Below are 125,687 nucleotides of genomic sequence, written 5' to 3' on the forward strand. Positions count from 1 at the left end.
TTTAGACAAGAAGTTTCAATCGAAAAATTGGGGATAACAGTTGGTGAGAAAATTAAAGCATTAGAAATCATGCAGAAGATAGTCTACTCAACCGATGAACAAGTTGAAGCAAGACCTAAACTTTTAACTGCCTTTTGTTTGGACTCAATTGTAAACATTGATTTAATTAAAAAGTATTGTCAAAAAGATGCATGGGAAGCTATTAAGAGCATATATAAAGAGAAGAAAAAGAACCCTATCTTCATATGCAACATATGCACACATGATGCAGATTCAAAGGAAGTCAGTGGCACTGGCGGATCTAGAAATTTTCATAAGTGGGGACCCACTGACTGCGCTAAGAGGGGGCCCGCTCCAGTCACGCTTCAGTGATTCCCTATATAAGCAACCAATTCTTTCCCAAAAAGGGGGGGGGGGGGGCGGCCCTCCTGGCCCCCTCTAAATCCGCCTCTGAGTGTAATATGTAGTTCCTATTTGGAGTGGGAACATTTATCTTGTGCTAGATTAAAACAACTGCCAAAGGCAAAGAATTTGTTTTGTAACAATTGCAAATGTTAAATCATGTGTCCTTTCAAAATTCGTACCAAACAACTTTTAATATTGTCTTTTTTAAGATATAAGTGTTACATAACACTATTTTTATCGCATGGCAGGATATTTAAACCATAGATTTTACACAGATTTGGGCATCTTCAATATTTTATTTTTGATTGTACTGTATTTTTAATGCTTGATATTGTGATCAAATGATTTTAAATCATTATTAAGCTTTTTTATTCTCTACTAATCACATCAATGCACAGTTTTATTCAGTGCCGGCTAAATAGCAAATTTGCTATTTTGCCGGTGCCGGTCAAATAGCAAATTTGCTATTTAGCCGGTGCCGGTCAAATAGCCACTGCCAAATTGAAAATTGGTACCAATCAAATATTGTTTTAAAGATTTATGTCTCTGGGCAATACTGGTTAGGTCTCATGTTTAAAATCCTTCCCAGAATTTTATGAAACTTATAGCATACAGGCTTATATCAGCATTGTTTTTATACGACCGCAAAAATTTAAAATTTTTTGGTCGTATATTGGTTTCACGTTGGCGTCGTCGTCTGCGTCGTCGTCGTCCGAATACTTTTAGTTTTCGCACTCTAACTTTAGTAAAAGTGAATAGAAATCTATGAAATTTTAACACAAGGTTTATGACCACAAAATGAAGGTTGGTATTGATTTTGGGAGTTTTGGTTCCAACAGTTTAGGAATAAGGGGCCAAAAAAGGGCTCAAATAAGCATTATTCTTGGTTTTCGTACAATAACTTTAGTATAAGTAAATAGAAATCAATGAAATTTAAACACAAGGTTTATGATCACAAAAGGAAGGTTGGGATTGATTTTGGGAGTTGAGGTCCCAACAGTTTAGGAATTAGGGGCCAAAAAGGGGTCCAAATAAGCATTATTCTTGGTTTTCACACCATAACTTTAGTATAAGTAAATAGAAATCTATGAAATTTAAACACAACGTTTATGACCATAAAAGGAAGGTTGAGTTTGATTTTAGGAGTTTTGGTCCCAACAGTTTAGGAATAAGGGACCCAAAGGGTCCAAAATTGAACTTTGTTTGATTTCATCAAAAATTGAATAATTGGGGTTCTTTGATATGCCAAATCTTACTGTGTATGTAGATTCCTAAGTTTTGGTCCCGTTTTCAAATTGGTCTACATTAAGGTCCAAAGGGTCCAAAATTAAACTTAGTTTGATTTTAACAAAAATTGAATCCTTGGGGTTATTTGATATGCTGAATCTAAAAATGTACTTAGATTTTTGATTATTGGCCCAGTTTTCAAATTGGTCTACATTAAAGTCCAAAGGGTCCAAAATTAAACTAATTTTGATTTTAACAAAAATTGAATTCTTTGGCTTTTTTTTTCAAGTTGGTTCAAATCAGGATCCAAAATTATTATATTAAGTATTGTGCAATAGCAAGAAATTTTCAATTGCACAGTATTCAGCAATAGCAAGAAATCTTCAATTGTACAGTACTGTGCAATAGCAAGAAATTTTCAATTGCACAGTATTGTGCAATAGCAAGAAATCTTTAATTGCACAGTATTGTGCAATAGCAAATATTTTCAATTGCACAGTATTGCGCAATAGCAAGAGATATCTAATTGCACAATAGTGTGCAATAGCAAGAAATTTTCAATTGGAGTTATCTTTCTTTGTTAAGATTAGTAGTTGAATCAACTTAAATTATTGTTTTATACAATATACAATGCATATTCACTTTTACTACCAACTGATAAATTAAAACAATCTTTACCATTCAGTGATAACAAGCACTTTATTTTACATTTTAATATTTTATGATGTATTTAAATGAGTAGTTATTGTTGCAAACTCCATTAGAAATTTGGATTGAGATCAGTTTTGGAAAAAGGCATAGGGGGATGTGAAAAAAAGGGGGGGGGTTAAATTTTTCTCATTTCAGATTTCATAAATAAAAAGAAAATTTCTTCAAACATTTTTTTGAGAGGATTAATATTCAACAGCATAGTGAATTGCTCAAAGGCAAATAAAATATTTTAAGTTCATTAGACCACATTCATTCTATGTCAGAAACCTATGCTGTGTCAACTATTTAATCACAATCCAAATTAAGAGCTGAATCCAGCTTGAATGTTGTGTCCATACTTGCCCCAACCGTTCAGGGTTCAACCTCTGCGGTCGTATAAAGCTGTGCCCTGCGGAGCATCTGGTTGACACTTTGAAATTTAAGTGCTGATCAAATATTTTTGATGAGGTATTCCCCATTGGAAATCAAATTTCATTTGCTTTGAAGCCTTCATTTCTCTAAGATATTTTCAATTGTTTAAAAAATCAAATATTGTACATTTTTTAGCCTATATGTCCTTGGATAGATAAAATATGTGCAACACAGACATTGGAACTCTTTTTTTCTTTATTCATTTACTATTTTGTTCATAAATCAGGCAGCTAGTTTTCTTTTATGAATTATTTTACTTAGTTATTTTAGTACGGTAGCTATTATAGCTTGCTATGAGGTGTGTTTTATCTCATTGTTGAAGACCTTACAGTGACCTATAGTTTCTAACTTCTATCAGCAACTACAAGTACTCTTAGATCAGAAGTCTGTGTCTTTTGTCTTTATGTAAGTTGTTTTTATATTTCTTACAAATCTAATTACCAGTTTTCAAGCCCTTTCCAGAATTTTTTACAGATTGTTCTAATTTTGGGATGTAACATTACTGTAGCAGGTTTAGTTGAGCTCAAAAACATATTAACCATGCCTCATTCTTGAGAAGCCTGTACATAAGTGGTTGTATCTTGTCACTGCCTGTCTTTTTTATTTAATTTTATTATTCTGTCATCATCAAGTCATTGGTTTTCCAATTTAGTCATGCCAGCACCTTTTATAGCTGACTATATGGTAAAGGTTTTGCTTATTTGAAGGCTATAAAGTGCATTATGGTTGCTTACACCTACCGGTATGTCATTTCGACTCTGGTGGAGAGTTGTCTCAATGTTAATCAACAACAAATGGAAGTGTTTAACAACCTTGACTGGCTATACAGCCCTCGCACAGTCGGCTCGGTGATCATCTAACTGTAAACCCTCATCAAAGATAGCGGGTAAAGGAGAGCTGGCCAAGCACGTCCGTTCAGCTGTAATAACTGAGACGTGCCTCAATGAATGTAATGGATTGCTGAATGTTAATTATAACACACCTCCTCACTTTTATACTGTAGTACATCATTGCCCCTATGTTTGTTACAAAATAATCAAAGGGTTTGCAATAATCATCCTTCCAGTTTCAAACAAGATAATCATGTCAAATGACATAAATTGCATCTAATTCCAAGAAGAAAACCAGACAAATAAAATATTATATTTAATATCACAGATCAAACAAAGTAATTATTAATATAGCACTAAATTACACATTTAAAACATTCATTAACAAACAAAATATGGTTTTCTGGAACATGTTTCACATTGTATTTTGTCTAATATACTGATTCAGACTGTTTAGGTCTTATATTCCTATACATTGAATATAGCTCCTAACTCTGCTTTCATTTGCACTTTGTTTCACAATTAGGGAGCTTAGTCGATCAAAATTAAAAATAGAAAGTATTGCAATATTTTTCAAAATGCTTAAAAATGCTTCTTAAACTGGATATTCTAATTATACCAGTTTCAGGTAAATATCTGAGTTACTTCAAATTCATGATTAATGCTGGTCTTTCAGCCTTAATTAAGCAGAGCAATAAATAACATTTTATAAACTACAACTTGATTGTTCCTATAAAAGAGAAAACATCGCTTGTACTTTTCACCAATAACGAATGCTAATTTAAAGATACTGTGATCAAATTTTTTTTTACATAATTTTCAATGAACAAGAAATTTCTATACATAATAATAAAAGAAGAACTGTGTCTAAACATTAAAATTTCTTTCAGTACCAATACAACTTGCATATCAAAATTCATTTAAATCTTGTAAAACATAATTATTGTCCACATATATGCCATCATATACTGATTCAGTTACTGCACAACTAAAATGTATGTGCATTCCTACAGACTCCACACCCGAGGGCAAATTCTTCTCCAGTAGGGGGATGTTTAACATGTAAGGGACACTCATCTCCATCCATAAGTTTACCTCTAGGCCCTGAAATGAAATTAAAAATTCTTTATTTCCATCAACATTTTAGGATGTTTGCAGATGTTCTACAAATAACACATGTTTCAGACAAAAATTCTCTACTGTAAAGTTTTTCTAAATTTGAAGAATCTGTGTTTTGCAAAATGTGGTCATATGCAGTAATGACAAACTTGGATATTAAGTGTTTTTATTTATCAAAACAACTGCTGCACAGTGAGTTTTGTATTGTGCGTATTGAAAAAGTTGGAAGAATAAAATGAAATTTGGTAGAAAGCATTATAACAAAATGGCAGTATAATGACCCTTCAGATAAATTTGCTGACTGTGACTTTGAGATGAAGAACAGCAATAAAAGTGCTTTTCATTTGCTTTTCTGTGGTTTTTTTTTTTTTTGCTGTGCATGTACTGATTTTATGCCATGGATGGATAACCCAGATTTTTAGTTTTTCTATCATATCCCAAATGGACATAAAGTTTGCCATGAATTTCACCGTTAAAGTTCTGTTAGAGTGAGTGGACCATATTCGCTGCATAATTCGTTCATTTCCACTTACATCCGAATATTTGAAATTTTTTATGTAGGTTTCAGAGATTTTAGTATATGAAAAAAATATTTGATAAAGGAATTAGTTAGTTGATTTAAAAATGAACGCAAACTAAGGAGGAAATATAAGTTGTTCGTGTACCATGGGGGACACATTTTCACCACTATGTATGATATGACCATCCTTATTATCCTGGTATATTATAAAAATAAATGTATGTAATTTCATGAATAAGCTTCAGGCATCATTCCCATAAGATTTTTCTCACAAATATTTACTTTGAGACTGCACATGATTGCCATATAAATCTTGCAGACACAGCCAAACATTGTTTAAAACACCTGCATATTTCTTTATATGTGCCAATAACCTTGAAAATGGGGCAAAGAGGAATATCAACTGTTCGAAATATTACAAGTAACCTTTATCATCTATTTAGGCAAGTACTGGGTAAAGGCACACAAATTTTACAGAAAAAATAGCAAAATGGCGAAAAATGTGTCAATGGCAAATATGCACCACCCACTCTTCTCTGGAAAAACAATTTTAAAAGTGTTTAAAATCAGCCTAGAGCTAACAATCACAAATGCAAGCAATGATATAAAGTGTGTAGTAATTGATGTATAAAATAAAGGATTTAAAACTTCATGTCAACACCTTTCCTTTCATGGGGGATATCACCCATAAATAAGGAAAGTTGGCAGGTCTGGAAGTCATATAATTTCTTTCTCTTTACAGAGAAAAACTCATATATCTCTTAAAACGTGATATGAATAAACAGCTGCGCCATGAGTGCATGATACGCCCGTCGTCTTGTGTGAAAGTTTTATGCAACAATCATAAATAGTTTCTGAGAAAGTTTTAAGCAATAACCATATATTGTTTTTGAGATACAGCAGGACATCTGACCCCCCCCCCCCCCCCTCTTTTTTTTTTTACAAAAAATCTAACTTTCACTAAAATAAATTTTGAATCAACACCAAAAAGTATACAGATCTTTAGATTAATATAACAAAGAAGTGTGTAAAGTTTTAAGCAATAATCATAAATTGTTTTTGAGATTCGGCGCGACATGTAAAATAAACAGCTGCGCCATGAGCGCATGATAAGCCCGACGTCTTGTGTTGAAGTTTTATGCAATAATCATAAATAGTTTCTGAGGAAGTTTTAAGCAATAACCATTTATTGTTTTTGAGACACGGCAGGACATGTGAACACCCCCCCCCCCCCCCACCCTGTTTTTTTTTACAAATATCAATAAAATAAAATTTTTAATCAAACCAAAAAGTATACAGATCTTTAAATTAGTATAACAAAGAAGTTTGTACAGTTTCAAGCAATAATCATAAATTGTTTTTGAGATACAGCGCGACATGTAAATTAAAGGGCTGCGCTATAGCGCATGATACGCCTGTTGCTCTTTTAACTTGTGTTTTATGCTTTAAATGAATTGATATGATCAACTAGAAATATATATACAAATCAAAAGGGATGTTACATTAATATATTCACCAAAGTTTCATGAAATCCCCCTTTTTTAAGTTTAAAAATTCATTACTTAAGAAAATGTAAAATCTAAAATTTATAAAAATGGAAAGGGAGCTTATGTCAATAGATATAAACAATTTATCAAAGTTGCATAAAATTTTGTGAAAGTGTTAGTTATTGTCCAAAAATTGGAAAATCCCCCCTTTTTTAAGCATAAAAATTCATAACACGGAAATGTAAAATCTGAAATTTATAAAAATTAAAAGGGAGCTTACATCAATAGATATAAACAATTCACCAAAGTTTCATGGACATTGGTGAAAGCCTTTTTGAGTAATTGTCTGAAGTGTTGAAAATCCCCCTTTTTTTATGAATAAAGCCCCATAAATCCAAAACTTAAAATCTGAAATTTATAAAAATTGAAAGGGAGCTTACATCAATAGATATAAACAATTCACCAAAGTTTCATGGACATTGGTGGAAGCCTTTTTGAGTTATTGTCCGAAGTGTTGAAAATCCCCCTTTTTTTATGAATAAAGCCCCATAAATCCAAAACTCATAATCTGAAATTGATAAAAATTAAAAGGGAGCTTACATCAATAGATATAAACAATTCACCAAAGTTTCATGGACATTGGTGAAAGCCTTTTTGAGTTATTGTCCGAAGTGTTGAAAATCCCCCCTTTTTTATGAATAAAGCCCCATAAATCCAAAACTAAAAATCTGAAATTTATAAAAATTGAAAGGGAGCTTACATCAATAGATATAAACAATTCACCAAAGTTTCATGGACATTGGTGAAAACCTTTTTGAGTTATTGTCATTAGTGTTGAAAATCCCCCTTTTTTTTTTATGAATAAAGCCCCATAAATCAAAAACTTAAAATCTGAAATTTATAAAAATTAAAAGGGAGCTTACGTCAATAGATATAAACAATTCACCAAAGTTTTATGGACATTGGTGAAAGCCTTTTTGAGTTATTGTCCGAAGTGTTGAAAATCCCCCCTTTTTTATGAATAAAGCCCCATAAATCCAAAACTTAAAATCTGAAATTTATAAAAATTAAAAGGGAGCTTACGTCAATAGATATAAACAATTCACTTAAGTTTCATGGAAATTGGTGAAAGTGTTTTTGAGTTATTGTCCGAAGTGTGGACGACGGACGGACAACGGTATACCATAATACATACCGTCTAAAAGACGACGGGCGTATAAAAACCCTCCCCTTTTTTACAAAAAACTCAATTACTCAAAAATAAAATTTTGAGTCATCACCAAAAAGTATACAGATCTTTAGATTAATATAACAAAGAAGTGTGTAAAGTTTTAAGCAATAATCATAAATCGTTTTTGAGATATGGCACGACATGTAAAAACCCCTCCCCCTTTTTTACAAAATACTCAATAACTCAAAATGAAATTTTGAATCATCACCAAAAAGTATACGGATCTTTCAATTAATATAACAAAGAAGTGTGTAAAGTTTTAAGCAATAATCATAAATCGTTTTTGAGATACGGCTCGACATGTAAAAAAAACCCTCCCCCTTTTTTACAAAATACTCAAAAACTCAAAAATGAAATATTGAATCATCACCAAAAAGTATACAGATATTAAGATTAATATAACTAAGAAGTGTGTAAAGTTTTAAGCAATAATCATAAATCGTTTTTGAGATGCGGCGCGACATGTAAAAAAACCCTCCCCCTTTTTTACAAAATACTCAAAAACTCAAAAATGAAATTTTGAATCATCACCAAAAAGTATACAGATATTAAGATTAATATAACTAAGAAGTGTGTAAAGTTTTAAGCAATAATCAAGAAACATTTTTGAGATACGGTGCGACATGTGAAAAAAAAACACACCCCTGTTTTAGTTACAAAGTGCCGTAACTCAAAAAGTTTAAATCTTTTTTTCACCAAAAAGTATACAGATCATTTGACCATCATAAGAAACAACTATATTAAGTTTCATGAAATTTGGATAAGTCGTTCTCAAGTTACGGTGCGACATGTTTACCCCGGACAGACGGACGGACACCGGACATTTGTATACCATAATACGTCCCGTCAAAATTTTGACGGGCGTATAAAAACCCTCCCCCTTTTTTTACAAAATACTCAATAACTCACAAATAAAATTTTGAATCATTACCAAAAAGTATACAGATCTTAAGATTAATATAACTAAGAAGTGCGTAAAGTTTGAAGCAATAGTCAAAAATTGTTTTTGATTTATGGTGCAACATGTGAAAAAAAAACCACCCCTGTTTTAGTTACAAAGTGCCGTAACAAAAAAAGTTTTAATCTTATTTTCACCAAAAAGTATACAGATCATTAGACCATCATAAGAAACAACTATAATAAGTTTCATGAAATTTGGATAAGTCGTTCTCAAGTTACAGTGCGACATGTTTACGCCAGACAGACAGACAGACGGACACAGGACATTTGGATAACATAATACGTCCCTATAAATTTTGACGGGCGTATAAAAATTATCACAATAATAGATCAAAGGAAAAATTGAGAAATAGCAATAAATGCTTTCATTGCATACTTACCAGCTGGGCATCTTGGAAGTTCTAGTTTAGGTATGTTTGTGATACGTTGGAAGTCGTCATGACAGGCATTACAGAAATGTGTTGTACCAAAACAGAAGAATACAGCCACGGAACAGCAGTAACGACATTTGTATTCCAGGAAATCTGTTCCATGCTTTGGACAGACCTGAAAAAAAAGATTGTAATTTATTAATACATGTATTGGTGCAACTTTTATTGGTGGAATACCAATTTATGTGGTTTTCATGGATGGCTTTATCCATAAATTTTAGTGTCCAAAGAATTAAAACAACTGTTGTCCAAATCAAGACATGGAAATATCTCCATGCAGGTTTGACTTCTTAGATACAGGCATGTAATCAAGAGCAGCAAACACACTATGAATTTCATTTACAACTTCAGATTTATCCATTCAATCTTTTAAAAAATACACCTTTGACTTTTGTCATGAAGAATTAGTATTTATTTATGAAATTTAGACTTCTGATGCTGGTAAAACAAGTGAAACTGCGAGCTACTGCTCACTGATGATACCCCCGCCGCAAGTGGATAATTTTAATAGTGTAAAAATATGCAAGTGTTCGGTAAACAGGAAGTTGCTGAGTTATGAATCTGAAAACGCATTACATGGTATAGCTGACTTGTATAAATCCTGAAACCAAATTTCAGAAATCGTTGTATAGTAATTCCTGAAAAAAATGTGACGAAAATTTTCAACTTGGCTATCATATGTAAAATCATACAAGTGTTTGGTAAACAGGAAGTTGTTGAGTGATGAATCTGAAAACACATCACACAGTATTGCAGACTTATATAAAGCCTGAAACCAAATTTCAGAAATCCTTGTATTGTAGTTCCTGAGAAAAATGTGACAAAAATTTTCAACTTGGTTATCATGTGTAAAATAATACAAGTGTTCGGTAAACAGGAAGTTGTCAAGTGATGAATCTGAAAACGCATCACACGGTATAGCTGACTTATATCAAGCCTGAAACCAAATATCAGAAATCCTGGTAGTGCAGTTCCTGAGAAAAATGTGACAAAATATTTTCAACTTGGCTATCAGGTGTAAAAATGATACAAGTGTTCGGTAAACAGGAAGTTGTCGAGTGATGAATCTGAAAACACATCACACAGTATAGCTGACTTATATCAAGCCTGAAATCAAATTTCAGAAATCCTGGTAGTGTAGTTCCTGAGAAAAATGTGACGAAAAATATTCACGGAACAGACGGACTGACTGACAGACTGACAGACTGATGGACTGACGGAAGGACAGACAGAAGTAAAACAGTATACCCCCCTTTTTTTCAAAGCGGGGGTATAATTAATGTGAGGGTACCCAAATTGCACCTATTTTGACAGTTTTTTAACCTACGTTTATTTATGCTTCAGACAAAAGTTTTCATTGTGTGTTTATTTTGTAGATTTATCATTATTTACTATATGGTTTCATGGATTTAATTCTCAATCCATATAGAATCATAGATTGGTCTGAACTGACCTCCAAACCATTAATGATTCTGTAATGAGGAGTAACCAAATTGCATCCATGCTTAAATTCGCATCATCAAAAGTCTAATAACAGAGCTTTTGTTTAATTTCTTCAAATATTTTGAACAATTGGATATTAGTCCATGCTTACTCTTCATATTTTAAGAAACGGATACTTGTAACATATTGTATTTGCTAATTATAAAAAGATCACGTTTTGATGACGTTGCATGGCGACTTTTCTGTACATTTTGATTTTTCAGTAAACAGCCCATCTGTTGATAAATACTGTGAACGTTTTGTGTTCATCTAAATATTTGTACCTTTGTTGAAAGATGTGCATAGTATCAAATCATACAAAAACAAATTGTTTAGTCTCTAGAAAATCTTGTAAGATTTCCGTTGCTATTTTTGCTAAATATGTGCAATTTGAGTACCCTCAAGTTATAAGATGAAATTTACTTGGGTACCAGTAGGTAAAAAAAATAATATCTATGGATATTAATTATCTTCCCAAAAGAGGCATGGTTTGTGAATTAGCTGTATAAATAATTGCAAACTATAAGTTAAATAAACTAACCTGAGCCCTAGAGACATCAGAACATCCCCCACACACTAACTCCTGTGGATCATACTCCTCTACAGCTCCTGCTTGTTCTTCACATCTAGCCTCTCCACCATAGTATGCCTATAATTATCAAACATCATTTCAGTTTATACAAATGAGTAAACTACATGCATGCACAGCTAATAAGTATTTTTTACAAATGCCATAATTCTTTCAAGGGTCAAATTTAAAATATGTTAATATATCATTATGCAACTACATACCAAATTTCCTGACAAATACCAGCATGTAATATAAAAATGTCTTGAAAACTTTACATTATAAAATTACAGAGGGACAGAACCTGGCAAAAATCAAATTATATGATCTGACCACTTAGCGACAGAGGTATAAAATCTAGAAGGATTGATAGTATATAGAAAACTGGCAACCAATTCAATACTAATTCTACTAAGAATCAGATGTAATAACATATCAATTTCTTCTGTCTCTATACAGTATATTTTCTCTGATAGTCATTTGCTTTTTCTTATTTTCATTTTGATTTTTGCTTTTGTGGCAATATAGATATATTGCAAAAAACAAACAAACAAAAGAAAATAGAAAAAACAAGAGTGCACACGCTGAAATGTCTCGCCTTCTATACTAATCATTGATATTATGTTGATAGTCCTAAGTATAAAGCTAAGCTTTATTACAACTGTCACATAAACTTAACATTAACCAAGATAACTAAACAAAGACCAATGAACCTTGAAAAAGAGGTCCAGGTCAGATGAACCATGCCAGGCAGACAGGTACAGCTAACAATGCTTCTATACAACATATATAGTTGACACATTACTTATAGTTTAAGAAAAATAGACCAAAACACAAAAACTTAACACTGTGCAATGAACCGTGAAAATGAGGTCACGGTTAAATAAAACCTGCTCAACTGACATAAAGATCATAAAATATTTCCATACACCAAATATAGTTGACCTATGGCATATAGCATTAGATAAAAAGACCAAAACTCAAAAACTTAACTTTGACCACTGAACCATGAAAATGAGGTCAAGGTCACATGACATCTGCGCGCTAGACATGTACACTTAACAATCATTCCACACAACAAATATAGTAGACCTATTGCATATGGTATGAGAAAAACAGACCAAAACACAAAAATTTAACTATAACCACTGAACCATGAAAATGAGGTCAAGGTCAGATGACACCTGCCAGTTGGACATGTACACCTTACAGTCCTTCCATACACCGAATATACTAGCCCTATTGCTTATAGTATCTGAGATATGGACTTGACCACCAAAACTTAACCTTGTTCACTGATCCATGAAATGAGGTTGAGGTCAAGTGAAAACTGTCTGAAAGACACGAGGACCTTGCAAGGTACGCACATATCAAATATAGTTATTCTATTACTTATAATAAGAGAGAATTCAACATTACAAAAAATTTGAACTTTTTTTTCAAGTGGTCACTGAACCATGAAAATGAGGTCAAGGACATTGGACATGTGACTGACGGAAACTTCGTAACATGAAGCATCTATATACAAAGTAGGAAGCATCCAGGTCTTCCACCTTCTAAAATATAAAGCTTTTAAGAAGTGAGCTAACGCCGCCGCCGTAGCCGCCGGATCACTATCCCTATGTCGAGCTTTCTGCAACAAAAGTTGCAGGCTTGACAACAAAATGACAATCAGGAAAAAATGCTATAAAGAGACAGAAGAAATTGGTATTGTGTAATGGCTGCTTTATTAAATTTTCTGTCATTATGACCCACTGAAGTATTCAGGTAAGCAACTACTATAAAGCCTTAATCCAGATACTACAGTAAAAGTTACTTCTGTACAATGAAGAATGTATGAGTTATAAGGATCTAATACTTACTTTGTTACACTTATAACAGACATAGTATGCATATCTATCCATAGCAAATCCTGCAGGATCTTGATAGAATCTTGCCCCTAGTGTGGTAATAGCCTCTGCCTTGTGTAGACCTTCATATTCAAGTCTCATCATGGCCTTCCTTCTGACATCCTCAAATAATTCCTGGATTGGCTTCAGTAAATCTCTTAACACAGGATGGTCAATTGTTGCCTGAAATTGTAATGAAAGATATTTTACATTTAAAGTAGTTTTGTTTATTATCCTATTGCATCAGTATCCATCAAAATAAAATTCTGCCTTCATTTGATTCTCACTTTGAAACTTTTCAAAATAAAAATCAGTTTAAAAGGTAAAATAAATATTTAAGAAAATTAAGCCTTCAAGATATACGTGTACTAGTACATGCTTGGTGCCTATATGCATAACATTTTTTGCATGTATTGAACGGATATATTCTTTTTGAAATTTGTATTTTTTGTTTAGATTTTTCAAAGAGAAACTTTTCAATTATAGATTCATATTGATTGTCATAGCGCACATCTACAAAGATTTTAATATTTACACAAAAAACAATCAATATCCAGCCATAAAAATCCAACTTGTGAGAATTTAACAAATTGAAAATAAATCTTTCAATGCATCCGTCATTAAAAATCAAAACTTGACATTTAATCCTTGTATACTTAAGTTTAAAATCATTTACTGTAAATTCATTTAATTTCACAGGTACCATATTTCATAAGTTGTAAAAATTGTTACATTTGTGGATATTTGATATCATGGTTTGCCAAATGTTTGTAAACAAGCCTATAGACAAGACAATTCATTCTTCATTCAACATGTAACTTTGTGGTTTCCCTATTCAAACAAAAACAACAAAATTGGTTTCTTCCAAATGATAATTAATCCACAGTAAGTTAAAACTGTCAAGAACATATTTTGAAAGAGAAAAAAAAAAACTAAGGCAAAGCTACCACAAATCTAATTTAAAGTTACAAATATTGATTTACACATTCCATTCAATTGAAATATTGCAAAAAATTTATTAAGTCAGACTAAGCCACTTCAAAAAAAGTTCCAATGTCCCATTGCACATCTTTTGTATGTACACGGGCTATAACTAAAAAAAGTACCCTATTTTTGTTCTTTAAAACAATTTATAAATAATTAATTATCTTGATAAAGAAAATAAATTAAATTTCAAAAAGACATTCAAGGGCATTACTTAAAGTATACTATAAGTTAGATAAAAATCTGGCAAGAGTTGTACCCATGAGAGAGCCAACGAGGCCATTTTCCATAAATTTAATATTTCCAAAGGGCATAACTCTTTTTAAAAAGTTGATTGCCCGGTATTTCTATATGTCCTTGCAATGCATTTACAAGGGACTAAAATATATAAGCTACTCTAACTTTCAAATTTATACATTACTTTAATTGGAATACATACCTTACAAATTGGACAAAGTGAGAAACCAAATGTTATCCTTGGTCCAACCCATCTCTTACTTAGCACATTTCTCACACAGTGCGAGTGGAAAACATGGTGACATTTCAACTGAAAAAGTAAATATATTATCTGTCAGATAAAATACTGAGAATAACTGTATTTTAACTTTCAATGACAATAATTCTATTATTGCTATAACATTTCAAATGACAGTCACAGGATTTGATGATTTCCAATTTTTTATTCTATGCAATCTACTTTTACTCAAATCAATGATTGAAGAATAGATCATTAGACAGACTTCCAAGATTACTATATTCTACCCACTTTAGAAAGCAGGGGGTTTATCATACTAAAGCCATATCACAGTTACTGAAAGTAATTTGTTTGATAATATTAAAATCATGTCTTCTTTGACTCACATATATATATATATATATATATATATATCAGCTCCTCTTAGGCTCTACTTCTTAATAGATTTAATACAGTAATATCATGAATGCAAACTTCATAACAAATTTGTGCAAAGATTTTCAATATTGAAAGAAAATGATCAAGAAAAATTCTTGTTTCGAAAATGTTTTAGATATCAATATCAATACCTGTATAGCTGGAGCAGCTTCAAGAGCTTCAGTGAAGCAGATCATGCACATGTCGTCTGCATCCTGTTTGAGAGAATCTTGTTTACCACACCTATGTAAACATGGCAGGCATGGATCTTCATCTTTAATACCTCTACATGGATGACCGCATTTCAATGTTTTTATGCATGCTGTCTTAGCATATTCCTATAACCAATAGAATAACATTACAGTAATTTAACAAGAATGTGTCCAATGTACACAGATGCCACACTTGCACTTTCATTTTCTATGTTTAGTGGACTGTGAAATAGGGGTCAAAACTTTAATATGACATTAAAATTAAAAAGATCATATTTTAGAGAACATGTGTACTAAATTTCAAGTTGATTGGACTTCAACTTCATCAAAAAATACCTCGACCAAAAACTTTAACCTGAAGCGGGACAATGGATGAACAGACCGAAAAAACATAATGCCCATAAATTAGGCATAACAAGAATGTGTTCAGAGTACATAGATGCCCCACTTGCACTATCATTTTCCATGTTCAATGGACCATGAAATTGGGGTCAAAACTTTAATTTGGTATTTAAATTAGAAAGATCATATCATGGGGAACATGTGTAATAAGTTTTAAGTTGATTGGACTTCAACTTCATCAAAAACTACCTTGAGCAAAAACTTTAACCTGAAGCAGGATGAACAGACGCACGGACGAATGAACGAACGAACAAATGGACAGACAGACGGACAAACAAACCAGAAAACATAATGACCCTCTACTATCGTATCGTAGGTGGGGCATAAAAAGTGTTATGTATAAACCTCAATTATTTGGTATACCGGTACATTGGAATCATTATAAGATATAAATCTAACAATACTGTTAGAGAAAAGAATTACTCACAGAAAACCCATAAGCTGTTTGTATTCAATATGGACTGCAAATTTTTTTGAAAGTAAGTCCCAAAATCTCATATATATGGAGTTTAGCTGCATTCCTATTGTGCGGTTCTTGATCACATATATAGAGTAAAATTTGCATGTTCCTCAGAAAATGGAAGTTAATTTTGTTCAATTTTTTGAACTTATTACAAAATTTTAAATATTTTTAAATCATATTATACCTGACACTCTGGATCTACACAGACATTTCCTATAGCTAGTAAACCTGTATTACTGGTTGTGCCGCAGAATCTACACACACCAAGACCTGATTTGGCTGTTGACTGTTTACCTGTCAGAAATTTTACAACTTATTACTTTATTTAGATGGTTCTAAAAAAATCTATTTAGAAACATATTTCTTACTAATAACCAGCATATTTTGACCTAAATGGATTTAAATAAGACTAGTTTTCTTTTTGTATCAGAACACTTATCTCTCCCATTTAAAAGAATCAAAATGGACTGTGGATTCTTTTTTTTTTTGGGGGGGGGTACCAATTTTTGGTGGATTAAAGGGAAAATTCACGATTTTTTACTTATGGTTTAAATATGTTCATTATGACATAATATATATATTCACAAAGTTTTATCGCTATATGTGCAGTAATAAAGGAGAAATTCAATATTTAATGAAAAAATATTAACTACTTCCTGTAGGTCGTGACGTTTTCTCCTGGTTTTTGCATGCCGGGATTTAAAAAACAATCATTAAAAGTCTTGGTTTTTAATCATATTTTAACGTAATCGTAAGCGCGCCGATGACTTATGCTTTATCTAATAACCATCCGATAATAAGAAGATAAAACGCACATACGTTCAATTGTACATATTCATGAGATAAATTTTCTATGTTAAACGTATATATTCGAATTATTTTTGTAGACAACACAAAAAGTTATAAATTGATTTTTAATTAATGTATTTTCGGACTGATAAGGTGAACAAAGTAAAGTACAATAATCTGTAAAGACAATATGTTGGTGTACTCTTATTGACCTTTTACTATCTCTGCTATGACTTGGTTGATACGATGTGTGTATTCACGGTTCTGTAGCAATACTCGTAGATGGCTTGTTGAAAGGTAAATTGTTATTTGCACTTCGGTATTTAACCACGCCTCTCGGGCACACCTTGCCAGGTGTGACTTTCTATTCGGATCAGTGAATTATAAGACAAGGGGAGCATCCAAAACACATATTTAAAATATATATTCAAGTTGGTGACAAATAAAAATTGATCGCCGTGGAATTATTTAATTATGTTTGGTGCTATTATTTATTTGAATTCAAATAAGTTAATTTACTAAGAAATACACAATTTTTGGTTAAAGACGGGAAACTTAATTCATATGTCCGATTGAAATGATTTACACCTTTTGTCCTTGATTGATGTCTAATAAAAAGGAGAACTTAGAAATTATAAATAGCTTTACCAAAGTATTTTTATTTGTCTTTATTAGGCAAATAAATGAATGAGAACACTTAGATTTAAACTTTTTAAAAGCCACGTACAAATTAATAACTGGAACTCACTGAAGATAACTCTACCGAAGCGGAATATAATATGAACGAATAAAGAAAAAATACTTTTGTACTTGAGAAGTCTTAAAACATTGACAGCAAATTTAAGGTCTTCTTGGAATGGAATCGAAAAATTACGAATAGATATTCTTTATCAAGTGTGAAAAACGTCAACCAAATTTAATCATTATCGGGGACGTCCTTATTAAAGTAGTCTTCGTCTCACAACGTATAATACTTAATAACTATTTGACCAAAGATGTTTAAAAACAAAAGACAACGAATTTAATGTCATCTTTCCCTATTTTTGAATGTAATTATAAGTCTGTTCAAATGGCAAGAATACCCCTAAAGCGGACAAATATCTGACAAGCAGTTTATTCTTTAAATTTGCTGTCATTGAATATCAAGAAAGAAAATAAATCCCGAAAATGATTTGAAACTTTAATACTCAATAGCTTTCCTAGAAAATATTCACATCCCTCGGGGATTATTAGTGTACGTCCAGTTGCATATGTCGGAACAGTTGTGGTGATGACGAATTTCTTTCTTTATTCGAGAACAATCTAATTGATATATAAATCTGTGATTTTACTATGTTCATAACTTCGATGAACCAAAGCAAGTTATAGATCGACCTGTATTTAAATCAAATTGGTCCTCTTCTTCTTCTTCTTCTTTTGGTATACAATAGTCTATCGAATTGGATGATTACATACTGTTGGTATACGTGGACTAGTCTATTTACAACACTTTTACCCCAATTTGCACAAAATGTATGTTTCTTTCTTATGTTCAATGTATACATGTATATATTTTAAATTGCGCTGTAGTTCCGTAACTTTCTATCCGGGCGTATAAACGAATCGTCGACAAGTGCGCACATTTTTTTAATCAACATTTCTGGAATGATCCAACTATGTCCTTTACTATTGACAACGAGTAAATATTACATTGTCCCAGAGACATATAATACAATTATATGTCTCTGATTTTCCCCAAATTAACCCTTGGAAAAAATACGTATATTTGTATATCTTCAATTTTTTTTTTTTTTTTTTTTGGTTATCATTTTTTTTTTTTTTTATAAATAATATTCTTTACACCAGAAATTTTATTTATAAACAAGCGTATGAGTTAAGTAATGACTAGTATATTATATCACTTTCGGACACGCAAGACAGAGATGTATATTATACATGCACCTGATAGTTCAAAATGGAAAGTTATAAGTTATCGGCCGTGTACACTGATCAATACCTACAGAAGTGAAACGATGCATGAACTTGCAGGCCCGACAGGAAATCGCTTGAATACCTGGTCGTGTCACCTTACACCCCTCACAATACCTTTGGGAGTAATACCTTAAGCCATGCGGGTGATCAGTGGAGCGAAGATCCTAATTTATTTGAATAAAGTATATTACTTTAAAGAATTATGAACGAATTAGATTTTCGAAAACAATTTTCACGGAACTCTTATTTATGATTTGAACTTTGACTTTTTCACTAATTCCAATATTAACAGTTTAAAAATAACAGACTATATGGTTATTAAAAATATAAGAACATTTTCCGAATCAAGTTAGTTAGTCAGATAAAACAACCGTACGATTGACAAGATATCGACACGTAATTACGACAACATCGGTTACTGTAGTTTTGTTTCTTTATGGTTTATAGACATATCATGATTTTTATTTGGACAAGATAACAAAATGGCGGAACGCAAAGAACTGATACTCAAAATTTAAAATCGATGGTGATCTCTTATCTAGCGGAATAAAACTTTAATATTTATAAATTTGAGCATTTTTATACAGAATGGACATAATATGAATTTTTGATTTTTTTGCGAAGTTTCCCTTTAAGGAAAAAAATATAATTTCATGGATATTTGATTTCATGCATACCTGCCAAGTTTTGAAAGTGCCCATGGGGGTTTTAGTGCGCGACAACAATTTCAAAGGTTACAATTCTTTGCGACGACTATTTTGCGTGTGCTGTTTTGTGGTCTAGAAAAAGTGACATATTTGTAAGATGAGCTTACATGCCTTTTTCATAGTTTATTTTCATGATTCTAGTTATTATATATCAGTAGAAAAGATGAACGTGTAGCTGCAAGACCAGGAATTAATTTCATGTGTAAGGATATTAAATAATTGTTGACTTTTCCAATTTAAAATTATGCACAAAGAAAGACCTTTATCCGGTTCGGAACAACACCTAGGGGTATCCCCTCAATGTAAGGACATTAAAAACCACTTTTTAAGTAAAAATGAGCACATATTCATATTATTTGAAGAAACTTTTCCCAAAGAATTATACATCTTATGATCTATCTGGTATAATATGGTTAACACATGTCCAATAATTTTGGTATGTTCTTGGCCCAATATATCATGTATATCTTCTTTATTTTTCAAAATAATTGGACCCTACATTTAGAAAAGTAGTTCTAAATATAATGTCAGAATTTCCCATTTTTAAGTTAAATAAAAATCTAAATTTTTAATTTTCACAGAAGTAAAATGACCCCTTGACTAAGGGAAGTCCTTCATTTAAGGGATTCCTCATGTGTTTTTTTTTTTTTTTTTCCATGTGAAAAATAAAGAATAGTACATTAAATGATTTGGTATTTTAATTAAATACATAAATAACATTTGTTACAGCAAGTGTATGTAATATCAATAAATTAGTGAATAAACTACTATTTATTATCTTTATGGTAGTACTGCATCATTGAAGTATGTCAATCAGCCATGCTTTTATTCTTATTCTGTGTAAGAACCTCCTTGCAGGTAAAAAAACATTTGCCATGTTCACGATTTAAAAAAACAGAGGAATTTAACACAAGTTCAAAATCTAGGATGTTAGAATTATCTTGAGAGAAAACGTTTTTGATTGGCTGATTAATTTGATCATGAGAAACATAGAATTTGATTGGCTGAACACGAATGTCTTCCTTGGACACAGTTCAAAATCTGGAACCATCATATTTTTCGTGTAGATTTTCACAAAATCGTGTTTTAGAGGGTTTTTCACGATCACGATCGTGCAATCGTGTCAAAGGGTCAAAATCGTGTAATGCACGCCTAAATCGTGAAAGTTGGCAGGTATGTTCATGGTTTTGGCAAAGTCTTCATACAAGGCTTAAAAATAAAAATTTCAACCCAACACACCACATCTTGCCTTGGAAAAATTAATAAACGGTATATACAACAAAACTATAAAAACAGTTGATACAAAATGCATGTAAAAATGCTGTGACAACTTAAACTGCATAAAGCTCATTAAATCTTACCCTCTCTGAATTCAACCATAGCTTTGAGTGTCCTGGAATCAGCTAAAGCCATCAACCAGAATAACTTAGTCCTACCACATCCTTCATGGAGGTCAACTTTAATGGCTTCTTCTTCTTCCTTAAATACCTGTAAAGTAACAGAATATGTGGTACTTTCTTATAAATTCTACCCTTATACTTATAGTAAAGATAAATATGATCAGTCTTTTGATTCTTGTTTATTCAACAGCAATCAAACAGTTCATGTATCATAGGCGGGTCCAGTGGGAAAAATTTGGTTGATTATATAGGGAATACTGAAGCATGACTGGAGCGGGCCCCCCTTATAAAATGTTCTGAATCCGCCACTGTGTATGTTAACCACTTCAAAATTCTTTTAGATAATTTTCTTCTCTTTAATAGATACAACCGTGCAAGGGCTGTCAAGCCAGTCAAGGTCATTCAAAACTCCTATCTTCTTTTATAGATATTATAATGTAATAATTTTAAACTTATCAGTATTACCGCAACTGATACACATTTCGACAATTAATGTCTTTTCAGTGATATTGATGCCAAAGTAGTTTGAAAAAAAAATAATGATAAAACTTTCATAAACTAATATAACTGCAAAAAGAATGTGTAGCTAAGTGCCTTAATCTGGTATCCATTACTGGTACTAACCTGTCTTTGATGATTTCTGTTTTTCCTTGGTAAATGTAAATATCTATCACAGTCAGCACACAAATTACCACATTCTGTACATAGTATGATGGCTTGTGTCTCTCCGTCATCATGATTGTCACAGGTTGGCTGAAATAAAATGAAAGGAGTAGGTTCATTAAGACCTTTTTTTGGCCCAAAAATATAGCAGTTTTACAAAATTGTTAAAATGTAAACCTTTAGTTATTTATTGGACAGTAGAATGCTTCTGCTACATAAATATGGGCTGTTTTTGACAATACAATGCACATATATCCTGTACTAGCACCATTCAGTGAAGTCATGCTAAATTACTGAAATCCTCATAATTCTAGCATTTAAGTTAAATTTTAGATGGTTTTCGTGTAAAACGAAAGTGGCCGCATTCGTGTTCATCCTTAATATTGAAATATAAGTTGTATTTTATGATAATACATAACAAATATATAGGTTGAGGATGAACACGGATGCGGCCACTTTCATTTTTACCAAAAACCATCTGAAAAGTGACATTTTTCGGCATATTAGGTAGATTTTTCATATTTGAGCTTGAATCGGATCGTGTTTAATGACTAAATCTGTTAAAATCTTTCACATAAACTAGTTAATTCAGATAAAATAGACACTTAAGTGTTTAAAAAGTGGTCAAAATCTTTCGTCGGATGAACCTGAAATTTAAGACCAAAATCGGTCCTTACCGGACCTACTCCTTTGGCAATAATAATAACATTTCCCAAAATGCAGCAATGAAACCTGTATCAGTTTTATTTTTGAGAGCAGTAATTAGCAGATGTGGAATTCTGATTCCCTTTAAAATATTAAAATGTCAGAAACAGCAAGATATGTTATAAATAATTCAAGAGTAAAGGCAAAAAAAACAACAATAAAAACAGATAAGAAGGTACATGATATGCTTTAATGTTCTGCAAAAAAATTTTATTCAAAGGGCCATAACTCTACACAAGAAATTGTTATGATCAATTCATTTAGAAAAAGTATCAAAATTTAAAGAACTACTTACCCTAGGCTGACCATGTTGACCATTAGGGCTACTAACCCACTGACCAGAGGTCAAACGTTCTACATGGTCTTGGTCCAGTACACAGAGAGATGACAAGGACAACCACATCTGTAAAACAATCAGATTGAGTTACTATTTGAATTAGGAATCTCAAGGTATGTAATGTAAATTGATTTATTTTACATGGAATTAAAATTTTACTTTTTCTATGGCCGTATCTGTTCAAAATGTTTTATTTACCTATTTTTTCTTATCCTAAATTCTAATCTTTTGTAAATTTACAGGTAGAAATTTTTCATAACTTCATCTCAAACCAGGAATTCACAAAATTAAACCACCAAAATTACTGACTTTACAGAAATGTGTCAAATTTTTAATAAAACAAAGGAAGTTTTAAACAACATGTACTTAATAATATAACAAGATAAGAAGAAAAAGACCAAATATATCTTTTCATTATTTTAATTAAATATTCATTGAATACTTGTAAAATATCCTATACAACTTACAGTAGGTGTTTTAACACATGCTTGAGGAGCTCTGACATTTTCATCCAACTTAGTCAATGCTAATATAGCTTCAGCTACTGCTGCCTTGGTAACTGTTGCCCAGGTTTCTGACAATAATCCCTGAAATAATACAATAAATCATTTTATAATGAAGTACACACAGCTGATATTTTGATTTTAGAGAAAAGAAGCGATTCATTTTTTTTCATTTTTTTTCATTTTTATTTTGGAATTTCGATTTGTTTTGGCATTAAGCATCACTGAATAGACATTTATAGTTGAAATACACATCTGGTGCAGTAAAATCAAAACCTTTAATGTTATTTGCATATCAAGACATTAATAACCAGAAATCTAAGATAACCCTACTACATCATTAATTCCCCCACATGAAAGGAGTAGGTCCGGTAAGGACCGATTTTGGCCTCAAATTTCAGGTTCTTCTGACGACAGATTTTGACCACTTTTTAAACGCTTTTAAAAGTGTCTATTTCAATTGAACCGATTAATTTATGTGAAAGATTTTAATTGATTTAGTCATCAAAAACGATCCAATTCAAGCTCAAATATGAAAAATCTACCAAATATGCAGAAAAATGTCACTTTTCAGATGTTTTTTGTCAAAATTGAAAGTGGCCGCATCCGTGGTCATCCTAAACCATTATATATGTTATGTTTTATCATAAAATACAACTAACATTTCAATATAAGGGATGAACACGAATGCGGCCACTTTTGTTTTACACGAAAACCATCTAAAATTTAACTAAAATGCTAGAATTGTGAAGATTTCAGTAATTTAGCATGACTTAATGGTGCTAGTATCCGAAATATGTGCATTGTATTGTCAAAAACAGCCCATATTTATGTAGCAGAAGCATTCTACTGTCCAATAAATAACTAAAAGTTTACATTTTAACAATTTTGTAAAACTGCTATATTTTGGGGCCAAATAGGGGTCTTACTGGACCTACTCCTTTTGTAATAAACTCCAGTTAAAACTTTCACATAAAATTTGAATTAAGTTCAAATGAATCCTTTCAAAAATTGCAGATTTTCACTATTACTAAGTATGTCACAAGTACCACATTATTACAAACAATTAGTCTACCCTTGGAAAATAAAACAGTGAATAATGATCTTACAGAAGCCATATCCTGTATAAGACTGATAATCTTATTTGCCATGGCGGAATCCATCTTCCCTCTCATCCACCATCTTGATCCAGTAGAACTATAAAACATAATTTTATGAATTTCATGTTTTGTAGAGTGGGCTGCTCATTTTCACCACATCTTTCCATGTTTTCTACAGTTTATGTTCAGGTCTAAATGTTTTTGAAGTATACTGATATTTCTATATGAAGATAACTTCAAATGCAAAATATACTTAAGCTTGAAAACCTGTTTGTTTTAAGAAAATCATCTGAAAAGTTAAATTAAAGGGTGTTTGAAATTTCCCGTATTTTGTCAATGGGGGACACATATTCGCCGTTTTTACACATCTATTTAAAACCAAATAACCGCAGCTTTTAACAATTTTTATCAAATCAATTGAATTATAGATGAATAGCAGACTTTCAAAGGTATAAAGAATTCAAAATTAGGGCATTCAGTCAAATATTTACTTAGAAATACTTCTTTGAAATCGTGTTTTTTATTCAGGAAATTGTCCGAAAATCGTTGTCCGTTTTTCGGTCATTTTCGGTAGGAGCCACAATTTTGTCTCAATCTAAAAAAATATTATATTTGTTATAAAAATATAATTTACGGGTACATTTCTTCCATTTCAGCCATCCTTTGAAGTTTTTACACCTCAAAATCCTTAAACAGCGAAATTGTGTCCCCGGCGAAAATGAGCACCCCACTCTACATGGCTTCATTCTGAAGTTGTTTTCTCCATAAAATATACTTGCTTTTCATTTTGTGTTTGCTGATCTGATTTTGTGTCATTGCATATACCCCCATATTATTTGTTTATCTATTTAATATGTATTTCGGTGTGAATTCATTATGTCTATTTGTTATAAATTCCATGGCTTAACAATCCCTTATTCTCAAGGTAAATCCCTTATTCTCAAGGTAAAACTATCATATTTGATGAACAAACTAACCATGAGATAGAAATTACTCTAAAATTTCTCTGATTTGCAGAATTAAAACTGTTAAATTGAAGAGCTCCAATGCAAAATGTGAAATTTGATATCATGAAGTTGTAAGTAAAAAGTTCATGGGAGATTCTATGATGTCCTGAAATGGTGGACAAAACAAAAATAAGATGTAATTTACCTTGCAGATTTACTATCTAGTTGACATTCAGACAAGGTCATACTAGTCACCCCTTTCTGTGGACCACTGGCTTTGATCTTGGTCTGGACAGTCAAAGCTTTACCGATACAAGCCAGTAAAACATCTAGGATTCCTGGTTTGTTGACATCATAGACCTCGTTCTCATCTTCCCTACTAGCCAGACTAACAATACTATACTCTGATGGGGGAAGGTTAGGGACAGACAGAATACTGGCTAAGGTAAGTGGTTTGGCTTCTGGCAAGACTCTACGCAAGACTGATATAACCTGAAATATTGAAGATATTTTGTTATCTGCCACAGTTTTTTTACATAATCCATTTAATGAAGTCTGTACTGGTAGTGATTCATTAAACTATCTCATTTGAAATCATTGAAAAGTTTTTATTAATTCTAATAATGCTACTGGGTGATTATCACAAAATTAAGAACTCACATTCTGAATTTGATACATATTTTTTTTCTTCAATGGCATTAATTAACCATGCATTTTTGTCCATTCTTCAAAAATCCCAATAATTTCTGAATTTACAGCATACTTCTTAGTCTTTTGACCCTAATTTGGTAACCCTCTTTCAGTTTTGTTTTGTTTTTTTATTTGATTATATGAAATTTACATATTTTACCTGTGTCATGTGTCATAAGATATCTCATAAAAGCTGCTTTCCCATTCCTTTTACTATTTATTTTGACCTTGAATATCAAATCTTGAAGTCCAATACACAGTTCAGAATGTTTGTTTTTATGATAAAGCTGTCAATATTATCAGAGTATGGTTATGATACCATGTCTGATATTGAAAGGGGAGTGTGCTGTTATTATTTGTTGATATTACTTTTCAGTTACCGGTTAAAACAACATTTAACTTTTTTTTATTTCAATATACGAAATACAAATACAAATTTTGTTTTCACTTACTTGTCTCTGTATCCTAGGAGTTCCGGTGTGTAACAAGCTGAACAGATCCTGTAACAGGGGATACTGTTGTGCCAGATAGGTTCTTCCTACTCCTGAACCACTTAAAGCTAATACCATGGATAACAGCTCAAAACAATAGGCATCCTGGTCACTGTCAAATGAAACATTTAATTAAGTTATGCACATACATTTAAATCTCAAATATAAACATAAACTTCTTAGTACGTTCATATCTATAAAAGTATTTGGGTTTATGGTTTGGGGTGAAAAAATATAACTGCTTATATAAAACCTTTTTACATACAAAACTGTTTATGAGAATATATTTTATTCAATAAGAATTCCAATAATATCCAAGGATTGATCAAATTTTTACCAATTCATAGCTTTAACATGCTTTTATATAAATTAAACCTTAACTTAGAAAGAAGTCAATTTTATCATGGAGATAAGAACTATTGATTTAACATGTTTTAATTTACCAGATTCCTCTCCATAATAGTGAGATATGTGTAATAAATAATTAGAAAACTGTTTTAACACTGTTACACTAACATACCTGTTTTCAGAAAGTGTAGGAGTTTTACCAGTCAGTGAGCTCTCCCATTCTTCTCTTATCTTTGAGGTCTCCTTTCTTATTCCTTGTACTATGTGTGAGCAAACCTTTCGAGTAAAAGAAGATCATGTTTATAAAAGATAAGATATTTGAATTTTGAATAAATATCTGCTTTAACAATTATTAATAGAAAGTTAAAACTATATTAAACAATAAAATTAACTTTCACTGTTGCAGCTGATTCAGCCATTTATAGTATTTTGTTGTGAGAGGTTAAGATAGCTATAAAACCCTTTTCTACATAAGAACATGTCTGTACCAAGTAAGGAATATGACAGTTGTTATCAATTCAGTTGATGTGTTTGAGCTTTTGATTTTGCCATTTGGTTTCTGTTTTGAATTTTCCACAGATATCAGTATTTGTGTTGTTTTACTTCATACTGTTGTCATCAGTTTGTTGAATATTTTAATATTGGTTTTTTTTCTGATTTAGAAAAGTGTTTTTGTTTGAAGTACTCATTGAGATCATTATCATACCTGTTTCTGTAGGTGTGACAGTTTACTTCTAGAGAACAGTATTCCCACCATGTGTTCTTTGAGGTCATGGTCACCATCCATACTGTCTGCAGGTTCTAATGATTTCTTCCTTTCTTCACTGTCAGCTTCTTTGTCAACTATTAGTTTTCCAAATACCTAAAAATATAATAATAGATATTTAACTGTTTCTGTGATATAATGTGTGTTTTTTTTTTATCAATTTATCAATTTGGTGCACTCTGAAATGTTATTGATGTGTATTCTTCTAGAAAAAAATGTAGAGTTTTACAGTGTACATCTGTAACCCCCCAAAAAATATCAATACAGTAACAATCCACACCATGTATATTGTAAATATTAAATTCTAAACAGTTTACACTGAAATAGTCCTAAGTTTTATGGGGAATTTTTGTGACACTTGGTTTCATTTTAACATTATTTAAAACCACTATTGAAAAAGCCTTCAGAAAGGTCTTAAGCATTATGAATATATCTATTTGTTGAGTACAGCACATCTTTTACAATTTTTTTTTCTTTGTTTCGTTGTTTGCATTAATTTTGTTTTCAAATCAAAGAATTCTTGTACTTTGATACAAAAATTTCACTTGGTAAAACTGTCTTCTATAAGGAATGATATAAATACCTGTGATGTCAGCATTCTGAAAACCCTAAGTGTCTCAGTCTCACAGTTCTCCTGTTGTAAATCTAATGCACTCTTCTTTACAGAGAGGTAAATATTCTCCCCTTCCATCTCACCAAGGACCTTCACCTGACGGACCCTCAAATTATGGTCTGGACCTTTCAATTCAAGGTGGACACATCTACATTTAGGTTCTGGTATGTGACAACTGAGCCACCCTGTAAATCTTGTGTCCACATCAACCTAAAACATTGTAATGAACGTTTCATTTATGTTGAAACAGATAAATACTTTTGTTTTCAATTAACACAAAAAGCACACATGACTTTTGAACATCTTTTAATTGCAAAGCATATTTTGTTTCAAAAAAATCTTCCCATCTGGTTTTTATAAGAAAACAGAAGTTTAGTGCTTTCATTATTGTTGAAGGGAATGCAGATTTTTGATTTTTATTTTTTTATCAGCACACATAAATTTTCTGTGCAAATATCAATAAAAAAACAAACTTTACCTGTTCTAGTTTTGTTAAATCATCTGCACTAGGTCCTGCATTAATTGTTATTGATGCTACTTTATTCTGGAAAAGAAAATAAGCTGTCTCTTTCAGATATATATATATAATTTAATTTTTAATTGTAACGCGTCTTTTGATTGGCTAAAGTTATTTTGTTATCAGCCCATAGACATAATTTATTCATGTGACCGTGACGTCATCAACATTTTTTCATGATTTTCTACGGTTAAAAATGGAATTAGGAATTAAATTATAAGAAATGACTGAAATTATTTCTGTCTAAAAACTGTGCACCACATTTTTTATGTTATTTCTTCATAGACAGAAAAAATATTACAGTCATTCCTTAAATATATTCATAAAACCATAAGATTAAAGAGTGTTGGCTAAGAAATAAGATTTATCATTCCAACACAAATCCATAATATTTACAGTTTTTAATAAATGTCTTAGTCAGTTACAAAGTATTTTACATTACCTGGCAATGGAGTATAATCAAAATGTAAAATTAATCATAAAATGATATAAATTTAATATCAAAATACTGATATCTGTAATTATATAACTAGTGCAAGTATGTGACTTTAACTAAACAACTGGATGATGAAATGCATACTCATTTGGAGCATCTGAAATCCTCTTGGGCTTTAGTGGGGTAAGTGTTGCTCTGTATGTAATTTTCCATATAGCAAACTATTGCTGCATTTTCGTCATTTTTCATTTGTTGCCATGGCATTGTCAGTTTGTTTTTAAATTATGACTTCAATATCCCTTTGGCATCTTTTGGCCATTATATTTGAAGTGATTTATACAAAATTAAAGGACATCTTTATGTGCCATAATATTCCAATAATACTTTCATTGTATATCTCTGTAATTAAATCCACTATAACAGAGTGAGTTCAGTGATGATTTTGTTCATTTGTTTGTAGGTATGTATGTTAGCTCTGTGTTTCTGATAATTCTCTTTAACCAGTATTAACTTTCAATGATGCTTTCAGAAAATTGTTAAAATTTACTAAAGGTATTGTACCATTGTATATTTTTTATCTAAATGATTTTGAGGTGTCCTAAAGCAAAATAAGTTTCAAGTTGATTGGACTTCAACTTCATCAAAAACTACCTCGACCAAAAACTTAAACCTGAAGCGGGATTGACAGACCAAAGAACGGACGGATGAACGAACGGACGCACAGACCAGAAAACATAATGCCCCTCTACTATCATAGGTGGGGCATAAAAATACTTTGCATAATTTCTATAAATAGGGAGAAAAGATACAAACTTGTGAGCTCTATGATATCACAGATTTCAAATTGCCTTCCACTCAAACCTTCAACAAACATATGGTGGTTGTCTGACTTTAAATTAAAAAAAAATATCTGTATCCTTTGCTTTGTGTCATAAATTTCTATACCATATCCATTTTCCATTCGTACTTACTGCTAAATCTCTGGTGTTGTCTATGTGAATATAGATTACTTTTGGGAAGGCCTTCATAAAACATGTGATGGTAACTGATTTAGTTTTATTCCTGTCCTCGTCTCCACTCTCCCAGAATGTTTCAGTTGAGTTATCTAAATAAAAACAAGGAAACATTAAGAAAACAAGAATGTGTTCCTAGTACACGAATGCCCCATCCACACTATCATTTTCTTTGTTCAGTGGACCCTGAAATTTGGGTAAAAACTCTAATTTGGCATTAAAATTAGAAAGATCATATCATAGGGAACATGGACAGACGGAAGAACGAATGGACGAACCGACCAACCAACCAACTAATGAATGGACGAACCGACCAACAAACCAACTAATGAATGGACGAACCGACCAACCAACCAACTAATGAATGGACTGATGGATGGACAACCAGACGCACACACCAGGAAACATAATGCCCATAAATGGGGCATAATAAATGGGGAATGTGTCCATGCTCCACAGGTGATGCCCCCACTTGTATATCATATAAAGTTATAAAGGGACATTACTGAAGAACAGCAAAAGTGATGCTACCAAAATGTGTTACTGATCTGAGTTTTGTAGTAATAAATATTATGTATAAGTTTCAAAACATTTGGTTGAGGTTAACTTAAGTTGGAGAACAGAAACTACCATTTTTCAATTTGTAAAGGGGCATAACTCTAGAACAGTAAAAGTGACACCATCAAAAATCAAACTTGATCTGTATACAGGTGTCGAATTTAAGCTTTTTGTGTACTGGCCAGTCGGACCAGTGGACTGTTAATCTACTGGCCCAGCTCCAAATCTATTGGTCCTGCATAAATGACATTCATTTGACAAACACTAATATAAATGATAGATGTTTAATTTTATTTTCATGCTTTATTTTACATAAAAAGAGAGAGTCTTGATTCTGATTTTGATAAAGGCTTTTATAATCTCAATGATTTTCTTTATCAAAATTAGGATCAAGGACAGAAAAATGTCAACATTGTCTTCCACACAATCCTCACAATGACCATAGGGTGCCTGACTGGGTCTGGAATGCTGTCCAGAAATGTTCGCAATCTTTTACTCAGGATTTTTTAGGACGTTTTCCTTTGTCAATTTCATAACTTAATTCTGATCTTCCTTAAGTTTTGAATGTCACTTATTTAATTTTTTTATGCGGTGGATTAACTCCTTCCAAATTGTTACAGAAATAGTAATTAATTTCACAGGTAATTTTTGGTGTAAACAATCTGAGATTACGATGCAATTAGTGATTTTTATCATCAAATTTCCACTGGTCCACCGGACCACCAGCTAACAAAATCTACCGGTCCTACACAAATTCTACTGGTCTCTTTCCACCGTACCAGTGTTAATTTCGACCATTAGAGGAGAAGATGTTTGAAAAATTGTTAACGACGACAGACGACGACGACGGACGCCAATTGATGAGAATTTTAGGAAAGGTGAGCTAAAAACTGCAAAATTTCCTTAAAATTACCAATTTAGGGGCAGCAACCTAGCAACATGTCGTCTGATCCATCTGAATATTTCAGGGCAGATAGATTTTGACCTGATAAACAATTCAACCACAGTCAGATTTGATCTTAATGCTTTGGTTTTTGACATTTTACCCCTATGTTCTACTTTTAGCCGTGGCAGCCATTTTGTTTGGATGGCTTGGTCACCCGACACATTTTTTAAACTAGATACCCAAAAGATGATTGTGGCCAAGTTTGGATTAATTTGGCCCAGTAGTTTCAGAGGAGAAGATTTTTGTAAAAGATTACTAAGATTTACGAAAAATGGTTAAAAATTGACTATAAAGGGCAATAACTCCTAAAGGTATCAACTGACCATTTAGGTCATGTTGACTTATTTGTAAATCTAACTTTGCTGAACATTTTTTCTGTTTACAGTTTATCTCTATCTATAATAATATTCAAGATAATAACCAAAACAGCAAAATTTCCTTAAAATTACCAATTCAGGGGCATCAACCCAACAATGGGTTGTCCAACTCATCTGAAAATTTCAGGGCAGATAGATCTTGACCTGATAAACAAATTAACCCCATGTCAGATTTGCTCTAAATGCTTTGGTTTTTGAGTTATAAGCCAAAAACTGCATTTTACCCCTATGTTCTATTTTTAGCCATGGCGGCCATTTTGGTTGGTTGGCCAGGTCACCGGACACAATTTTCAAACAAAATACCCCAATGATGGTTGTGGCCAAGTTTAGTTCAATTTGGCCCAGTAGTTTCAGAGGAGAAGATTTTTGTAAAAGATAACAAAGATTTATGAACTAGAGGCTCTAAAGAGCCTGTGTCGCTCACCTTGGTCTATGTGCATATTTAACAAAGGACACAAATGGATTCATGACAAAATTGTATTTTGGTGATGGTGATGTGTTTGAAGTTCTTACTTTACTGAACATTCTTGCTTCTTACAATTATATCTATAATGAACTTTGCCCATTAGTAACAGAGAAAAATATTTGGTAAAAATTTACATAAACTTACCAAATTAATGAAAATTGTTAAAAATTGACTATAAAGGGCAATAACTCTTTAAGGGGTCAATTGACCATTTAGGTCATGTGGACTTATTTGTAGATCTTACTTTGATGAACATTATCGTTGTTTACAGTTTATCGCTATCTATAATAGTATTCAAGATAATAACCAAAAACAGCAAAATTTCTTTAAAAATTACCAATTGGAGGGCAGCAACCCAACAACAGGTTGTCCAATTCATTTGAATATTTCAAGGCAGATATATATTGACTTGATTAACAATTAAACTCCTTGTCAGATTTCCTCTAAATGATTTGGTTTCAGAGTTGTAAGTAAAAAACTACATTTTACCCCTGTTCTATTTTTAGCCGTGGTGGCCATCTTGGTTGGATGGCCAGGTCATCGGACACATTTTTCAAACAAGGTACCTCAAAGATGATTGTGGCCAAGTTTGAATTAATTTGGCCCAGTAGTTTCAGAGGAGAAGATTTTTGTAAAAGATAACTAAGATTTACGAAAAATGGTTAAAAATTGACTATAAAGGGCAATAACTCCTAAAGGGGTCAACTACCATTTCCGTCATGTTGACTTATTTGTAAATCTTACTTTGCTGAACATTATTGCTGTTTACAGTTTATCTCTATCTATAATAATATTCAAGATAATAACCAAAAACGGCAAAATTTCCTCAAAATTACCAATTCAGGGGCAGCAACCCAACAACAGGTTGACCGATTCATCTGAAAATTTCAGGGCAGATAGATCTTCACCTGATAAACATTTTTACCCCCATCAGATTTGCTCTAAATGCTTTGGTTTTTGAGTTATAAGCCAAAAACTGCATTTTACCCCTATGTTCTATTTTTAGCCGTGGCGGCCATCTTGGTTGGTTGACCGGGTCACGCCACACATTTTTTAAACTAGATACCCCAAAGATGATTGTGGCCAAGTTTGGATTAATTTGGCCCAATAGTTTCAGAGGAGAAGATTTTTGTAAAAGATTACTTAGATTTATGAACTAGAGGCTCTAAAGAGCCTGTGTCGCTCACCTTGGTATATGTGAATATTAAACAAAGGAAGCAGATGGATTCATGACAAAATTGTGTTTAGGTGATGGTGATGTGTTTGTACATCTTACTTTACTGAACATTCTTGCTCCTTACAATTATCTCTATCTATAATGATCTTGGCCCAGTAGTTTCAGTGGAAAATGTTAGTAAAAATTTACAAATTTTATGAAAATTGTTAACTAGAGGCTCTAAAGAGCCTGTGTCGCTCACCTTGGTCTATGTGCATATTAAACAAAGGAGTCACAAATGGATTCATGACAAAATTGTATTTTGGTGATGGTGATGTGTTTGAAGTTCTTACTTTACTGAACATTCTTGCTTCTTACAATTATATCTATAATGAACTTTGCCCATTAGTAACAGAGAAAAATATTTGGTAAAAATTTACATAAATTTACCAAATTAATGAAAATTGTTAAAAATTGACTATAAAGGGCAATAACTCCTTAAGGGGTCAATTGACCATTTAGGTCATGTGGACTTATTTGTAGATCTTACTTTGATGAACATTATCGCTGTTTACAGTTTATCGCTATCTATAATAGTATTCAAGATAATAACCAAAAACAGCAAAATTTCTTTAAAAATTACCAATTGGAGGGCAGCAACCCAACAACCGGTTGTCCAATTCATTTGAATATTTCAGGGCAGATATATATTGACTTGATTAACAATTTAACTCCTTGTCAGATTTCCTCTAAATGATTTGGTTTCAGAGTTATAAGCAAAAAACTACATTTTACCCCTGTTCTATTTTTAGCCGTGGTGGCCATCTTGGTTGGATGGCCAGGTCATCGGACACATTTTTCAAACAAGGTACCTCAAAGATAATTGTGGTTAAGTTTGAATTAATTTGGCCTGGTAGTTTCAGAGGAGAAGATTTTTGTAAAAGATAACTAAGATTTACGAAAAATGGTTAAAAATTGACTATAAAGGGCAATAACTCCTAAAGGGGTCAACTGACCATTTCGGTCATGTTGACTTATTTGTAGATCTTACTTTGATGAACATTATCGCTGTTTACAGTTTATCGCTATCTATAATAGTATTCAAGATAATAACCAAAAACAGCAAAATTTCTTTAAAAATTACCAATTGGAGGGCAGCAACCCAACAACCGGTTGTCCAATTCATTTGAATATTTCAGGGCAGATATATATTGACTTGATTAACAATTTAACTCCTTGTCAGATTTCCTCTAAATGATTTGGTTTCAGAGTTATAAGCAAAAAACTACATTTTACCCCTGTTCTATTTTTAGCCGTGGTGGCCATCTTGGTTGGATGGCCATGTCATCGGACACATTTTTCAAACAAGGTACCTCAAAGATAATTGTGGTTAAGTTTGAATTAATTTGGCCTAGTAGTTTCAGAGGAGAAGATTTTTGTAAAAGATAACTAAGATTTACGAAAAATGGTTAAAAATTGACTATAAAGGGCAATAACTCCTAAAGGGGTCAACTGACCATTTCGGTCATGTTGACTTATTTGTAAATCTAACTTTGCTGAACATTATTGCTGTTTACAGTTTATCTCTATCTATAATAATATTCAAGATAATAACCAAAAACGGCAAAATTTCCTCAAAATTACCAATTCAGGGGCAGCAACCCAACAACAGGTTGACCGATTCATCTGAAAATTTCAGGGCAGATAGATCTTGACCTGATAAACATATTTACCCCTTGTCAGATTTCCTCTAAATGCTTTGGTTTTTGAGTTATAAGCCAAAAACTGCATTTTACCCCTATGTTCTATTTTTAGCTGTGGCGGCCATCTTGGTTGGTTGACCGGGTCACGCCACACATTTTTTAAACTAGATACCCCAAAGATGATTGTGGCCAAGTTTGGATTAATTTGGCCCAGTAGTTTCAGAGGAGAAGATTTTTGTAAAAGATAACTTAGATTTATGAAAAATGGTTAAAAATTGACTATAAAGGGCAATAACTCCTAAAGGGGTCAACTGACCATTTCGGTCATGTTGACTTATTTGTAAATCTAACTTTGCCGAACATTATTGCTGTTTACAGTTTATCTCTATCTATAATAATATTCAAGATAATAACCAAAAACAGCAAAATTTCCTCAAAATGACCAATTCAGGGGCAGGAACCCAACAACGGGTTGACCGATTCATCTGAAAATTTCAGGGCAGATAGATCTTGACCTGATAAACATATTAACCCCTGTCAGATTTCCTCTAAATGCTTTGGTTTTTGAGTTATAAGCCAAAAACTGCATTTTACCCCTATGTTCTATTTTTAGCCGTGGCGGCCATCTTGGTTGGTTGACCGGGTCACGCCACACATTTTTTAAACTAGATACCCCAATGATGATTGTGGCCAAGTTTGGTTCAATTTGGCCCAGTAGTTTCAGAGGAGAAGATTTTTGTAAAAGTTAACGACGACGGACGACGACGGACGACAGACGACGGACGACGACGACGACGACGGACGCCGGACGCAAAGTGATGGGAAAAGCTCACTTGGCCCTTCGGGCCAGGTGAGCTAAAAATTGACTATAAAGGACAATAACTCCTTAGGGGGTCAACTGACCATTTTTGTCATGTTTGACTTATCTTTAGGTCTTACTTTGCTGTACATTATTGCTGTTTACAGTTTATCTCTATCTATAATAATATTCAAGATAATAACAAAAAACGTCAAAATTTTCTTAAAATTACCAATTATGGGGCAGCAACCCAACAACCGGTTGTCGGATCCATCTGAAAATTTCAGGGCAGATAGATCTTGACATGATAAACAATTTCACTCCGTCAGATTTGCTCTAAATGCTTTGATTTTTGAGTTATAAGCCAAAAACTGCATTTTACCCCTATGTCCTATATTTAGCCATGGCAGCCATCTTGGTTGGATGGCCGGTGTCATATGGTATTTTGAACCCCCTAAAAATTGAACCCGGGGTCAAAATACCATGCGGTAAAATGACCCCGGGGTCATTATACCGCATGGTATTTTGACCCCGGGGTCATTTTTCACATATGGTATTTTGAACCCCCCTGCGGTATATTGAACCCCCCTGTTTTTGATAAATAATATTGCAGATAATCTAATTTAAAATTTATTGGCTATTAATTTTTTTAATTTGAGGTCTATGGTAGGGGGTTCAATATACCGCAGGGGGGTCAAAATACCATGGCTAAGTAAAATTTTCAAAATATCTTTTCCAGCATATTTAATACATACAAACTACTCATTGGAGTATTATAACCATCTTAAGGAGTTAGAATAGCTAGAATGTTTGAAATTTAAGGTCTATAGTAGGGGGTTTCAATATACTGCAGGGGGGTCAAAATACCATGGCTAAGTACAATTTTCAAAATATCTTTTCCAGCATATTTAATACATACAAACTACTCATTGGAGTATTATAACCATGTTAAGGAGTTAGAATAGCTAGAATTTTTGAAATTTAAGGTCTATAGTAGGGGGTTCAATATACCGCAGGGGGGTCAAAATACCATGGCTAAGAAAAATTTTCAAAATATCTTTTCCAGCATATTTAATACATACAAACTACTCGTTGGAGTATTATAACCATGTTAAGGAGTTAGAATAGCTAGAATTTTTGAAATTTAAGGTCTATAGTAGGGGGTTCAATATACCGCAGGGGGGTCAAAATACCATGGCTAAGTAAAATTTTCAAAATATCTTTTCCAGCATATTTAATACATACAAACTACTCATTGGAGTATTATAACTATGTTAAAGAGCTAGAATAGCTAGAATTTTTGAAATTGAAGGTCTATAGTAGGGGGTTCAATATACCGCAGGGGGCTCAAAATACCATAGCTAAATAAAATTTTCAAAATATATTTTCCAGCATATTTAATACATACAAACTACTTATTGGAGTATTATAACTATCTTCAGGAGTTAGAATAGATTGAATTTTTGAAATTCAAGGTCTATAGTAGGGGTTTCAATATACCACAGGGGGGTCAAAATATCTTTTCCAGCATATTTAACACATACAAACTACTCATTGGAGTATTATAACCATGTTAAGGAGTTAGAAAAGCTAGAATTTTTGAAATTCAAGGTCTATAGTAGGGGGTTCAATATACCGCAGGGGGGTCAATATACCATGGCTAAGTAAAATTTTTAAAATATATTTTCCAGCATATTTAATACATACAAACTACTTATTGGAGTATTATAACTATCTTTAGAAGTTAGAATAGATTGAATTTTTGAAATTCAAGGTCTATAGTAGGGGTTTCAATATACCGCAGGGGGGTCAAAATACCATGGCAAGGTAAAATTTTCAAAATATCTTTTCCAGCATATTTAATACATACAAACTACTCATTGGAGTATTATAACCATGTTAAGGAGTTAGAAAAGCTAGAATTTTTGAAATTCAAGGTCTATAGTAGGGGGTTCAATATGCAGCAGGGGGGTCAAAATACCATGGCTAAGTAAAATTTTTAAAATATATTTTCCAGCATATTTAATACATACAAACTACTTATTGGAGTATTATAACTATCTTTAGGAGTTAGAATAGATTGAATTTTTGAAATTCAAGGTCTATTGTAGGGGGTTCAATATACCGCAGGGGGGTCAAAATACCATGGCTAAGTAAAATTTTTCAAAATATCTTTTCCAGCATATTTAATACATACAAACTACTCATTGGAGTATTATAACCATCTTAAGGAGTTAGAATAGATAGAATGTTTGAAATTTAAGGTCTATAGTAGGGGGTTCAATATACTGCAGGGGGGTCATATACCATGTCTAAGTAAAATTTTCAAAATATCTTTTCCAGCATATTTAATACATACAAACTACTCATTGGAGTATTATAACCATGTTAAGGAGTTAGAATAGCTAGAATTTTTGAAATTTAAGGTCTATAGTAGGGGGTTCAATATACCGCAGGGGGGTCAAAATACCATGGCTAAGAAAAATTTTCAAAATATCTTTTCCAGCATATTTAATACATACAAACTACTCATTGGAGTATTATAACCATGTTAAGGAGTTAGAATAGCTAGAATTTTTGAAATTGAAGGTCTATAGTAGGGGGTTCAATATACCGCAGGGGGGTCAAATACCATGGCTAAGTAAAATTTTCAAAATATCTTTTCCAGCATATTTAATACATACAAACTACTCATTGGAGTATTATAACTATGTTAAAGAGCTAGAATAGCTATAATTTTTGAAATTCAAGGTCTATAGTAGGGGGTTCAATATACCGCAGGGGGTCAAAAGACCATAGCTAAGTAAAATTTTCAAAATATATTTTCCAGCATATTTAATACATACAAACTACTTATTGGAGTATTATAACTATCTTCAGGAGTTAGAATAGATTGAATTTTTGAAATTCAAGGTCTATAGTAGGGGTTTCAATATACCGCAGGGGGGTCAAAATACCATGGCAAGGTAAAATTTTCAAAATATCTTTTCCAGCATATTTAATACATACAAACTACTCATTGGAGTATTATAACCATGTTAAGGATTTAGAAAAGCTAGAATTTTTGAAATTCAAGGTCTATAGTAGGGGGTTCAATATACCGCAGGGGGGTCAATATACCATGGCTAAGTAAAATTTTTAAAATATATTTTCCAGATATTTAATACATACAAACTACTTATTGGTGTATTATAACTATCTTTAGGAGTTAGAATAGATTGAATTTTTGAAATTCAAGGTCTATTGTAGGGGGTTCAATATACTGCAGGGGGGTCAAAATACCATGGCTAAGTAAAATTTTCAAAATATCTTTTCCAGCATATTTAATACATACAAACTACTCATTGGAGTATTATAACAATGTTAAGGAGTTAGAAAAGCTAGAATTTTTGAAATTTAAGGTCTATAGTAGGGGGTTCAATATACCGCAGGGGGGTCAAAATACCATGGCTAAGAAAAATTTTCAAAATATCTTTTCCAGCATATTTAATACATACAAACTACTCATTGGAGTATTATAACCATGTTAAGGAGTTAGAATAGCTAGAATTTTTGAAATTGAAGGTCTATAGTAGGGGGTTCAATATACCGCAGGGGGGTCAAAATACCATGGCTAAGTAAAATTTTCAAAATATCTTTTCCAGCATATTTAATACATACAAACTACTCATTGGAGTATTATAACTATGTTAAAGAGCTAGAATAGCTATAATTTTTGAAATTCAAGGTCTATAGTAGAGGGTTCAATATACCGCAGGGGGGTCAAAATACCATGGCTAAGTAAAATTTTCAAAATATCTTTTCCAGCATATTTAATACATACAAACTACTCATTGGAGTATTATAACAATGTTAAGGAGTTAGAAAAGCTAGAATTTTTGAAATTTAAGGTCTATAGTAGGGGGTTCAATATGCAGCAGGGGGGTCAAAATACCGTGGCAAAGTAAAATTTTCAAAATATCTTTTCCAGCATATTTAATGCATACAAACTACTTATTGGAGTACATGTATTATAACCATGTTAAGGATTTAGAAAAGCTAGAATTTTTGAAATTCAAGGTCTATAGTAGGGGGTTCAATATACCGCAGGGGGGTCAATATACCATGGCTAAGTAAAATTTTTAAAATATATTTTCCAGATATTTAATACATACAAACTACTTATTGGTGTATTATAACTATCTTTAGGAGTTAGAATAGATTGAATTTTTGGAATTCAAGGTCTATTGTAGGGGGTTCAATATACCGCAGGGGGGTCAAAATACCATGGCTAAGTAAAATTTTCAAAATATCTTTTCCAGCATATTTAATACATACAAACTACTCATTGGAGTATTATAACAATGTTAAGGAGTTAGAAAAGCTAGAATTTTTGAAATTTAAGGTCTATAGTAGGGGGTTCAATATGCAGCAGGGGGGTCAAAATACCGTGGCAAAGTAAAATTTTCAAAATATCTTTTCCAGCATATTTAATGCATACAAACTACTTATTGGAGTATTATAACTATGTTAAAGAGCTAGAATAGCTAGAATTTTTGAAATTCAAGGTCTATAGTAGGGGGTTCAATATACCGCAGGGGGGTCAAAATACCATGGCTAAGTAAAAATTTTAAAATATATTTTCCAGCATATTTAATACATACAAACTACTCATTGGAGTATTATAACTATGTTACAGAGCTAGAATAGCTAGAATTCTTGAAATTCAAGGTCTATAGTAGGGGGTTCAATATACCGCAGGGGGGTCAAAATACCATGGCTAAGTAAAATTTTTAAAATATATTTTCCAGCATATTTGATAGATACAAACTACTTATTAGAGTATTATAACTATCTTCAGGAGTTAGAATAGATTGAATTTTTGAAATTCAAGGTCTTTTGTAGGGGGTTCAATATACCACAGGGGGGTCAAAATACCATGGCTAAGTAAAATTTTTAAAATATATTTTCCAGCATATTTGATACATACAAACTACTTATTGGAGTATTATAACTAACTTCAGGAGTTAGAATAGATTGAATTTTTGAAATTCAAGGTCTATTGTAGGGGGTTCAATATACCGCAGGGGGGTCAAAATACCATGGCTAAGTAAAATTTTCAAAATATCTTTTCCAGCATATTAAATACATACACACTACTCATTGGAGTATTATTACAATGTTAAGCTAGAATTTTTGAAATTGAAGGTCTATAGTAGGGGGTTCAATATACAGCAGGGGGGTCAAAATACAGTGGCAAAGTAAAATTTTCAAAATATCTTTTCCAGCATATTTAATGCATACAAACTACTTATTGGAGTATTATAACTATGTTAAAGAGCTAGAATAGCTAGAATTTTTGAAATTCAAGGTCTATAGTAGGGGGTTCAATATACATTTTTTGAAAATTTTACTTAGCCATGGTATTTTGACCCCACTGCAGTATATTGAACCCCCTACCATAGACCTTGAATTTCAAAAATTCAAGCTATTCTAATTCCTTAACATAGTAATCATACTCCAATAAGTAGTTAGCATGTATTTAACATACTGGAAAAGATATTTTGAAAAATTTTACTTAGCCATGGTATTTTGACCCCCCTGCAGTATATTGAACCCCCTACTATAGACCTTGAATTTCAAAATTTCAAGCTATTCTTATTCCTTAACATAGTAATCATACTCCAATAAGTAGTTTGCATGTATTTAACATACTGGAAAAGATATTTTGAAAATTTTACTTAGCCATGGTATTTTGACCCCCCTGCGGTATATTGAACCCCCTACTATAGACCTTGAATTTCAAAAATTCAATCTATTCTAATTCCTCAACATAGTAATCATACTCCAATAAGTAGTTTGCATGTATTTAACATACTGGAAAAGATATTTTGAAAATTTTACTTAGCCATGGTATTTTGACCCCCCTGCGGTATATTGAACCCCCTACTTTAGACCTTAAATTTCAAAAATTCAATCTATTCTAATTCCTCAACATAGTAATCATACTCCAATAAGTAGTTTGCATGTATTTAATATACTGGAAAAGATATTTTGAAAATTTTACTAAGCCATGGTATTTTGACCCCCTTGCTGTATATTGAACCCCCTACTATAGACCTTGAATTTCAAAATTTTAGCTTTTCTAACTCCTTAACATAGTAATCATACTCCAATAAGTAGTTTGCATGTATTTAACATACTGGAAAAGATATTTTGAAAATTTTACTTAGCCATGGTATTTTGACCCCCCTGCGGTATATTGAACCCCCTTCTATAGACCTTGAATTTCAAGAATTCTATTATTCTAACTCCTTAACATAGTTATAATACTCCAATAAGTAGTTTGTATGTATTTAACATGATAGAAAAGAAATTTTGAAATTTTACTTAGCCATGGTATTTTGACCCCCTGCGGTATATTGAACCCCCTACTATAGACCTTGAATTTCAAAAATTCAATCTATTCTAGCTCCTTAACATAGTTATAATACTCCAATAAGTAGCTTGTATGTATTAAACATGCTGGAAAAGAAATTTTGAAATTTTACTTAGCCATGGTATTTTGACCCCCCTGCAGTATATTGAACCCCTACTATAGACCTTGAATTTCAAAATTTTAGCTGTTATGTCTCCTTTACATAGTAATCATACTCCAATTAGTAGTTTGCATGTATTTAACATACTGGAAAAGATATTTTGAAAATTTTACTTAGCCATGGTATTTTGACCCCCCTGCAATATATTGAACCCCCTACTATAGACCTTGAATTTCAAAAATTCAATCTATTCTAGCTCCTAAGTAACATAGTTATAATACTCCAATAAGTAGTTTGTATGTATTAAACATGCTGGAAAAGAAATTTTGAAAATTTTACTTAGCCATGGTATTTTGACCACCCTGTGGTATATTGAACCCCCTACTATAGACCTTGAATTTCAAAATTTCTAGCTTTTCTAACTCCTTAACATAGTAATAATACTCCATTAAGTAGTTTGTATGTATTAAACATGTTGGAAAAGAAATTTTGAAAATTTTACTTAGCCATGGTATTTTGACCCCCTACCATGGTATATTGAACCCCCTACTATAGACCTTGAATTTCAAAATTTTAGCTGTTATGTTTCCTTTACATAGTTATTATACTCCAAATAGTAGTTTCAATGTATTAAACATGCTGGAAAAGATGTTTAGAAAATTTCACTTTGCCATGTTATTTTGACCCCCCTACCATGGTATAATGAACCCCCTTCTATACATCTATAGACCTTTAATGCTAAAATATCTAGCTACTGTAACTTCTTTACATATTTATTATACTCCAATAAGTAGTTTGTATTTATCTTAGTAGCTTGAAAAGATGTTTTGAAAATTTTACTTTTTAGATTAACTGAGCCATGGAAATTTGACCCCCTCCCCCTTTTTTACCATGGAGAATTAAAACTTATGTCTATCATTCTATATAAATATTTCAAATTTCAAAGAATTAAAGTGTCCAAGCTACATGGTCTAGTTAATGCTTTAAGAAGTTTTTTTTATTGAAATTTTGTTAGTTAAGACTTCAGAGCACTTACTTAAATACCCAGCAAATATTTTTCTTTTAACCAATCATTGAAAATTGACCTCCCCTTCTTGTATTAATGATTTTTAATATTTGATTAGCGTTTATATAATGTTAAATGTTTTATTAATCATCTAGAATGAAAAAAACAGGGGGGTTCAATTTACCATGGGGGTTCAATTTTCCATACAGGGGGGGTTCAATTTACCATGGGGGGGTTCAATATACCATAGCGGTATTTTGACCCCGGGGTCATTTTACCATGGGGTTCAAAATACCATATGACACCGGGTCACCGGACACATTTTTTAAACTACATACCCCAAAGATGATTGTGGCCAAGTTTGGATTAATTTAGCCCAGTAGTTTCAGAGGAGAAGATTTTTGTAAAAGATCACTAAGATTTACGAAAAATGGTTAAAAATTGACTATAAAGGGCAATAACTCCTTAAGGGGTCAACTGACCATTTCGGTCATGTTGACTTATCTGTAAATCTAACTTTGCTGAACATTATTGCTGTTTACAGTTTATCTCTATCTATAATAATATTCAAGATAATAACCAAAAACAGCAAAATTTCCATAAAATTACCAATTCAGGGGCAGCAACCCATCAACGGGTTGTCCGATTCATCTGAAAATTTCTGGGCAGATAGATCTTGACCTGATAAACAATTTTACCCCATGTCAGATTTGCTCTAAATGCTTTGATTTTTGAGTTATAAGCCAAAAACTGCATTTTACCCCTATGTCCTATATTTAGCCGTGGCAGCCATCTTGGTTGGATGGCCGGGTCACCGGACACATTTTTTGAACTACATACCCCAAAGATGATTGTGGCCAAGTTTGGATTAATTTAGCCCAGTAGTTTCAGAGGAGAAGATTTTTGTAAAAGATTACTAAGATTTACGAAAAATGGTTAAAAATTGACTATAAAGGGCAATAACTCCTTAAGGGGTCAACTGACCATTTCGGTCATGTTGACTTATTTGTAAATCTTACTTTGCTGAACATTATTGCTGTTTACAGTTTATCTCTATCTATAATAATATTCAAGATAATAACCAAAAACAGCAAAATTTCCATAAAATTACCAATTCAGGGGCAGCAACCCATCAACAGGTTGTCCGATTCATCTGAAAATTTCTGGGCAGATAGATCTTGACCTGATAAACAATTTTAGCCCATGTCAGATTTGCTCTAAATGCTTTGGTTTTTGAGTTATAAGCCAAAAACTGCATTTTACCCCTATGTTCTATTTTTAGCCATGGCGGCCATCTTGGTTGGTTGGCAGGGTCACCGGACACATTTTTTAAACTAGATACCCCAATGATGATTGTGGCCAAGTTTGATTAAATTTGGCTTAGTAGTTTCAGAGGAGAAGATTTTTGTAAAAGTTAACGACGACGGACGCAGGACGACGACGGACGCAGGACGACGGACGCCGGACGCAAAGTGATGGGAAAAGCTCACTTGGCCCTTCGGGCCAGGTGAGCTAAAAATGGTTAAAAATTGACTATAAAGGGCAATAACTCCTAAAGGGGTCAACTGACCATTTCGGTCATGTTGACTTACTTGTAAATCTAACTTTGCCAAACATTATTGCTGTTTACAGTTTATCTCTATCTATAATAATATTCAAGATAATAACCAAAAACAGCAAAATTTCCTCAAAATGACCAATTCAGGGGCAGCAACCCAACAACGGGTTGACCGATTCATCTGAAAATTTCAGGGCAGATAGATCTTGACCTGATAAACATATTTACCCCGTGTCAGATTTGCTCTAAATGCTTTGGTTTTTGAGTTATAAGCCAAAAACTGCATTTTACCCCTATGTTCTATTTTTAGCTGTGGCGGCCATCTTGGTTGGTTGACCGTGTCACACCACACATTTTTTAAACTAGATACCCCAATGATGATTTTGGTCAAGTTTGGTTAAATTTGGCCCAGTAGTTTCAGAGGAGAAGATTTTTGTAAAAGTTAACGACGACGGACGACGGACGACGACGGACGACGACGACGGACGCCGGACGCAAAGTGATGGGAATAGCTCACTTGGCCCTTCGGGCCAGGTGAGCTAAAAATGGTTAAAAATTGACTATAAAGGGCAATAACTCCTAAAGGGGTCAACTGACCATTTCAGTCATGTTGACTTATTTTTAGGTCTTACTTTGCTGAACATTTTTGCTGTTTACAGTGTATCTCTACCTATAATAATATTCATGATAACCAAAAACAGCAAAATTTCCTTAAAATTTCCAATTCAGGGGCAGCAACCCAACAACGGGTTGTCCGATTCATCTGAAAATTTCAGGGCAGATAGATCTTGACCTGATAATCAATTTTAACCCATGTCGGATTTGCTCTAAATGCTTCGGTTTTTGAGTTATTAGCCAAAAACTGCATTTGACCCCTATGTTTTATTTTTAGCAATGGCTACCATGTTTGTTAATAGATCAAAACTTCGGATACAATTTATAAACTAGATACCCTAAGGAACATTCAGTTAAAGTTTGGAAGTATTTGGCCTAGTAGTTTCAGAGGAGAAGATTCTTGAAATAGTTTACGACGACAGACGAAGGACGACGACGGACGCCAAGTGATGGCATAAGCTCACTTTGGCCCTTCGGGCCACGTGAGCTAAAAAGGGGCACTATATAAAAGCTTACCTGTAAGGCTGGATATCATTGCCTGTCTACTAGAAACCTTGATATCTGCTGAAGGTGTCAAATCTTTCAGATTACATATGGTGTAAGTAGCCTATAAAATAAAAATATATAATTGTAAAATCAAGATATTGATTTGGTGATAGATTGATTGATGTTAAACACCACTTTCAGTACTATTGTGTTATTTTGTTACAGCCATTTTTATTGGTGGAGGAAGCAAGAGTACTCAGAGAGAACCATCTGCCTCCAGGAGGAATACTGACAATCTTAGTCAATTAAGATTAGAGTTATGCACCTACAACAAGCTAGATTTTAACTCACAACCTTGATGTAGCCAGGCTAGTGATACAGTAGTTAAACTGATAAGATCACTTGATCACTGAGGCCCCAAAACAAGAATATTTATAGCATGTTTTATAAAGCTTATAGAAAGATTTCTAATTTTATTCAGATTATTCAAAGCCTATGATGGTAACCTAGTCACTTAGAATATATTATAATTAAAGAAGTGTTGAATTTGTGTTGTGGAGTGAGAAAAAAAATATATCTATTTGTACATTTCTGAATATACAACATATATCATAGGTCATTATTTTTTAAACCTTTTTTAGATATCAATGAAATTTGAAAAAAATATAGGAAACAAATTTGATTGGTCGTCAATAACTGACATATTAAAAAAAAGACAAACAGAATAAACTCTTGCTAATGCTAAAAACAATGCATTGTTTGGTTGTTTTTTGTATTTGTTTTGGGTAACTGTCAAACTTATATATACGACATGCATCATCTTTGATACATTATTAGTAAATTTGTATTTTATACAGGTTCAACACATTATGATTTTATTTGTCATTTGACCATGATCTCCCATGTTAAAGACATACCATTACCACTCAGGTATATAAGTACAGATATATATGTCATCTGACCATGGCCTCCCATGTTAAAGACATTCCATTGCCACTCAGGTATATAAGTACAGATATATAAGTGTAAGCATGCCAACACCACAAAGGTAAATATCTATTATCAAACCCTGGTTCTATAAAATCTCCTTTCCCAATTTTTGAAATCCAATATAATAAAAAGCACCACTAAGTATTTCACTTGTTTAATTACATTTTTAAAATCTTATATTATTTGTCATTTCAGAGTTTAATATCAATAAAGAAACTTTTTTTTTAAATGATGAAACTACTATACATAATATTCTATAAGCTGTATTGCTTCTGAATGAAGTATTATTATTGTATTTTAATAGGAAGAAGAGCTAGGTGCATTATTATGTTGCTGAGTATATATCAGCTTAAATTTACTAGACAAAAAAGAATAAGTATGATAAGAACTTTAATCTTAAAGTTTTAATATTCTAGATCTACATCTGTTAAATATTTCATTTTGCTTAATAAGTGTATCCACTAATGCAAATCCATGATCCACACATCCCAAAAAATTGCTAATTATATTATATATATTTTTCAATTTAATTCATACCAAAATATGTAAAGAAATGTAGCACTTCGAGGCTAAAAATTCCATATTCATGCAAATCTTTACAAATTTTTCTAATATCAAAGATAGACCCAAAATTGCACTGGACTGTTCTGTACAAGAAAAACATTAAGATTAAATATTACTGATATATCCACAATTCCATACAATTGTATATATGCCTTTCACTTACTGGCAAGAGGTACTCATCAGAAGTAAGAGTAAGAATACTATATTTTGACAAAAAAATTGACTGTAATTTAGCCTATAGATTACATTTATTTTAGTTGGGGCCAGGTCTGGGAGTGCTGGGTGCACCCCGTATCAATCCACAACCAGAGCAAAATAATGATACATTCATGAAAACATTAATATGAAATTAAAATACAAAGCATTAGTATTGTCAGTATAGTTATGAGTTGCATTTAGTTTTCAAATATCAGAAACTTTCATTAATATACCTAAATCTAAAACTTTATAACTGCTCATTTAATTTTCAGTTGAAAGAGCAATATTAATGTGACCTATAGTTGCTTGAATTGGCTTCATTTGGACTCTGTTAGATAGCTCTCTCATTGGAAATCACACAACATTAATATTGATGGGACATAACCTCATTTTATACAAGAAATAAACTGCAAGGGAAATAATCTATCACAACTGTTTTTCAAACCTGAACAAGAAAACTTTTAAATAACAGTCTAAATTTGTGTTCTGCAATGGAATCCATCAGAGCACTAACCATCAATTTATTATCATAAGTCTCCACCATGGAAAAAGTAACAAATTACAAAACTTCTGTGAAATTGATGTAAGCCAGACAATGACAAAAAACTTACAGATACCCTGTTGAATATTTACATAAATCACACTTAAAGATTAAATATTACACACAGAAAAACTTACCACCCAAGATACAATTCTACTTTTAGCAATCTAAGTTTGAATAAATAAAAGATGCAAGTACATGTACAAGAAGATCAAAATACTTACACGTATCTTAGTCTGTTTAAATTATAATGCAAACTTTCAAATTAGTACTGTAATGCGTTCAATGATGAAGAACAAAAATACTTTCTATGTGATTTGAAAAATGCAGAGTAAACTAAGTAAAAAAACATAACAGTTGCAGGATCTATCCTAACTAATGTAAAATGCATGTACTAGGGGAGTGATTGATACAGGCTTCTTTGGACTCAATATCAAGGACTTATGCCCTATTCATGTTTTAATTCTAATTCTTCGCAGAATAAATCTAGTAGAGAACCAATTCAAAAGAATATTCATTTTTTTGTTCTCTCTATATACAAACAATACCACAGTGTGTTTAATTAGGCTGAAAATACCCCCCCAAAAAAAATTTGTTTGGTTGTGGCTGTTTAATTTTTGCTGAGTATATTCAATAATACCTGTAAGGCTGTTAATAAACTTTACAAGAATGAATCAAAATAATTGCATGCAAGATTAAAAGTAAAAAATATATTCAAAGTCAAAACCAACTACCTAAATCACACAACTAACAAATGAAAATAAAAACAACATCAAAATAGGGGTAATCAAATTCATTTAGCTTTAAAAAGGGAAAAAACACCTAACAATTATAAAATCACTTATCACCAGCAAATAATAAATGATCTTACCTGTGCTGAGTCAGCAGTTTCTTCACTCTCCTCCTCAGATTTACTGAGTATTCTACTGATGTTACTGAAAACATGGCTTTCATGTAGGAACTGATGATCTGAGGGTCGGAAGTTCAAACAGAAACAATGGACAGCCATTTGCTGAAATGATAAAGAAAGCTGCATTTTATTCCCTGTATAATTATAATCAGCTGCTAAAAACTATATTAAATCTTATTTCTTTTAAGAAATGCAATAAGCCATTTAATTTGTGCAGATTAAAATTTTTTCAAATAATCAAATCTGTGCTTCTGAGGTTGTTTGCAAACATAAGACCCTGAACAGTTTAAATACAATATATGTACACAAACAAATTGATATACTAGTTTATTTTATAACAATAAAAGAGATGCTATATGGAACACTTCTTTTCCAAATATTACACACAAGAAAGCATACATTTAAAACATACCTGTATAGGTGATCCCCATGGTAACTGCATCATGACATCAGCTGTCGTCTGCAGCAATGTATGGAACACTTCTAACAATGGTTCAACTGCCTGGCCTGCTACAGTCACATCTTGTAATGGATGTTCACATACTGGTGCATCCTGGGAAATTCCAAATGAAATAATGAAAACACAGCATTTTACTTGGATGGTCATTTTCAATTCTTAATAAAACATGCATTCGTTTGTTTGGCTGTTTGACAGATAAATCTTAAAATAACCAAATACTAAAGAATTAAACATTATAATTATTCATTTGGATATTAACTTGTATAAGTACAACAATCAGTTATGCCATCTTCTTCGTTATTTCAAAATTTATCTTCCCAAAGAAAACAATTTGCACCTTTCTTGGCTTCTTTCTTCATTATCTCTTTTTCTTAGCTGAAGACTGGTAACATACTAGATAATAACATTTTCATTATACCTTTCTACTTGTAAACAATATGATGTTATGTATCATAATATAATTCCTTTTTTTTTACAAAACCAACAACCCCTACCTCTTGGTCTTTCTTGGGTTCTTTTTTCTTTTTCTCTTTCTCTTTCCCTTTTTCTGGTTCTTCTTCCTCTTCCTCTTCTTCCTCAGAGGGAGGTGTTAGTGAGGCCACGAAAAACCACATCAAATCATGTAAACATACAATCTGTGTCACACTTCTCAGTAACCAGTTCAATGCCTGAAAATATGTAATGGACACAATAGAAACTGAACTCAATTTCTTTGGACCTGATATCATAGGCTCTTTTTCAAGCTACATGGTAAAAATCCAGCTTTTCATGAATATGAATCATGAATCTTTAAATTCACATTGTAATCAAGTTCTAGAGATTTTTATATCATTGCAACAAGATAGATGTCACAAAAATAAACAAGAATGTGTCCATAGTACACGGATGCCCCACTCGCACTATCATTTTCTATGTTCAGTGGACCATGAAATTGGGATCAAAACTATAATTTGGCATTAAAATTAGAAAGATCGTATCATGGGGAACATGTGTACTAAGTTTGAAGTTGATTGGACTTCAACTTCATCAAAAACTACCTTGACCAAAAACTTTAACCTGAAGCGAACGGACGCACAGACGGACGAACGAACGGACGCACAGACCAGAAAACATAATGCCCCTCTACTATCGTAGGTGGGGCTTAAAAACTAGAATTTTAAATTTAATAGATATCATTGTTTGAACAAAGCATTTCCTGAAAAAAGAAATATTTTAACTCACTTTGTGGTAATTGTTCAACTATCGCAATACTTAATGCATGCATTACAACTTTTTGCTATTTGTCCGCCATTACTGGGCATTACAAAGGTTCCCTTAAATTTTTGACATCATAATAAAAATTAGTTTTCCTTTGATCTTACTGACTAATAATTTCCTTTCTCAGCCAATAGCTATAGAGTGATATGAAAAATTATCACTAGAAACCTCAAGCGAGAAAATTAATCTGTTGAGATGATCAATGATAATCTATAAATAACTGACGTCACAATGGAAAAGATATTGTTGTGTCACTTCAATATTTCAAGCAGCGCATATTCTCTCTTGTCAACTTGGCAGATTCAAAAATAGTTATTAGGTGCATAATTTCTGAATCCAGAATCCACAGTAACTTGAATGCTTATGCTTTTGACTTTCTTTATGTTTGGATATGTTTCCATTTGTTGTTTTTTTGTAATAAAGAATTAGAAAAGTTCTTTACCTGCATGCCAAACACTCTACAAGCTGCCTTCCTCAGTGCTTGTCTCATGGCTAGCTGTAGTCCATCAAGGTCATGTCTCTGGACTATGAAGGACATTACAGGTCTCTGTAATGTTCTGTCCCCATCATTTTCAGATCCACCCTTGTCTACAGACTTTATGAGTGCAGACATGGCTGCTGAGGGGTGCTTTAACAGGGACATCCCTCCATCTACAAAAGAGAAGTATGTTGAATAATAAACATAAAAAAACTTCAAGCTGTGTGTGCTTGCAGCAATTAGGCTTTGCATCTTAAGATACATGTTGTAAAATCCATCTTTCTATTTGTTTAAAAAATATTTTTTTTATGTCATTCATGTAGCAGAACAAGATATACCAGCATTAATTTCAATGCTCTGAGTATATCTGTTTTTCATCTTTGGGACACTGAACCATTTATTAGTTCATTAAGACTGTTGAAATTATGCATAATATGTTCCACAAAATTGTGCTTTATTGGAGTAGAAAATGTTTGCTAAAAGATGTATTCAGTGAGTATTACTATACCTGTGACACCGCCACTGTTATTCCTTCGTCGACCAGAAAACTTATTTCTATCATTATTATCATCATTATCAGATACATATTCTGATATACTTCTTTGGAAGGCTGTCTTCTTAGGAGCTTGGTCCTGTTCTGATTCTGGACTGGTACCGGCACTCCTGGGCGTCAGTTTGTTGTCAGAAGCATTACTGTTGTTTTCAATATTAAAGTCCTGGTACAAAAATTTAGTTATTAATATATGCATTTAATTAAACTCCATCATAAAAGTTATAAAATGATTTGATGTATTAAAATTTTCTTTCAAAATCAGTAAACACTATCTATAACTTGCATGTTGTTGACCTTTTCTTTGAACATGGTTTTAACATCCCACTTGCGCTGTGCAGTTCCTATTAAAAAAAACTATGAAAAAGGTCTTGACATTAAGGTCACTGCAGAAAGAAAAGATATTGCCAATTTCAGAGTTTTACAAGACAATAATAAATTAGAAGTACATTTACGAATATTTTCATAAGATTAAGGAGGCTCGAGGGTATAAAAATTTCAGAAAAAAATCAAACATTTGTTTTTCATTACAAATTTTATTTATTTCCTTTTGTAGTTGTTACTTTATCATATGGTACAAAAATCATTCAAAACAATCAATTCGTGTTGGCCCTAGATGACTTTAAAAATGTATACATCATTGAAAAAGTTCCAAATTATCTCCCTTTGGTGGGAAAATGCCATTTTTTGGCTCTAAAATTGAAATTTCTTTTTCAACTCATCGGTGACCTATCTTTTTTAATATAATTTCCATATAAGCTGTACTTAAACTAAATTATTGTAAAATTTTAGCGATTTCTGTAATAAATTTCTTTTTTTTATTTCGATATTACTTTTATTTCTCCTATTACTTCAACAGAAAAAAAACACCTTTACAAAAATGTATGCTTCTTTCGAAGGCAGATTGTGAGCGCAAATGCACGGTGACCCCACTTTTTTATTTTATTTTTCTATTAACTATAAGATAAAGTTCATTTATAGAAAAATATAGAGAAATCCTATATAAATGATTTAGACCCGCGAACCCCCTTAAGGATTTTCTTTTAAAAGAAAGGATAAGTAAGTAAAGGCATTCAAATATATAAAACATATATTTATCTTTTGTTTTAAATTTGAAGTATCATTACTTTTAAAAGTTTTCAGAAAAAAACATACATTAAAAGATACTCTACAACCATACCTTAGGACTAAGTGGTGATATATGTGACAGAGCTGGTCTCATATCCTGTCCCAGTGACCCTGACCTAGCTAATGGACTGTGTCTAGGTTCTGTAGGTAGTCTAGGTCTGGTGAATGACACATTTTTAGTTGCTATACTCATAGAACCAGATCTTAAAAATACTCTCTCATCAGCATCAATGTAGAAATCATCAGCGAAAGCCGAGTCAGAGTTCTGTGCCCCTTGTCGTACAAGAAATGTGAAGGGAACCGGTGGAAATGGATTCAGTTCTTGTCCATACTCTTCATTCACACTAGGAAGCAGTAAATCAGAGTTGTGTTGGTTATTATGTTTTTTATGTGACTGTACTGGTAATGTGAAACCTGATGCACTAGCTAGATCTAATAAAAACATGGCATTAGCTTTCAATACCACATGTGGATCCTGAGGACTCAGAATTGCTTGAGCTCTAGACTGTGCATTTTTCTTCTTTAATTTCTTAGCTTTGTCCTTTTCTTTCTGTTGTTGTTTTTTATCCTTCAGATATTTGTCTCTACATGTTTCACATATCAAATACCATCCACTTCCTCCATAACCCCCTTCCCCACAGTTTCCAGCCCATCCACCACAGAAGTTTCCACTACTGTTGTATCCCTTGCCTCCTGCATGTCGGCCACATCCAGGGTGGGCCTGTCGCATATGGTATGTCACAGGATGTGGGAAAGTCCCACCACATAATTCACACCAGGTGTCGCCTTTATATGCAGCTCCGCCCCCTCCTCCACCACCAAAGATTCCAACCATTGCTTCTCCAATAGCATTTCCTCTCATTACTTGTTTGTGCTCTTTCTTTTTCTTATTTTTCTTTTCCTTCTCCTTCTCTTTGTCTTTCTTTTCTCCTTTCTTAGCTTTCAATGTCACAGCAGCACTTGGGTAGACCAAATCTTGTAAAATTACTCGTAATATTCCACATGACAATTCTTCCCAGAAATACACCAAATGTTGTAGAGTAAGGGGAAGGGCTGATGACTTATCCTTGTCCTTGTCAAGGTCATCTTGTCCAAAATGGCTGACACTTCCTTCGGACTTATGTCTTTCTACTGGTTTCTTGTTATATTTCAATTCTTTGGCCAATACAGGTGAGTCAGCCTTGTCACTTTTGTCTGATTTGTCTGACTTATCTGACTTCTCAGAATCACTCCTTAAAAACTGGGGTTCTAAATTAAAACGAACTCTTGCCTCATTGATATTAATATTTTCTCTTGTTTTATTAAGATCTTTGCTTGAATCAGTAGCATGCCTGACTCGAATATTTTTCTCCTGTTTTTTCTTAGTGGCAAATTTTGACATTTCTTTCTTCAAATCAGGATGAAATTTCAAGAACGAGGCACACGCCATAGCGTCATGGACAATACCTTCATGCCAAAGGAAGGCAGCAAATACAGCTCTCAAACATTCTGCTACAGATGGGGATAAGGCCTCTTTCACTGGCTCTTTAGGTTTTTCAAGGATGGTTGAAGTGGAGGAAGATCTATTTCTGGCTACAGGAGCTACATCTTGGATAGAAGGTGAATTTGGACGTTTTGACCGTAGTTGTCTTCTATCTTTTCGCCCTGGTTTAGGAGACATCCTAAAAATATATCATGGTATAAATAACTTTTGATTATTTCTGTATTCAATTTGGATTCATTTATATTTTGTTGATTGAGGAAAATGGTATTTTTGTTGATTTTGAATTTTGTGGTTTGTCAAAGCCTACATACAAACCAAAAGAAAATGTGTACTTCCTTGAAAAGGACAAGGTACGATAAGGCCTGTTTTTGGCCCCCCTTTTTCTCATTTTTCAAATTCGCAAGTGGGTGAGGTGAGGGGGGGTAACTTTCTGTTTTTATTCAAATATTGTAATTATAATTCATTTTGTGGGTGATTTTACAACAAATTTAAATTTTTTAGTGCCTGCGCCAACGTGACCCAGGATTTTTTTATTCCAATGTCATGAGAACTGTTTTTGCTGTCTAAATCACCATAATTTTTCCCAGGTCACGTAGGCGCACGCTATTGAATTTTAAGAAACAATAGCCAAAAATCGTTATTTTTCCTTCTTTCAACGTTTTTGATGCCCTTTTACCCCCTTACCTCACTCACTTTCTAAAATTAATGGTTTTGAAGTTCATCCAAACAAACTTCAAACCTAAGGGAATATTTTTTAATGTGATAAGTAGCTTTCCAAAACAAAATTAAGAAAATGAGAAAATAGGGGGGCCAAAAACGGGCCTTATCGTACCTTATCCTTTAAATTTGTGGTTTACCCATGAAATCCACACCAACTGATTCAAAAGAATAATAATAAATCCACAGTATAACAAGAATGTCATTCCCCTTAAAAAAAATCCTAAAGCCTCATTTTGAAAGTCAACAAGCAGCTTAATAAGGTAATGAAAATTTCAAATCCATTGTCCATTTATTCAGAACCATATTGAAATCATTATCATACTCTGTTCTAATTTAATCAAAATCATACTGAATGTATGGTTAATATGGAACTAATCTTTTTGATCATATAGAAAAGTGGATAAAAATTCTACCTTGGTGATTCATCTTTAGCTGATCCAGTTCCTATGTTGAAGTATTTATCAGCAGCAGTCTGGTCTGACCCTAGTACAGGAGATGACCTTGGGGAATTGTGATACAGCAAAGGACTGCTCCCTCTCCTAGGACTTCCTCTCTGTGGACTGAAATCAAGAAGAAAGACATTTTAAAGACAAGTAATGAATCAAGTTGAATCAGATACAACTATGTATAATGTGTTATCAGATAAAACAATTTGATTGAAAAGTTTATCATGTTGTATAATTATATTGAAATTAAAAGTATTAATTCTAAATAAATCAATTCAGCAAGAAACAAGTCTTTTTTATTTTTAAAGGAAATTGCACAGTAGTTTTCAAAAAAGTTTAATAGCATACCTTATGGTTCTAACAGGAGAAGTGTGCCTAGGACTTCCAAAACTTTCTCTTCTTTGTGGTACAGGACTTCCCATACTATCCTTCCTCCCAGAGAGTGTCGGAGGACTTCCAAAACTGTCTCTTCTAGCAGGTACTGAACCATGGCTGGTACTCAGTAGACTCTCCCTCAGAGGAGATGATCTGCCATCTCTTGCAGCATCTGACAATCTCCCCTTCATTTGAGGAGAGCCAGGAGGTGATTGGGAGAAACGATCAAACGATGGTTCCTTCTTTAAATTCTTTTTCCTTATAGGTATAGGACTATTTGGGGGTGTTGTAAAAAGTTCCTCTTTCAGTGAAGCTTGTGACGAAGATTCAGACACCACAGTCTTAGAATCTGATTTAGAAAGTCTGGGACTGAGGCTCCTAATCGGGGAGCCTGTTCTTGGGGAATCTGATTTTGAATGTTTAGGACTGACGCTCCTAATAGGTGAGCCTGTTCTTGGAGAATCTGAAATAAGAAGATATAAACATTTTTCATGAATTTATGACAATAGCAATGGGTTTCTCTCCATATTAATGCATCTTTGACCCTCAAAATTGAAATACCCTTGAGCAAAATTTTCTTATTTTTCACGCCTGAAATGTACCTGATGAAAGTTATTCCAGAACAACTGAAGTGTTAATTAACCCATTCCTCCATAATGACGCTTTTTGACGCCACCCCCTTTACTTCATAATGACGCCTTTTGACGCCTGTGCAGTACCTCAGTTGAAACGCTTTGATTACAAAATGTCTGCATCAGACTTAAAAAAGTTTGTATCCAATATGAAAAGAATATTCATGAGAATATCTGACTTGAATTTCATTGATGAAATATTCGTTTTTCACAATGCATTATAACTTTAAACCTGATGATTTTTTTTATTGAAAAAATCCTATGCAAATCAAGTATGTGAGAAAAAAAAATCCATGGAGGAAAGGGTTAATTGTAATACGGGTGCTGGATTTTCTAGCTGTGTTGAAGACCAATTTGTGGCCTTTGGCTGTTTTCTTCTCTTTGGTCAGGTTGTTGTTTCTTTGAAACATTCCCCATTTCTATTCTCAATTTCCAATAACGATTTCTTTTCATTTTTCTTGTTACGTTAAAAATAAGACTACATGAAGATGCATTTGACTAAGTTTAGAGGTGAAATTTTCCCCATTGAATACAGCTAATTCTTTAAAGTCATAAGAAACCTCAAATTAAAAAAAAACAAGTGAAACTGCGAGCTACTGCTCACTGATGATACCCCCGCCGCAAGTGGATAATATTAATAGTGTAAAAATATGCAAGTGTTCGGTAAACAGGAAGTTGTTGAGTGATGAATCTGAAAACGCATCACACGGTATAGCTGACTTATATAAATCCTGAAACCAAATTTCAGAAATCCTTGTATTGTAGTTCCTGAGAAAAATGTGACGAAATTTTTAACTTGGTTATCATGTGTAAAATCATACAAGTGTTCGGTAAACAGGAAGTAGTCGAGTGATGAATCTGAAAACGCATCACACGGTATAGCTGACTTATATAAATCCTGAAACCAAATTTCAGAAATCCTTGTATTGTAGTTCCTGAGAAAAATGTGACGAAAATTTTCAACTTGGCTATCATGTGTAAAATCATACAAGTGTTCGGTAAACAGGAAGTTGTCGAGTGATGAATCTGAAAACGCATCACACGGTATAGCTGACTTATATAAATCCTGAAACCAAATTTCAGAAATCCTTGTATTGTAGTTCCTGAGAAAAATGTGACGAAAAATTTTCAACTTGGCTATCATGTGTAAAATCAGACAAGTGTTCGGTAAACAGGAAGTTGTCAAGTGATGAATCTGAAAACGCATCACATGGTGTGGCTGACATATATAAATGCTTTTTTAAAGCGGGGGTATAATAATGCATATGTTTTTTTATAACTCAATGGATAGTTTTCATTATAAAACTTATGTACATATACTTTTTTCTGAAGAAAATTCTTTAATTTACTCATATTTAGAAGAAGTTCACTTTATTTCAATTGCTTCCTTCTGAAGCAATTCCCCCGACATATTTTCTGTATGCAAAGTGACCTCAGTGTGACCCATCTCTTAAAAATCCGATGATCGCAATACGCATGGATGTCCTTAAAATAAACTATTATTTGAATTTACATGTTAAACACATGCTCAATTTCCATCCTTTTTAGTTGATTTTTTGTTGATTGTTGACAAACAGATGACAATTGTTAAACTTCGGCTTCAAAACACGAACTTTAATTACCTGCTATATTTTCACAATAACACTGACCGATTGAAAAAAAAATTGACGATTATACGAAATTTACACGAAAAAAATGATAAATTTGTGCACAGAAGACTAAGTTTATGATGTTTGTATGCATTGGTTAAAGAATTGTAAGAACATTATTTTGCACCGGTCACTCGTTTCTTATGACTTTAAATCAAAATGCTTTTAATGTAGTAGTCTTGACCAGCTTAACAAATTTTTTGAATACCTCACATTTTTAAATTAAATAATTGGAAATAAACTACAATTATTAATGACAAGCTAATAAAAGCTCATTACCTGCCACATCAGGTGCTAAGTGAGGACTAGAACTTCTTGATCCAGATTTTTTAGGGGTCCCTGGAGGGGATGGTACTGGTGTTGGACCATTTCCATTGGCTCTACTCTCACCTGGAAAGATATAAATTGGTAAATATTTATCTGGATTTCTATATTTGTGAAAGTAATCTTAGGCTATGAAATCTATTAACAAAGCATCATAAATCAAGTTTAATACAGTTAATTCTGATATTTTAGTTGTGTTTTTATCAAGGTGAAAATTAAAACAGGATAGGTTTATTTTTTTTTCAATTTTGACTATTACTAGTTAGCAGCATTACCTGAAATATCAATAACTATCTTTTTTATTTTTGTCCATTCCAAAACACTTTTTTGGGAATTTACAGTAAAACAGATACATAAATACTGAGTTAAATAACAAAACTTCCAATGGTAAAGAAAACCAGAAAGTGTATAAAGATTCCTAAAAGATATTTTCTGATCTTATAAATTAACCATTACATATACATGTATACTATATTGTGAATATATTACTAAAATTGAAATCAAAAAGTTTGAATAGATAGCATGAAATAAGAGAATAAAAATCTAGAAAACAAATTTAACATGCCCACTTCTCTACAGTGTTTTAAATCAAAGTTACTGCTGCTTTGAATAATTAAATAAGTGACACTTTATTAACTCCCTGAATGTGACACTTAATTAACTCCCCTGAATGTGACACTTTATTAGCTCCCCTGAATGTATGTTCTGAGGCATTCAGCTCCTATAATGATGAGCTTGCGAGTCAGATTAAGGTTGAGTATAGTGAATGGGCTATGTCACAGAATTTTGTACTTTGGCCCATTGAACTATTACTGAAAATCCTAAAAATTAAAGCATTTATCTCTTATATTGTCTAAATCATTACTCTTTAAATTATTTTAAAGGAGGTGACAATATGATTATTTCACACCATCAAAACAGAAATGTATGTATCAACAACATAATTAAAAAAAAAATAATTATGGATTTGAAATTTGAGATTTGATATGCTTTTAAAACATATTTAAGATTCCATGTGCATACATGTGATGGACTGTAAAATTCAGATCAGGAGATTTGGAAATTTTGGTCAGGAGATTGGACCTCAGATCAGGAGGTTTTTTATCGACATATTTTTCGTCGTAAAACTAACCGTATGATGTTTTTTTTTCTTCAATCTTCCTTGTGAATGGCATTAGTTAAAGTCTGCATATATTAAGGAATAATTGAGAAGAATCTTTTTTTCTTTTATTTTACGATGAGAATATTTTTTTCTTTTGTTTTACATTGTTGATTGCTGATGAGAATCTTTTTTTCTTTTGTTTTACATTGTTGATTGCTGATGAGAATCTTTTTTTATTTGTTTTTCATTGGCATTGGCTTGAGATATAAGAGAGATTTATGCTATACATTTATTACATAATAAATAAATAATAAATTAACAAACATTGTTGATCTTTGTCAAATATTTCTGTTGTTTTGAAACTGGTGTCTTTGAAGACGGAGATAACTGTCGTTTTGGCATTTTGAACACATAATGGTGTACAAAATAATGAATTTGCTTATATAATTTTTCAGTCAGCTTGTGTAGCAAACAGCTCACATTGAGCTGAAACCATTCCTTTTTCCAGTATTTTCATCTCGAGATTTTCATATACAATAAGTGTTTTTCTTGGCATCAAAAAACTTCCGATAAATTTTTGGACAACAACATTCCATTTTCCATCAATGCCGGTATTTATCGGTATTTGCCTTTAATCATCCTTGGCGTGTGCCATAAACAGAAGCCACATCGAGTAATTGATATATACAAACACCTTATGATTGTTCAATCAAACTATTATCACTTGTTAATTAGCCTTTAGCGAGAAATAAAATCTCCACATGTTGCGTAATCAGGTAATGTCAGTTACACCGGATACGTTCGATAAACCTCCTGTTTTTACGACTTAAAAAATCTCGGGTTTTTACGATCTCAATGATAAATTTTGTAAACAAAATAGTAAAAATGGCGACTGAAAATTATCATTCATGAAATTTTTTCTACACGGGATTTTTTTCTCTTCGACGGGAGGACGGGAGGGGACCCCTGAAAACGGGAGTTTTGTACTCCCGTCGGGAGGTTCACATGTATGCATGTGCTTTCTATACAAATGCATGCCTTTTTTGAAAGAATGTAATCAGTAATATTTCAGAAAATAAAAGAGATAAATGCATAATTTTTTTGGAATAATCAGTTATAGTTCAACAAGTCAAAGTTGTATGCAAATTTTCACCCAAATCTCTGACATAGCCCGTTTACTTGTACCTTGATCTTAACTCTTTTCATGGGGTAAATATATCATGAATCTAAGAAATTGGCAGGTCAATAAATTGACTTCCATCATCAATTATCCATTCATTCAAAAATCTGTGATTATTAGTAAATGATCTATTTCAACTAATCTTTTATTCTTATTTTTTCTTTCTTTAGTTTTGCCTTTTTTTGCCGATTTAGGTGAATATTCACTACTAGCTATGGTAGCTAAATCAGTAAGTGAAACTTATTTGTGCTGTGCTATGGACAAAGAACAATAAAAATAAAAATAGTTTAACAAAAATATAAGCTACAACACACAATATTCAACTAAATATCCATAAAATGACATCCTACAAAACAACATTTATGTTACCATGACAACATCAATAAGCACTATCAGCCTTGTTACCTATAATGGCCGCCAGCCTTTTTATAGATGTACTCCTAATAACATCTAATTCTTCATGCCTAAACCATGTGGACACTTGCTTATAATTTTTACTTGAAGGTGAACACGACTTCACTGAGCAGCAAAACAAAAATTAAAAACAGGCAAAATCATTAATTATTGGTCAAAGCACCATGCTAACTTAAACAAAGCATAGTTTAAAATAACTGGTTTACACAAAAAAAATTGCAACTGAAAATGAACAGGATACGTAAAAATCTAAACTCAAATATCATGTTTAATTTTGTACCTGTGCTCAAAACTGAAGCTGTACGTTATTTAAATGTTGAACCACTGCACATTAAAGCCAATTACACAGACTGAATATCATGCTGTAGAGTGTGGAGAGCAAATCATGTTTTAAAGCCAAAATATGTGCTTATAAATTATCCTGCATAAAGTAACTAGACAACATTATAGGACTCATTCCACAAGAACCACTCACCAACTAGGTGACTTAGTTTCATAATATCCTTGCAGCTACATACTAAAGTTTTATTAAGATTATATAACACCATGCTAAGCCATTATGATATATTAATCCTTGATTAAACAGTTAACATGGTCTGGGGTTGTTAATTTCATTTTGTCTTTGAATCATTTAAGTTACATTTCAATCAAAGTAATAAATTAAACTGCTGTTTGTTGGTCATGATGTCCCAGAAAAGAGAAAATTTCATAAGAAATTTCTGAAAATGCTTCCCTGACCTGACATGTAAAATTGTACTATATAAAAATTCAGTTTAAATGTTATTCAATTCAATAGTAGTTTTCAGGTAGCATTGCTCAAAAATATTTAATTCCAAATGCAGTTGACCTTGTTATTAACGTAAATATACATGAAAATAAAGGTAAACAAAATATTCTACCATCCATTTGAGCATAATCAATTTTGTTTTGATCTACTAGTTATTAGTATTTTCCTAAGTCAACATAAAGATAGTCATCTCAAAATCTTCCATAATGTCAAGGACAAATCATTCAAACCTGACTAAATTCTAGCTCTTAAACAATTGCATTATGCTCATATACATTAACATTATGCATATACAATAATATTATTCATATACATATGCATACATGTATATTATGCTCATATGCAGTACATGTACATTACACTCATATACATTTACATTAGGTTCTTACACATGTACATTACACTCATATACATTTACATTAGGCTCTTACCCGGGGGGTTACTTCCTATATTTTAGAGGTATGAGTGTGCCGCAAAACAGGGTCACTTTTTCATGCCCTGCAGGTTAGGACAGGGTCCCTTTTTCATGTCCTGCTGGTTAGAACAGGGTCGCTTTTTCATGCCCTGCTGGTGAGAACAGGGTCTTTTTTTAAATAAAGTATTTATCTAGAACAGGATCGCTTATTTAACTGTTTAAGATATAGTCTAGAACCCGGGTCTAGAACTGCATCTATTTTACACGGTCTAGAACAGGGTATACATTTTCTGAGCGTGTATAGAACAATATTTTTGTTTAGAACAGGGTATGTTTTTCAACGTTTTCTTGTTAGAACAGGGTATGATTTGGCAAGTGCTGTCGGCACAGTTATATCCGAAAGTATAGTCAGTAACCCCCCGGGGCTCTTACACATAAGCATTACTTATCTTACAAGCTTTAAACTAAAACCTTCAAACTAAACACTATACAAACCTAAAGCCTTGACTAAATCCTTCACTGATACACCCTGTAACTCTGGTGGAATTCCTGGGTCACGTCTGGATGATTTAGGTGACCCTGATATAGGTGACCTTGTCGTTGACATTGGTGACTTTGATCGTACTGAAGTGTCCATCTTGGCAAACGAAGCAGAGCTAGGGGTGAAGGGTGATTCTGATCCAAATGAAGGATGTGATGTGGTATGCGTCATGTCTGATGATTGGAAGGAGCTGTCGAAACTGGCTCTTCCTGCATACCCTTCACTGATTGGTCTCTGTCCAAATGTAGGGGCTGGGGATGGAGTACTTCCTATAGATGAAAAGAAACATAGTGATATTACATTTAATTCTATTAGCTAACAGACTTACAAGAATAATGGATCAGACAAATATATAATAAGATTCTGTCAATTTTGGTTGGATTTATATATAATTTTAAGCCAAATTAGCTTGTGAAGCTATTTTTTTTATTGATTAATGCATTTTGATTTTGGTGATCAAGAATTGCATCAATAATTGCACAACAATTCAAGGACCCCTAGTTTTACTGGCTTTCTTAAGCAATTCAACTGACTCAACTCTCATTGTGCAGTAAAATTCCATCAATCATACAAACTCAAACAAAACAAAATTCAGAAAATTTGGGCTGTTTATTTTGAAAGCAAAAATATCTAAAGATTTTGTAATTTATTTTACACCATAATTACCATGCTTGTGTCTAATTTTTTTTAACAATAATCATAGCTTTTTTTCACCTTTTATCGTACATGCTAGCCCTCTTGTTTGTATCCAAGTGTTGTATTTTATAATGTAAAGCTTATTTTTCCTACTAAATTTTACCTTGGAATCCAAAGGAAAATACATTTGTTGGTAGACTGGCACTTCTTCCAAATCCTCCAGATGGTGCTAAAAAAGAAATAAAAAGAATACTTTAATCTATATCAATGTAAATATAATAACTAGGATGACACAATGCCGACTCAATAGTTTCCATATCTTTTCTGCATAGCATGAACTCATTTTCAATTTAACATTTTGTCTTCATTTCCAGCCTCAAACTCAACATTACGGTGTCAAGTATTGAAAGGATTTTTGTGTAAAATATGGTATAATTTTTCAGCTTTTATTTTCCTAAATTGATGTCAGCCTTTGATTTAAGTTCATGAAAAAAAGTTATCAAATCTATAAAAATCTATTTAATAAAATAACAATTATTGTACAAAATCCAAATCAGATGAACATAGAAATAAAGCATATGAAAAATATGTCATATAAATTCAGTTCATATTTCAAGGCAAACAGGCACTTAAAAAAGAATGAATATTTTTGAGGTGCTGCTGAAATACTGTTTCCTTGCGATTAAAAAACAATAAATGTAAAAAATAAATACCTGGACCTAACAAAGAGCCAAATACAGAGTTAACAGATGGAATCTGAGTTGATGCTCCAAAATTAAACCCTCCTGTGGCCCCATTAGGAGGGGAACTAAAGGAAAAGGGTTCATTCTCTACAGGAGTGATGCCTTCTTTAACATCACTTTCATGCTGGAGATAGACTATCCCTTCTTTGCCCTGAACCAAGGTCCAGAACTCTCCTTTCTTTGTCTGACAGAAATTCTCAGCACTCTCTGGATCAAGTTTTATCCAATAACCATCTTGATTAGTTTTCTACAAAACAAAACACAAGGGTCATATATATTTATGTCGAAGAATAAAATTGCTTGTTCATAACTTTCAAAACAAGTGAAACTGCGAGCTACTGCTCACTGATGATACCCCTGCAGCAAGTGGATAATATTAATAGTGTAAAAATATGCAAGTGTTCAGTAAACAGGAAGTTGTTGAGTGATGAATCTGAAAACACATCATATGGTATAGCTGACTTATATAAACCTTAAAACCAAATTTCAGAAATCCTGGTATTGTAGTTCCTGAGAAAAATGCGATGAAAAATATTCATGGGACGGACGAACAGAGGTAAAACAGTATAACCCACCACCCCCCCCCCTCTTTTTTAAAGCGGCCTTTTTTAAAGCGGGGGTATAATAAAACAGACAAGTTTTGTTTTAACCAGCAACTGATAACATCAGTCTCAAATTATTATTCATAAAAAAAAGGTATCTCCCTTGAATTATAAAGATCAAGATTTAATTATTTATAAATTGTGAAGAAGGAATATTGAATGGATAAATTTTGCTGAGACTTACAATATCAACAGGGTTTACTTTAGTCATTGTAATTCAACTTTTTTTGTCCAAAAAATTATGAATCATAAAATCCTAGGTCCCCGAGACCCTGAGAAATTCAGAATTTTGTAACAGGTGCCATTTAATTTCCATTACAAAAATTTCTCTGTAAAACAAAAGTTTCTGTTTACTACTTACATCTGCAATGGCTAAAACTTTATCTTCTAATGTAAACATTCCAACAGGTGTAGATTTCAGTCCTGCTCCACATCGAATGTTGTGTCCAAAGGAGCCACATTTTATAACTTGATAAACACCAGGACCTATAGTAAAAATTTAAGACAAGATTTAATCTTGCATGTTTGACTGAATGATTGGATTAATAAATGCATTTATTTATGGACCGTTTTCTAGGTTCTTTAATCAATAAAACTGACTCACAGGATGTATCTAAATCCATATATCATATAAACAAATGCAACCATAATTTCAACAATAATGCTATTTTTAATGTGAAAATTACCTTTGCTATAAAATGACAATGATTGTGTGTAGCCTTTTAAAAAATGACAGGAGAACATTGCTAACTTATTGCTGACATGGAGCAAAAACAACTATTAAATTGATGATACAGTCACATTTAGGCAGTTGTAGAAACTAAAGCTACAAGAACTATTTTTTTTATAACTTTGAAACTTTTTGTTCAATACCCCCCCCCCCCCCCCCCACCCCATTCCCTTCTCCTTTGTGTTATCTTTTACTTACCTCTTCTATGTTTAGTAGCCTCAGCTTTGAGATTTCTCCTGATAGTTTCCTTGATCATTTCCTTTGCTATAGACTTTGGTTCCTCCACTGGTACCAGTAGAGTTTTGCCGAGATGTTGGTTATACTGTAGAACCCAGCCTTCAATGTGACCATTTGTACAGTGCTCTCTGATAGACTCCTGGCTAAGTCTCAGCCATACACCATCATCATTGTGGATCTAAATTAGTTAACATTATAAATAATTTAGTCCTTCCAATTAAGTTATTAAATTTTTACAATACTAACAATGTTAAAGTTACAAAGATAAATGTGGTAGACTGTATTTTATAGGTTTTACAGTAATTGTGTATATTTTTATATTTAGTTTATTGTGTTGTATTCTGTATATTATATGATTTATATTGATTAATTGAAGCTATAGTATACTAATTACAGATTGTAATTAGTTGATTAGTCTATATATATGCTTTGTTCATTTTATTTACGTATTTGACAGTTGGACTTATTGACATACGACATTTTCTACTGGTTTGGGTAACTTTGGTTTCACTGTAGTTTACTTCAAAGGTTTTCTTTTTATGCTTCAGTGGACCGCACACTTTCTTTATTTCTATTGGTCATTATATTTTGGCGCTATATTTCTTTTGTTTTTTTATGCTGGTCATCACTTTTCTATATACTGGTGGACATATTGATATATGCTTGATATCATTCTAAGTTTGGACTTGTATTCTTTCTTAGTTTTCTTTATTCTGTATTCAGGTCAGTTATATTTCTCTATTACTAATTATACGTTAATAGTCCAGACATTTATTATTTTACCTAGAATGACTGTTTAGAATGAAAAGGCCGATGTGTAAATGTTGAATGCGAGATGAATGCTTTAAAACGATATAAAATAGATAAAGTACAGTAAAGTATTATCTGTTTGATTAAATTGCTTAAGAGACGTTATTTACATATTTTCATAAATAAAGTACTTTTAACTAATTTGGTAAATTATGAATCTAATACACATTGTATGAGAATTCGAGTGTTCCGGAATGAATGTGTTAAATACTTTTAAAGGTAAAGATATAAACATAATAACAGTTACGTGTATTGATTGATTATTTTAGCTAAGAGTACAAATCGTAAATAGGTGGTTTTTTATTACAGTAAAACATGGATTACAATTTGTTTATTTGTTATACAGGTATATTTTAAGTAATCCTGGGATGATGTGAATTAATTTCCATATAGATAAATCAGGAGGCCTTTGCACCTCATGCGAGGTAAGCTAAGTGTTACTTTTGTAATGTTCGTATTTTTGTTTGTTGCTATTTTGTGCTTACGGCATTCATACAGCATGCAGCTGTTGCTTTTAGTTTTGTTAATTTGCTTATGTTAAAGTTTGTGTTAACCGCTTTAGTTATTTTTCGTATATTAGACTTGTTTATTTAATACGAGTCGTTAAGTGCATATGTACTAGACTTTGTCAGTTACGCTCAACAATATAAGCGTATTGTTGTAAATACATGCAGAACAGTTTTAATTATATTTCAAATAGTAAAACATTTGTTTATCATAATACATGGATAGAAACCTATGTACCAGATTATTTATTTGATAAACGGTCAGAATCTTACTATTGTATTTATTTTGTAGGGTATCTTTTTATATATTTGTTATTATCCTGAAGTTAGTCCAGAAATAAAAGGAACCACCTTCAACAAACGTATTGTGTTTTAATAAGCCCTAGAAAGTGCTACTACATAAACAAGTTCAGAGTCTTTCAAATTCAATGCTTAAAGTTTTTCCATATGCTACTGATACACAAGCATTTACCCTTAAACATAATCCATTTCATTTTTACTCAAAAGTTAGACATCAGAAACATTTATTTCAATTATTTAATGTGTGTCTGCTGTTGTACTGGTGTATAGGTTCTAAGCTGTCTTGTAAAATATCTAAATACGGATTTGAATGTCATGTCACATCATTTTCACTTGTGTCCTTTAAACGAATTCAATTTACTATGATGTCATGACACAAAAAATTCCAAACTTGTCCGTATCACTTACCTCATCAACAAATGCAATTATTCCTTCAGGGGGAATAACTCCTATCTGTTCACTTTGCAGTGATGGGTTAGTTCTAGCTCTCAACCCAGAACTATATTTCTGTACAAACTTTCTCAACTGAAAATAATGAATATTATATCATAAAAGGAGAGAGTGCAGTGAGCCATCATTACCTGTAACCACAAAAATACAAGAGGATTTAAAATGCATTTGGATACAATGTCTAATTCAACAAATGTGGTATGTTGTACTGTCCAACAGTTCTGGCAATTCCTGTGATCCTTTTAATGTATTATTAGCTATCTTGATAATGTTTGCAAGTATGAGTAATACCAAAAATGATTTTGTTTTGTAAAGGTTATAGGAAACCTGTCACAGCATCATATACCTTAAATCTCTCTTTTATTAATACTGAAAGTAAATTAATTACTTTTGATGCATTACTCTTATATACATACTTTGTTAGTGTGATGTGGTTTCTTCTCAGTCTGACTGGGTGGGGTAATGCCCTGTGGTGGATCTTTTACGTCTACTTTGTACACCTCGCCTTGAAATAGTAATAAAAAAAAGTTTATAAATGTCATCCTCTGAAATATCTGTACATATCATCATTGTCATTTCTATTCAAGAAAAATATAAATGAAGAAAGAATAATTATTACAAGTTCTGCCTGTAATACGTTTTTATGGCTCTAATAGTTTCCCCATACATTAAGAAGTTAGCCGTTCATTGGTAATAGCTAAAGTGCTTCACTAAAAAGTAAACTAGATGTATTGACCAGACTATTTTGAAAAATATATTGAAAAATAAAAATTTTAAGTGAAGTAATTTATTATGAGTTTGCTAGAATATGACGGAATATTTTCCCTATGTTAACCATGTCTGTTGTACAAGATTAACAGAAAAATCCAAAATATCTATGTTCAAAATTAACAAAAAGTCAAAAATTCACTAAAAATGTCCACAACTTCAACAGTTGCCAAATATGAGTAAATGTCTTGCAATAAATTGGCTGAGAGCCTATCATGCTGAGGGCCTATCATGCTCTTTCTTACCGGTATCAAACCCATCAATGGTGACATGTATACTGTACAGTCCAACACTTCCTGGAGTCCAGTTTACTAAATATGTCCCATCATTATTACTTCTAACTAACATATTTTCACTTGGACGTGGCACAGCTGGGGCTGCCACCCGTAATTCTTCAAAGGAATAGTTTTCATATGGCTGAAAAAAATTATTTGAGGTAAAATTAAGCATGATTAATATAAAGGAAAATAAAGTTACTTTCTTCTTAACTGCAGGTGATATAAAAAGAACGGATTGTCACTTTATATCAAGGTTATACTAAATTTCCCATTTATATATTTCTCATTTAACGAATGCACACAATATGTCTGAGGGGCCTCGGTGGCCGAGTAGTCTAAGTAGTTACTACTGTAATCACTAGCCAGTCAACACTGAGGTTGTGAGTTCGAACCCTGCTCGTGCAGGTGCACTCGACTCCAATCTTAATTGACTAGGATTGTCAGTTTTCCTATCGAAGGTCGGTGGTTTTCTCCGGGCACTCCAGCTTCCTCCACCAATAAAAACTGACCGCCACGAAATAGCCTAAATGCGGTGCTTAAAAGTGGCGTTAAAACACCAAAAATCAATATGTCTGAATTTACATTATTTACATACTATAATCTTACCTTCATCATACAGATAGCATGAAATATATCCTTTTTGTCTTTAATTGTAGGTTCATAGGGCACATCTAAACAAGGAGGAGGGTGACCTCCAAAGGTCATATTACTGTTGTCAGGACGACTCAGGCGTCTCATTTTTTTACTGTCATCTCCCATAATTCCTTGATCGACAGGTATAGCTTTGACCTCAACCTTTAGATTACTGACTTGCACAAGATTTCCATACTGGTCTTTGGTGTTCACTGTGAGAAGAGCTGGCCAGCTACATCGAAGGTCTTCCTTATTATAGACAAGTTCACATTGGCTTGGGTCTAGATATGAGTCTGGTTGAAGCCATCTGGAAAAAAAATGACTATCAGTTATTTTCCTATATAGCTAAGATGGTCATAAGTCTGATTATTTTATGAGGAGAATGACTTAGATATAAGATTAAATACCAAGAAATTAATTTTTAACACGCCCACAAAATTTACAATATCACATTGGAGTGGGCTAAGTACTAACAAGAAATGTATGACATCAAGAAGAATGTTAGTTTGAAGGTGTTTAACTTAAATGCAATTTTTTTATAACTTTTACTTATAGAGAAATCTGTGTAGTAGGTGTATTCCAGTTATTCAAATATAAATAACTATTAGATTGAACCTAGACACCTTCAAAGTAAACGCAATGTCTATCTGATAGTACATGCACAACTGGTTCCTGAATAGTTTAAATACAAAGTCAGCTCATTACTTACCTGGCTATTCGCCCACCACTGGTTCCTGGATTACAGGCAATAAAATCCTTCAGGAAAGATCTTTCATTGGACTGCCAACAGAATGGTAGATTGCCTTCTAGTGCCTGCATGATTGATGGTGGGTGTGACAAGGCAAATCCTTTACCTAACAACTTTGAATGTTCATTGAATACCTGTAAGGGAAGAAAAAGTGACATATCCATCTTTAATCATGAAACACCATCTTCGGCTATATATATATATGTGTTTACTCATCCCATTTTGTGTCTATATTGTATTCAATTTGATTTAAGATTTCGTAAACTTAGTATTTGTTTTTTGTTTATCTACAGAACTTTCTAGTTTGTGTTTGTCGTCTTTTACATTTTTCTAACTATAAACATTGTCTCAAGGAACAGTAATAGTTATCTAGAAAGAATGCAGTTCAATAAAATTGAGAATGGAAATGGGGAATGTGCCAAAGAGACAACAACCCGACCATAGAAAAAAACAACAGCAGAAGGTCACCAACAGGTCTTCAATGTAGCGAGAAATTCCCGCACCCGGAGTCGTCCTTCAACTGGCCCCTAAACAAATATATACTAGTTCAGTGATAATGAACGCCATACTAATTTCCAAATTGTACACAAGAAACTAAAATTAAAATAATACAAGACTAAAAAAGGCCAGAGGCTCCTGACTTGGGACAGGCGCAAAAATGCGGCGGGGTTATAGTCTATCTGAACACAACTTATCATTTAATATACAAAGTAATGCTTAATCTCTTCGTAAACCTCACTCCTTAAAATCATACATAAATGATTTCAATTACTTAGATCAATTGGCATATTTTATCTTCTTAATAATTTCCACCCTGATTAATTACTGATTAAATGAACAGAAATTCTTGAAATAGATGTACCAGTAGAAAGGGCATTTTATCATTTTCACTATGGTTATGGCCAATAGAGACACTTGTTTTCAAAGTAATGCATCATGACAAGTCATATCAGGTGCAATTTAATACTTATTACAAACAAGAATGTGTCCTCAGTACACAAATGCCCCACTCGCACTTTCATTTTCTATGTTCAGCGGACCGTGACATTGGGATAAAAACTCTAATTTGGCATTAAAACTAGAAAGATCATATCATAGGGAACATGTGTACTAAGTTTGAAGTTGATTGGACTTCAACTTCATCAAAAACTACCTTGACCAAAAACTTTAACCTGAAGCGGGACAGACGGACGAACTGACGAACGGACGCACAGACCAGAAAACATAATGCCCCTCTACTATCGTAGGTGGGGCATAAAAAAACAGACAAACAGATAGACATACCATCAATGAACCTTCTTCTATGTATTCCATGTCTTCTTCTAACTCCTCAACTGTTACTATGAATAGACAAATAATTGTACAAAGATCAAACTATATATATATAGATTCTATCAAACCACTTCCTTGATAACGATATTTATTTACTCTATGTAGGCAATTTTTTAAAACTTTAAATTTGGAATCTGTTTCTCTATTGATTTAAGGAAAAATGCAATGAATGTGCAATGATCCAAGCATGATCCAAGCAAATATGGTAGGAAATTAATCAAGTTGAATTTAAGGTGGTACCCAACACTTTCACTAAAATTAATTTGGCTCGTTTAATTTTCATAAAACTTTGACAAATTATTTACTTTGACCCTTTTACAAAAATATCAAAAAATCAAAAAATTTGAATCTAGCGTTTTATCAGAAAATTACACTGGTTATATAGCAGTTTGACAAACACTATTTTTGATCATTGTGAAGCTTTATATTGCCTTCACAAGGCAACATATTTAAAATGTTTAGCTGATATTACAGAGTTATCTCCCTGAAGTGTTAGGTACCCCCTTAATTGTGCAGTTCATCACAAATTAACAAAAATGGCCAGGATGCAAATGCCTTCAAAATAAAGATATGGTAATATTCATGCAAATCAAATAATTTAAAACAGTGATTTGTATCTAGTTATTAAAAATTCATGTGTTAAGTATAAGATCCTGAGTTATATTTGAAATTTCAGAATATGTTCTACATTATCTGAAAAAAAAAACTTATTGCACATAAAATGGTATTTAAATTTTCAGGTTCAGGTTTCTTTATATTAAAACTGTGACCATTCTTATTCAAATTATCCTTTACAATATATTTACCTGGAGGTAACAAGATGTCTTTTTTTATCAAAGATCCTGCACACATTCCACCAAGATAAGAAAGTTCTCTTTCCAACTGAGCAATTATCTGAAAATATAAGAAATTGTCTTCTTTAATAGCAAGTCTACGGTTCTTTAAACCGAGATCTGTCACTAGCACATTTGTAAGAAGCAAAATAAATCTACTACTATTGATGTACAGAAATGAGCAGCTAATTTTTTTTTTCAAACTAAAACAAAAATCATTAAAAAAACATTTTTTCTAAGATACAAACTTCTCGGACAATGTCATGGTATAAGATTGAATGATTTTACTTCCTGGTTACTGTGTCTTACCTCTTCTGGTCTTGTTTTCCATTCATAACCAACAACAACACACTTAAATCCAAAGAAACAAGCTTTCTCATCTTTAACATAGTCTGATGCTGTCTCTAGTGAAAACACAACTTTGTTACCTGAAAAATACATGTTTTCTTGACTATAGTAACACAAAAAGCTTGTATTTAACCTGAAAATTCTGATATGTATGCAGCAAACTGCTATTAAAACTGCAATGTTATAAAATTCTTTGATTCATAACCTTAAAATTTATTTTCATTCTAAGATATAACTATCATTGTCCAAAATAAAGTGTCAATGCCATACACATGAACATTCATATTTCTACTGGTTTAGATTTTTCAGGTGTCAACTCTCTCAGGCAGCACTGAAATTAGTTGATTTTTGCCTATTCTTTTAAGGGACTCTTTGGTCATTTAGCTCCATAAGTAAATAAATCTTTGGCATTCAAATGTTTGGATTTAAGACATCTGATTTCAATGTAAGGGTAATAATCAACAAATTTTACCTGGCAGAATAAGTGCCTGTTTAGGCCAATTATCAGCTCCAGAAAACTTTTTAAATACAGAACAGTATTTCCTATTGGTTTTAGTTTCTTCATTTCTATTAGCAGGTGGTGATGAAACCTCCTCAGGACCTAGCCTGGTAGGAATCAACAGCTGTAAGACATCCTCAGTCTGTGCTGTTCCACACCCAGGATCAAACTCCACTGCCATCCATTTCACTTGTTCAGGAAAGGTCACCTTGAAAAAGTTATATAATTTATTATTGTTATCTCGAATAAATAAATAAAAAAGCAGTGAAAAGGAAATCGTTTTAATAAAAACTACACTGTTTTAAAAATAGATTATTTCTTGTTTTTTTTATATAGATTAGACTGTTAGTTTTCCCCTTTGAATGGTACACTTGTAATTTTTGGGGCCCTTTTAAGCTTGCTGTTCGGTGTGAGCCAAGGCTCCATGTTGAAGGCAGTACCTTGACCTATAATGGTTTACTTTTATAAATTGTTACTTGGATGGAGAGTTGTCTCATTGGCACTCATACCACATCTTCCTATATCTATGTACATAAAATTGTTTCTCTGACCATTATGAAAAGCAACAACCACTCAATGTATATTTAGTTTTGAAGATTTGATAGAAGAAATTTTGCATTTTTTTGCCATATTTGGGCCACTAAATGTACCAATGGTGAAAAACTTTAAATAGATTCATTAAAATTTAAAGTATAAAATATTTTGAGATATCATCATAACAAGACCATTCTGGTCATATGAAATACCCTTCCTGGATTTCTTACAAGTAACACTGGTACATATTGAACTTAATGGTTAGATGAAGTTTCTTAAATGTTTATATACTTTTGACCCTTTACCTTATAGTGTGACACTGTAGCTGGTTTGTATGGGTGTTCACTCTCAACAATAGCATAATGTTGTGATGTTGTCCCACCATTTATTTCTGTGGCAGGTTCATCCATTTCTGGGGCAGGAGATATGTGGTTGTTCAGTGAGGCTACAGCTGGTAATATTTCCTGAATCATTCCAAGGACCTGCACTGATCCCTTCAAAAAAAAAATTTAAAAAAAATTAAAGGTTTTCAATATCTAAAACATTTTTCACCAGGTTTGATTTGAAAAAAATTCTTTTCTATTTTTTCTAAAAATATTTAATAGTATTTATGGGTGTATTGACATAAAAGGTTCAATGCAATGCCCTGGGAAAGAAAAAGAGATGTTTGGTAAGTTGTACTTTTTGTGGATTGGTGAAAAAATTTATATCTGTGAACTCTTTTTTTCATCTTTAATGTGTTTCGAATAATTTTTTTAGGTGTAAACATTTCAAATTTTTATTCATAATTTAATTATTGTGAATTTTCTATAAACCACACATTGTCATTATATAAACATACCCTTGGGTCTTGTGAAGCAACAGGTCCTATGTGTGCCAGAATCATTGGTATCAGGGAAGAGAAAAGATGTGAATTGCCAAGAATCCTGGTAACAATTTCTGGTGGTAGACTATTGGCTCTGTGTAACATATCTGTAGCCATTCTACAAATAGCCCCTACAATATCTATGGCATTCTTCCTAGCTTGTAGCTCTGCTAAGGTCTTGTTACTTTGTTGTTGATTTTCACCATCTTGAGGAGCACTGCATATGAAAATGATTATTTAAGGAAAGTTGGTAAGATAACCATTTCAAACTATGGATGCAGAAAAACTAATATTCTTCCATTGATGATTATGGTTACATAGATGGCTTTTATGAAATCTTTCTCTATAATGCATTGGTGTTACATGGGCATTTACAAAGGGAATTGTAACAATTCAAGGGTCCTGAAATGGTTATATTTGCCAGTCATGTCCTAAGATGGAAGCTTTATGTCCTAAATGAGTAATTGGGATTTAGGCAAATCTTATTTTTTAACAGAAATAATTTCTGCATTTCATTGACTCAATGTTTGAAATCATTTTTCTTGATCACCATTTTGCACTTGTGATCACTTGTTTTTATTTATAATCCCTTTCCTGTAAAAAAGAAACTGGCACTCCAGTAGTTTGATATTTCTGTTATACTGTAAACCAACTTATTTTCGCGGATACTTTATTTCGCGGTTTACCCTTTCTAGACCACTTTGCGGCTATTTAATTTTGCGATTAATTGACTTCCTTGATGAAGTTTAATAAGTAATGATCCAAGTTTCACATATTCGCGATGATTTATATTCGCATTATTTTTCTACTCGCGAAAGTCTGGAAATTATATCGCTTGCGAAAATATATCGTTTACAGTATTCAAACACATTGAAAGTAATAAAAAAGACAGTGATTTCCGGTCAATTTGATAAACAAATGAAACCAAGAAATTCCAGAATTATTCATTCTTTAATATTATTGAAACTTTTCAACTGAAATTGTGTGAAAAAAATTGTGGATCCTTGGATCTGTTCCAGTGAATAAATACAATAACTATTTAATTCAATACACCTTATCGCTATTTGTCCGCCATTACTGGATATCACACAGGTTCCAGTTAAATTTTGACGTCACAATACAAAATATCTGACGCCACAATGGAAAAGTGATTGTTGTATGCGTCAAAAGTTCAAGCGGCCGGGTCAGCCGGGATTAGTGATAACGTGTATTCACAGTAGTATAATAAAGACATACATTATTAATACTGATCTTACAAATAAGACAGAAAGTGTCAAATATATCAGAATGAGTCTTACAAGGCAAAGTAAGATCAAAGGTTGATAGCTTAACCAATAAAATTAAGTCTTAACAACATTGTCAAATTTGCTTTACATGTAAAGCTATAGTACATTATATATACCTGTAGTACAAAATTTGTGGTATTTGTCCCCTCATATGGTTAGTACCATTACTACTCAGAGAACATGCTGAGAAAGTGAAGACGGTACCATCTGGACATTTAACCTTGTTCATACCTCCATCACCATTTAATGTTTTTGGACCATGATTTTTCAACCTCAGTGTGTACTTTAATCCTTCCTGAGGACATAACATAATAAAAAAATCAAAACAATACAGTGAAAACTATTTTATTTGAACATTCAGTTTTGTATAGAGATGTTTCGTGTGCTTTTTAATAGTTATTTCTCAAAGAACATAAAGAAGTAGATATCCATTATAGGAATATATGGTAATTTGGACATTTATCAGGGATCAAAGGATCCATTCTTTATTGTTCTATTGTGTGCATGTATCTCTATGACTTAAGTTACCTCTGTATTTTGAGTTAGAGTATCAGACTAAAAAATCCCCCCTTCACCTGTTTATATACTACATATACATCTAAATTCTTATGGTCTTGCAAAAAATTCTGTATATTTAAAAAAAAAATCACTAACCTTAATAGATACTGGTCTATCAAACTTGATTTCAGCTATATCATTGACACAATCTTCAGGACCATAACAACCTTTTACTAACTCTAAACTATTCCATCTCTGTGCTGGAGAAGTCTCACTCTGTCCTCCAGATATCTGTCATATATATTTAGTTTCTGTTTTACAAATATCTTGCATATTCATTCTATAAGGTTTTGATCATCAATTATATTAGTATAAAAATTATTCAAGATAATTAATTTTCATAGATTTTGGGCTCATTCAAAGTAAATCATGTTGTTTAAATCAAGTTTAATTCTTTTATTCACATAACTTTATCCATATTATAATATCAATGGCAAACTTACATCATCTAAGAGTTCCAGTTCATACTGGTATTGTCCAGCTCCCCCATAGATACACACTCCAGCAATAACAATCCCAGACTTGTCCACAGAGAAAGCTATAGCATCAGGACTACCGTTCCCTGTGTTCCAACTAGCACTCTGACTGGTTCTGGTAAAACGGTTTGGTGTTACTAGTAGTGGTGTGGGTGTACTGGATAAATCCATCTACAAAATATTTGCAATTACATACTGTAAATTCATAAATTATAGCAATGTTTTCATCATAACAAAAATGCCACATGATATGCTTCACACAAAAGACTCCTTTTATTTCAAATTGCAATGGCATGATTTGTATGCAGAATTTCCTTAAGATGGTACCCAACACCTTGACTAAAATTTATTTGGCTTGTTTAATTTTCATAAAATTTTGACAAAATATTTACTTTGACCCTTTGAAAAAAATATAAAAATTTCAAAAAAATTGAACCAACCAATTTATTAGAAAAATTACACTGGTTATATAGCGGTTTGACAAACACTGATTTTGATCATTGAGAAGCTTAATATTCCCTTAACAACGACAACATAATTAAAACGTTTAGCTGATTTTACAGAGTTATCTCCCTGTAGTGTTAGGTACCACCTTAAATCCCAATAATTAATCACCTATGAAAATGAGATCAAACCTTTAACTAAATCCACTCTAACTGCATAGTAGACAGTATATTCCAAATAAAATGTATATGTGTAACACATAAATTCCAACACTGCAACATAGACATTTTATGACATTTGTCAACTCAAGACAATTGAATTCTGATATATAAAGTGCAAGGCTTGCCGAGCATTTTAAATTATTAAGATTTAACTGTTGAGAGTTGAGAAATATGTAATAAAAAAAAAGAGTCATACTGGTGGAATCTGTTTCTCTAATGATTTTTATCCTCACTTTTCAAAGATTTGCAGAACGTCATGTTCTTTATATGTGACGACATCAGGCATAGTCGCCTTTTTGCATAACGGCACAAAAATCAGAAGAAACCAAGAAAAATTTTACATCATAATTAAATTTCAACTTATCATTTGCCGAGACGATTTCTTACTAGTGAGGAGAAACTTTTTCTCACACCGATCAATAAATGTGAAAATAGCTCACAAATTAAGAGAAGTAAGTTGAAGTAGATTTCTTCAATTATCCATCTTTTTTTCTACTTTGGTTGAATTTAATTCCTCTTGATATATCTTTTGTACCAAACAACTCAAAATATTAAAAGTTTATTTGTTAATGCGCACCAATGTTTTTTCTCAGCAGAAAAAAATGGTACATTTGGAATTTTAAACATACTAAATAATAATTTGAATAACATTGACCTATAACCTTACCTCTAAACCAATGGAAGTAGCTGACAGTTCACTGATAATAGTAGACAGTAAAGCACATGTATTATCCACCAATACTGAAGGGTAGGAGGGTTTATCCCTGTCCAGCTCTTGTCTCACAGGTAACGTTATAACTGTCAATAGTTTATCTAACACTTCACGAAATGATACCTGGTTACCACCTAATCCAGCCATCTGAAATGAAAACAAAATTTTTGGAATTTCTAAATTGACAAACTTGCATTGTTAATTATTTTTTTTAAACATGATTGTTCAGATTTTTTTATTTGCCTCTTTCATAGATTAAATAGTCTACTGATCTGAAATGTAAATATCATTATAATTTTCCTTTCTAATATTGTCAAAAGTCCATAGGCTTTACCAAATTTTTTGGAAATTTGACATTTTTTATTTCATGAATTGTTTGCAATCAGGAATTTTGTTAAGGGGTGCAGTAAATGTGTAATAGTATTTTTTTCAACTTTAAGTTTAGTGAAAATCTTTTTCAAACTAAATTTCTATTGCATTTCATATTTCATTTTTCATATTTTTACACAACCACATACATGAGCCTATAAATATAATGGTATTTCAAAATATTTTCCAATCAAATGATGTTGTAAATATTTGGCTTTGGACATTCATGATGAAAGTAAATCAAGAGAAGCGCTTTGGAAGCATAAAATTCATAACATGTTGTTTTCTTTTTTGTTGTTGTATTGTTATCATTCATTTTCATACTTGTTGACATTTTTGGACACAAACCTCCATTCTGTATGTCATATGTGAAACCAGTAAAGGAAATCTATGTTGATCGTGGATTCTCGCCATACTGTTTGTATTGTCATCCATGACAACCGACTGCCGTCTAAGAATCTCCTCCGTCATCGGTTCACTGTTGATTGGCATTATGTTGGTGAGTCGGATGGTTGGATGGCACATAGCTTCCATTACAGCAGCAAGCAATCTACCATAACCATTTATGTTCAGCATTTCCTACAATAATGGTAATATAAACTATTATAGTTTTACTTGTAACTGCAATTGTTAAGATATGATTTTACTTTTGGAATTTTTTTATCAATAAGTTATAGAATTGAGGTTAAAAAGATGTCTATTTAAAATGTTAAAGTGTCATTTTCATTAAAAAAAAAAAGAACCAGTATTTAAATGATGACATTGTACCAAAGAATGAACTTAAAAAACATAAATTAGTTGAACAAATTCTACAATCAACTATGATTATCACGATACTGCATTTTTTTTTATTATTTCATAAACATTTGAGTTAAAAGAAGTAAACTGCTTTTTATTTCTGATATAAATATGAGTTAAAAGGAAACATATTGTTATCATCAGTGGAATAACTACTGATCATTGGGACAGGAACACAAACAGTTGATGGGGATGAAAACTAGGTCTTCCCCACAAAGACAGATAAATGAGCTTGGTATAATATCATACATAATATTATTATGCTTCATTACAATTATATGTAAACTACACCAGGGATATAAAAACCTTTTGGTCTGAATTATATTAAACACAAATTGAGATTAAACAATTTCAAAGCTATTTTTAAAGGAATATTGAAAATTATGAACCACTTGTCACAATATTATAATTTAAATTACATTTTGCAGTATGCGTTTGAGGAAAAAAAATTCATTTAACATAACAACATTTTGTGCCCTTACAAAGTCTATCTCAACCATTTGTTTTTGGTTTGTTTTTTGTTCGTATATCTATTTTCCGGAGGAGTCAAATATTCATGGTTGGTGTAGTATGTTGTATTGTGCAGTATTTTTGGTGGCCATGTTATATCGTCATACATTATTACATGTCTTGGAAATATACTCATATGGAATTATTATTGTAAATGAATGAGCTATCAACAGTAGTGTTTAATGCTATTATTAATTTCTGTTATGAACCTAAATATTTCAGAGGTAGTTTAATATAATTAATGTTTATTGAAATCCACTGCCCCTCGACAGACAATGAATTGATGATTACATGCTCAATATATAGGCTATTATTTTTGAGGCTCAAGGAAAAATAATACAACTAGGTATAGACTAGGATAAGAGATACATGAGTGCTATTACATGGATGTTCTTTATCAACCAATGTATTAAATTAAATGTCATGACAGCAATTCCTTAAATTTTTTAACTTTCATCATATCTAAATTAGATACCAGAACTCTACTTTTACAATCTCTGTAAAGGTTTTTCTTTAAATCATTCAATAAATATGTATGTGTGTGGTACACACATTAATGACACATAATTTGATATTTCTTAATTTCTGATACAATTGTAATACTTTTTGAATTGAACAAACTTTTCAAGTTCCATTTTTCTGTATTTGAGAATTACTGCTTAGTTTTAAACTAAACTACATATAATTCTATTTGTTCCTAAAAAAATATCAACTAATGAATTCTGGAAACAATACAAAAGCAAACTATTTCTAGACTATAACCAATATCACTATTTGGCTCTTTTCATTTTTGCCTTTAATATGTATAAATGACAGCCTCAAAAGTAAAACAAAAAGTTAAATTCCTATTTTGTGGATCATTTTAAAAATAAACCTAAAAGTTTATTCAGTTGCTAATAACTGGCTACAGTATTTAAATGAAGCATAGCACAGAAAGTTAAGCATGGCATTAAGAATTTAAGCATGGCATCCCTCCCAAAATATGTCATGATCCCAAAACATCCATTTAATATCACTTTAACAATATATGTCAATTAAATAATAATAATGCTGAAACAGTTTAATGATATAACTAAGAACATATACCATATGTTTGAAGTGCCCCTGGAAAAGAAGATATTGACAATAAATTCACAAGTAAAATAATTTCAGTATTTACATTTAAATAAATAGTTGTTGCCTAAACTATCTTACAGCCGATGTCAATGAGTGTGTAGGTAAAAGTAATTTCTTTGGCTAGCTTGCTTGCTAGCTGAACCGTGAAGTCATTGTTAGGTTATGTATACTATAAAATTGAGAATGGAAATGGGGAATGTGTCAAAGAGACAACAACCCGACCAAATAAAAAACAACAGCAGAGGGTCACCAACAGGTCTTCAATGTAGCGAGAAATTCCCGCACCCGGAGGCGTCCTTCAGCTGGCCCCCAAACAAATATATACTAGTCCAGTGATAATGAACGCCATACTAATTTCCAAATTGTACACAAGAAACTAAAATTAAAATAATACCCTTCTTTCGAAGTAACCTAGTCCTACAGACAGATAGATTGGTTATCTGTCGGACTAGTCTACTCTTAAAGGAGGGTAGTTTACGGTTCAGCTAGCAAGCAAGCTAACCAAAGAAATTACCTTTGCCTACACATTCATTTAGATCGGATGTAACTGCATTGTAAAATTGCTAGAGACAATTTTTGTCATTTTGACTGAAATACAGGTTCAGAGATCTTACTTTACTTACAGGCATCTAAATTGCTCCATACATTTTTTTTAAAGATAATTCTTAAATATCTGCATCCAAAATTTGAAGGTATGTATCATTACCACAAATAGCTCTTAAAATCAAAATGAAGAACTGAGCATTGTAAAATTTTTGTGATTGAAGCCTGGTCATGGCTCCCGTATTTTACTCCTATTACATTTTTTTTCATTGTCCTTGATATAGAGTACAGTATTGAAATACTGATGAAACGCATCAATCCACAAGACCCTTTTTGTGTAAAAATGTACGATTGTTATTTTCAAATAGTATTGTAGAATCTAATCACACTAAACCAACAAATTTTCAAAACTTTTGGTTACCTTCTCTTACACAAATTAAACACTTTAGTCATAATATGTTTGGCTTGGGTTACCTTCTTTGTTAGATGTAAAACTTCAGTCATAATATGTACAACATATTTAACTTTTGCATTTTAGGTTATAAATTGTACTTACAGGGTCCAACATTCCAAGGAGATCACACAAACATAACCACTTCAGATTTCCCGTGGGATAAAATGCATGGAAACAGGCTCTGAATGTGATGTGGCATTCATTGAGTACTTCCTCTTCTAACTGATGGAACAAGGAATGACTGCCTGGCTCAGAGAGGTACACTCTGACCTTCGTTGAAGGTTGAACTTCCTCCGCTAAAATTGTTCTAAGTAAGTCTTGTGTTTTGCCGATACATTCTGCTAATTTCTCTGATTCGGTCACTGTTCTATGTGAAGTTGCTGAAGAAAGGGAAGTTACAAATTTAAATGAAAATAAAAACAGATTTTTATCAACACATATTAGTTAATTGATAGTTGTTGTTAAACATTCAGTATTATCAACATATAAAACAGACTATCATTATACTTAATCAGACTCAGGGTATTTAAAAAAGAGAATATCATCTGATATGGTCAATATCACCTATATCAACTAGATACACCAATATAACCACAAGAGCTGAGCTCGAGGGATTATATTGACTGAGATTTTTGTTGCTGTAAACATGTTCACTTTAAAGTAGTCAATAATATGATTTATTCTTTGAGAATCACATAGATTTGAACAATCTCAAAATTGTCATATTTTGTAACCTGATATTTTCAAGCTAAATGACCCTTTATATTTTATTACAAGAGAAATGTTTACAGCAGCAAAATAACTTTAAAATAATCAAAATTTGTTCAGCAGTTTGTAGACTTACTTCCATCAGGGTAGATTTGTCCTACATAAGTTCTAATCAATCGTAGACAGGCCTTGTTGACGTAGACTAATTGTTTGATGTCTGATAAAGCAGCGTTGTAATTATCTCCCTTTATGCCGTCTGCTTCAATAATGGAAGAATTAAATGTAGTCCACGACCATTGGATCAATGAGAGAAGAGCTTCGAAACATTCCTGAAAATAAAGTTGAAGAAACTTCATATAATCATTTGATACATTTAATGAACTGAATGTATTATGATTCCTAAAAATTAATTTGGAGATATGTTAGACTTAAAAACTAAAAAAAAATCATTTTCATTTTTTTATTTTCATGATAGAGAATACATAAAATTCAAGGTTAAAATAAAAGAAATATAAAAGCATTCCAATGCCCCATTATGCACATATCGTATTCATCTGTTAAATTAGTTGAATAGCATTAATAAATGACTTTTTTTTCAAAAAGTTCTGATTTGTAGATATAAATTCCTTTATTCATAGCCCCATTACCCTTATGTTAAATTCTGCAATTTCAAGCATTTTTGTCACAAGTTTAATTAAAGTGGCAGTCATTTCATATCAAAACTATGCCTTATCCTGACTATGCTGAAAAATCAAGCATACCTTTAAAATTTAATTACATTGGCAATCGCACCCCCATCATCATATATTTTTTATGCGTTATCATTTTCATTTTGCCGTAAATGGAAATTTTATACAAGATGGACAAGTGGATAGATCATTGGACTAATAGATGGACATATAACTTAATGCCTAATGGATGAGTATCTCACACTATGATAAATATACACTGGTAATAACACCAACTTACAGGGGTTACTGAGCAAGAGAAGTCCTGACCAAGGATATGTGCTGGTTCAACATAATCTACTTTTCTGACAACACCACTGTTCTCTCTAGATGGTAATCTGTAAAGATGTAAGCATTTTTAATTATAAATGGTCTAATCTGTTAGATAAGAAAGGACATGGGGTAACTTTCCATGACAAAATATCTGGATGTGCACAGTAAAAAGCACAAAATAGAAAAGGAACAGTGCTTTTATTGCTGTTCTTCATCTCAAAATCACAGTGAGGCCTTGTGCATTGCATATCATAAATCCATAGCCCTATGCATATCACAATTTCAATTTGTAAAAATATGACACCCCTTATGTATTGGTGGCATATGTACATACTAGCCACAAATTAGTATCAATATCTCTAATGGGACTTTTACTGTCAAAAGTTTGTTGAAACGGTCTATTGTATTCTTCCTCCTTAGGGTCAATGTTGATGGCAGGAGGTGAAACTATATTTTGGACATGGGTCAATGACATTTATTGTTATCTGTCCTTTTGATGAAAGCAAAATTACTCAAAGCATGTTGGTTGTTGGAGGATTATGTAAAATGTTAACTTACAATTGAACAGGCAAAACATGACAATTGATAAACTGTAAAGGACTTCTTTGCACAAATTCTTTCTCTTTTTTTTTGTATTGATAATTGTCTTTATTTGTATCAAACGAAATTTTACCGTGGTCCATAATTCAGCTCTATTATAATATTTTTTGCCGTTGTTCCCTGAAAGTTACTATACAATACTTGTCTTTCCAGTGTTCACAAATATTAATGCAATACTTCAACCTTACCTGTATAATAATTGTGGTATTTGTCCAGCATTCACATCTGTTCCATTGTTGGACTTTTTAGAACTCTTAAATTTAAATACAACTCTGAAAATAAATCAAGGAATATCCAATTCAAAATAAATCTTTATCCTCATATTTACCTTACAAAGTTAACCTTTAAATGCTAACTTTCTTCTTCTTTTTGCATGTTAAAATGTCAGCAACTTCACCAAATAAAGGTCTGAGTACATTAACACATAATTATCACTATTTTAAAGAAGCATTCACTTATTAAAAATTTATTTTAACCTGGTAACTAAAGGTAATTTAAATCCTGTTAGTATTAGGAGCTACTTAAAACACAAACTGCAGTTAAAACTTTTAAAAAATCTGCAATAAAAAGACCAGAAATAAGAAAATATGAATAAGGTCATGTCAAATTATTTTTTTTGGAAAATGGTTAGTTTTTCTATCCTCATGCATAGATGACCTTAACAACATTTGGCACAACCTTTTGGCTTCTTTAATTTCAATAATCTTCCATAATCATTTTGATTTGAGATTCTATTCTTGAATTTGAGAACAACTAATAATGAATTCCATATTGTCAATATGACAATAGAAAAATACAACACAAGTGACAAGTCATTTATTAAAACAAACAAAACTTACTATAAGTTGATCTTTAAAAATACTATAATTTTATTGTAAAGGATCTAAGCATTATATTTACTTCTATTTGTAATTTTAATTCTGTGGCAAATAAGTCTCATAACTTACTGGTCATCAGTGGAAATAACTGGCTGACCATTGGATCCACAGTCACTGCTTGGACCAGAAATTCTGGCCCAGGCCACATACCAACATTGGGCCTGTATCTGGATAGGTTCATCAAACATCATTGCATATTTTTCCCTAAAAAAATAAAAAATAACTGAAATGTTTGCACATCATTCTAAAAGCAAGTGACTGATATAAATTTGTCACTGCATGAAATGCATTTTTTTTTAATTGAAGGTGATCAAAATCAAGTGATGTACCTCTTGTAAGAAGTATTGTTAATTCAAAAATGCAAATTAAAATTACACTAAATATGCAATATACAAGTTTCTTATTAAAATTAAAACCAGGTGCTCCGCAGGGCACAGCTTTATACGACCGCAGAGGTCGAACCCAGAACAGTTGGGGCAAGTATGGACACAACATTCAAGCTTGATACAGCTCTGAATTTGTATTGTGATCAAATTTTTGACATAATAGGAGTTTTGACACAAAACAAATGTCAAGATCTTAGAAATCTATTGCGCAATATTGTGCAATTAAAGATTTCTTCTTCAAACTTTTCAAAAATTTGATATTTGAGAAATTTGGAAAAAAAAATTGAAAGCTTCTACCCCCCCTCCCCTTTTTTGCAATTAGTACAAAACCTGATATTTCTTTATAAATAATTTACAAGTAGTGTAAGGGAGTTAATTCTGACAATACCCAACATTGTATGTTAAATGTTTTTGAATTACCTCCTTTACACTGCTTTTAAATTGTCTTAATTGTCCATTGACCAGAAAAAAAACTATTTTTTCCCCTTTTTTGCCCCTAATTCCAAAACATTTTGACCCACAACCCGCCAAAGTCCATACTTACCATTCCTTCATGGTATGGAAACTTATGGTATAATTTCAGAGAGATTCATCCACTTAAACACAAGTTATTGTTTGAAAACTACAAAAATGCTTATTTTGGGCCCCCCTTTTTGGTCCCTTATTCCTAAACTATTGGGACCATAACCCCCAAAATCAATTCCAACCTTCCTTTAGTGGTATTTAACCTTCTGGTAAAAATTTATAGAGATCCATTCACTAAAACTAAAGTTATTGTACGGAAACTAATGTGTCTTCGGACGATGCAGACAACAACATCATGATAGCATTATACGACGCAAAAAATTAAATGCTCCTTTTAAATTTTTACCTGATATTAAAAATGTGCAAGCGGTAGATTTTTTAAATTATGAAAGCTACTCCTAGCATCAAATGATGTTTATCAACCAATAGAAATGTGTAATCTATAGACCTACTGATATCTGACAAGAATACCCTACCTGGCTCCACACTCATATACCACTTCATCAGATTCTCCAAGCATTTCTCCATCTGTCTCATTGTCCCCTCCATCTGGGCCCAGTTCAAACAACTAGAAAATAAACATTCTTTTGCTAGAATCATACATAATGCAAAATAAACTTGTTTATTTGCTTTCATTTTGGTTATGTAAACTGAATCATCTGTTTTAAGATTGTCAATAAAAACAAGAGTGAATGTATTATTGTACTAAGCAGACCTCCAACTTTCATTCATAATATTGGAAAAAAAAAATGAAAAGAGAATTTGTGAAAAGACATTCTAACTCTGAGCTGACCAGTCTTTGCTCTTTTCTAAAATACTGTGTGCTTATCAGAAAAGCAGTAAATGTTAATTTTGTAATGTTGGCTAGACTCTACAAGGGTTAAACCCACAACCTCCATTACATAAGGCACAGGGTTGGCAAAGTATTACCGCCCGGGAAAACCCAGGTGGGAAAACCCGGGTTTTCCCGGGCTGGGCAATACTCCCTGAAATGGGTATTACTGGGCAATACTGGGCAATATGATGTTTTAAGCTTATTTCAACACAAAAGAGTAAAGACTTGTGGTAGTTTCATTGTGTTATAGCTAAATATATACATTTTGTACAGATAACCATTGAGAGTCATTGCTAGAAGATTGAAAATTCATTCACTAATTCTAAATTATTAAGGCAAGCACTCAAGAAAATCAGATACAGATATAACTTTTAGAAAATTACAAATCAAACTTCTAAAATGTATATTTTCAGATCATAACTTGCCTTCACAACAATAAAAGTCATAAATGTGATGTCATGTATATTCTTCTTACCTTGATTCTGCCATAGTATTCACCACGTCCTCCAAAAAGACCAAATCCTCCCAACAAGACATCAGTATCACACATAAATCTGACAGCCTCCATTGAATGACCTGAGTATCCCCACCCTCCTCCATGACCTGCAAGAAAAAATTAAACTGAATGTATCCATGAAATATAAATAAATAACATAGAAAGGAGTTTTATAGTGGTAATATATTGCTAATTTTTTTTTAACAATTCCATAAAGAATGAAAATAAAACAGAGAACCAACAATACAAAGACCAAAATAAATTTGTTGATCTGTTTTGAATTTAAATTTTGTTTGAACAATGTCATTAAACTAAGTTTCATATCTTAAAAGACTAAATTTGGTGTGTATACACTAATTCTACCAGGCTTCGTTAACATGATGATGAACATTTTTAACAACCTTGACTGGCTATACAACCCTTGCACAGTCGGGGGTTAACATATACAACTACTGATGGACATAGAATCAGACACAAATACTAATAAATGGGGACGGTGTCAAACATTGCATTTAATGTTTTAAATAAACATAACTCAAGAATGATAAAAAGGATGCTACCCAAACTCAAACTTTTTTTTATAACTAGCATCTTGTACAATTTTTTATAGCATTTGGTTGAGGAAACCAATTTCGGGACATGGATATTGACAGACTGACATACAGATGGACAAGGATGAAACTAAATACCCTCTCCGCTATGACAGGGGCATAATAAAATGTTCTAGAATGAACTTATAATTATACTTACTAGCAAATCTATTGACAACAGCATAGTCCTCTTTGGAGTAAACTTTAGCTGTAGACTGTTTCTCCTTAGCCTCTTCTTTCACTGTTAGATTTAATTGCTGGGCTAGATTCAGAGTGTCTAAACAACCTGTTGGTAAAAGTTACTACACATTACACATATAGTTGAGCAAATGAATCATGTACTTTTTGGATAGTGTGTAATATTTGATAATATCAAGTCTTCAAAATGAGTTTGTGTGTTGTAGCATGCTAACTTGTAACCTTGCACATATCTTATCTAATTTAGTGCAATAAGCGGATTTATACTGCAACTAGTTATGTTTATTTCCTAAATATAGGTACATAACTATATCTTATATAATGTCAATTTCATCATGGAACCATTTCTCCACAATCGGAGGTCCATTAAGGGATGAAAATAAGTTTGACATTTGTTTTACAATTAAAAAAGCTATCATTTCATTAATTTTAGTTGCAGTATAAAAATAATATTAGGTCAATATCATAAAAATATAAACTTTTTTGTACTCGGCGCAATACTTGAGAAGGGCTCTGTAGAACCTCTCCTTTCCCCACTTTCTCAGCCTCATACGAAAAAGTTTATATTTTCCTGACATTGACCTAATATTGTATATCAATTCATAATACATCAAATAAAAATAAAACTTTATCAATTGAGTGCTTCTGAAGCTATTTTCTGGTATACCTTCATCAGAAAGACTTGCCCAAACATTTGAAAGCCAAGGATGCACAAGGCTAAAACACATAAAGAGATATATGACAGGGGCATAACAATAACCAAAGTCATCTCAAGTCGACTTTGCCTGATAAAGTTAGAACATTACTTCTTTTAAAACTTCTCAACAGAGATGTTACAAAAAGTTTGTTACCACAAATCATGTCAGTATCAAAGCACTTACTACATGTATTTATCAAAGTTGTACAAAAGTCGAACATGTAAGAATGTTGTTGTTGTTTACAGTTAACACATGTTTAGTTATTTATAGTAAGGTCGGTTTGAATGGGGTTCAAAGTTTCATGCACGAATGAATTCAGGTAGTTTAAAGTCATTCGAGCCATTGCAGTTAAAGTGACCAGTAGCACTTTTCCAAATAAATAATATAATAATTTTATATTATTTACTTTCAGATTTGTTGACCTTTAGTATGCGGTAACCAGCACCAGCTGAGAATGATCGGTGTATTTACACAAAAACATTGATTTCTTTGTACATATACGAATAATAAATGTGCACTTGTCTCTGCAAGTGGCGTCTCCCATGTGAGAGTTTGTGGTTATTTGATAAATATTTTATATTCGTTTGAGTTTACGAATTAAAATTTAAATGTACCTTTCAAATCAATGACTTAAAGAAAACCACTAAACATCTTTCAACCATAAGCTAATATACTTTTGACAACTTCTTAGAATAATACATGAGTGTTTGCTCATATACAGCCAGATTTTGTTTTATTTATTTCCTTTTTTTCATATTTTTCAATTAGAAAAACGAAAGAAATTTAAATAGTGTAAACATATTATTAGGCAATGAGATTATTCAGTACATTTTTCAGATACAATTGTTAAAACTTAACAACTGGAATGAAATGTGCAAAGTTATAAAGTTAAAATTACAATAAATCCAATTCATACCTAAAACATGCAATGCACAATGTGACCTTGTAGCTTTATGACCCATTTTAACAGGAACAGCTAATTCTGGTTTAAATAAACCACATTGTTGGTGACCTTGTGAGGTCAAAGGTCGTGCTTCTGTCACCAAACTGTTAAAACAGCTTACTTCCCTGTTTTCTGGACTGTAACTATAATGAAAATAAAATTTATACATATTTCAAACTTTTAATATATGTGAATCATCAGAATATAATATGAGTTGCACTATGTTGAGGCAAATGTGTTATTCTTGCAAGTCTCATACATGTGTGATACATATAAGTATTGAACAGTATAATTTTATTTGCTTATGTCATGTATGTGCTTTCAATATCCTGCTATAATGTATGTATGTTTGTCTTAATATGTGTGTTTTGTTTGCATGTTATTTGCTTGTGTGTAATTTTTTATAATGTCGATTTTAAAAGCTCACTAGAGCTTGTGTTACTTTTTTTACTATGTATCGACAATAAATAAAATTTTGATTTGATTTGATTTGATCAGTAAAAAAAGAAGTCAATCCCACTTTGAAAGCAAATAAGCACTGTTAAAGTTGTTTTTTTACTATCAAAGTTGAAATTTTGTTTAAACTGTTAGTCACTGTAACAATCTGAAATGAACCAAAAATGTTTGATTTTGTGATATGCATCTGTTGTTCAAAAATATTATATATTTTTAATTATCCATTTATAAATTGTAATAAGATTGTCAAATCTACTTGACTTTTACTATCCAATCTTTACTAATGTGCATCTATAAATAACTTGCCTCCATAAAACATCATACACAGGATCTAGACATACAGCTTGTTTAGAAAGATCTATCTGGTCAATGCCTCCAAAACTGAAATAAAATGAGTGAGACTTTTTAGCCAAACAATTTTTAGATTGATATACAAGATACAAAGGAGTTGGCTCACTGCTCATTATTTTGGCCCTAAAAATCTGGGTTTTTTTTCACTGCGAAAATGATGTAAAAATTTACTTTTGCTAAAATGTCCAATATTTTTGCAGGTTACAAATCTTTTCAACAATTGCATCATAAGTGATATATTTGTGACGACATAGAGATGAATTTTGTAAAATCTTGACTTTTGGCAGAATTCTGCAAAATTTATGACAGTTTCCTTTCAAATTAGCTGTGACGCAACCCTTCGAAACCTTTTTCCTTCAAAATTAGTAGTGAACCTTATAGTTCTAACCTTTTGAAGTCAATATTGACTGTACCCAAAAACCAGACATAAGACTTACCTTCTACAGCTGCCATCCACTTTGTTGATCATCAGACATTTCATAACTGCTCTATTCTCTTCTCCAGTTGGTATCAGACCTGGCGAAGTAATAATCAAATGAAATATTATAATTTAAACTTTTTTAACAAATTAATAAATTAACTAAAACCAAAGTAAAACAGCTTTCAATATTCAGCAAACAGGAATTTGATCAATGTAAAATAATATTTATTCCAAAATTCCAATAGCCTTGAGTAAATAAAAGTGAACTATTGAGTTCAAAGCGAACATTTATATTATACTCTCCAAAAGTAAAAGGATCTTGGGAAATCTGGTGTTTTACATCAGCCAAGCTTATAAGGCCAATTAAAATTAATTGATAGATTTTCATCCCCGCCCGCCCCTCTGAAATCGTCTTGCCCCAATTTTTTTTATTTTGAAAAATTTACGATTTCCGGATTTGTTCATCTCCCTTTCCGGTAACCGTCAAAAATTTTGTTTCCTTTCAGACTTCCTGTTTCAATTTTCGGTTTTTGTATTACTTTGAGTAATGAAAAAAGATTCTGCAGCTCTACGATGACAAAATCATCTACCGAGAATAGAGATTGATTTCAAGAAGGGCATGAAATAATCGGGTTACAAGTTATACGCTGTGTCCAAGATGGCAAATCGCGGTATGACACAAATTTCTGTGATTAAGAAAACGGTGGATTTTTTTATTGATAAAATGACTTTGTGGCAGGAATTGTGGACTATGAATTATACCAAAAGAGCTTGAATCGTGGAACACATTCGTACAAAACCATAACTGTATAATTAAAATGACGCAAGCACGAACTTGTTAGATTTATGACAGTACAATTGAGTTCAAAAAGTCGGCAAACATACACTTAGATTTACCCATGGCTTTTTTAATGACAAACAGCACAAACACCTTCTTTCCCAATACCCTTAATAGAGCTATTAAACATCTTCTCTTTTTTGGTTAAGTTCATGTTTTACATATTAATCATAAAAGCACCAACCCTTTCGTTTTCAAAACAGTTTCATTTTATTCTGAACTCGTAATTCTTTAGTTGCATATTTGTTTAATTTTATGGAGACAAAAAAATGGTCGCTTAAAAAGACACTAAATGTGGTGAAGATAGTCTAACTGAGGGGAGCATTCTTCTTTTATGTTTTTGCTGTTTAGGTTTCTAAAGCAGCTATTACATGTAGAACAGTGGTTGCCAATTAGAGATTTTTATTCATGTTAAGATTTGAAATATTATGTACCCATTCCTTATATGTATATACATAATATAAACTTATTATTACTCTTGCATATTTGAAGAACACGTCACAAGAGGGTTTCATAAGAAATAAAAAATTAAATCCTTCCACCCGACCCATTTTTTTCAAAAATTTGGATGAAAATCTACTAATTAATTTTAGTTGGCCTAACTATCATGTAATTATTACTAAGTATACATTTTAGACGTTTACATACTTTGGTTTTCTGCCAAACCAACTTATTTAGTATGAAGTAAATACAAATTTGTAGAGAGAAGACAAAATTATCTATTATTGTTTCAATTCTTACCAATACTAGTTTGATTGGCAAAGACTTTGGAAGCAGCCAGTATATGAGCATTAATCAGGGACTCATCAATTCTCATAAATGTCTGGTCACCACTTGCTCCAATCCATGTAGCTCTTCTACCATATCTAGCTCCTGTAGGACATACAAAATTATTTTTTAAGTCACTTTAACATTAGAGTTTTATACTTAAGCATTTTTTTTTATCCTATAATACTGCACAATATAAATTTCACAATCAATGTACTGTGAGGGAAAATGCAAATAATTTAAATTTTTATGCCAAATTTAGTCTAAGTTCAACATCCTTTGCAATCGACTTTTAAAGGGAAAATTCACGATTTTTTACTTATGGTTTAAATATGTTCATTATGACATAATATATATATTCACAAAGTTTTATCGCTATATGTGCAGTAATAAAGGAGAAATTCAATAATTAATGAAAAAATTTCAACTACTTCCTGTAGGTCGTGACGTTTTCTCCTGATTTTTGCATGCCGGGATTTAAAATACAATCATTAAAAGTCTTGGTTTTTAATCATATTTTAACGTAATCGTAAGCGCGCCGATGACTTATGCTTTATCTAATAACCATCCGATAATAAGAAGATAAAACGCACAGACGTTCAATTGTACTCATTCGTGAGATAAATTATCTATGTTAAACGTATATATTCGAATTATTTTTGTAGACAACACAAAAAGTTATAAATTTATTTTTAATAAATGCATTTTCGGACTGATAAGGTGAACAAATTAAAGTACAATAATCTGTAAAGACAATATGTTGGTGTACTATTATTGACCTTTTACTATCTCTGCTATGGCTAGGTTTATACGATGTGTGTATTCACGGTTCTGTGGCAATACTCGTAGATGGCTTGTTGAAAGGTAAATTGTTATTTGCACTTCGGTATTTAACCACGCCTCTAGGGCACACCTTGCCAGGTGTGACTGTCTAATCGGATCAGTGGTAGCATTTAATACACACATTAAAAATACATATTCAAGTTGGTGACAAATAAAAATTGGTCGCCGTGGAATTATTTAATTATATTTGGTGCTATTATTTATTTGAATTCAAATAAGTTAATTTACTAAGAAATACACAATTTTCGGTTAAAGACGGGAAACTTAATTCATATGTCAGAATGAAATGATATACAAGTCTTGTCCTTGATTTATGTCTCATAAAAAAGGGGGACTTAGAAATTAGAAATAGCTTTACTAAATCATTTTTATTTGTCTTTATTAGGCGAAAAAATGTACGAGAACACTTACATTTAGACTTTTGAAAGCCATGTATTAATTAATATATGAAACTATCTGAAGATAACTCTACCGAAGCGGAATATAATATGTACGAATAAAGAAAAAAATATTTTTGTAATGGAATCGAAAAATTACGAATAGATATTCTTTTCAAGTGTGATAAACGTCAACCAAATTTATTCATAATGGGGAACGTCCTTATTAAAAATCTGAGACAACTATAATAATCGTCGTCTCCCAACGTATATATATACTTAAATAACTATTTGATCAACGATGTTTAAAAAATTAAAAGACAACGAATTTAATGTTATCTTTCCCTATTTTTGAATGTTATTATAAGTCTGTTCAACTTGCAAGAATACCCCTAAAGCGGACAAATATCCGACAAGCAGTTTATTCTTTAAATTGCTGTCTTTGAATATCAAGAAAGAAAATAAATCCCGAAATTGATACTCAATAGTTTTCCTAGAAAATATTCACATTCCTTGGGGATTATTAGTGTACGTCCAGTTGCATATATTTTACATGAATGTTGGAACAATTGTGATGATGACGAATTTCGTCCTTTATTCGAGAACAATTTAATTGATATATAAATCTGTGAGTTTACTATGTTCTTAACTTCGATGAACCAAACCAAGTTATAAATTGACCTGTATTTAAATCAAATTGTTTCTTTTTTTTCTTCTTCTTCTTTTGGTATACAATAGTCTATCGAATTCGTTGATTACATACTGTTGGCATACATGGACTAGTCTATTTACAAAACTTTTACCACAATTTACACAAAATGTATGTTTCTTTCTTATGTTCAATGTATACATGTATACATATTTTAAATTGCGCTATTGACTATAGTTCCGTAACTTTCTACCAGGCGTAATTATACACGAATCGTCGACAAGTGCGCACATTTTTTTAGATAAATAATTCTGGTATGTTCCAATCTGTCCTAAACTATTGACAACGAGTATATGTTACATTTTCCCAAATTAACCCTTGGAAAAATATGTAAATAGATTTGTATTTCTTCAATTATTTTTTTTTGTATTATTTTTTTTTTTATAAATAATATTCTTTACACCAGAAATGTTATTTATAAACAAGCGTATGAGTTCAGTAATGACTAGTATATTATATCACTTTCGGACACGCAAGACAAAAATGTATATTATACATGCACCTGATAGTTCAAAATGGAAAGTTATAAGTAACGGTCGTGTACACTGATCAATACCTACAGAAGTGAAACGATGCATGAACTTGCAAGCCCGCCGGACAGGAAATCGATTGAATACCTGGACGTGTCACCTTACACCCCTTCCAATACCTTTGGAAGTAATACCTTTAGCCATGCTGGTGATCAGATAAGGGAAGATCCAAATTTATTTAAATAAAGTTTATTACTTGAAAGAATTATGAACGAATTAGATTTTCGAAAACAATTTCCACGGAACACTTATTTATCATTTTATGATTTGAACTTTGACTTTTTAACTAATTACAATATTATCAGTTTAAAAATAACAGACTATATGGTTATTTAAAAATACAAGACCATTTTCCGTATCAAGTTAGTCAGTCAGATAAACCAACCGTACGATTGACAAGATATCGACACGCAATTACGACTACATCGTTTACTGTAGTTTTGTTCCTTTGTGGTTTATTGACATATCGGGATTTTTCATCGGAGAAGATGACAAGATGGCGGAGAGTAGAGAACTGATACTCAAAATTTAAAATCGATGATGATTTCTTATTTAGCGGAATAAAACTTTAATATCTATAAATTTGAGCATTTTTATACAGAATGGACATAATATCAATTTTTGATTTTTTTGCGAAGTTTCCCTTTAATAGAACTTTAAGTCATTCAAAAGTTGTCTTTTGGGCCTCTGTAGTTATATCTGATTGACAAACTTTCAATTATAGCAAAATACAAATTTGTAAAGGTTTGATTGCCATTTGTACAAAATAAACTCTTTGAGTCGTGTCTTTTTTATTTTTATTCAGTTCCTTCATCTTTTCATCTTGCCTTTTTTTAGTCAATTAGGTTATCAAATAAAAATGCCAAATAAGGGGCCTTGCCCTTGCCACATGTGATGATTTTCTGGTAATAAAATCAAGACTTACCAATGCCTGGTATGGGGCCTGGTAATGCATACCATGACGTTTTTTTATTCTTAACCCCTCCGGCTTCATCATGACCTATTCTTCCTAATGCTCCTGACTAAAATAGAAAACGTATTACATTCATAATGATGAAAGAGGAATGTCATGACTGTCATGTATCTAACATCTTGGTTAATATTAAAATTCATATGATCTGAAAATTCTGAAGAAAAAATCCTATTACATATGTAGTGACAGTATAAAATATCATCATTTTTTTCAAAGATTTTTCAGTAGTCTATCAATCATGCCAAATATATCTACAGAAAAGTATTTGAAATTAGGACTTCAATCTTACAATACAAAATTTATTCTTTAAATCTTCTTTTCAAGTATTTGAACTAATCCATACATACCTTATGGTTACCAAATGTATAGACTTGACCATTGGACAAAAGAGCAACTGTATGCTGTGCTCCTGCTGCTACTTGTGTCGCTCCCATAGGTAGCTCTACCTTAACTGGTGCCCCTCTGTCAAATATAACAAATGATACTAAATTGTGTCAATTTTTCTTTGTGTTTCATGTATTTACAAATATACAGTACACTATTATCAATATTTGAGTAATGTAGACACTGATTGATGAAATTAACTAATATAAAATTGTCAATTTTGCAACTGCTCAAACATTCATACATTACAAGCTTTCAATTGATCACAAGCAAGTATTTTCTTTATCTATTTCAGGATTGTGTTAGGAAATGGTATTTTTTTTATATTTGCTAGCGTTATATTGTAATAATTCCCAACATAACAAATTATTAAAGATTAAATATTTCAAGGTCACCATTTAAGTAATTTAAATATTGCAAGCATATAGTTCTTTCCATCAAATGCAAATTACAGTTATGTCTAATAACACATAAATATGTTAAAAAGAGATCCAAGACTCAAAGGCAATAAACTGCAAACATCTTTGCCAAACAAATAAAAATCATTAAATCATGTATTTTTTTTTTAACAGAGACATGCCCTTATAATGTTGATATATAAGTGCCTTTGCGTTTTTCTATATCTTGAATCATTTTTTTTCTACATTCAGTCATATGGTATTATTTTCCTTATATGTAGCATTTAATGTACCTAATAGTTGTATCTCCTTGTCCAAGCTGACCATGGTTATTATTACCAAACACATAAACCTCTCCATTCTGTAACAGTGCAACTGTAAATAAATAACAAAAATGTGTAAGGGTTCCACAGATTACTTCTGGATACTATCTTATGATTATAAACAAGCTTCTGTCTTAAACTATCCCAAGTTTGGTACTAACCAAGGATAGTTTAAGAAAGTTATTATAATTTTAAAATATTTCCTGGCAGAAAAACTAAGTCCATTAAAAGTAAAAAACAGAAAAAATGGAATTTTATTTTTACAAAATGTACATCTGGATACTATCTTATGATCATAAACAAGCTTCTGTTCAAGTTTAGTAGAAATCCAGGATAGTTTAAGAAAGTTATTAAAATTTTAAAAACTTTAACCACAAAGTGAATATTTGTGGACGCCGCCGCTGCCGACGAAGTAATGTAGGATTGCTTAGTCTCGCTTTTTTAACATAAGTCGAAGGCTCGACAAAAATGCTATGTCTGTGATAGAAAGATTTTTCAATTTATTTCAACAAAAAAAAGAAAATTTATTGAGTGTGCCCAGAACCTTCTCAATGAATTAACAGTAATCATAATAAACGAAAATGACATTTTTGTTCAGAGCCACTGATATTCACAAATATAAATGTAAAATCTAACCTCTCAACTCGAAATTATTAGGATTACTTGTAATGTATGTTCAAAAAGCAGGATTACTGAGTACATGTAAATATATTGAAAAATGTAAATGATTACAGCTTATTACAAATGCAGATATGTTTTAATTATCCATGGATCAAGGAAAAAGAAAAGGACATTGTAAGAATACCTGTATGATGTTGTCCACATGATATCTGTGTAACAGTAATCTCCCCTGTACCAATACAGATTTCTTGTGGAGGCAGACTGACAACTTTGTTATAGTCCCCTTCAGGGTCATTTCCTTGTGGTTCAGCTGCTATAGATAAAATTTAAACATTGTTATATGGATACAAGTAGCCATGGATATGTGTCAATAAGACTTCAAACTAAAAGATACAAATAATAGAAATGACACCTAGAAGTGAACTAACAGCCATCAATTATGTTTTCTTATTCTAGCTTATTTCAAACTTTTATAGCAGACTATACAGTATTGGTTTTTTTTCTCATTGTTAAAGGCCATACAGTGGCCTATAGTTGTTTGATACTACCACTTCATTTTAACTCTGGTGAATAGTTGTTTCATTGGAAATCACATCATATCTCCTTATTTTTATACATATCAAAGTAAAAAATTTAAATAAAAATTACTGTTTATTTAATGAATGGCTATTATCTATTTTGAATTTATTGAACCATAAAACTAATTTTTGACTCTTCACATTGAATAATCCGCGAAGCGGATTATGTAAAATGTGAAGAGTTAAAAATTAGTTTTATGGTTCAATAAAATCAAAATAAATTATTGCCATTCATTATAAATAAATTTCTATCAAAACTAAGGCTCAAAGAACTTTTTATATTATTTATATTAACAATAACAACGTACACACATGTTGGCGTATGAATACACAACGTCAAAGTGGGCGTGTCGCCATCAAAATTGACAACATTGAAAATAAAACTAATAATTTTAACCAATCAGAAGACAGTAAAAACACAAAATTTATTTATTCTAATGTGTACTATTGCCTAACCAGTTGTAAATAACTTTTAAATCTATCCACAGACAATTTATTGAATATGCTATGAATCATGATCTGCAAAAGCAAAAATTGGTGATAAAACAGTCTGTAATAAGAAAATGTCCCCAGTACATGGATGCCCCAATCACACCCTCATTTTCTATGTTCAGTGGACTATGGAATTAGGGTAAAAACTCTATTATTTGACATTAAAATTAGAAAGATAATATCATTGGGAACATGTGTAATAAGTTTCAAGTTGATTGGACTTCAACTTCATCAAAAACTACCTTCACCAAAAACTTTAACCAAAACTTTAACTTGAAGCAGGACAGACGCACAACAAACGGACGAACGAATTGACGCACAGACAAGAAAACATAATGCCCCTCTACTATCGTAGGTGGGGCATAAAAAAGTCTAAAGCTCATAACTCTTTCGAAATGTACTGGTTATTTTTTTACCTGATTCACATGTGATACTAATAATCATATTAGATAGGTTACCTTTAGGTTGATTTTTGGCAGCATCTTTCTTCTTGGGTTCTTTTTTCGAAAGGAGTCGTTTAAAGAACTGAGCCAAAGGACTGTCTGGCAGATCTGGTACATGGTTCACTGTATGTCAAGAAAATCATAAAACAATTAGTCAAGAAAAGGACCATACAATGCATGATCAAATCTACATTACATCAAATTACATGACTAAAGATCCAAAATCTATACCCATTTAAAGATTAACAAACTATAGAAAAGTTTACTGGAATGAATTCAATCTAAATTGCATTTATACAAACTTTGTCAAAAACAAAATTATACAGTTGATAATAGCATGGTCATCTTTTCATGTGTTATCATAATGGCCTAACCTGAGAATTAAAGCAGATTTTTTAACCTATAAATAGCTGAGGTTTGCCAAAACACACACATTGTTTATCCCAAAACTAACAAATCAAGAATAATGTAAAAAAAAAAACTGTAAGTTTTTGCTAAGTTATAATAACAATATAAAGATGATTATTTCCCCCTTTCTACATCTAAGACTTATATCAATTACCTATAAAACCCTTACGTTTTTCATTTCCACCAAGTAACTGTTCTACATCGAAAGGTAGATAATCTTTATGACGAGCCAACAATTCTAGTTGTTTCCCATGATCCTCCATTTCTAGCACCTGTTCTCCTGCACAGGTTCTACAGATACCACATTCTGAACACCCTGATTCACCGGCACCACACCCACAAAGCCTGAAACATTAATTTGTGTAATGGTCATTACAAATAGTAATACTTTTTTTTTAATAGTTCTAACTAAGTTTATGTGTATAATAATAGTAACACAATACTGTGGATTCATTTGTTTTCCTGGGTACCAATTTTCTTTGATTTAGGAAAACTAAGATGTTTGTGGATATCTAATTTCATGGTTTTGTCGAAATCTGCATACAAGCCTACATAAATGTATTATTTTGATGAACGAAAATTGGTATCAAACAAATAATACTGTAGTTTCATTCAATTTCATATGTATCAATTTTTGAATTTGTGGATTGATAGAAATAATTATATCTTTGCCGACACTTGAATTTGTGGTTTTGTTAAAGTCTGTGATTAAGTCTAAAGAAAATTTGTACTTCTATGATCATTTAGCTTTGTGGTTCACTTTTACCAATGAAATCCAAGGAATATGGTATCAAATGGATTATAATCAATACTAAATTAATATTAGACATATATCTTGTCTATATTTAACATGTGTAAGACAGTTCTAAATCTAATCTGCTGTTTCAAGATTGTTGAAAGTCAAGAGACAATAAGTGATAGTCAGCTTATATTTGATTGGAGTGTCATACACATAAATGAAAGATTCTTTCTTGAACAAAAGTTATATAACAAAGAGTTATACAGAATTTTATACAAAAGTTTATTCAATTAATCCTCACTACTTATCCAAAATCTTAATTGGTCATAAAAACTGATGATGTCCACAAACTAAGTGATATTTTGTATTCTTAAGTGCACTGGTACTTACATTGCAGATTGTCTTTCCTTATCTCCACTGTTGCAGCAGTTCAGACTGTAACCAGTACACTCTCCACATACAGTACACACCATGCACTGGTCCCTCTTCCATTTATGTTTACCTAAAAAAGAAGACAATTGCATAAACAGTTTCTATAATTCTGAATGCATTTAAACCTGTTCTAACAACAAGAGTCTTCCGAGGGCCTTTTAGCATCACGGTAATGTGATGCTATAATCTTAAATGTGAGGCTATCTGAAGTGGTTTTCCTATAGATTATATTATGGATGTGATGCTAAAATTTTTAGAAACAAGATGGTATTTCAATTTTCACTGTTTACCAGGATGCTAAACGAAATATCTGGGGAGAACATTGAACAACTATGGTAAATTTATAAACCACACATTGATAAAATTTGTCTCTTATTTTTTTCCACCATATTAATTCGGATCATTGACCTTTCTATTAAATTATTAGAGAAAACGATTCTTCCACTTTGATTGCAATAAGAACAACTGTTATAGTCCAATGAGGTAGCAAATTTGACCCAAAAAAAAGAAAATTCACAAATATTGGTGCAATAATGCTATCATATATTACTTCTATTAAGGTCAATTTGGCTTTTGAAGCAATCAGCCATGTTATATGTTTGACCTTCTAAATTGTTGGTCTAAAGTATGTTTGATAAAGGTTTCCTAAACATTATAATATCACTTATTTTTTTCAATTCCTGAAAATGAAACGTTTTTTTTTTTATATTTACATACCATCAGGACATATGCCATCTTCTACCTCTGTTTCTTCTTCTTCCTCTGCCATGGTTACATTATTAGCTACAAAATATAAATTTTTTATTTGTCAATTCATATATAATTAATTAGTTTATCTACAGTGATCATAAGCCTGTCATTCTAAGATTGTGAATTTCAACATTGCTTGGATGGTGTCGTATTCTAACTCCAATCTTTAATGGACATGCAGTGGCGGATCCAGAGGGGGGGTTCCGGGGGTTGGAACCCTCCTTTTTTTGGCCGATCAAAACATTTGAATGAGGACATATAGTTGGAACCCCCCCCCCCCCTTTTTATCCTGGGTTGGGACCCCCCCCCCCCCCCTTTTTAAAATGGCCCCTGACATGGATCGTCAGGTTTTTTTTTACTTTGGAAGATTGTGTTTTTTACATGGTACTCAGGCTTTGCAATAAAACCAAGGACAATTATAACCTTTAGTGGCATTTGATACCAAGGAGTAGAAAGTTAATTAACATGGCTTTGATCATTCATTTATACATTTATATATGTAGTGTGCAATAAGTGTAATATTTCTGTTTGTGTATTTTGTTTCAAATATTAAATATTTTATTTCATTTTCCTGAATATAAACATTGAGATTATAAGTGTGAATTTGAAACCACTAAAAATGTATTGTTCTTGCTAATTATTATTTTTAAAATATAACTTCCATGGAGACCAACAAATAGAGTCAAGAAATAACTAGACCTGCTTCTGTCTTTGGTGACACAGGTAAATATCTATGACTTGGGAGTTGGTTAGAAATATGCAACAGAAATGTGTTAAAGACAGGGTGATGAAGAAAAGGTGGACCGAAATAAACCAGTATAGCCAAAACCTTTGGAATTGGGTATAATAGCAATTTACCGATGATTGTTGTTAGATTTACCTTCTTTAACAGCTCCTCCTGGTAAGAAGTCTCTACCACACTGGCCTTTATTGTTGATACCAAATGTATACACCTGTCCTCTATCTGTCAGTACTACTGCATGGGCCTTTCCTAAAGCTATTTGTGTAGCTACTGTGTCTTTCAAATCTGTTACTTGACCTTTAATAAATATTTATATAAAGTCATTATCTTTGATTGAAAGAAAATTGAAAAATAAAAGACTTAAATAAATCTTAACCAAATGTATTCCATTTGTTTAAATGCACATTCATATCAAAACATTTTGAAAGGTAAAACATATTAATATTTAATTCCTTCCAGTTTTTTCTATTCCATATATAAGGTAACAGTTACATAGTTATATTTACTAATGGTTCAATTTTGCAAGGTTAGTTTTCTCAAATTGTTTAGTTTTAATAAAGTAATTTCAGCAATCACAATGATTATTGTACAAATGAAATAAACAATGAATAATTAGATTATGTGATAACTCATGATCAATGTTATAAGGCATTTTTTTTATATTTATATTTTGTAGAGAGTCTTATATTTTATGTTCTTTATCATAACGACCCTGCATATCCGAGGTAACCACTATAGAGACTCTACTGACCTACAGCTTAAACAGGCGTTGGTTCACTTTTGTTTTTAATATATATATTTTGTTTTGAGGAGATTTTTGTTTGAAGGAATAGGTTAAAGACCTACACATAAAACATAAATGCATGTTTGTATTTTACAATGTACAATATTCCTCCCCTTGTAAATAAATTATGTCCTCAAAATTACCTGTGGCATGGTCGCAATGTGTTGTATCTTTTCCAAAAATATAGACTTCTCCTTCTTTGGTCAATATACCACTACTCCCATTATTACATGCTGTATATACCACATGCTTTGACATGGACTCCATCCGGATTATCTTCTTTGGTTTAACAGCTTTAGGTTGTCTCCTAGCCTTAGCTGTAAAAAGATAACAGCGATAGTTTAATGAATGTAAATAAATCAGAACTGAATATAGATATAGGAAGATGTGGTGTGAGTGCCAATGAGACAACTCTCCATACAAATAACAATTTAAAAAGTAAACCATTATAGGTTAAAGTACGGCCTTCAACACGGAGCCTTGGCTCACACCGAACAACAAGCTATAAAGGGCCCCAAAATTACTAGTGTAAAACCATTCCAAAGGGAAAACCAACGGTCTAATCTATATAAACAAAACGAGAAACGAGAAACACGTATGTATTATGAATGTTTCTTTTTTATCTACTAGTAGGAAAATTCCTATTTTGTTTCCTTAATTTTTCAAAATTCAAATACTTGACTAAATACATTTTATTGTTCTTTTAATAGAAGAAAATAATTAAGGAAGTTAGCTACTCAGTTTCAAAATAACAACCTGTTTATAACACAAGTATATATTGATAGGGGTTTAATAAAGGAACCAAAAGAGCAAAGTAAAATATAGGTCTATGTGCTTGTTTTTGAGATATTAGCCTTTGAACTTTATGCAGGAAAATGTTCTCTCTTGATTTTTCATAGCTTTATCATTGACAAGTTTAAGTTCTCAAAAACTATTATAAAATAACAAAGATTTTATAAGACTGTTACAGATGGCTTATAATTATACATGTAAAAGATTTATGTAAAAGATTAATAAAAAGAAAAATGGGGGTCAATGAGCAAAAATGTTTCAGATGGATTAAACCAGAGGATTCAGAAAATCTGACAAAAATTTCAAAACTTGACAAGCAAACATCCTTAAAAGATGAAATGAGATACACTAGAAATAATAATGACACCACCACAAAAATTGATATCAAACAAAAAAGATGAATTATCAGTTGCATTAAAATCATAAATATCGAAACATTTAACTAAATAATAAATATTTTTCCAATGCCTTACAAGAGCTAGCATCTCCATCTTCTCCTCTTTTAGGAGTACCAACAAAGAACAAACTGCCATCTTCTGACACTAATAATGCGTGTTGACCCTCATGACCAGTAGAAATCTGTACAATCTTTGGTGACTTGGTAATAGGAAGTTCTCCCCATTTCCCTTGGGAAGGTCCTCCCTGCTTGATTCCTAAAGCTTGAGATCTTCCTGTGTATAGTACCTAAAATATTGATTCATCATACATTTAATAGCATTATAAGAATGACATTTATCAAAATCTACATAAATTTACAAATTTTCAAGAATGTCATATTGGTACTTGTTTGACTGTCCCTCTGGTATCTTACCCCTCTTTGGTCTTTAAGAAAAGCTTCAATACTCAATTATGGTAAACATTTTTCATTAAAAGTCGTTTGTCCTGTTTCTGATTTGTAAAGATTAGTTTCTACATTTTCTTCAACTGAGCTCCATAAAATAGATCTGTTATCTGTTAACCAATTTATCATTGTAATAATAAACCTTAAATTTTCTAAAATTAAAAAAGCATTACTTTTTCATAAATCATGCTGTTATTTTCTCACTTAAATCATTTTATTGCACCTGTAAAATGCATTTCAATATCAAATCAGTTCATATACCTTGTTTCCAGATGTTCTGACCAAGGCGAATTCTTTTCCTGATACAATAAACACAGAATCTTCATCAAAACCTGTATCTGAAAAAATCAAAACGTAAATGAGGGAGACAGATTTATAAAAGTTTTTCCAAACTTGTTTCCGAATTCCATATTTGAACTTTATGTAACATTGTAATATATATCTTGTAATTTTTCATTAATAAATACTGTTTAAACTAAATGTATATGTAAGTCCTGTAAATTTAGGATTCTTTGACATAATCATTACTTCTATATTTGGGATTAAGGGGAGATAAGTTTTTCAAAGTAACAGAGTAATAACATTCTTTAAGACATGCACATACTATTCAGAGAACAAAGGGAGTTAAACTGATGATGGTTTAATTTAGGAATACATTTTGTCATCTCTCAAAAAAGGACAGCTAACAAATTGAAAAGAACTTTTTTTTCAGTCTATTGTAAAAAGCATGCCTTTTTTCCCTAAAGAATGAAGCAGTCTTTAAAGAGGCACTAGCTACGAGATATATAAAAAATCTAAAGTTTGATTTTTTTCTGTTCAATCAATAATGAAAGTGAAATAGTGAAATAACAATTCGCTTTTTGCAGCCAAAAAGGTTCAATTTTGTCAAATTACGCTAAGAAACATTGATAATTAGTTATTCACTTGCAAGTGAATGAGTCGACCTCTTTAAATCTGTATTCATGTGAATTTCAATTTAACCCCTAGCTAGAAATTGACAACGCATACATTGTAAGTGTACTGGTTATTTAAAGAAAAAGAATGTCAACAATGAAAGTGAAACTACGGTAAATCATTTGCTTACTAATTCGATGCACACAAAATCATTCTTATACGGTTAAAACAATGAGAAATATCTATTTTTAATCTATAAAATAAAATCAAACAGACCTATAAAAATCCAATTGCACGTGTTGGTTTAATCTCTTCATATCTTTATTTATGTTTACATCGCTTATATGGTCATCTGATGTCAAATCGATAGTTAATTAGATGGCGTCTGGACTAAAATACACACGAAAGAACCTATATATTATCTACCCCATGCTCTGTAAACTGTTTATTTTAGACTTTTGATAGTTTGGATAAATGTTTTACATTGTTATAAATCAAATATGAGAATTTGAGTCAAATCGGTGACCATGAATTTGACAGCTAGTGCCCTTTAAATGACAATTTCACATAGTATAATAAATAAACTTACTGATTGATCTTTTCTCTGTTTCAGGGTCATATTGAGCTGAACCAAAAACATCCATACATTTCCTGGTCAATTTGAGCGGTAACTCACTTACTACTGACATTGGAGAAACTGATGGATTATACAATCTTACTACAAAACTATCCTGTGGGAAAAGCAAATATTTGTTACTAAATGTTCTGTGTTTTCATTCATGAATTAAGTATGTGAGATGTAAAAATTGAAAGGTTATACTAAATGTTATGACTTTTATTCAAGGCAGTTTCACATGAAATTTTTTAAATTTATCAATATTAATTTGATATTGAATAATAATAACTTATGAATATGGATTAGGTATAAATATTAGTTTGAAAAATGATAAGAGCACCATCTACAATATCAATAACAAAAGTCTGGAAATTTGATTTTTGGCTCTTATTTCTTGCTTATTGTAATCTATAGTTCACACCCCTGCTGGCAGGGCCAATTTTGGAGAATAAAACCGTGGACAATACAAGCCTTTTAGTGGTATTTTGAATTCTATGATTTTTTTTTATAGAATTGAAAATAGTTTCCTCTTTTTTTTTAATTACTTACTTATTTGATGCTCTTGGGGAAAGGATTGTATAAAAACAATCCATGTGTTGTTTGTATGTATTAATTATTTATTTTGAGGAGTTGTTGGTGGTGAAAGTGGTGTGTTGTACTATCCTGTATTTTGTGGTATTTCTATTATCGCTTTTTTGTAATCTTCTTATTAGAGAAGTGTAAATACAAACTTACATCTTTAGCTGAAGCTATCTGACCTATGTAATCTCCATCACTGAACAAGGCACAAGGACCATGACCTTTACCTAGGGAGAAAAAATGGTATTAATTTTAAATATTGTTAATTTTTTTTTTTGATATATGTGAATGTCTTTTACAGTTTGTAATGTTTAATAGTCTTTCTTTCTTTTTTTTCAACAGATAAAAATAAGAACTTGATCTTTGCTCCTTTTCTATATATCCCTGGCTTCTTTAGGTTTTGCATTATTCTATAATTTATTAATTAAATATTTTTCGTGCCCCTGAAAAATATTTTTAATCAGTTTCTTCTAACAAGACATGCTGCTGATTCATTCTGTCTATTCTGTAACAACTGCATGTTATATATAATATAGGAAAATTTTGATTCCCAAAATAATGTAAGATTGGAAAATTTTCTATTTTTCAAAAATTGAAAGTTGTCTTATGAATTTCCTAAGGATCTATGGTAGTTTTTAAACTGAAAATTGTAAATATAAATTTAAGATCAGTCATATTGAACAACCTTCACAAACGGTAAAATGGTGTGTCTTCTGACTTACATGTACAACCAGGTGCTCCGCAGAGCGCAGCTTTATACCACTGCAGAGGTCAAAACCCTGACTAGTTGAGGCAAGTATGGACAAAATATTCAAGCTTGATACAGCTCTGAATTTGGACGACGACATCACACTATTATACAAACGCAAAAAAAATTTTGCGGTCGTATAAAAAAAAACATGTTGGATCAAACAGTCTACAGTGAAGGATAAAATGATAATTTCTTCATCGAACAAGATTTTTTTTTTTAGAGTTTTTTACCATGCATTTTATATACTTGAAAGTGTTTAAATTGAATGAAGACCTTCAGAAAAAATAACTATTTCTTTCTATTTCAATGTTTATCTATTGAATTTCTCTGCCTTTTCATAAACAATTCTAAAATATATGCATATATCTAACCATCCAAGTGAAATGAATCTTTCAGTTCAAATGTTTTACTGTCAACAACAGCAAGACAAGGATGTGTGTTGTCATCTGTTCTACAAAACAGCTGATCCTGAAATGAAAGTAAATCAATTTCTGTATAAATAACATTGCAATGTCCTGTTCAAATTTGTAGTTTGCTTTTTAACAGTATATGATGATGAAAAGTTATTAAAACCCTGCTAAAATAATAATAAAATCTTCTTTCATATCTTAAAAATATATTTCAACAGGTTTATACCTTCTCCTATAGAATATGGTTATACTATTTCAAATGTGCATTTTGAATCCTTTTGCTTTATCTGTCTTATCCTGCAGAATTCTTTTCCTCTGTTTAGACCTTTGCTGAGTTCTTTGAGATTTTATTTTCATGATTTTTAACCTTTCTTTGTGTATCTATATTAGGAACGTGCATTTTACATGTTCATAATTATTCAAATTGACATTTTTTTTAATCATGAAAATCGCAGTTGGTTAACATTTTTCTTTTGTAAAAAAATCAAGTGAATCTTTCTAGAGCTTACTTTGAGCACTTTAACTCATTGACCTATTACCCACATCATATTCAGTTCATAACTGATTTAGAAGAGAAAAAAACACTTATAAATTTGAATACTCTTTACTTACACCAGCACATGTCAACCATGAATTAGCACTGTTTGGAAAATCTTTACTGTATTGGTAAACATGACTCTGAAATAGAAATATGTCATATACTGCAAATTCTGTATTTTCAACCACCAACATCCATTGAAATGGAACAGCCATCATGTTAATAGTCTTCACTTTTCTGTTGGGCTTGTGCTTTCATAGCCATTTTAAATAGGAAACAGCTAAATTCATTATAGATGAAGCCTTTTTTTTCAAATGTTTGCCAAAATAATGTGTAAAGAGTAATACTAATTACTCAATTTTTCCTCTAGAAAATAAACCGCTATCTTTATACAAAAAGTGGACCAAATCCCATTAAAAAAGACATTCTTGAGTGTAATTTGCATACCTTAATTGTTCCTTTGTAACCAGACCCTACTTTAAATATCCCCTCTTTGTTTAGTAGGTATAAATATTCTCCATCACTAGCTATGGCACAGTTCTGTGTAGAATCTGCTAAAATAACAATGAAAATATGTATACAAACTTAGTGGAGTGTACATTAATGAGACAGTGACCTAACACAATAAACCCAAAAAACATCTAATATTATTACATGTGTGTCAAATTCAAATCCTTAACAGTGTCCTTCTCACTTTTAGAAAATAAAATAAAAGTGAAAAGTATCTATAACATTCTGATTGTTTTACTTTTGATCTAATATGGTCAACAAATTGTCACTATCAAGTTGACCTTAAAACTTTTCTGTGTTCCTCATATCAAAAGTTCCTCCAAACATTTATCCATCATGAATAACAACTACTTGTTTTTCATTTGGAACTTATATTATAAAGTAAATTTTATTCCATGACAGATCAAGTTGTTGGGTTGTATAAGTTAATGTACTTATACCTGATATTTCTGGAAAATCTTCTGTAATAGATCTATATATTTATGCCCCCATTTTAATTCCTAGATGTAATACCTGCTATTTCTGGAAGATCTTCTACTATAAATCTATTTATTTCTGCCCCCACTTTGATCCCCTGGTGTAACCAATCAGGAAGTATAGATTTCCCCAGTAAAACAGCCTGCACACTCTTCTGTAGTCCTGTCAATATGCCTGGTACCTAAAAATAAAAATAACAATTCTAAAAACTTTGATTTTCTACCTTTTAGAGAAGTTCCTTGTGGAAAAAGTTGTTGAATCTTTTTCTATCTTATTCAAAATCATTTTATTATAGGTAGCTCTTAAAATGTTCTAAATATAATATTGCTAATAAGAACTACATTTCAGTTTAATATTATTTTATTTTAATTTAAGTTTTTTGAGTGCAGAAATATTGTTATCAACAGTGGTAGAATTATTTTTTTTTAGGAATAAACCTACACAGTAAACTTCAAAAAGGTAATTTATACCTGCATTGATATCATATTGGCTTATATGTTCTGAACAGCTTGGTACTTAACAAGAAGTCTATAGTGGAAAAATATCATTGATACATTACCATAGTGTCTTAATGTCAATTTGAATTTAAAACCTCACAAATTATACTTGAAAGGTAAAAAGTTGACTGTCCTGTCGAAGCTGTACATAAATAATCCTTTGAAAGACACAATCTAACCGACACATTGGGTGCCACATGTTGACCAGGATTTGCTAACACTTCTTGAGCACCTGGGAAATAATCAAGTGTTGCTCAGTTTTAAGTTTTCTATGTTATATTTTGTATACTATTGCTTGTCTTAGAGTTTTTTTGCTATGGCTGTCGAAGCTGTACATAAATAATCCATTGAAAGACACAATCTAACCGACACATTGGGTGCCACATGTTGACCAGGATTTGCTAACACTTCTTGAGCACCTTGGAAATAATCAAGCGTTGCTCAGTTTTAAGTTTTCTATGTTGTATTTTGTATACTATTGCTTGTCTTAGAGTTTTTTTGCTATGGCATTGTCAGTTTCTTTTTCGATATTTGATAATCCTCTTGGTATCTTCACCTCTCTATTTTCAGTGTAAATTACATACCATAATTTCTTGTGATGACAATGAACCATTGGCCATTAACATTGCCATTACAGCTGTCAGAAGTTTCCCTGTGTCTCCAAGGGCCACTACGAGACTTAGCAGAGAAGAGCATGCTAAAGCTGACAAGTCTTTGTCTGGTCCTGGCTCAGTCGATATTTCCATCAACAGACTGAAGAAGTTTTCTGAAACAATACAATCCTTTGCTTGAAATTCTTTTCTAATACGCATTCATTGAAACTTAAATATAAAGCTTTAATATGGTTAACAAAACATTTAAAAACTAACACATAAAGCTATCTAATATATCAAATTTCTTAAAAAGGAATTTGTGATTGCTACATATATATCATGGAAATAAAATTAATAAGGAGAGGGAAAAAGTTTTCATCTTAAGAACAGGTTGACTGACTCAACTGCAATTTTATCAATGGGATCTTTGAATTAGCAATATGAAGTTATCTCCCTTTGCACACCAGCTAAAAATTCACAACAGGATATATTTTTCTCGACACAGCAGTGTTGTGGCCTAAATTTTACCTTCAGCAATACTTTTTTGTGTACCAGCAGAAAAAATGTGTGCATACTTGGAAGAATGATTTATTAAACACTTTTGTAGATTTAACAAATGACTCGAAATACAAAATGTACCTATCACATCAGCTGGTTCAGACTTCATGCTCTCAGGCTGTTGTCCCTGTAACATATCTAGCAAGGCAGTCAGAGCTCTTACACAAAGCTCCGGATACTTTTGTCTTGTATCTTTGACGAGTTCAAAAACACCAGTCAATCCAAGACCAACAATCTGAAACAGACAATTTTATAAAATACTTAATACTCATACACACTTGCAATAACAATAAAAATGCATACAACATGGTAGAACATTCATATCTATTTTCCTGAAAACTTAATGTAAAATTGGTCACATATGACAATTTCAACATGTTTTGAAGTCACAGATACATTGCATGAAATTTCTGCACTTGATAGTCCATTTGCCAATTACCGATTTGATTCTATTATTACACACTTTTTAAACAAATTACTTCCCTTTGTCAATCATAGACTGGTTCCATACTGGACAAGATTCCCTTTTGCCAATGCAAAGCATGATGAATTGAAAGTGATGTATCTGCGGTTTAACTAATTTTTTCTTGAAAAATAATTTCTGATGTCATAAGTATTTAGCTAAACAACAAATTAATCTAATTAAAAGATTTAACCAGGTGCTCCGCAGGGCGCAGCTTTATACGACCGCAGAGGTCGAACCCTGAACAGTTGGGGCAAGTATGGACAAAACATTCAAGCGTGATACAGCTCTGAATTTGGATTGTGATCAAATTTTTGACATTACATGGGTTTTTTTTACACAAAACAAATGTCAAGATTTTACAAATCAATTAAAGATTTCTTCTTCAAACTTTTTAAATCTAAAATTAAATAGTTGACACAGCATTGGTTTCTGACACAGAATGAATGTGGTCTAATGAACTTAAAAGTTTTTTTTTGCCTTTGAGCAATTCACTATGCTGTTGAATATTAATCCTCTCAAAAAAATGTTTGAAGAAATTTTCTTTTTATTTATGAAATCTGAAATGAGAAAAATTTAACCCCCCCCCCCCTTTTTTTTACATCCCCGTTTCCCTTTTTCCAAAACTGATATCAATTCAAATTTCTAATGGAGTTTGCAACAATAACTACTGTTTTAAATACATCATAAAATATTAAAATGTAAAATAAAGTGCTTGTTATCACTGAATGGTAAAGATTGGTTGGTAGTAAAAGTGAATATACATTGTTTATTATATAAAACAATAAAAAAAAAAACTTCATCAGCAACATTTGATATTGGCAAATTTCCAATGAAGTTATTTACATAAAGTTATTGGCAAATAAAAATAGAAAATGACATCATAGTCATGTCTGGCAAATGTCCAACATACATTATCTAAAAACATTTTAGATAAGATAAGGAAAAAAAGCTTCATCAGCAACATTTTATATTGGCAAATTTCCAATGAAGTTATTTACATAAAGTTATTGGCAAATACAAATAGAAAATGACATCATAGTCATGTCTGGCAAATTTCCAACATATATTATCAACTACTATTTTATACAAAGAAAGATAACTCCAATTTAAAATTAATTGCTATTGCACAATATTGTGCAATTAGATATTTCTTGCTATTGTGCAATACTGTGCAATTGAAAATTTCTTGCTATTGCACAATACTTGATATGGAATCCTGATTTGGACCAACTTGAAAACTGGGCCCATAATCAAAAATCAAAGTACATATTTAGATAAAGCATATCAAATAAGCCCAAGAATTTAATTTTTGTTAAAATCAAACTTAGTTTAATTTTGGACCCTTTGGACCTTAATGTAGACCAATTTGAAAACTGGACCAAAAATTAAGAATCTACATACACAGTTAGATTTGGAATATCAAAGAACCCATTTATTCAATTTTTGATGAAATCAAACAAAGTTTAATTTTGGACCCCCATTTGGACCAACTTGAAAACTAGGCCAATAATTAAAAATCTAAGTACATTTTTAAATTCAGCATATCAAAGAACCCCAAGGATTCAATTTTTGTTAAAATCAAACTAAGTTTAATTTTGGACCCTTTGGACCTTAATGTAGACCAATTTGAAAACGGGACCAAAAATTAAGAATCTACATACATAGTTAGATTCGGCATATCAAAGAACCCCAATTATTTAATTTTTGATGAAATCACACAAAGTTCAATTTTGGACCCTTTGGGCCCCTTATTCCTAAACTGTTAGGACCAAAACTCCCAAAATCAAACACAACCTTCCTTTTATGGTCATAAACCTTGTGTTTAAATTTCATAGATTTCTATTCACTTAAACTAAAGTTATAGTGCGAAAACCAAGAAAATGCTTATTTGGGCCCTTTTTGGCCTCTAATTCCTAAAATGTTGGGACCAAAACTCCCAAAATCAATCCCAACCTTCCTTTTGTGGTCATAAACCTTGTGTGAAAATTTCATTGATTTCTATTCACTTTTACTAAAGTTAGAGTGCGAAAACTAAAAGTATTCGGACGACGACGACGCCAACGTGATAGCAATATATGACCAAAAAATTAAAATTTTTGCGGTCGTATAAAAACCTTAAAGATTTCTCACATTACGCACAGGTAAATTTGCTCTGTCTGCTAGCTCTCCATTGTAAATAAAAAATAATGTCCGTCATAAGGGAGACAACCAAATTAGGGATCTCTAATTACAGGGTCAATTACGGGAATTGGCAAAGAGCCTATTGACCAGATTATATTAGCCTGTCCATTTATAAATAAAAGTGTCATAAGTGTAATACTTTTGCAATTTTAGGGGCATACTTTCTCTTTTTGATAGGATTATTTGTATGCCTTACTTCCTGATTAATGAATCTCAAATTATTTTCCACTGCTCAACAATCACAATAATTATTTACAGTACATGTATAACAATGTTTACCTTAGGAAGTTTGATCGGTCCTTCTCTACTTTTCTCCTCTCGTTCTTCATCTGTTTCTGAGTCTGATGGTAATGACTGACTCTGGTGGTAGATCTGTGTAGCCTCTTTCATACATTGTTCCAGTATGGATTGTCTGACAGTTGAGTAAACTGTAAACATTGAAGGGTTCCCACATATCTCTAATGTAGGTGGTGCTGATTCAGAGGTTTCTGGGCTTTTATCTCTCTGCAATTTAAAACATATTTTATTTGATTTTGATTTTTGGTGTTTTAACACCACTTTTAAACACCTCATATAGGCTATTTTGTGGCAACCAGTTTTTGATGTAGGAGGAAGCTGGAGTGCCCGGAAAAAACCACCATCCTTTGGTAGGAAAACTGACAATCCTAGTCAATTAAGATTAGAGTTGAGTGCACCGGCTTGAGCAGGGTTCGAACTCACAACCTCAGTGTTGACTGGCTAGTGATTACAGTAGTAATTAACTACTTAGACCGTTCAACCACTGAGGCCCCTATTGATTTTTTGAGGCAAATATAAAAAGAAGATGTGGTATGATTAACTAACTCTCATTTTGATACCAAATGACACAACAATTATCAACAATAGGTAACTGTATGGCCCTCAACAATGAGCAAAGCCCATACAGCATAGTCAGCTAAAATAGGCCCCGAAATGACAATTGTAAAACAATTCAAACGAGAAAGGTAAGGGCCATATTTATGTACAAAATAATGAAAGAAAAACAATTATATCATACAGAAACAAACTAATAAATAAAAAACTCCAGACCTTGGTCATGTGGCGGGTGTCAACACTTGCCAAACCCAAGACAGAGGTGTAAGAAGCCTTCTTCTACAACAGTATGTATGTTAACTAGTCTGGATTTTTTGTGAGACAATCTATTTCAGCAACAATGTTTATTTGAATTTTTTCAGAGGATTAAGTAGTTACCGGTAGTAGGCTTAATTTGTTAATCTACAACAACTGTGACAGTTTGAGGAAATATGAAGACTTTGCAAACTAGGCTCAATTGGATTTGTATTTCATTTGCACCATAATTTATTTGTCCCAATGTTACATTCAAGCAAATAATTTCTCTAGATTGCATTTTTGGTATTAGCTACACCTAAAATAAAATCATCTGTTTGAGCAATATACACATGTACTTACACTATACAAGGAGGAATGTGGTTGGATTAAACATGTATATGAGCACTCAACCCTTCCGAAAACCTGGTACAGTAATGTAAAACTGCCACGTGAGAACAGTAGTTAGTGGTTCCATCTGAGAAACTTACCTTAGATTTTTTTTCTTTAGATTTTGATTTTGATCTCTTCTTTGCCTTCTTCTTTTCTTGTTTCTTTCTGATAAAAAAAATTATTGAAAGTAAATGAGAAGATTATTAGTAAATAAAATTTTATTGTATTGCCTGTATTGTTAGTTTCAATATATAATATATGCAGTTCAAGCAGGACAGATTCTTGGGTCACTTGGGACAAATTTCCAAAAAGCTATCACAATCCTTTAGAAGCAAAGAATTTGCTGTAAATTTGTATCTTATAACCAATAAATTGGGAATGTGTCCATGGGACACAAAAGATGCCCCCGCTTGCATATAAAATAATAACGAGACATAATTCAATAATGGTAAAGTGACGCTTCCCAATTTTGTACTTACAATGTAATCTGTGTTTTGAGTTAAGAAGCAGTGTGTATATGTTTATAACATTTACTTGAGGCAAATCAGAGTAAGAGAATGGGTACGAAAACAATTTAGCTCTTTTTTCATTTGTAAATGGGCATAACTCAGTTCTAGAAATCTATGAATTTTTGCAACATTCACGAATTTGGTAACAGTTACCAACTATATCAACTAAATTATCAACAAATTTTTTAACTTCTGTGTTTATTTCATTTTTGCTTTAAAAGATACATATAAAAATTATATGGATTTTGGAACATTTGCGTTTTCATCAACCCCTGCATAGATTTTAATTTTACCAGGCGGAATTCTCGAAATTTGTCCATAGTTCCGTCTGAAATTGTTCCCAGCATGCCATTTTTTATTTATAAAAGCCAAAACCAAATAAACACTGAAGTTAACAACTTTGTTAATGGTTCAGTTAATTAATTTGGAAACTGTTTTGTTAATGTTGTCACGGAATAGAAGTTCCTTCATAATATAAGTTCCAAAAGGAAGAAATATTCTGGAATATTATTTCCACAGGAATAAATATTACAGTATATGTTCCTAACGGAATAAATGGTATAGAATATTTGTTCCAACAGGAAAAGGTATTATGACACTATTTATAACAAAGTTTCCAGTGTAACTTCTGTTAGGCAGAACAAATATACGTTGACAATGTTACCGAATTCAGAGATTTCCAGAACTGAACTCTAGAATCATGTCTCATGGTAAAAGTGATGTTACCAAAATTCAAATGTGATCCATGTTTTGTGGTAATAAGCTTTTACCATTGTGTATAAATTTCAAAACATTTTGTTGAGGCGAACTTTTGTTAGAAAAGGAAACAAATTTTGGGACATAAGTACCAGTGTTCTCCCCAGAAATTTTGGATAGCATCACATTTGGCGTAAAAAAATAAATTGTATTTTTTTTCAATGTAATTTATCGTGTCGTGGCAACGCTTTATTTCCTTTATGTTATATACATTATTGTTTATTACAAAATGTATTATATTGTTTGTATGCTATAGGCCCTTATTTGGTAAATAAAATATTCTATTCCACCCTATTCTTTGTTTTTATATTGTTGAATTCATAACTGAGAATACAATTAAACTATAACCATGATAACAGTATTTCAGTTTATGTTTTTTATATTCATTTATAGTTCCAGAATTATTTTTTTCCTCTTAGTCTAAATAAAAATATATGTGTGGTTCCAGTTTCCCTACCTATACCCAGCTAAATGAATGAATGGTTTATTATAGTGCAACCTGTATAGATACAATTGCACTAAATACAATGTATGTAGGAAAAAACATGGGTTCTTAATAAAAAATTTGAATAGAAAAAATTCTTTATCATGTCTTTGAAACATATTGGTTCATGGTCCCAGTTGTTTTTTTTTACAAAATGATATATTTTTAACAAAGTTATCTACAAGTAGTCTGTCAATGCTTAGTTTTCTCTTTATGTATCATTGTTTTTTGTCTACTGAGCAATTTGTGCATTATGTAGTTATTATTGTAAAATGCGGATTTTTGTCATATCTGGTCCGGTTCCAATCAGTAGTTTACACTAAAATATTAAATGGCCGCCGAAAGCAATGAAAAATACGAAAATAAACAATGTTAGACAAGAGATTTGGAATGAATATGGTGTTTTTAATGCATTAAATGGATGAAACATGTGCACAAGCAAATTTTGATCACTTTCTAAAGAAAGTACAAAACTTATTTTGCCCAAAATCAAAATTTTCACTCTCGATTTAATAGGAAGAGAAAGAAAGTAATACTAATATATATCAAAAGTCGTAAAAAGCTAAGACTCAACCTCATTTTAAAAGAGAAAAATTGTTTGTTTCTTTGAAATTTCATTTAGTAAACATATATATTTCGATTTTTTTATGATTTTCTGATTACGTTTTTTCCTTGTCGAAATTTGCCGATTGCAAACCACGTGGTATTAATCATGTCAAAGTGACAGCTTGGGGTATTTGTATCCAAACAGTTATCACCCAAAGGGCAATTAACACCTATTTAACCACTCTAAATTGCCTCTATTGTCCGACTTGAAGGGATTACAATTAAAAGTGATATATTTTCTTTATGATCATAAGTGGTAATTAGATGAAAGTTCAAAATTTAGGAACGAGAAAAATAACATCCTGAAAATAATTATAGCGTCGCGGTAATAATAATAGCGTCGCGGTAATTATTATAGCGTCACGCGAAGAAATATAGCGTCGCGGTACCGCGACGCTAAAACGGCCTGGGGAGAACACTGAGTACACGGTACAGACAGACGAGGGTAAAACTTGATGCCCCTCTGATACGGATGTGTCATAAAAAGTATGAGCCTAATGAGGATATTAAAGCAAAATAAAAGATCAAGATTCAACAAACACCAGATACAAACAGATCATTCTTTAACCTGCGTTAAACCCATTTTTTAATCAATTGAGTTATTTACTTATTGTCAGCCTGAGAAATGTGATATGCATCAAACAAGTCATGAAATTTCGTCCTCAATTCATTTCCCTTCAGGTAAATGTCCAATTCGCTCCTGGACGAAGGCAACACCTTCGCACTCATCTTTTCTGTAGTTCGCAGCTACTGACGAGTTTGAGGATTAAGCAACGGTTGTAATTCGAAAAAGCTTTTAAAAATCAACTTTCGATTTTCTTCCATTTTCATTTCCATTTGGTTTAATTTGGTGAAGACAAATTGCACAATAATCTTGCTGCTAAAACGAATAAAATACTGTATTCCTAAAACTTGTTATACCTTGTCGGTAATTAATCCAAATATACATAAATTCAATTTTTCATTTATTTCTATTCATTTCTTAGGCAGATTTTAAACTTTTATACCCCCAAAAATATTGTTTTTTGATCATCTATAAATTCGTTTTTTAGGAAAATTGTATAGATGCTATTAAAAATAGAACTATGCCGGAGAATACAAGAACTCGTTCCGACTAGAAAAAAAACCTAACTAAATCGTCTTTTTTCACTGTTTATAGAATATATTTGTACATAATAATCAACGGTTATGGTTATTTTTTTTTTTTTTTTTTTTTTTAACCTTTGATAACTATTTTTCAAGAGTCACTTATTTGATCAACATCACTGTTTACTTATTACCTATTCTGTACTTTCCGCCTGTTTTAGGAGCACCGCCAATCATGCAGTAAGATTCGAAGTCAAACACACGGTCACACCTCAACAACATGTTTTGGGTATTTTATAATAAACAACTTGAATTTTATGTACAGGATATATGTATGATGTAGTACTGTACGACACAAATATACAACCAAATCAAGTTAAGCCAACACGAAGAAAGATTTTCTTGTGGAAAAAAGTGGCTAACATGACTCGAAGCAATTAAAATTTCTCTTAAGAACTTTGGTGAACAATTCTGTCAATCGAAATACCAGACAGTGGATTCCATTTGGAAGGCAACTAAAACAATCCTGGAACATCTTATCGAAAATCATGTACCAACAAAACAAACAATGAACAGGCACACACACCCATGGGTAGAAACACCCAGACAAGAAGAGCATTGAGAAGACAACAAAGAGCTCACTCCAAAGCTAAACCACAGGCACTTGTCTCAGAAAAAAAATTCCTATATACCTTAATATAACATTAAGGTATATAGGAATTTTTTTTTTCTGAGACAAGTGCCTGTGAGCTAAACGTACTAATAACACAAGCGACTGGGAAAAGTACAAAAGACTAAAAGCAAACACCCAAAAGGAGACAAGAAAAGCTCATATAAAGTACATCCAAGATGTTGTCAGCAATGACTTCAGAGAAAATCCTAAGCGCTTCTACACATATGTAAAAAGTAAGAAACACGAGTCATCAGGTGTTTCTGCTCTTACCAACAAAGACGGATTTTTACATAGTGAAAGCTCTCAAAAGGCTGAAACTTTAAACGACCAATTTCAGTCGGTCTATACTAAAGAAGACATGACTAGTATACCAAACAAAGGCCCAAGCTCATATCCCACCATGGGTAAAATCAACATAAACAGAAATGGAGTATACAAGGTATTAAAGAACCTTAAACAACACAAAGCTACAGGACCAGATAACAAGTTCCAGCACTAATACTTAAAAAAGCAGCAAATGAGATGGCTCCCATCCTTTCCCGTCTTTACCAAACCACCATTGACAACGGTGAAATACCAAACGGCTTGAAAGAAGCAACAATAGTCCCACTATTCAAAAAAATGAAACATATAGCAGCAAATTATCGACCCGTTTCACTAACTTTTATTTCATGCAAAGTTCTCGAACATATCATGCACAGTTCAGTCATCACATTTTTAGAAAAACATCACATCTTGACAGATAGTCAGCCTGGATTCAAAGCTCGTATAGATCCTGAGAGACACAACTAATTTCAACAATAGAAGGAATTGCCAAACAACTGAAATCAGGGAAAGATCAAGTGGATGTAATCTTACTCGACTTTGCTAATGCTTTTGCCAAAGTCCCACACTACAGATTACTCAACAAACTGAACCACTAGGGCATTAGAGACGAAAACCAGAAATGGATACAATATTCTTTCTTAGAAAACAGGAAACAACAAGTGGTAGTTGAGGGCTGTAAGTAAACACTGAGAGACGGACTTTCAGGGGTCCCACAAGGGACTGTGTTAGGTTTCTTACTCTTCTTAGTATTTATTAACAAATTCCCAGGACGAAGCCAAACTACAACAGGATCTTTCAGCACTAGAAGACTGGAAAACCAAAAGGCAGATAAAATTCCACCCAGAAAAACTCACCGTCATCCGCATTAGCACCAACAGTAAATCCAAAAAAGATACATACTATAAATTATATGGCCACACTCTCGAAACTGAACCAACCAGCAAATATCTAGGAGTAAATTTCAGTGAGGACCTACAATGGAAACATCATGTTGATGTCACTGCCAAAAAAGCATCCAAATCCCTCGGATTCCCTAGGCGTAACCGTCGAGAATGCAGCAAGAATATACGAAATGCAGCCTACATCTCTCTTGCCAGACCAAGACCAGAATATGCTAGTGCGGCGTGGGACTCTCATACCACCGAGGACATAAACCGCTTAGAACAAGTGCAAAGGATGGCCGCCAGGTTTTTAACAAACAACTACAATGATAGAACACCTGGATGTGTGACAACTATGGTCAAGACACTAGGATGGGAACCACTAGCTAACAGACGAAGTAACCATCGACTCGTCATGCTTTACAAGATCCAGCATGAACTAGTGGACATTGATGCCAGTTCCATCTTACGTCAAAACGATCGGCGCACTAGAGGCAAACAACGCCTATATCAACCACCAGCAAACCATAGAGTATATAAGTACTCATACTTTCCACGGACTATACAAGAGTGAACCACCTTCAAACAGCTACAACTGAAGCTCTGACAATAGAGGGGTTCCAGGGTGCACTAGCCAACAATAGTGCACCCCAGAAACCAACACCATAGAAAGCAGCCAAGTGTACATAGTTTTAATTTGTATATATTCGGAACGTTTTATTTGTAAATAGTTGCAGGAGAATTGCTGTCTCATTCTCCATCTAGTGGACTTATTACATTCTTTTCAAGAATCCAGTCCTTAGCAAAGAAGAAGAAGAAGAACCGATTCCTCACTGTTTTTCCTTGAAATAATTCATTAAGTTAGTTTGATAATTTAATTTGTGTCTGCTCATATGTAATTCAACGAGGAATAAAAACACCAAACGACAATAAAAGAGGAGCGAAAGATACCAGAGGGACAGTCAAACTCATAAATCGAAAATAATAAAACTGACAATGCCATTGCTAAAAATGAAAAAAAACAGACAAACAATTCAAATAGTACACAAAATACAACATAGAAAAATAAAGACTAAGCAACACGAAACCCCATGAAAAAATAAGGGTGATCTCAGGTGCTCTGGAAGGCCTAAGGGTAACGGCAAATCCTGCTCCACAGTGTGGCATCACGTTCTTTTCAGTGCTCTTCGGTTAGTTCTATTATAACCCTGTATTAAGTTTAATTTGGTTGATCCCATTCGTGAAAAAGGGAACATGATTGTAGTCATAAGGAACATATGCGCTATGGTTTGTGAAACGGATCCGATATTCCAGAACCCAGCCAACTCGTGATGCTGTCCGTAAACAAACGATTTACGAAGGGTAATTTCAGCTTCACCGTTTGGAACTCTTGGTTTAATAGCTTCCTTGTGAGCAGCAACTCTCTGTCAAGAAAATCATGATAGGAAATACAATGAAGCATGGAAATATCGTACTCCTTATGCAGGCGCTTCTGGAATTTTGCTACATAGAAATGGAAAGTTCACAATAAGGAAGCTGAAATCATCTCTTTTGTCGTAAAGTTTCGTTTTTAACCAACCCTCATTGTCAATTTCTAGTTGTAAGTCAAGATATGAGGCAGACTTAACTTGACTGTATCTGTTATATCCTTTATCTCTAGTTCGATGGGATATATGCGTTCAACATAGTCACCCTATTTGAATTGAACAAATATACAAAACATCTCAATACACAAAATCACACACAAGCATCAAATGGATACGCTTATAAAAAAAATCAGATTGAAATAAAAACAGAATATGGATAAATGGCTCTATAAATTGGAACATACTATTGTAAAGTACATCATTGAATAATCATTAAAAAAAAACCAAAGAAATGAGGTAATAGTACTTTTTTTCTAACTTTACAACATAAGCAGAAAGAGCTATTATAATAGGTATAGGAAGATGTGGTGTGAGTGCCAATGAGACAACTCTCCATTCAAATAACAATTTATAAAAGTAAACCATTATAGGTCAATGTACGGCCTTCAACACGGAGCCTTGGCTCACATCGAACAAAAAGCTATAAAGGGCCCCAAAATTACTAGTGTAAAACAATTCAAACGGGAAAACCAACGGTCTAATATATATAAAAAACGAGAAACGAGAAACACACATAAACAAACGACAACTACTGTACAGGTGCAAACATTTGCAGCGAGATTAAACGTTTTAATGGTACCAAACCTTCTCCATGCATAAAACACACATGCATGAAGCCAATACGCGTGCATCGTAAAACATGTAGTAATATCCACGAAACAGCAGAGTTTTGCCTATTGTGTCTGTTTATTTCGCTCACACAATGTTGCCAATATTATACAAATATAGCCTTTGTATGAGGTCGATACAAGGATATATTGACCTGAAAGAAGTATATTGACTGAGGACGAAGTCCGAGGTCGATATACTTCTTTGGGTCGATATATCCTGTATTGACCTCATACAAAGGCTATATTTGTTATATTATTAATTTCTGATCGTCATTTAGGTTTGTTGGAATTCTATAGATATTACGTTGTCTCCTTGACAATAACAACATATTAGTTGTTATTTCATTTACTTTTTTTTGGGGACATCTTATGTATTTGAAGATTTTTTTCGTCAAATAATCGATCACAGATATCATGTGTTTCAAAACGTTAAACAATATCCTGAAATTCATTACATGACGTCACAAAGTATATTGGTTTTTAGGTATTCTAAAAATAACCGTGCAATATGCTTTTTGCAGGTCAATATGCTTTTTGCTATCCGCCGTTTTCTCTCTACCTTCGAAAATATAGTTTAACATGTGACTATCCCTAAACGAATCAAATTTGTTAAAATATACGAATTAATAATATAATGGAATTCTATGCGACTATCGTACAATTGAGAGGTTTAGCTAGTTATTAAACCAGATTTATTCCACTATTTTCTACACAAGGAAATGCCTACATCAGGTCAGCATGCAATATGATAGTTATTTTGAATATTTTCCATTAGTTGGATGTGCTTGATAAAGGACTTTTCGTTTCGATTTTTTTTTGTGTTATTTTGCTTTTTTTGTGTTAACAGCCACTGCAAAAACAAGTTTGTGCATCTCAACAGGTTGTAATTTTTAACTGGTCAACTGATGTCATATTCCTTGACTTATTTGGCAGTGAATTCAAACTGAAAGTACCATACAGTTGTCTCCGATTTGAATCTACAGAGATTGTCATATTGCCAGTTTACCATTTATAACTTTCATCAAAATATTGCTAGCAAAAAAGCTATTCTTTTATGCACTCTAACAAAACCGTCGAGTTACACAGTGACACTCACATCTAGGAATCAAGATGCTGAGCAAGGAGTTCAATTTTAATCCCATAGGAATTATGTCGAGCGATCAACTAAAACTTAAAAAGGTGCATACCGTAAGACCAACACATTTTTGTTATACTTTCGCATCAACATTGTTACCTAACTTAAACATTACACTTTATATAATTTATTCTTCCTTTTTCGATTTTGAACATCGGAATAAAAAAAAATATAACAGGTCTATACTGACGGAACAGTATATCAATATATATATATGTTCCTGGTCTATAGAAATGAAAATTATTCGATATGCCACCGACAATTTTGTCTAGAGATTTCTTCAAACTGTTTAACTTTCAATAATGAATTCTTAAGACGTTGATAAAATATATTTGAAAATAGATAAAAATAATAAATGATATGAATGCTTCAGGCATCAGGCTTCGAAGTTCGAAATGCCGCTTATCTATTTCTTTATAGTGTTTCGTACTTACAATAACATTTGTACCAGCAGTTTTACTCTTCACGATATTGAAATGTACCCTCATACGAGAATGTCCAAAGTCTTACAATTACCATCTTGATTAAGATAAGAGGCTCGTAATAGACGGAATCACTTGCCTATTTTTCTCAATCTGTTTACAGTTTCTACATATATATCTATGCTAGATTTCTAGATAATTCTAATATGTTTTGGAAATAAGTGATAAATCATGCATTTCTCATTAGAGTTTTTAACAAC

At 32.1% G+C, this 125,687-nt stretch overlaps 1 protein-coding gene and 1 long non-coding RNA gene across 9 annotated transcripts; one reads left to right on the forward strand and one right to left on the reverse strand.

Annotated features, from left to right (window-relative positions):
* Window positions 1-3,887: 3,887 nt before the first annotated feature.
* On the reverse strand, window positions 3,888-119,491 carry LOC143041899 (E3 ubiquitin-protein ligase MYCBP2-like). 8 transcript variants are annotated; one of them, XM_076214033.1, is made up of 87 exons: window positions 119,254-119,491; window positions 116,390-116,456; window positions 115,092-115,316; window positions 112,247-112,400; window positions 111,599-111,780; window positions 110,554-110,698; window positions 109,978-110,081; window positions 109,605-109,670; window positions 108,954-109,050; window positions 107,988-108,058; window positions 107,226-107,367; window positions 106,004-106,080; window positions 105,375-105,585; window positions 104,253-104,426; window positions 103,464-103,622; window positions 102,551-102,616; window positions 101,792-101,903; window positions 100,817-101,007; window positions 100,270-100,377; window positions 98,926-99,054; window positions 98,091-98,172; window positions 97,363-97,477; window positions 96,968-97,064; window positions 93,557-93,688; window positions 91,994-92,072; window positions 91,512-91,586; window positions 90,723-90,892; window positions 89,071-89,196; window positions 88,300-88,427; window positions 87,466-87,557; window positions 86,148-86,282; window positions 85,389-85,472; window positions 84,569-84,665; window positions 83,736-83,928; window positions 82,994-83,271; window positions 81,865-81,882; window positions 79,819-80,049; window positions 79,057-79,248; window positions 77,692-77,895; window positions 77,345-77,479; window positions 76,807-76,985; window positions 75,381-75,621; window positions 74,845-75,033; window positions 73,979-74,213; window positions 73,468-73,586; window positions 73,132-73,219; window positions 72,278-72,333; window positions 70,955-71,127; window positions 70,219-70,552; window positions 69,580-69,751; window positions 68,983-69,071; window positions 68,525-68,641; window positions 66,462-66,678; window positions 65,895-66,019; window positions 64,902-65,178; window positions 64,352-64,417; window positions 63,507-63,821; window positions 59,069-59,179; window positions 56,482-56,971; window positions 56,101-56,247; window positions 53,537-55,145; window positions 52,315-52,522; window positions 51,771-51,979; window positions 50,566-50,739; window positions 50,024-50,164; window positions 49,573-49,713; window positions 48,926-48,937; window positions 46,439-46,529; window positions 30,179-30,312; window positions 28,733-28,798; window positions 28,225-28,464; window positions 27,582-27,737; window positions 27,048-27,151; window positions 26,489-26,639; window positions 25,552-25,838; window positions 24,409-24,496; window positions 23,264-23,383; window positions 22,755-22,862; window positions 21,716-21,844; window positions 21,053-21,179; window positions 16,409-16,518; window positions 15,300-15,485; window positions 14,695-14,802; window positions 13,245-13,454; window positions 11,356-11,463; window positions 9,282-9,447; window positions 3,888-4,688 (listed from the first exon to the last, which is right to left on the reverse strand). In XM_076214033.1, the coding sequence occupies exons 1-87, from the start codon at window positions 119,373-119,375 to the stop codon at window positions 4,573-4,575; spliced, it is 14,304 nt and encodes a 4,767-aa protein (XP_076070148.1). In that variant the 5' UTR covers window positions 119,376-119,491; the 3' UTR covers window positions 3,888-4,572. The 8 variants fall into 8 exon arrangements, with proteins under 8 accessions (XP_076070148.1, XP_076070153.1, XP_076070151.1 ...); XM_076214038.1 differs by having other exon boundaries at window positions 98,926-99,051; window positions 100,832-101,007; window positions 109,978-110,084; XM_076214036.1 differs by having other exon boundaries at window positions 100,832-101,007; window positions 109,978-110,084.
* LOC143041902 (uncharacterized) lies at window positions 66,783-68,219 on the forward strand. Its single transcript, XR_012967829.1, has 3 exons — window positions 66,783-67,223; window positions 67,657-67,735; window positions 68,109-68,219. It is a non-coding gene; the product is annotated as an uncharacterized LOC143041902 (long non-coding RNA).
* Window positions 119,492-125,687: the final 6,196 nt, after the last annotated feature.

The sequence above is a fragment of the Mytilus galloprovincialis genome, chromosome 8 (genome assembly GCF_965363235.1).
Source record: "Mytilus galloprovincialis chromosome 8, xbMytGall1.hap1.1, whole genome shotgun sequence".
NCBI classification, from domain to species: domain Eukaryota; kingdom Metazoa; phylum Mollusca; class Bivalvia; order Mytilida; family Mytilidae; genus Mytilus; species Mytilus galloprovincialis.

Bases quoted from the DNA above. Each gene is read 5' to 3' on its own strand.
- LOC143041899 (XM_076214032.1), bottom strand. From the start codon at position 119,375: ATGAGTGCGAAGGTGTTGCCTTCGTCCAGGAGCGAATTGGACATTTAC. The intron at 101,904-102,550 runs GTATGTAAATAT...CTTCTTTTTTAG, and splicing joins AGATGGCATATGTCCTGATG to GTAAACATAAATGGAAGAGG. The intron at 76,986-77,344 runs GTTAGTGATTTT...TTATGTCCTCAG, and splicing joins ATAGACCAGTATCTATTAAG to GAAGGATTAAAGTACACACT.